This window comes from Homo sapiens, chromosome 19 (genome assembly GCF_000001405.40).
Source record: "Homo sapiens chromosome 19, GRCh38.p14 Primary Assembly".
Taxonomy (NCBI): domain Eukaryota; kingdom Metazoa; phylum Chordata; class Mammalia; order Primates; family Hominidae; genus Homo; species Homo sapiens.
The window spans coordinates 54381961-54491108 of NC_000019.10; the positions used below are offsets into that span (position 1 = coordinate 54381961).

The 109148-nt window shown below is 51.9% G+C and overlaps 5 protein-coding genes and 1 long non-coding RNA gene across 22 annotated transcripts, besides 4 other annotated features; 3 read left to right on the top strand and 3 right to left on the bottom strand.

The window, feature by feature from the left end:
• Positions 9489–10036: an enhancer, noted in NCBI's record as "NANOG hESC enhancer chr19:54903053-54903600 (GRCh37/hg19 assembly coordinates)". NCBI's record gives its function as "activates a minimal SCP1, AML or CMV promoter by ChIP-STARR-seq in naive H9 embryonic stem cells {active_cell/tissue: H9 hESC(naive)}" and the evidence as "EXISTENCE:reporter gene assay evidence [ECO:0000049][PMID:30033119]".
• On the top strand, positions 33504–54944 carry TTYH1 (tweety family member 1). 3 transcript variants are annotated; one of them, NM_001201461.2, is made up of 14 exons: positions 33504–33718; positions 37168–37346; positions 39317–39428; positions 40230–40450; positions 44713–44808; positions 47347–47419; positions 47922–47997; positions 48590–48645; positions 48853–48945; positions 49139–49231; positions 53582–53724; positions 53868–53913; positions 54128–54211; positions 54373–54944. In NM_001201461.2, the coding sequence occupies exons 1-13, from the start codon at positions 33593–33595 to the stop codon at positions 54167–54169; spliced, it is 1356 nt and encodes a 451-aa protein (NP_001188390.1). In that variant the 5' UTR covers positions 33504–33592; the 3' UTR covers positions 54170–54211; positions 54373–54944. The 3 variants fall into 3 exon arrangements, with proteins under 3 accessions (NP_001188390.1, NP_065710.1, NP_001005367.1); NM_020659.4 differs by having other exon boundaries at positions 54131–54211; NM_001005367.3 differs by lacking the exon at positions 53868–53913 and having other exon boundaries at positions 54131–54211.
• On the top strand, positions 35142–36757 carry LOC124904770 (LIM domain-containing protein A-like). The gene has a single exon (XM_047439797.1). It carries the CDS (start codon positions 35176–35178, stop codon positions 36379–36381), a length of 1206 nt encoding a protein of 401 aa, XP_047295753.1. The 5' UTR covers positions 35142–35175; the 3' UTR covers positions 36382–36757.
• Positions 40225–41025: an enhancer, noted in NCBI's record as "H3K4me1 hESC enhancer chr19:54933359-54934162 (GRCh37/hg19 assembly coordinates)". NCBI's record gives its function as "activates a minimal SCP1, AML or CMV promoter by ChIP-STARR-seq in primed H9 embryonic stem cells {active_cell/tissue: H9 hESC(primed)}" and the evidence as "EXISTENCE:reporter gene assay evidence [ECO:0000049][PMID:30033119]".
• Positions 48891–49185: an enhancer, noted in NCBI's record as "tiled region #3780; K562 Activating non-DNase unmatched - State 4:PromP". NCBI's record gives its function as "activates a minimal TATA promoter and a strong SV40 promoter by Sharpr-MPRA in K562 cells {active_cell/tissue: K562}" and the evidence as "EXISTENCE:reporter gene assay evidence [ECO:0000049][PMID:27701403]".
• Positions 54945–62855: 7911 nt separating the features above from the next.
• Positions 62856–67078, bottom strand: LENG8-AS1 (LENG8 antisense RNA 1). Its single transcript, NR_126418.1, has 3 exons — positions 66602–67078; positions 66205–66255; positions 62856–63219 (listed from the first exon to the last, which is right to left on the bottom strand). It is a non-coding gene; the product is annotated as an LENG8 antisense RNA 1 (long non-coding RNA).
• Positions 66989–67896: an enhancer, noted in NCBI's record as "H3K27ac hESC enhancer chr19:54960127-54961034 (GRCh37/hg19 assembly coordinates)". NCBI's record gives its function as "activates a minimal SCP1, AML or CMV promoter by ChIP-STARR-seq in naive H9 embryonic stem cells {active_cell/tissue: H9 hESC(naive)}" and the evidence as "EXISTENCE:reporter gene assay evidence [ECO:0000049][PMID:30033119]".
• Positions 67239–80056, top strand: LENG8 (leukocyte receptor cluster member 8). Of its 15 annotated transcripts, none has more exons than NM_052925.4 (16): positions 67239–67350; positions 69330–69422; positions 70133–70307; positions 70691–70792; positions 71586–71696; positions 72470–72722; positions 72991–73132; positions 73404–73607; positions 74007–74285; positions 74365–74505; positions 74676–74961; positions 75787–75888; positions 75974–76042; positions 76143–76272; positions 76354–76561; positions 78806–80056. In NM_052925.4, the coding sequence occupies exons 2-16, from the start codon at positions 69385–69387 to the stop codon at positions 78966–78968; spliced, it is 2403 nt and encodes an 800-aa protein (NP_443157.1). In that variant the 5' UTR covers positions 67239–67350; positions 69330–69384; the 3' UTR covers positions 78969–80056. The 15 variants fall into 15 exon arrangements, with proteins under 15 accessions (NP_443157.1, NP_001425215.1, NP_001362567.1 ...); NM_001438286.1 differs by having other exon boundaries at positions 67239–67346; NM_001438287.1 differs by lacking the exon at positions 67239–67350 and adding an exon at positions 67697–67784.
• On the bottom strand, positions 79772–81818 carry LENG9 (leukocyte receptor cluster member 9). The gene has a single exon (NM_001301782.2). It carries the CDS (start codon positions 81564–81566, stop codon positions 80130–80132), a length of 1437 nt encoding a protein of 478 aa, NP_001288711.1. The 5' UTR covers positions 81567–81818; the 3' UTR covers positions 79772–80129.
• Positions 81819–83065: 1247 nt separating this feature from the next.
• Positions 83066–91336, bottom strand: CDC42EP5 (CDC42 effector protein 5). The gene is made up of 3 exons (NM_145057.4): positions 91104–91336; positions 89585–89725; positions 83066–83587 (listed from the first exon to the last, which is right to left on the bottom strand). The coding sequence occupies exon 3, from the start codon at positions 83585–83587 to the stop codon at positions 83141–83143; it is 447 nt and encodes a 148-aa protein (NP_659494.2). The 5' UTR covers positions 89585–89725; positions 91104–91336; the 3' UTR covers positions 83066–83140.
• Positions 91337–109148: the final 17812 nt, after the last annotated feature.

Below are 109148 nucleotides of genomic sequence, written 5' to 3' on the forward strand. Positions count from 1 at the left end.
CTGGGCGACAGAGCAAGACTCCGTCTCAAAAAAAAAAAAAAAAAAAAAATACAAAGTAATTGTACAGAACTCATAAAATTTTTGTGACTATTCGGTGAGTTATTATGTTAAAAGTAATCAGATAGGCTGAGGCAGGAGAATCGCTTGAACCCGGGAGGCAGAGGTTGCAGTGAGCTGAGATCACGCCACTGCACTCCAGCCTGGGTGACAGAGCAAGACTCCGTCAAAAAAAAAAAAAAAAAAAAAAAATTACGTAACGGATACAATGTATGTCACTGGGTTAGTGGATCCCTGAAAGCCCTAACTTCATCATTCTGGAATCTATCCATGCAACAAAGTTACACTCGTACCCCATAAACGTATACAAATAAAAAATAATCGGCTGCGCATGGTGGTTTACAGCTGTAATCCCAGCACTTTGGGAGGCTGAGGAGGGCGGATCACCTGAGGTCGGGGGTTTGAGACCAGCCTGACCAACAGGGAGAAACCCTGCCTCTACTAAAAATACAAAATTAGCTGGGCGTGGTAGCACATGCCTGTAATCCCAGCTACTCAGGAGGCTGAGGCAGGAGAATCGCTTGAACCCGGGAGGCAGAGGTTGCAGTGAGCAGAGATCAAACCATTGCACTCCAGCCTGGGCAACGAGAGCAAAACTCCATCTCAAAAAATAATCATAATCATAATCATAAATATAAGGCAAAAGTAAGCATGCTTTCTTTAAAAAAAGTAGTCAGACTGAGCCTGTCATCTGGTAAGAGCTCTAACGTTTATCGTTAATATGATTGTTATTGTCGCTGTTATATTTTCATTATTGGTGTTGTCATTATATGTACAAAACAGCATCAGCAGAGAATCCACATCCTTTTCAAGAACAAATGAAGCATTTACAAAAATTGATGACTTATTAATCCACCCAGGAAGTCTCAAAATCTTCCAAAAACTTCATATAATACAAACCATGACTGGGCACAGTGGCTCATGCCTGTAATCCCAGCACTTTGGGAGACCGAGGAGGGCGGATCACCTGAGGTCAGGAGTTCGAGACCAGCCTGGCCAACATGGCAAAACCCCGTCTCTACTAAAAACACAAAATTAGCCGGGCGTAGTGGTGCATGCCTGTAATCCCAGCTACTTGGGAGGCTGAGGCAGGAGAATTGCTTGAACTCGGGAGGTGGAGGTTGCAGTGAGCCGAGATTGTGCCATTGCGCTCCAGCCTGGGCAACAAGAGCAAAACTTCGTCTCAAAAAAAAAAAAAAAAAAAAAAAAAAAAAGAAAAAAGAAAAGAAAAGAAAAAGAAAAGAAAAAAAAGAAATACAGACCATATTCTGTGACTACAAATTTATGTAAAAGATTAAATATTAAAAGATTTAAAAATACATTTTTAAAACTAAAAATTCAGTACAACTTATGAGTTCAGACTTAAAAAACACAGGAGACATAAAATATTTAGAAATGAGCAGAGACAGTGATTCATATCGAAACTTGCTGAATGCAATAAAAGTCCTACTTAGGGGAAAATGTACACTTTTTTTTTTTTTTTAGAAAACACGAAGTTTGGGAAATTACTTACTGAGCATGCAACTTGTGGAGCTGGAAGGAGAAAGGAAGTCAAGGGGAGGTGCAGGAAGGGTCCAGAAAAGCAGCAAACACAAGGTTAACAGAAGAAATGCCCCAGTAAGTGCCCAAGGAACTCACCCAGGTGCATTGTCACGACGCTTTCAGAAACAAAAGAAAAAGAAAATAAACATATTCTAGGTGAGAGAAAACAGACAACTGTGCACTAAGTTTCTATTTTTTTTTTTTTTTTTTTTTTTTTTTTGAGACGGAGTCTCACTCTGTCGCCCAGGCTGGAGTGCGGTGGCGCGATCTCAGCTCACTGCAAGCTCTGCCTCCCGGGTTCACGCCATTCTCCTGCCTCAGCCTCCCGCGTAGCTGGGACCACAGGCGCCCGCCACCACGCCCGGCTAATTTTTTGTATTTTTAGTAGAGATGGGGTTTCACCATGTTGGCCAGGATGGTCTCGATCTCCTGACCTCGTGATCCGCCCACCTCGGCCTCCCAAAGTGCTGGGATTACAGGCGTGAGCCACCGCGCCCGGCCGGTTTCTATTATTATAATCACATCAGACTTCTCATCAGTCACTCTGGAAGTTGACAAGGGAGAAATGCGTTTGAAAATAGCCTGTGGCCGGGTGCAGTGGCTCACGGCTGTAATCCCAGCACGTTGGGAGGCCGAGGCGGGCAGATCACAAGGTCAGTAGTTCCAGACCAGCCTGGCCAGCATGGTGAAACCCTGTCTCTATTAAAAATACAAAAAAATTAGCCAGGCATGTCTGTAGTCCCAGCCACTCCAGAAGCTGAGGCAGGAGAACTGCTTGAACCCGGGAGGTGGAGGTTGGAGTGAACTGAGATTGCACCACTGTACTTCAGCCCGGGCAACAGAGTGAGACTCTGTCTCAAAAAATGAAAGAAAGGGCCGGGCACGGTGGCTCACGCCTGTAATCCCAGCACTTTGGGAGGCCGAGGCGGGCGGATCACAAGGTCAGGAGATCGAGACCATCCCGGCTAAAACGGTGAAACCCCGTCTCTACTAAAAATACAAAAAATTAGCCGGGCGTAGTGGCGGGCGCCTGTAGTCCCAGCTACTTGGGAGGCTGAGGCAGGAGAATGGCGTGAACCCGGAGGCAGAGCTTGCAGTGAGCCGAGATCCCGCCACTGCACTCCAGCCTGGGCGACAGAGCGAGACTCCGTCTCAAAAAAAAAAAAAAAAAAAAAAAAGAAAGAAAGGGAGGGAGGGAGGGAGGGAGGGAGGGAGGGAGGAAGGAAGGAAGGAATGAAGGAAGGAAGGAAGGAAGAAAATAGCCTATGTATTCCTATGGAGAGATCCCAGAGTGTATTCTTAGAGATTAAACGACATCAGGATGTCATCTGTATTGTGCCAAGAATTGGGGGAATCAGAATATACATTCATATTGACTCATATTCACCCAGAAACAAACACTGGAAGGATTAATATGAGAAAGTTAAAATTGTGGCTCTCCCACGTTTTCTTCCCCGTCCACCACCTGAACAAGCTGCGGTCCTAGAAATCACCTCGACTGCTCCTCTTTCTCACCCTCTCCCCTTGTTCTACCTCCAGAATCTGTCCTCATGCAGACACTGCTTGCCAGCACCACGGCGCCAGGTTCACCCTCTCTCCCCTCGTCCAGGGAACATTCCCTAAGTGGTGTCTCTGTGTTCATTTGCTGCTTCTTAGCTGTTCTCCTCATTGTAGCCAGGGTGATGTTTTCAAAGGGTCAGTCAAATCATGTCTCGCTACCATTGAAATCTCCAGTGATTCATGATGTACTTCGCCCAAAACCCAAACTCTGTGACCTACGGGACACTCACTCACCTCTCCAGTTTCATGTTGGTCCCTGTGCCCCTCACTCCCTGCCCTCAGGCCACATGACATTCCTGCTGTTCCTTGAAGACACCAGGTCCCTCCCTGCCTTGGGACTCTGCGTCTCTGCCTGGGTGCACCGACCTCCTGCTTTGCACCACAGCCTCCAGGTCTCTGCTCAGCATCATCTTAGCAAGAAGGGCCTTCTCAGATCACTCTGTTGAAAGAAGTCCACTCCCCTGACACCCATCCCTTTGCTAAGAAGATTTGTCTTCATTCTCTCTTGACGTTCATCCTCCTTTCTAATTATCTACTCTTTGACTTGTACGCTGTCCCTCTCTCCCCATTAGAATGGAGACTTCACTTGGCCAGGGACCTTGTCTGTCTTGATCATCACTCTATCACCGGTACTTAGGGCCTGGCACATAATAGATGCTCAGCAAATACTTGTAGAACGAATAGTGAATCAGAAACAATATTGGCCATTGTTTACTGGACATTTAAAGGTTAAATAATGGCACCCCTATGCAATGAAATACTGGATTAGCATTAAAAATGATGCTGCTGGCCGGGCACGGCGGCTCATGCCTGTAATCCCAGCACTTTGGGAGGCCAAGGCGGGCGGATCACCTGAGGTCAGGAGTTTGAGACCAGCCTGACCAACAGGATGAAACCTCATCTCCACTAAAAATAAAAAAAATAGCTTGGCATGGTGGCGCACACCTGTAATCCCAGCTACTCAGGAGGCCGAGGCAGGAGAATCACTTGAGCCTGGGAGGCGGAGGTTGCAGTGAGCTGAGATCGTGCCACTGCACTCCGGGCTGCCCCACACAGCGAAACTCTGTCTCAAAGAAAAAAAAAAAAAAAGGATGATGTTGTTTTACTTTTATTGACATGAAAGATGTCAAGGGTATTGTTGAGTGAACAAAACAGGAAAAACACATGTATGTAGAAGTTACATACATTAAGTTATATATGTACATTTACACACATGTTTATGGAAGGAGAGATTTCTGAGAAAGTGTTAACAGAAATGTTTGCTGTGATTAACATGAGGTAATGAGGGTTTCAAATTCTCTCATTTCATTTTTTATGAGTTGTTTTATTTGGATTTTTTTTTTTGAGACGGAGTCTCGCTCTGTCGCCCAGGCTGGAGTGCAGTGGTGCCATCTCGGCTCACTGCAAGCTCTGCCTTCTGGGTTCATGCCATTCTCCTGCCTCGGCCTCCCAAGTAGCTGGGACCACAGGCGCCCGCCACCACGCCAGGCTAATTTTTTGTATTTTTAGTAGAGATGGGGTTTCACCGTGTTGACCGGGATGGTCTCAATCTCCTGACCTTGTGATCCACCAGCCTTGGCCTCCCAAAATGCTGGGATTACAGGCATGAGCCACCGCGCCTGGTCCCTGGACTTTTTTTTTTTAAAGAAAGGGTCCTGCTCTTGTCACCCAGGCTGAAGTGCAGGACGCGATCGTAGCTCACTGCACTCTCAACCTCGCAGGGCTCAGGTCAACCTCCCAACTCAGCCTCCCGAGTAGCTGGGACTTCAGAAGCGTGCCACGCACACCCGGCTAATTTTTGTATTTTGTATCTAACTCCTGGGCTCAAGCGATCCGCCTGCCTCTGTCTCCCAAAATGCTTGGATTACAGGTGTGAGCCACCATGCCTGGGTGAATTTTTTTTTTTTTTTGAGATGGAGTTTCACTCTTGTTGCCCAGGCTGGAGTGCAATGGTGCAATCTCGGCTCGCCACCACCTCCGCCTGCCGGGTTCAAGTGATTCTCCTGCCTCAGCCTCCTGAGTAGCTGGGATTAGAGGCATACGCCACCACGCCCAGCTAATTTTGTATTTTTAGTAGAGACAGGGTTTCCCCATGTTGGTCAGGCTGGTCTCAAACTCCCGACCTCAGGCGATCTGCCCACCTCAGCCTCCCAAAGTGCTGGGATTATAGGGGTGAGCCACCGTGCTGGCCGAATTTTTTTACATTAAGCATGTGTCAGTCGTAACTAGGAAAAACAAAATTATTTTTGTTTAAGAAGATAAAATAAAATGGCCACCTATGAGGAGCTGGGAGTACAGGCTTAGGTGGAAACAGATAAGGTGTCAAGACCTCCTTCTGTGACTGACCCCTTCAGATTTTCTCCCTAGAGTTTCAGTCATGCAAGATGAGGAGGTCTCAGAGCCTCCTGTGCGGTGTAGTGCCAGCAGGTAACAATACAGTATTGTGTGCTTACACATTTGCTGAGAAGATAGATCTTTTGTTAAGTGCTCTTATCATCACAAATTGATATGTGGCCATAAAAATAGTATCAAACAATAATAATATACAAATAGACGGGAGGAACCTGTGAGAGGTGGTGGATGGGTTTATGTCGTAAACTGTGGTGTTGACACACAGGGCATACTCATCTCCAAACTCATCAAGTCGTATATGTTAAATACATACTGCTTTTTATATGTCAATTATTCCTCGATAGAGTAAGGTTTTTTTTTTTTTGTAATTGCAAGTGTCTGCAGAGAGCTTCTATAGGTTTGGGGGTCCGGGAGACTCCCATAGGTGTGCCCCGTGAGCCTCAGCACCTAGGGTGTGTGTAGTGGCTATTCTGCCTTTATCTGTATTAAATTTTTTAAAAATTATTTTCCCAGGCATTCCACGACGCTCAACTTTTCACCCAAGTTCAAGTTCCTGTTTTTTTCTTCACAGAAGTCGATTGTGGGCGCCAGTTCCCACATTGCTCTCATCCTAAGTAGCAGCAACTTGCGGGCTGATGCCTGTGTCCAGCCCTAGAAGAGCCTCCGTACCTAGAAGAAAACCTCCCCTCCTGGGAGTCACGGCGCAAGGCTGGGCTCCCATCCTCGCAGGGAGGGGCGGATGCACCTGCCCCTGCAGATCTGCGCCCAGATCTGTGTTATCCACACCCACATCTGCGTCTGCAGGAAGAGGCTCCGCAGCAGGCAACAGCTTCCATCTGCGAGCCTCATTTAATCCCCACGAGGATCCTGTAGAGGGTTCCTATGTTCACCTCTGTTTTATATATAGACGAGGACGCTGGCTCTGGGAGGAGTAAAGCCGTGCAGCAGTAACTCCCGTGCAGCAGTAACTCCCGTGCAGCAGTAACTGCAGCCGTGCAGAGTAAACTCCCAGCACAGAACCCGGCCTCCCCGGTTCAGAAACAAAAGTGAGCTCCCTCCTCCCTGCTTGCGGGCGAAACTCTCGCTGCCTGTTGAACGTCTCCACCTGGATGCCACGGCTTCCCCAGACTCCCAGTGCCCCCGGGCAACGCCTTCCTCTCTCCCCACCTTTCCAAATTTTCTCTGCAGCAAGTTTCCCTCCTCCAAGTTTCTCCCCCTTCTCCAGCCTTCACGTTCAGTCCCGTGTCTCTGTGCCGTACAGGACTCAGCTGCCATAACAGCAGCTGGCGTCTCAGCGCCCCCGGAAGCTGAGACTTTCCAGGACAAGAACTGCTTTGGAGTCCTCTCGGGCCCCAGCACGACCTGCTACACTGCAAACTACTGCAAAGAACCTTTCAAGACTGGAGAGATGGAGCACCCCAAGTCTGTTTTACAGATGGAAAGGTGGTGGCTCAAAGACGAGATACCACAATAACAGTGGCTATGAAGCTCTCGCTTTGTCAAGATACAGTTCAAAGCACTGGGCATGCACTGACTCATCTCACGACCCCTAAAACACTCACGTTGGATACTATTGCTACTCCTCTTACCAACGCAGAAACAGCGTCACAGCAAAGTTAAGCAGCTTGCCCAAAGATCCTCCGCTAGGAAGGGAAGAAGGTGGCCTTTGAACTTGAGCTCCCCATCCACAGTCTGCAGTCCTTCAGACTGGAGCACATTGTAGAAATTAACAATGTCATCCCAACAACCCTTATAAAACACTTTTGGGCCGGGCGCGGTGGCTCACGCCTGTCATCCCAGCACTTCGGAAGGCCGAGGCAGGTGGATCACCTGAGGTGAGTTCGAGACCAGCCTTACCAACAAGGTGAAACCCTGTCCCTACTAAAAATACAAAAATTAGCCGGGCGTGGTGGCTGGCGCCTGTAGTCCCAGCTACTCGGGAGGCTAAGGCAGGAGAATTCCTTGAACCCGCGAGGTGGAGGTTGCAGTGAGCCGAGATCGTGCCACTGCACTCCAGCCTGGGCGATGGAGCGAGACTCCATCTCAAAAACAAAACAAAACAAAACAAAAAACACTTTTGAGTTCTGACTTTATTTCTTGCTGTTTTCTTATTTTTCATGGAACTCATCTTAATGATTTCACGTTTACCAATCACGTATATTTGGACGTGATTACAGGGCCACAGGGCAACCTCCAGAAGCATGATTCCTTTCCTAAGAATGAGGAAGGATGTGGTCAGTGTGTTCCTAAAATTATGATACTGCTTTGTAAGATAACATGTTTTGTTCGTTTTATTTCATCTTTTTATTTTGAAACAGAGTCTCACTCTGTCACCCAGCCTGGAGTGCAGTGGAGCAATCTCAATTCACTGCAGCCTCTGCCTCCTGGGCTCAAGCCATCCTCTCACCTTGGCCCCCCAAGTAGCTGGGACTATAGGCACACATCACCATACCCAGTTAATTTTTGTATTTTTTGTAGAGCTAGGGTTTCACCATGTTGCCCAGGCTGTTCTCAAACTCCCAAACTCAAGCAATCCACCCACCTTGGCTTCCCAAAGTGCTGGGATTACAGGCGTGAGCCACTGCACCTGGCCCAATTTTATTTCTTATTATTTTGCATGCCATTGTGAATGTATGAAGTGTTTCTCTCTTTATTTAGATCTTTAATTTCCCTCAGCAATCTTTTGTAGTTCTTAGTGTACACATCTTGCATTTCTTTATTAAATTGGTTTCTATTCATTTTATTATTTTTGAGGCTTTGTAAATAAAATTGCTCTCCTAATTTCATTATTGAATTATTTTTGTCAGTATATAGACATATGATTGATTTTAGTGAATATGTCTTCATCGTGCTAGGATTTTTGTTGTTGTTGCTGCTGTTGTTGTTATTGTTGAGACAGAGTTTCGCTCTTGTTGCCCAGGCTGGAGTGCAATGGCGCAATCTCGGCTCACTGCAACCTCCACCTCCCGAGTTCAAGCAATTCTCCTGCCTCAGCCTCCTGAGTAGCTGGGATTACAGGCATGCACCACCATGCCTGGCTAAGTTTTTGTATTTTTAGTAGAGACGGGGTTTCACCATGTTGGCCAGGCTGGTCTCAAACCCCTGACCTCAGGTGATCCACTCCCCTCAGTCTCCCAAAATGCTGGGATTACAGGCATGAGCCACCACATCCGGCTCTTGCTAGAAATTTATTGTACTTTTCAGCTTCATAATTTCCATTTAGTTTTATGCTTTAATAATATCCCAAGGTAACATTATGGTCACTTTCTGTAACTAATATTTCTTACTCTGTTGATTTATCAGGGGCTGGATTACTCTCCTTCAAGTTTCCTGTGCTAGCCTAATGGTTTGGATGTTGTTGTTCAATGCAATTCTCCTTTATTTTTGTTCCATTTATTTTTAGCAGCTTTGTTTAGCTATAATTGTTCTACTAAAAAACCTTCTCACTTAATGTACACAATCAGATGAATTTGGACACATGCAATAACCCCTTGGAAGACATTCACGTGCATGCGTTGTTGGTTTTTCCGCTTCTTACGGGAACTCCTTTCAGGCATTTCCATCTCCACGCTACACATGGGGAAATAGAGGCTCACAGAGGAGAAAGGACGTGGTTCAGGTCACACCTGTCCCTGGTCCTCCAGGCTGAGGAGCAGAGAGACCACCCACCTTAGTGCTGGAAGGGTTTAACACATAGCTTGGGCTCCCTCTTGTGGCCACAGTGGAGAAACTCCCTGCTTAGTTCATTTTTATTTTTTCCATCTGGCATTCATTTTTTTCATTCAGTAAGTATTTGTTGGTCCTGTCCTGTGTGCCAGACACTGTTTGAGGCTCTAGAGGTCCACCAATATAGAAAACAAACACCCTTTCCATGGAAGAGCTTATATTCTTGCAGAAGGAGAGGGGCAGTAACCCACAGGCATTATACAGTCACAGTCAGCTAGAAGGTGAGAGTGATTTGGATAAATGAGAAAGTGCAGCGGTGGTCCAGGGGGTCTGGAGGGTGCAAAGCTCAGCAGGGGGAATAGTGTGGCAGTTGCAGACAGAGGGGTAGGAAGAGGGAAGTGGCAGGAAGAGAATGCAGAGGGGTGAGGGTTGGGGCCACAGGTCCTGTGTAGAGCCCTGTTGGTCACCATGATCACCCTGAGTGAGCTGGGAAGTAACACAAATGACTCCAAATAGAAGCGCCTTCATGGAGCCTTCTTCTTCCCAGACTTCAACTAGAAACCTGAGCTGCCTGTCACAGCAGGGGACGTGTCATCCCATTAGACTTCAAACGTCCTCAGCAATTCCCTGCCCCCTTCTTTCTAGGAGTCAGGATTCCTCAGCCTTGCTCTAGAACTGCATCTGGTGACCCCTAGAAACCTGTCCTGGAAGCCTTACAAGGCTCTTCACACTCACAGTTTGTGATATGACCCCAGAGTTGTGCAGTGCACAACCTACACAGCTGGACACGATGGGCCTGGCACTCTTCCTCTGTGCTCCCACTGCACTCTGTGCTGACTATGTCATTCCACTGGGTGGTGCCATGTCAACTTCTCTCCTCTCCTCTCAATATCCTGTAAGGATAAGATAGGATCAAAGTTCTACCCACGTCCCTGGTACTCAGAAGAGGAGCTGAAACATTGGCGACCACTCATTAGCACTCTACTTAACAAAACAAATTGCCCAGGTAGTTATGATTAGATTTCTATAAAAGGCTGAATAATTACAGAAAGGCTCTAGAAACTAGTGTATAATTATGTACAGGCGCTGGCAGTGTGTAGAGTCATGGAAATCAGCTAAGGAATCGCGGTGCAGTCTCAGGAACCAGCTGGATAATTGCACCAGGAGCTCCCAAAACCAGCTGGATAATTATAGTGGAGTCCCTGGAACTCAGCGGGTAATTACCATGTACTCATGGAATCAGCAGTAATAATAGAAGGGTCCCAAATGCAGACACTAGGGAAAGTCTGGAGACACTTTTGATTGTCACAACCCAGAGGAGAGGGGGATGCTTCTGGGTGGTGGGGGGTGGAGGCGGGGGATGCACAGGACAGCTCCTCCCCCAAGGAATAACCTAGCCCCGAAAGTCAACAGTGTTACCCAGAAAAAAACAGGGTTCCTTTGCCTGGTGAGGAGCAAACAACTCTCCCGAGAATGCAGGTGATGTGGTTTGGCTCTGTGTCCCCACCCAAATCTCACCTGGTATTGTAATGATCCCCACGTGTCGATGGGGGGCAGTGACTCACGCCTGTAATCCAAGCACTTTGGGAGGTTGAGGCAGGCAGATCATGAGGTCAGAAGATCGAGACCATCCTGGATAACACAGTGAAACCCGTCTCTACTAAAAATACAAAAAATTAGCCGAGCGTGGTGGCGGGCAGCTGTAGTCCCAGCTACTCGGGAGGCTGAGGCAGGAGAATTACTTGAACCTGGGAGGTGGAGGTTGCAGTGAGCTGAGATCACGCCGTTGCACTCCAGCCTGGGTGACAGAGCGAGACTCCGTCTCAAAATAATAATAATAATAATCCCCACGTGTCATGGGAGGGACCTGTGGGAGGCGACTGAATCACGGGAGCAGGTTTTTCCCATTCTGTTCTCGTGATAGTGAATAAGTCTCACGAGATCTGATGGTTTTATAAATGGGAGCGCCCCTGCACGCTCTTTCTTGCCTGCTGCCATGTAAGACGTGACTTTGCTCCTCCTTCATCTTCCGCCATGATTGTTAGCCCTCCCCAGCCAAGTGGAACTATGAGCCCATTAAACTTCTTTCCTTTGTAAATGAACCAGTCTCGGGTATGTCTTTATTAGCAGCATGAGAACAAACTAATACAGAGGTTTTGATCAAGAAGAGTTTTATGACTTGACACAGCTAAGGAAGGCACTGGGTGTATTCTTCAAAGCAGTGTCTCCCTGAGGAAAAGGGACAGGAGGGCTCTATGGGGTGAGGGAGCAGGGAGAGGGCGCGTCGTTGTATGTGGAGGAGGGTCCCAGTCACGCAGATGCAGCGAGTCGTCATACCAGCACACGGGTCGCATGTTACGGTAACGAGACTACAGCTCCTCCCGGGATGGAGACTTGAGCGCAGCAGTGCAGAAAGTTCACTCGGGTTCATCTCTAAGTTGCCAGGGCCCGTCAGAGGCTGGTTCCAACCAACGAGTGGCCGCATTCCACACAGGGTTTGGAGAAAAACAGGCTGCAGGGCAGAAGGCTGTGAAACAGGCTGATTGCTCAAGTTGATTAAATTCCTATAATCCCTGGAGACCCTCCCTGTCTCCATACAGTAGTGCTTGGGTTGAGAAATTTTCTTTAAAAGACTATTTTTAGCCGGGCGCAGTGGCTCACGCCTGTAATCCCAGCACTTTGGGAGGCCGAGGCGGATGGATCACGAGGTCAGGAGATCGAGACCATCCTGGCTAACACGGGGAGACCCCGTCTCTACTAAAAACACACAGAAAAATTAGCCGGGCGTGGTGGCGGGCGCCTGCAGTCCCAGCTACTGGGGAGGCTGAGGCAGGAGAATGGTGTGAACCCGGGAGGTGGAGCTTGCAGTGAGCTGAGATCGCGCCACTGCACCCCAGCCTGGGCGACAGAGCGAGACTCCGTCTCAAAAAAAATAAAATAAAATAAGAATAAGAAGAAGAAAGAAGAAAGAAGAAGAAGAGGAAGAGGAAGAGGAAGAAGAGGAAGAGGAGGAAGAGGAAGAAAAATGTTTTAAAAAGACTATTTTTAGAGCAGGTTCAGGTTCATAGTAAAATGAGGGGAAGGTAGAGATTTTCCATGTACTCCCTACGCCGACACCTACATAGCTTCCCCCATTACCAGCGTTCCCTACCAGAGCGGTATTTTTATTACAACTGATGAGCCTGCATTGACACATTGTAATCACCCAAAGTCATATTAGGGCTCGCTCAGTCTTCCTGTTGCACATCCTATGAGTTCAGGCAAATGTCTAATGGCAGGCACCCACCGTCACAGTGTTAGACAGAGGAGAGCCATTGCCCTAAAATTCCTCTGTGCACCACCTATTCATCCTTCCTTCGCCCAACCCCTGGCAGCTCTGATCTTTTCCTGTCTCCATACTTTGCCTTTTCCAGAATGTCATATTGTTGGAATCAGACAATGCGTAGCCTTTTCAGATGGGATTCTACCACTTGGTAATATGCATTTAAGGTTCCTCTGTGTCTTTTCATGGCTTGAGAGCTCATTTCTATCTATCTATCTATTTATTTATTTATTTATTTATTTACTTATTTACTTATTTATTTATTTTTGAGATAGAGTCTCGCTCTGCTGCCCAGGCTGGAGTGCGGTGGCTGTGATCTCGGCTCACTGCAAGCTCCGTCTCCCAGGTTCAAGCGATTCTCCTGCCTCAGCCTCCCGAGCAGCTGGGATTATAGGCACCTGCCCCCACGCCCGGCTAATTTTTGTATTTTTAGTAGATGGGGTTTCACCATGTTGGTCAGGCTGGTCTCGAACTCCTGACTTTAGATGATCCACCCGCCTCGATCTCCCAAAGTGCTGGGATTATAGGCGTGAGCCACCATGCCTGGCATCATTTCTTTTTCTTTTCTTTTCTTTTCTTTTTTTTTTTTTTTTTGTTGTTGTTGTTGTTGTTGTTGAGGCAAAGTTTCACTCTTGTCGCCCAGGCTGGAGTGCAGTGGCACGATCTCAGCTCCCTGCAACTTCCGCCTCCCGGTTTCAAGTGATTTTCCTGCCTCAGCCTCCCAAGTAGCTGGGATTACAGGCGCCTGCCACCACGCCTGGTTAATTTTTGTATTTTTAGTAGAGATGGGTTTCCCCATGTTGGCCAGGCTGGTCTTGAACTCCTGACCCTGTGATCTGTGGGCCTTGGCCTCCCAAAGTGCTGGGATTACAGATGTGAGCCACCGTGACTGGCTAATTTTTGTGTTTTTAGTAGAGATGGGGTTTCGCCATGTTGGCTAGGCTGGTCTCGAACTCCTGACCTTGTGATCCGCCCGCTTCGGCCTCCCAAAGTGCTGGGATTACAGGCATGAGCCACTAGAGTCTCTTTGTGAAAAGGAATGGAAGGATGTGGTGTGATGCAGCACGCATCACCAGGTCCCTGTCATAAATTTGCTTTTGTGGCCGGGCGCGGTGGCTCACGCCTGTAATCCCAGCACTTTGGGAGGCTGAGGCAGGCGGATCCCCTGAGGTCAGGAGATCGAGACCAGCCTAGCCAACATGGCGAAACCCCATCTCTACTAAAAATACAAAAAATTAGCCGGGCGTGGTGGCAGGCACCTGTAGTCCCAGCCACTCGGGAGGCTGAGGCAGGAGAATAGTTTGAACCCGGGAGGCGGAACTTGCAGTGAGCCGAGATTGCTGCACTCCAGCCTGAGCGACAGAGCGAGACTCTGTCTCAAAACAAAACAAAAAAAGCTTACCCTCCATGATGCAGCAATCCCACTACTGGGTATATGCTCAAAGAAACTGAAACCAGTGTGTGGAAGAGATGTCTGCACCCCTATGTGTATTGCAGAGTTATTCACAATAGCCAACATATGGAATCACCTAAGTCTCCATCAGTGGACAATGGGTAAAGGAAATGTATATATACACAGTGGAAATACTATCCAGCCTTAGAAAGGAAGGAAACCCTGTCATTTACAGTATGGATGTAATTGTCAACCTTCAGGACATCATGCCACATGAAATAAGCCAGATACAGAAAGACAAATATCGCACAACCTCACTTATACATGGAATATTAAAAAGTTGAACTCAGGCCTTCGAGACTAGCCATGGCCAACATGGCAAAACCTACTCGGGAGGCTGGGCACGGTGGCTCACGCCTGTCAGCACTTTGGGAGACCAAGGCGGGCAGATCACCTGAGGTTGGGAGTTCGAGACCAGCCTGACCAATATGGAGAAACCCCGTCTCTACTAAAAATTCAAAATTAGCCAGGCGTGGTGGTGCATGCCTGTAATCCCAGCTACTCGGGAGGCTGAGGCAGGAGAATGGCTTGAACCTGGGAGGCGGAGGTTGCAGTGAGCCGAGATTGCGCCACTGCACTCCAGCCTGGGCGACAGAGTGAGACTCTGTCTCAAAAAAAAAAAAAAAAAAAAAGTTGAACTCACAGAAGCAGAGAGCGGAATGGTGGTGACCAGGGGCTTGGGAAGGGGAGTAGGGATTGGGAAGATCGTGGTCAGAGGGTACACAATTTTAGATAGAAAAAAATAAATTCAAGAGATCTGTTGTGCAACATGGTGACAAATTAGTGAAAATGTATTATGTACTTAAACATTGTTAGCAGAATAGATCGTAAGGGCTCTCGCCACACACGCAAAAATGACAACTATGTGGCCACGAACGGTGGCTCACACCTATAATCCAAGCACTTTGGGAGGCTGAGGCAAGTGGATCACTTGAGGTCAGCAGTTTGAGACCAGCCTGGGCAACATGGCCAAACCCCATCTCTACAAAAAATACAAAAATTAGCCAGACGTGGTGGCACACACCTGTAATCCCAGCTACTCGGGAGGCTGAGGCACAAGAATCACTTGACGTGGGAGGTGGAGTTTGCCGTGAGCTGAGATCGCACCACTGCACTCTAGGCTGAGTGACAGAATGAGACTCTGTCTCAGAAAAAAAAGTGAGGTGATGGATATGTTAAACATCTTGATTATGGTAATTATTTCACAATGTGTACATATGTCAAAACATCATGTTGTACACCTTAAATATATACACTTCTCTTTTTGAGACGGAGTCTCGCTCTGTCGCCCAGGCTGGAGTGCAGTGGCGCAATCTCGGCTCACTGCAATCTCCGCCTCCCGGCTTCACACCATTCTCCTGCCTCAGCCTCCCGAGTAGCTGGGACTACAGGCGCCCGGCTAATTTTTGTATTTTTTTTTTTAGTAGAGACGGGGTTTCACCGTGTTAGCCAGGATGGTCTCGATCTCCTGACCTTGTGATCCACCCGCCTCGGCCTCCCAAAATGCTGGGATTACAGGCATGAGCCACCGCGCCTGACCAAATATATACGCTTTTATTTGTCAATCATATCTCAATTAAGCCAGGAAAAAATTGGTAAGGCTACTTTTGGAAACACTTTGACACTATTTCAAAAAATTGAAACTAACAATCCCTATAGCGCAATCATTCCATTCTTATATGTATACTCTTTAAAAATTCTTGCACATATGCACCAAGAAACATGTAAAAAATGTCTGTTACGTAATAGGGAAAGTAAAATAAATAGAAATAGAAAAGTAACTAAAATAAAAGAAGCCCATGTGTTCATCAACAGGTACAAAAATACAAAAACTGTGATATAGACCTATATTGGAAAGCTTCAAACTATGGCATTGAAAATGATTTCACGAATCATTTCAAAAAAAAATTCATGGTTTCTGTTGTCATTTTTACCAAGTTCATTCCAATATGTGGTTTAGAGACACTATTTTAAACAAATAAGGGGCCAGGTGCAGTGGCTCACGCCTATAATCCCAGCACTTTGGGAGGCTGAGGCGGGCAGATCACCTGAGGTCAGGAGTTTGAGACCAGCCTGGACAACATGGTGAAACCCCGTCTCTACTGAAAATACAAGAATTAGCCAGGCATGGTGGTGCGCGCCTGTAATCCCAGCTCTTCGGGAGGCTGAGGCAGGAGAATTACTTGAACCTGGGAGGCAGAGTTTGCAGTGAGCCGAGATCATTCCACCGCACTCCAGCCTGGGCAACAGTGTGAGACTCTGTCTCAGAACTTAAAGTAGAATAAAATAAAATAATAAAATAAAACAAATAAGGGAACGACAAGCACAGTTACTTCTGCAGAGGAGGAAAGTGGAGGATGAGAATGGAAGGAGATTCCAGGTAGATGAGGTGGTCGGGATGAGATTGTAGCTCTTAATTGGATGGTGGGCTAAGTGAGGCCGTTTCGTTAATGTTTCATGATTCAAGCTGTTTTATAAATTCTCTTTTATTTATGAAAAATACATAATACATGTTTGGTAAAGTGATCAAACTTTCTTGATCAAGATATCAAAAGAAAGACCCAAGATTTTATTTTCTATTTCTTTCTTTTTCTTTTTTTGAGACGGAGTCTCACCCTGTCACCCAGGCTGGAGTGCAGTGGCTCGATCTCAGCTCACTGTAAGCTCCACCTCCCGGGTTCACGCCATTCTCCTGCCTCAGCCTCCTGAGTAGCTGGGACTACAGGCACCCGCCACCACGCCTGGCTAATTTTTTGTATTTTTAGTAGAGATGGGGTTTCATTGTGGTGTCAATCTCCTAACCTCCTGATCCACCCGCCTCGGCCTCCCAAAGTGCTGAGATTACAGGCGTGAGCCACTGCACCCGGCCTCTCTTTATTTCTATATGTATCAGTTAGCTATTGCTGTGTAACAAATCACCTCAAAGGGAGCAGCTTCAGACAACACACGTTTATTGTCTTGCGATTTCCGTGAATCAGGGATCTGAGCACAGCCCGGCTGGGTCTTCAGCTTCAGGGTCTCTCCCGGGCTGCAATCAAGGGGCCAGCAGCTTTGTGGCCATCTCAAGGTTCTGTTGATTTCATGGTGTTGCTGGCAGTTCAGTTCTTTGCTGACTCTTGGCCAGAAGCCACCCCTCAGTTCCTTGCCATGAAAGTTTTCTGCAACAGGATAGCTTTGTTTCATCAAAGTATGCAAACTAAGCAGGCAAAAAGAGTCTGCTAACAGAATGCAAGTCACACAATCATCCTTAAAAGGACGGGATTACATGATGCTATAAATACCAGGAGGTGAGGATTATTGGGGACCATCTGGGAGGCTGCCTACCACACCGCACAAGGCAAACCTTATGAATATGTATGGATTATATAGGTTGCTTTCAGGCTTCCACCAAAAATAGGATTGCCTTACAGCTCTACCAGCCTAGGACCCACCCCAGCAGGTGTGGCTTGCTTGTTTTAAGGGAGCAGAGACAGAGGGTTCCTTATATCCCACAGCCAAGCCCTTACAGGCACAGCAGGGCAGCTGCTTAAGGTGGAGAGGGAGTCTAACCGGTTTTCTTACCATGCTTAGGGCAGAAAACATAATCTCTATTTTGCCATGTAAGACTCACCACTGAGCAGTCCCTCTCTTTCCTCTGTATTACACTGACACTTCACATAAACCTCTAAACCTCATATAACCTCTAAGCAGAGATAGGCTTCATAAAGGAATTTAGCCAGAATGCCACATTATTTTTCCTTGTTGCAGAGAGTAGCATCTATCTTATGGGAAGAGTCATAGAAAGGCCCTGCAGAATTTGCTGTAAGAAAATAGTCAGGCCGGGCCAGGCGCCGTGGCTCACGCCTGTAATCCCAGCACTTTGGGAGGCCGAGGCAGGTGGATCACGAGGTCAGGAGATCGAGACCATCCTGGCCAACATGGTGAAACCCCATCTCTACTAAAAACACAAAAAATTAGCCGGGTGTGTTGGCGGTTGCCTGTAGTCTCAGCTACTCAGGAGGCTGAGGCAGGAGAATGGCGTGAACTCGGGAGGTGGAGCTTGCAGTGAGCGGAGATCACACCACTGCGCTCCAGCCTGGGCCACAGAGCGAGACTCCATCTCAAAAAAACAACAAAAAAAAAAAAGAAAAGAAAATGGTCAGGCCGGGCGTGGTGGCTCATGCCTATAATCCCAGCACTTTAGGAGGCTGAGGCAGGTGGATCATGACGTCAGGAGTTCGAGACCAGCCTGGCCAACATGGTGAAACCCCGTCTCTACTAAAAATACAAAAAAAAATTAGCCAGGCGTGGGGTCAGGCGCCTGTAATCCCAGCTACTTGGGAGGCTCAGGCAGGAGAATAGCTAAAACCTGAGAGGTGGAGATTGCAGTGAGCCGAGACCGCACCACTGTACTCCAGCCTGAACAACAGAGGGAGACCCCATTTCAAAAAAAAAAAAAAAAAAAGGCCGGGTGCGGTGGCTCACGCCTGTAATCCTAGCACTTTGGGAGGCCAAGGCGGGCGGATCACCTGAGGTCGGGAGTTCGAGACCAGCCTGACCAACACGGAGAAACCCCGTCTCTACTAAAAAATACAAAATTAGCTAGGCGTGGTGGCGCATGCCTGTAATCCCAGCTACTCGGGAGGCTGAGGCAGGAGAATCGCTTGAACCCGGGAGGCAGAGGCTGCAGTGAGCTGAGGTCGAGCCACTGCATTCCAGCCTGGGCGACAGAGCAAAACTCCATCTCAAAAAAAAAAAAAAAAAAAAAAGGCTGGGCGCGGTGACTCACGTCTGTAATCCTAGCACTTTCGGAGGCCGAGGTTGGTGGATCATGAGGTCAGGAGATCAAGACCATCCTGGCCAACATGATGCAAACCCATCTCTACTAAAAATACAAAAATTAACTGGGTGTGGTGGCGCATGCCTGTAATCCCAGCTACTTGGGAGGCTGAGGCAGGAGAATCACTTGAACCAGGGAGTCAGAGGTTGCAGTGACGGGAGATCTCACCACTGCACTCCAGCCTGGGCAACACAGCCAGACTCCATCTCTTTAAAAAAAAAAAAGGCCCACATTGGGCCGTGTGATGGGGGATCCCACTCTCCACCTCAAAGGATAGAATGGATTCCACCTTTCCCTCCACAGAGGAAGGCAGAACCAGACTTCCCACTAAGACTCAGACTGACAGGGACCTCTTTCCAAGTAGCAAAAAGGTTCATACACGGAAAGCGGAAAATGACAAATTATGACTTGCCACGGTGCATAGCAGCCAAGGTGGTTCCCAAAATAAAACCTCTTCCCACACACTTTGTGCCAGGTGCCCCACGTCTTTTTTTTTTTTTTTTTTTTTTTTTTTTGTAATTAAAGGAGATCGACAAATCTGGGGTGAGAAGGTTGGTAGAGGATGAGTTTTTCCTTCAACATCTTATTATAAAAATTTTTCAAGCATAGAGAAGAGTTGAAAGAATCTTAGAATGAATACCCCATCCACACCACCCAGACACCCAGACTCAACCATTCACAACTTTTTTTCTTTTTCGAGACAGAGTCCTGCTCTGTCGCCCAGGCTAGAGTGCAGTGGCATGATCTTGACTCACTGCAACCTCTGCCTCCCAGGTTCAAGCGATTCTCCTGCCTCAGCCTCCCACATAGCTGGGATTGCAGGTGTCTGCCACCATGCCCAGCTAAATTTTTTTTTTTATTTTTAGTAGAAACGGGGTTTCATGATGTTGGCCAGGCTAGTTTCAAACTCCTGACCTCAAGTGATCTGCCCGCCTCGGCCTCCCAAAGTGCTGGGATTCCAGGCATGAGCCAACATGCCCAGCTAATTTTTGTATTTTTAGTAGAAACAGGGTTTCATTATGTTGACCAGGCTGGTCTTGAACTCTTGACCTATTGATCTGCCCGCCTCAGCCTCCCAAAGTGCTGGGATTTTCAGGTGTGAGCCACCACACCCGGCTGTTGCACACATCTTAAGTACACCATTAACTGTGTGGGTTTTTTTGTTTGTTTTATTTATTTATTATTTATTTATTTATTGAGCCAGAGTCTCGCTCTGTCACCAGGCTGGAGTGCAGTGGCACGATCTTGGCTCAAGCGATTCTCGGGTTCAAGCAATTCTCCTGCCTCAGTCTCCCAAGCAGTTGGGACTACAGGTGCCTGTCACCACGCCTGGCTAATTTTTGTATTTTTAGTAGAGACAGGGTTCCACCATGTTGGCCAAAATTGTCTCGATCTCTTGACCTCATGATCCTCCTGCCTCGGCCTCCCAAAGTACTGGGATTACAGGCGTGAGCCACCGTTCCCGGCCTAAGCGTGTTTTAAAATTATATACTGAAGCCCCTATGGAGACATAGAATATGGCCATTGTCACAGCAAGCTCCCAAATGCACCTGCCCAGTCACATCTTGCCTTTACTCCCCTGGAGGCTACCACTCTTCTGATATTATTATTTTTTCACTATAGACTAATTTCAACTGTTCTGGGACTTCACGCAAGCAGAATCATAAACTCTCAGAAAACTGAACTCTCCTCTCTGGCTTCTTCCACTCAGCTCAAAGTTTCTGAGATTCACCCGTGCTGCTGTGTGTGTCCACAGTCCGTTCATTTTCACTGCGGGGCAGGATTGCATTGTACGGGGTTCCGTGGTTTATTTATCCTTTCTTCCACTGATGAACACCTGGCTGTTTCCAGTCTTGGGGGCTCTTGTGAACAAAGCTACTGTTAACATTTCTATTTATTTATTTATTTTTGAGACAAAGTCTTGCTCTCTCACCCAGGCTGGAGTGCAGTGGCGCGATCTTGGCTCACTGCAACCTCCGCCTCATGGTGCAAGCGATTCTCTGCCTCAGCCTCCCGAGTAGCTGGGATTACAGACATTTGCCACTGCACCTGGCTAATTTTTTTTTTTTTTTTTTTTGTATTTTAGTAGAGACGGGGTTTCACCATGTTGGCCAGGCTGGTCTCCAACTCCTGACCTCAGGTGATCCACCCATCTCAGCCTCCCAAAGTGCTGGGATTACAGGCGTGAGCCACCGCGCCCGGCCAACAAGTCTTTCAATCACACCTTTCATGTGCAAACCAAACAGTCCAGAGCCCAGCCCCCAGCCACCTCCATTTCTGAGCTCTCACACTCAGGGCTGCTGTGCACCTGCCTTCATCACCCAGGGCCAGGAACCAGACCACTAGAGTAGGCCCAATGCCCCAGGCCCTGCTGAAATTATTCAAATTAGCTAATCACAAACCTGTTTACCCTGCCCCACCCACTCATTCCTGCAAAAACCAAATCAAGCTCTTGCCCTCTCTCCGCCCTCACTCCCTCTGCCTCTGATCCCTCGTGCTCTCCCGTGTGACCTGCATGCTCCCTCGGCCCTGGTGCTCTCTGGGTGTCCTGCCTGGCCTGGCATGTCCCTTCCTCTTGAGAACTGTGACAAACTGTCTTCTCAGTGGTCCATCTCATCTGCTGGGCCCCCCATACCTATGTATGAAAACATCTTGAAGCCGGGCGCGGTGGCTTACGCCTGTAATCCCAGCACTTTGGGAGGCTGAGGCAGGTGGATCATGAGGTTAGTGTCACGCGAGTCCGTGTGAAGAGTCCACCAAACAGGCTTTGTGTGAGCAACAAGGCTGTTTATTTCACCTGGGTGCAGGCGGGCTGAGTCCGAAAACAGAGTCAGTAAAGGGTGGTGGGATTATCATTAGTTCTTACAGGTTTGGGGACAGGCGGTGGAGTTAGGAGCAATGTTTTGCGGGCAGGGGGTGGATCTCACAAAGTACATTCTCAAGGGTGGGGAAAATTACAAAGAACCTTCTTAAGGGTGGGAGAGATTACAAAGAACCTTCTTAAGGGTGGGGAAGATTACAAAGTACATTGATCAGTCAGGGTGGGGCAGGAACAAATCACAATGGTGGAATATCATCAGTTAAGGCTATTTTCCCTTCTTTTGTGGATCTTCGGTTGCTTCAGGCCATCTGGATGTATAGATGCAGGTCACAGGGGATAGGATGGCTTAGCTTGGGCTTAGAGGCCTGACAGGAGTTCAAGAGCAGCCTGGCCAAGATGGTGAAACCCCATTTCTACTAAAAATACAAAGAATTAGCCAGGTGTGGTGGCATGCACCTATAGTCCCAGCTACTCAGGAGGCTGAGGCAGGAGAATTGCTTGAACCCGGGAGGCGGAGGTTGCAGTGAGCCGAGATCGCACCATTGCACTCCAGCCTGGGCGACAGAGCGAGACTCTGTCTCAAAAAAAGAAAAAAAAAAGAAAGAAAGAAAAGAAAAGAAAAAAGAAATACATTGGGTTTGGAAGGCCGAGGAGGGCGGATCACAAGGTCAGGAGTTCAAAACCAGCCTGATCAACATGGTGAAACCCTGTCTATACTGAAAATACAAAAATTAGCCAGGCGTGGTAGCGCATGCCTGCAGTCCCAGCTACTCAGGAGGCTGAGGCAGGAGAATCGCTTGAACCCGGGAGGCGGAGGTTGCAGTAAGCCAAGATCATGCCATTGCACTCCAGCCTGGGCTACAGAGTGATACTCTGTCTCAAAAAAAAAAAAAAGAAAGAAATACATTGGCGTGGTTCAGAAAGGTGGAACAACACAAAGGGTGGGGCGAGGCGTGCAATTTAAACATTTTCTGATTGACAATTGGTTGAGTTTTCTCTGAAGACCCGGAATCAATAGAAAGGAAATGTTCAGGTTAAGCTAAAGGATCGTGGAGACCAGGTTTTATTGTGCAGAGGAAGCTGACTTCAGAGAGAGAGGGCAGGGTGTAAAATGCTTCTTACAGGACCTAAAAGAGTGCCTGGGCCGGCCACGGTGGCTCACACCTGTAATCCCAGCAACTTTGGGAGGTCGAGGCAGGCGGATCACCTGAGGTCGGGAGTTCAAAGCCAGCCTGACCAACATGGAGAAACCCTGTCTCTACTAAAAAATACAAAATTAGCTGGGCGTGGTGGTGCATGCCTGTAATCTCAGCTAGTTGGGAGGCTGAGGCAGGAGAATTGCTTGAACCTGGGAGGTGGAGGTTGCGGTAAGCCGAGATTGTGCCGTTGCACTCCAGCCTGGGCAAAAAGAGTGAAACTCTGTCTCAAAAAAAAAAAAGAGTGTCTGGCTCTCCTGGGCCTGGAAAGGAAGAAGGGAAAACAAAGGAGAAACGGGGTTCTGTAAAGAATGTGGATTTTTCCCACAAGAGACTTTGCAGGGCAATTTCAAAATATGGCAGAGAAACATGTTTTGGGGTAAAATATTTTTATTTTCTTCCTTGTGTTGTAATGCTATGCCAGAGTCAGATTGGAAAGTAAGTCACACCATAGAGGATTAAATACAACCCATCTGATGAGAATTTATGGTTTGTAAGGCATGACTCCTCAAACGCCTTAGGTAGGAATTTGGGCAAGATAAAAAAATCAGAGCTTAGTTCTCAGGGGTCATGGCGGGACAACAGGAGAGAGCGTCTCACCCATATTTAAAAAAAAAAAAAAAGTGCAATGCAGGCTGGGCATGGTGCCTCACGCCTGTAATCCCAGCACTTTGGGAGGCCGAGGAGGGTGGATCACCTCAGGTCAGGAGTTCAAGATCAGCGTGGCCAACTTGACAAAACCCCATCTCTACTAAAAATACAAAAATTACCTGGGTGTGATGGCATGCACCTGTAGTCCCAGCTACTCGGGAGGCCGAGGCAGGAGAATTGCTTGAACCCAGGAGGCGGAGGTTGCAGTGAGCTGAGATGGTGCCACTGCACTCCAGCCAGGGTGACAAGAGTGAAAACTCTGCCTCAAAAAAAAAAAAAAAAGAATATTACAGTGAAAACCTAGATAGTTATCACCTGGATTCTAGTCTACTGTTAATCTTTTCTCCTTCCTTCCTTCCTTCCTTCCTTCCTTCCTTCCTTCTCTCTCTCTTTTTCCTTCCCTTTCTTTCTTTCCTTCCTTTCTCTCTGTTTCTTTCCTTTCTCTCCCTTCTCTTTTCCTCTTTCTTTCTTTCCTTTCTCTCCCTCTTTCTTTCTTTCCTTTCCTTTCCCTTCCCTTCCCTTCCACTCACTCACTCCCTCTCTCTCTCTCTCTCTCTTTCCTTTCTTTCTTTCTTTCTTTCTCTCTCTCTCCCTCCCTCCCTCCCTCCCTCCCTCTCTGTCTCTCTCTCTTTCTTTCTTTCTTTCTTTCTTTCTTTCTTTCTTTCTTTCTTTCTTCTTTCTTAAGACAGGGTCTCGCTATGTTGTCCCGGCTACAGTGTAGTGGTTATTCACAGGTGCAATCATACCCACAGAGCAGCCTTGAACTTCTAGGCTCCAGTGATCCTCCTGCACCAGCCTCCTGAGTTGCTGGGAGCACAGACTCATGCCACTGTACCTTGCTTAATATTTATCTTCCTTTGCCTTATTACCTATCCCTCCATCCATCCGTCTTATTTTCTTTTGTGATTAACTTCAAAAAGAGACTGCAGACACCACTACACTTTCTCCCAATACTAAGCATGCACCTCATTAACATTTTTCAGTAAAATTTTTATAGAGTGGAGTGCACAAATCTTTTTTTTTTTTTTTTGAGATGGAGTTTCACTCTTTCTCCCAGGCTAGAGTGCAGTGGTGTGATAGCTCACTACAACTTCCACCTCCTGGGTTCAAGCGATTTTCCTGCCTCAGCCTCCCGAGTAGCTGGGATTACAGGCATGCACCACCACAGCTGGCTAATTTTTGTATGTTTAGTAGAGACGGGGTTTCGTCATGTTGGCCAGGCTGGTCTGGAACTCCTGACCTCAGGCGATCCACCTGCCTCGGCCTCCCAAAGTGCTGGGATTACAGGTGTGAGCCGCCGCACCTGGCCAGAAATTCACAAATCTTAAGTGAGCGACAAATGCAGACACTGGTACAAAACGAACCCTCATCAAGATACAGAACGAGGCCCTTTATCCCAGGAAGTTCCCCCAGCCCCCTTCCCAGTCACCCTGACCCTACTCACCCAGAGGCAACCACTGTTTTTATTATTTTTGCTACCATATGTTAATTCTGTCTGTTTGGAAAATCATCTAACTGAACTCATACAGTGCATCCTCCTTTGTTTCTGACACTCAGCACAATAATTTTGAGACCGACCCATATTGCTGCATGCATTATTAGCTTGTGCCTTTTCATTGCTAAGTAGTATTCCATTCTGTGGCTATATTACCTATCTTGGTCCATTCCCCTGTTGATAGGCATACAGGATGTTTCTAGCCTGAGGCTATTATGAATAAAGCTGCTGTAAACAGTCTTGCAAAATTCTTGGTGTGGATAAATATTTTCTTTTCTTTTGGGTAAAAGTAGAATTGTTGGCCGGGCGTGGTGGCTCACGCCTGTAATCCCAGCAGTTTGGGAGGCCGAGGTGGGCAGATCACGTGAGGTCAGGAGTTTGAGACCAGCCTGGCCAACATGGTGAAACCCCATCTCTACTAAAAATACAAAAATTAGCCAGGCATGGTGGTGTACACCTGTAGTCCCAGCTACTCGGGAGGCTGAGGCAGAATAATCACTTAAACCTGGGAGGCAGAGGTTGCAGTGAGCTGAGATCATGCCATTGCACTCCAGCTTGGTGACACAGTGAGACTCCGTCTAAAAAACAAACAAACAAAAAAGAGTAGAATTGTTGGGTCATGGGATAGGTGTGGGCTTAGATTTGTAAGAAGCTGCCAGGCCTTTTCCTACAGGGTTTGTACCCTTTACTCTCTCATCAATAATGGATAACACTCGGGTGCTTCATTCCTGGAATCTTTGGATCTCAGGCCTGCTTTGGGCTGTTGGTATTTCACTGTGGTTGAATGCAGCTCTATTAGTCAGATTTGTCCAAAGAAAGAAAACCAAAGAGATATATAAAGAGATACCAGCAGAGGTTTATTATGAGAACTTTTCTTACACAATTCTGGAGGCTGAGGAGTCCCACGACGTGCTGTCCATAAGCTGAAGAAGCAGGAAAGCTGGTGGTGTCATTCAGTCTGAGGCTAAAGGCATGAGGACCAGGAAGTTTGATGTCCTAGGGCAAGAGAAAATGGATGCGCCAGTTAAGAAAACACAGTGAATTCGCCCTTCCTCTGCTTTTTGTTCTATTCGAGCCTCCAGCAGATTGGATGAGGCCCGCCCACATTGGTGAGGGAGAACTTCTTTACTCAGTCTACTGATTCAAATGCTCACCTCTTCCAGAAACACCCCCACAGACACATCCAGAAATAATGTCTTACCAGCTATCTGGGCATCCCTTAGGCCAGTCAAGTTGACGCATAAAGTTAACCATGACATCAGCTTATTTAATAAACTGGCTATATCTGCATATTTGCTCATTTGCCTAATGAGTTATCTCTATCATGCTCTGTGAAAGCAGAGATTTTCATCCCTTTAGTTCACTGCTGAATTCCCAGGGCCTAGAACAATGCCTGGCACCTAGTAGCTGTCCAATAAATAAATACTTGGGGAATGAACAAACCAATGAATGTATGGATTCTTCTTTATTATTAATAGATCCCAGGGCTTACTTAACACAGCCTGGCAGCTATTAAACATGTAATCGAAAGAAAGGAGGGGAAAAGGAAGGAAGAAGGAAGGTAGCAATGAAGGAAGAAGGAAGGAGGGAAGAAAGGAAGGGAGAGAGAGAGGAAGGAAAGAAGGAAGAAAGGGAGGGAGGAAGGAGGGGAGGGAGGGAGGAAAGGAAGGAAGGAAGGTAAAAAGGAAGAGAGGGAGGAAGGAGGAAGGAAGGAGAAAGGAAGAGAGGGAGGCAGGGAGGGAGGGAGGGAGGAAGGAAGGGGGGAGGGAGGGAGGGAGGAAGGGGGGAGGGAGGGAGGGAGGAAGGAAGGAAGGCCAGAAGGCAGGAAGGGGTAGGGAGGGAGGGAGGGAAAGAGGAAAGAAGGAAGGAGGGAAGGAAGGAAGGGAGGCGGGGAGGGAGGGAAAGATCATAAGGATGACTGAACATCTGAAGGCTGAACAGCTTTACGTATTTATGCCTTTTCCGGTCATTTTCTTATGTACTTGTGAATTCCTTCACTTTGCTTTCCTTCTATTTGGCAGATGTCACTGTAGTCATTTTTAAAAATCAACAACTGTCACCCTCGTAATAATTCGCGAGCGCTTGTCAAGCACTTTGTCAGCAAACACTTCCCGTGTGTTCACTCGATCTGCACAACAACCCTGTGGAATTGGTTAAGGTTGCTCTTTCTTGCTTTTTTTTTTTTTTTTAAACAGAGTTTCACTCTTGTTGCCCAGGCTGGAGTGAAGTGGTGCGATCCTGGCTCACTGCAACCTCTGCCTCCCGAATTCAAGCGATTCTCCTGCCTCAGCCTCCTGAGTCGCTGGGATCACAGGCACGTGCCACCATGCTCGGCTAATTTTCGTTATTTTTAGTAGAGACTGGGTTTCGTCATGTTGGCCAGGCTGGTCTCGAACTCCTGATCTCAGCTGATCCCCCCCGCCTTGGTCTCTCAAAGTGCTGGGATTACAGGCATGAGCCACTGAGCCTGGCCAAGGTTATTATTTTCATCCTGTTTATGTGAACCGAAAGCACAGAGTTGAGAAAATTGTCTAAGGTCACCGAGCTAATAAGGAGCTGAGCCAGGGTTGAAACCAGATAATGTGGCTGCAAAGCATGAACTCTTAGTCATGCCAATCATGAACTAAAGAGCGTCCTTCATTTGTGTCTCTGTTCAGATATCATCCAAATGGAGAGAGAGACATTCCCTGAGCACCTTCTATTATATAAGTAGCAACCACCAGACGTGGTGGCTCACGCCTGTAATCCCAGCACTTTGGGAGGCCGAGGCAGGTGGATCATGAGGTCAGGAGTTCAAGACAAGCCTGGCCAAGATGGTGAAACCCCGTCTCTACTAAAAATACAAAAAATTAGCTGAGTGTGATGGCAGGCACCTGTAATCCCAGCTACTTGGGAGGCTGAGGCAGATAATTGCTTGAACCGGGGAGGTGGAGGTTGCAGTGAACCAAGATCACGTCACTGCACTCCAGCCTGGGCAACAGAGCAAGACTCTGTCTCAAAAAAAAAAAAGTAGTGACCACCTCATCCCCACCACATCCACTCACATCTATGTGTTGCTTCCTCTTACCTGATAGTATAGACTCAGCTCACCTGTTCATTCCTCAATTTTCTACCTTCTGTACTCCAGCGGTTTTAGTTGTGCCAACTGGAGACTTTGTCTTTTTTGCTTATGCCCATTTCTCCAGAACATGCAGCAGTGCCTGGGACATAGTAGGCACTCAATACGTGTGTGGGGAACAGATACATCATTGAAGCACAGCTGTTAGCACAGCACACATGGTCCTGATTTATTGAGAACCTACTATGTGCTAGGCACAGGACCAAGCAGTTGGAAATCTCTCCTGGCATTCTTACAGCCACTCAGTTAAGCAGGCAAGTCTCCCAAAGCTTAAGCCGTGGGAAGCACATGCTGAGTCCTTCAGCCAGGAGCTGTCCTTGCCTTCTGTCAGCAGAAGCTGGTCAGGAGGCCTTCCCGGAGGAGGCAGCATCACTGCCTCCCCCAATCTTCCCTCCCATCCCTGTGGCTGCTCCTTCTCAGTCTCATTGTGGGCCCCTCTTTCTCCACTTGTCCCTTTCATGCCTGTACTACTCCATGTCTGGCTAGACCAGAGCTTATAAACCAGCCAGCTCCAACCCACAGACAGGTTTTATTTGGCCCACACAGCATTTTTTTTTCATTTGAATTAGTTTTAACATTTAAAAGCTGAGGGATTTTGCTTTTAAAAATATCCAGATTTCTGCCTTCTCTTGGAAATTTGGAACATCTGGTGGTGCCAGGTCCCTCTTCCCATATGGCAAGCGTTGGCTGAAACGAAATAGCAACAGCCATGTTCTCTGAGCTACCCTCTACCAGGGGGTTTGCATGCGTCCCAAGCCATGAATGAACACCTGCAGAGCTTGAGATGGTTTAGGGGTGGTATTCAGCCAAGGGCTCTAGAAATACCCAAGGGCCACCTGGAATGACCGTTTGTTTTCCTCAGCAGAAACAGACCCAGGGAACCACGGCCGGAGAAGGTAGAGATAATACATTTCTGTCAGGCAGCATTGCAGATGTCCCATGCAGGAGGATGGATGTCCTGGGTTTAATCGATGCAGGCTAAGCCATTCTCTAAAGAGGCTTGCCTTCTGGGGCCCAAAACACATGTGAGGGAGACAGAGAGGTGGGGACAGAAAGAGCCAGAGTAAAGCAGAGAGAGAGAGAGAAAGAGATAAAGAGAGAGAGAGAGAGACAGAGAGAGAGACAAAGAGAGACAGAGAGAGAGAGAGAAACAGAGAGAGAGAGACAAAGAGAGAGAGAGACAAAGACAGAGAGAGACAGAGAGAGACAAAGAGAGAGACAGAGAGAGAAAGAGAGACAGAGAGAGACAGAGAGAGAGACAGAGACAAAGAGATAGAGAGAGAAAGAGAGAGAGACAGAGAGAGACAGAGAGAGAGAGACAAAGACAGAGACAGAGAAACAAAGAGAGAGAGAGAGACAGAGAGAGACAGAGAGAGACAGAGAGAGAGAGAGACAGAGAGAGTGAGAGAGAGAGAGAGAGAGTCCATCAATTTAAAGTCTTTTTCTAGGGGAATGAAGGGGAATGGCATATGTGGTGACTATGGGGTGTGTGTGTGTGTGTGTGTGTGTGTGTGTGTGTGTGTGTGTGTGTGTGTATTTCATGTAAGAAAGCAGCATGCTGAGGACACAGCAGCAAGAACAAAGCAATGAGCTCCCCCTGGAAGCCAATATAACTTACTTCTACTTAGTAACATTTACCCCTTTTCTTTTTTAAGACAGAGTCTCACTCTGTCGCCCAGGCTGGAGTACAGTGGCACAATCTCAGCTCACCGCAACCTCTGCCTCCCAGGTTCAAGCTATTCTCATGCCTTGGCCTCCTGAGTACCTGGGATTACAGGCACACATTGCCATGTCCAGATAATTTTTTTGTATTTTTAGTAGAGACAGGGTATTTTTTTTTTTTTTTGAGACAGAGTCTTGCTCTGTCACCCAGGCCGGAGTGCAATGACACAATCTCGGCTCACTGCAACCTCTGCCTCCCAGGTTCAAGCAATTCTCCTGTCTCAGCCTCCCGAGTAGCTGTGACTATGGGAGTGTGCCATCACATCCAGCTAATTTTTGTATTTTTACTAGAGATGGGGCTTCACCATGTTGGCCAGGCTGGTCTCGAACTCCTGACCTCGTGATCCGCCCGCCTTGGCCTCCCAAAGTGCTGGGATTACAGGCATGAGCCACCATGCCTGGCCTGTTTGTTTATTTTTTTGAGTTGGAGTCGTGCTCTGTTGTCCAGGCTGGAGAGCAGTGGCACAATCTCAGTTCACTGCAACCTCCGCCTCCTGGATTCAAGCAATTCTCTTGCCTCAGCCTCCCAAGTAGCTGGGATTACAGGCACACACCACCATGCCAGGCTAATTTTTTTGTATTTTTAGTAGAGACAAGGTTTCGCCATGTTGGCCAGACTGGTCTCGAATTCCTGACCTCAGGTGATCCACTGGCCTCGGCCTCCCAAAGTGCTGGAATTACAGGCGTGAGCCACTGGGCCTGGCCGAGACAGGGTTTTACCATGTTGGCCAAGCTGGTCTCGAACTCCTGACCTCAAGTGATCTGCCCACCTCCACCTCCCCAAGTGCTGGGATTACAGGCTCGAGCCACTGCGCCTGGCCCCCACTTACCCCTTTTCTAACACCAACCCAGATTGTTCTCTGCAATTCAGGATTCATGTTTCTCAGGTGGCAATCCAAGATCCATTAGCCAGCCACAAAACAATTTAGAAGGTTGTGACCAGATTTGAATTACAAAATAGAAGTAACAGAGGATAGAAATTATCCAAGAGCATTGCACATAGTGGTCAGAAACTTTTTACTTTTTTTTTTTTTTTTTTTTTTGTGTGTGTGTGTATACTAGATCATAATGTAAAATGTATTTCTCACTGTGGGTTGTGGCCCTATCAGTTGGAAACCACTCATCTAGAATATTATCCATATGGAGAGGGCTGATGCAGGGCCAAATGATGGAGGGTATAAACTCAGGGCTGAGGGTGTGACTTGATTCTATGGGCAACGTGGAGCCACTGAGCTCTATTGGGTTGCACAGTCACCACCAGCACCTCACTGTCCTGCACTCTGATGTACACATGCCCAACTGTGCACATCATGACGTTTGGAATTCTTCCCATTAGCAAATCCTGCTGCTACAACAAACACTGGCTGTGGACATGATGCAAGAGATTGTCAGAACAAGAGTTTTAGAATATACTAATCTTAGCCCTAAAGGGTTAAGCCTTCATTTTACAGACAGAAAAAGAGGGACTCTAAGATGAAAAACTACTTGCCTAGAGTCACTTAATACACCTCTAACCGCTCATCTCGGGATCTTCTTCATCCCCAAGCCCCATGTAGGCCACCTGGTTGGGAATGGTGGAGAACATGACTCTAGCCAGAACCAGAGAAAGCTGAAGAAGACCTAGGGTAGTGATGAGAGAGGGTGTGTGTGTGTGTGTGTGTGTGTGTGTGTGTGTGTGTGTGTGAGAGAGAGAGAGAGAGACAGAGATAAGGCGCCTATTCTCACTCTCCCATTTCATCATCAATACCTTCACCAATATCACTATCCTCCTCCTCACCGTCATCATCATCGTCCTCATCACCATCATCACCACCATCATCATCATCATTATCATCATGACATGTCAACATAATCTTGTCTTCACCACCATCATCATCATCACTATCATCATCATCATATCCTCATCTTCACCATCACCATCACCACCACCACCACCATCACCACCACCACCACCATCACCACCGTCACCACCATCACCATCACCAACATCATCACCACCATCACCACCATCACCAGCATCATCACCACCATCACCACCATCACCACCACCACCATCACCACATCACCATCACCACCATCACCACCACCATCACCAACATCATCACCACCATCACCACCACCATCACCAACATCATCACCACCATCACCACCATCACCAACATCATCACCACCATCACCACCATCACCATCACCAACATCATCACCACCATCACCAGCATCATCACCACCATCACCACCATCACCATCACCAACATCATCACCACCATCACCACCACCACCATCACCAACATCATCACCACCATCACCAACATCACCACCACCATCACCACCACCACCACCATCACCAACATCATCACCATCACCACCATCATCACCACCACCATCACCACCATCACCACCACCACCATCGCCACCACCATCACCATCACCAACATCATCACCACCATCACCATCATCACCACCGTCACCACCATCACCACCACCATCATCATCATAATTATCATCATGACATGTCAACATAATCATGTCTTCACCATCATCATCATCATCACCATCACCATCATCAACACCACCACCACCATCATCATCACCATCACCACCATCACCATCATCATGACATCATATCACCAACATAATCACCACCATCATCGTCATCACCACCACCTCCGCTACCACCAGCATTCCTCTTTTCCCTAGCCCTTTCTTGCCAATCTGGAGCAAAATATGGAAATGGGTTAAGTGGAGAACTAATCTCCCTTTCTTCCACTCATCCCAATTCCCACAAGAGAGGCCACGTGTGTGGTTTCCAGATGGCAAAGTCTCACCCTGCCCTACAGCAAGAGGGGACCCCTGGGGCCAGATTCCTGAGCACCTAGTTTTGGCTGCAATAGTGACAGTCTGGGTGATGATGTCAGGGTGGCCAGGTCCCCTCCCAGGGTTGGCACTTCCCCATCTATCGGTGTGGCATCGGAGGATTCCAGTGAGATGTAACATGGGGAGTGGCTGGAAAAATACTCTGTAACTGTATGGCGAATGCCAAGGGGCAGGGGTCCTTGTATACACCGAAGTAATCCCGAGTCAGTTTACAGGATGGGAAGGGCCCCTATATAGATGACCAGGGTCCTTATGCAGGTAGAAGGGGTCCTTATGCAGCATGAAGGCTTGCTACACAGGCGTGTGGATTTTTCCATACATTCTGGAGTAGCCTCTACACATAGGAGTGTTTGTGCTTAGAAGCTGTGTCCTTATGCAGGCTAGGAATAAAAGTGGGACGGAGATTTTACACAAATACGGGCATCTTTTACAGGTGGGAGCACTTTCGTACACAGAGGACTTCTTATCCATGGAATTGGCCGTTCTTTGTAAAACGCTCTGTACTTACTAGCAACCTTTACACAGACATGAAGTTTCTCCATAAGGATAAAGGGATCATTATGTTTTAGGTGAAATAACAGTATGAGTGGCCTCGTATGGACAAGGAGGGCTGATTTCAATCGCGATGCAAGCCAGCTGTCCGGATGCCGCCGACGCCAGCAGCGCGGTACCTGCGCGGGCAGCAGGTGGGAGCCGCGACCGGGGTGGGGCGCGGAGCGCTGGGGGCCTCCCGACTCCCGCAGTCCCCGCCGCGACCACCAGGGGCAGCACCGTCCCCGCCCGGCCCGCGCCTCCCTCCCCCCAATCTCCGCCCCCCACCCCCTGCCTCCCCCCCGCTCCCGCTCCCCTGAGCCCAGCCAGACCCCGCGCCGCCCGCGCCCCGCTCGACTCCGGAGGCTCCCGCAGCCCCGGCGTCCGCCCCGCTGCCCCCTCCCCCGGGGGCCATGGGGGCGCCCCCGGGCTACCGGCCCTCAGCTTGGGTGCATCTCCTCCACCAGCTGCCCCGCGCCGACTTCCAGCTCCGCCCGGTGCCCAGCGTTTTCGCGCCCCAAGAGCAGGAATACCAGCAGGTGGGACCGGGCGCCAGGGCCTGGGGGCCAGGGCTGGGGGCCGGAGCTCCTGGGTCCCGAGGGAGAAGGGGGCTGGGTCACAGATTTCCTGAGCTCCGCCGGAGGCTGGGGGCCGGCCCGGACTTTGGGGTTTCGGAGGGAGGAGGAGCCTGGGGGCGCCCATGCCTGGAGGTTCTCCTGGGACGCGCGCTGGGGGTCCAGACCTCGAGCTCTCTAAATAAGGGAAGGCTGGGGACCTGCACCCCTGAGTTCATGGAGAGGAGGGGAGGGGGGCCCGGATTCCCGGGTGTCTGATACCTGCCTGGGAAGCCGGCCTCCAGGGTCATCGGGAGGGTAGGTCTACTCTTCCTGCCCTAAAAGATGACCCTGCCCCACAGGATCAGAGCAGGTGAATATGTCCCAGATAAGGTGGGACCCAGGAGACAGCGGACCTGATAACGGTGGCGGGGAAAACGCTGGCTGCTGCGGTGCTGGGATGGGATTGAGAGTCTGAAATGGGGAAGGGGGCTTCAGGGGCTGAGGACCAGGGCTGGAAAATGAAGGGGCTCTGGGAGAGGAAGCTTCTTGCCCGTCCCAAGAAAGAAGGGGTGGTCAGGGCGCTGCAGGGGTGAGGGCCGAGATGAGGCTGGGTTTGGGGAGCCTCGGGATGACAGACCCGGGTCCCGAGGGTGGGGCCGGTGTGGGAACCTCACAGAAGCCGGTGTCCCTGGGGAAGGGGCCCGGCTCGGGGCAGCTCCAATGGGCGAAAGAGCTGTCCCCTGACCCAGTTTAATTCAAGTCCTTGACTTCGAGATTAATGAGGAGAAAGGCTTGGCTGAGCTGGGGACGGGTGGGGGTGCTGGGAGTCCCGATGTGGCCCCAGGACGGGTCCTGGCCCTGCTGATGGGGCCTGAGCCCCTGGGCTCCGTCTTGGGTTGCTCCTGGGAGAAGGGGGCTGGGATTGGAGAGCTCAGGGGGCGTGGAGGGGGTCCCAGAAAAGCGCGGAGGGGATGAGTGCTGTGTTCTGAGCTATTTGGGTCACGGCTGGCACAGCCCTGAGCAGCTCTTCCCCGCCTGCTCCTCGCCGCCCCCTCTCCCCACACACGGGGACCGCCGTCCCCTCGCCCACAGCCTCGCGGTTACACAACGGCCACCTCCAACAACGCCGCTCCACCGGCTCCGGCCTCGGCCCAGACTCACGCCCGCTCTGGCCCGGAGACCTCCCGAAGCCGCACGCGGGGATCCGCGGCCCCAGTCACCGCCAGAGGCACGGGTTTGGGGGAGCCTCACTCCGCCCCCACGGTCGGGGGTCAGGGTCAGGGTGGCAGGGATGCGCGGGCAGAGCCCCACAGCCGAGGAGGGCAAGGGGGACCCCTGCAGGGACGCGACCACCGTGGGTACAGCTGCAGACACAGCCAGGGCCTCAGGGACACTGGCCCGGGGGAGGCACACAGCCACACGCACACACTCACTGGCATATGCACAGCACACACACACGTCCACTTACTCCCATTACACACTCACATGCACACACATATGCACAGGCACACCCAGACACGCCCACTTATTCCAACACACTCACATGCACACACATATGCACAGGCACACTCAGACACACCCACTTACTCCCATTACACACTCACATGCACACTCACATGCACACACTCAGACACGCCCACTTACTTTCATTACACACATGCACACACACATATGCACAGGTACACACACACGCCCACCTACTCTCATTACACACTCACATATGCACACACACATACCCATTTACTACTCCCGCTATGCACTCACACCCACATACAACACACGCATATAGACACATGCATACACTCACATGGATATACCCACTTACACATACACAATCACACATATGCACACGCACATTGCGCACAGTGACTCACAACACACACATACACATGTATAAGCATTTACTCCCATATACAAGCACACACTGCACTTATATATATATGCTTACACACTCATGCATGCACCGTCACATACACGTTTATACTCCCATACACACACACACGTACATTCCATTCACATCTACACACACATGCACACACATATTGACTATAGCATTCATGTGCACACACACACTCACATGCAGTCACGCATCCACACACACACTCATCCACACTGTTACACACACACAACCGGACCCACTCACAGGCCCAAGGAACTGTGCCCAGAACACACAAATGCCCACAGATGTTCTCATTTGCAGACAGCAGTGCACCCAGGAGACACACTCAGGTGCCCCCTCATCTCATGGAGACAGCCCAAAGATAAAAACATCCAGTCTCAACCAGAAACACAAACACTGCACACACTTGGGACACACACACACACACACACTGTGCCACTGTGTGTGTGTATGTGTGTGGACAAAGGCAGAAACACCGTGGTTTAGGGGAAACAGCCTTGGCAAGTCCAGAGGTGTGACTCTGATCCCAATGTTGTCCCTCCATGCTCCGGGGCTCAGTGCAAACCCCCTGGGCCACTGTGGGCCTCTGGGACCGCACAGGTCAGCTGTGAAATCCCCGCCACGTGGAGAGCCCTGTTATTCTGCAAGGCTCTGCCCACCGCAGAACGTTTCCGCGGCCTGCCTGTCTTCCGGGCCTTGGCTCTCTCCGCCTCTCTGTCCTTGTGTGTCTCTCCCGTCTCCATAGTGTTCTCACGCTCTCTCTCCCTTACTCTGCTCTTCCTCTCTGATTTGATCCCTTTTGCTCTCTGCCTTTTTCTGACTCATGCCCGAACCTTGTCTTATCTTTGTCTCTTTTTTTGGTTGTGTCTTTCTGCCTGTGCCTCCCTCCATCTCTCTCTCTCTCTCTTTCTGTTCTGTCTTCACTCTTCCAGTTTCCATTTCTGAGTCTTGCATACACACACACACACACGTTGCCACACAGCCCCTCGTCCCGTCCCTGGGTGACAAGCTCAGGCGCTGTGGGGTGTAGCGCTCAGCAGCAGGGGAGACAGTGAGCAGGGAGGAGAGGGGGAGGAAGCACGCCTCCCCCAGCCTGGCCCGAGGCACCAGGAACAGGTGCCCCCACACCCCCACCCGCCCCCTGATCCCACACGATTGTGGAGGGGCCTTGGCAGGTCCTTGGGAAAACCTCCATTCCAACTGCTGGCTGCAGAGAGAAGGAAACCCAGGCTCGGAGAAGGGGCGGTTCCTGCTAAAGATTGCACAGCCAATGGAGGGCAGAGCAGAATTGGGACCCAAGGCTTGGGGCCCCCAGTTGGAAGCTCCCTCCAGCAAGCTGGCCCTGACACCTGGAGCCCCAGCTGCCAGCCTGGGAGGGGCTGGGACCCAATCTCCCCCAAGATTAGGCCAGGGATGTCTCCCACCTTCACTCTGACATCCCAGACCCCGACCCCCCAGCCACGCAGGAAGGGGGATCTGAGTGTGGAACACACGGGTGCCCTCGGAGGTCTGATGTCACCCCCTTCCCCAGGCCTTGTTGCTGGTGGCGGCCTTGGCGGGCCTGGGCTTGGGCCTGAGCCTCATTTTCATCGCTGTCTACCTCATCCGCTTCTGCTGCTGCCGGCCCCCCGAGCCCCCCGGGTCCAAGATCCCCTCGCCCGGGGGAGGCTGCGTCACCTGGAGCTGCATTGTCGCCCTTCTCGCCGGCTGGTAATGGGGCCCCAGGGTGGGTGGGCGGTGGGGACAGGGCTCCCCAAGCTCTTTGCTGGCCTTCCTGGGGGTGTCCTCCGGGGACATGGAGGAAGCAGACAGGAAGGAGGAAACTCCCTCGTCCCTGTCCCTGCCATTTGCAAGCCCACTTCAGCGCACAGCAGGAAGGACTGTCCCATTTGATGGATGGAGAAAGTGAGGCTCTGGAGAGGAAGTGAATCAAGGGCAGCCATCTGGTGAGAAGGCGCAGGGGCAGTCAGATGGCCTGGTTTTGGTGGCTCTCCCATTGAATAGCTGTGTGACCTAAGGGAGTGATAGTCTCCCTGGGCCTCAATTTCCACATCTGTAAACTGGGCATTATCATCTCGCCCACCTCCTGCGGGGGTAAGATGGAGAGAAAGCACAGTGTCTGACTTGCAGCTACTCTCAGCCAACATTAACTGGTGATGTCTGTCATTCCGTCATTCACCAGCTCATTCATTCGACAACTGTTTATTGAGTATTTACTATGTGCCAGATACTGACCAAGCCAGGCAAGGAGCCCCTCGTGCAGCTTATGTTCTAATCAGGGAGACGGACGATAAATAGATATAATCACCCTCCAAGAGCACCTCATCTGTGCCCAGACCTGAGCTGGTCTAATTCCTTCTCACAATAATGCTGCTGGATTCAGGGGTGTCAGGCCCAGTTTCCAAAGAGGAAGGCTCAGGGACAGAGGGGAGGTCACCTTTCAAGGCCACGTGGCTTAAGAGGCAGCACAGAGATTCAGACCCAGGTTAGTAGGACCCCCTCACACCCCTCAAAGCGAGCTTAGGGGGCTTCCAATGTGAACACACCAGCTACCAAGAACGAGCTCTGAGCACAGCCCCCTCCCCGGCAGGGCAGCACCCACAGGTTGCAGACAGCAATCCTCTTCCACAGACGGGGGGTCCCAGAGGGCCAGACGCCTGCCCCGGACCCACAGCGGGCAAGGGGAGGGACCTGTAGGGGTGGCCTGTATTCAGGACGCTTCCTCCTCCGGCTCTCTGGCGTGGGGGGAGACAGGGGAGGTGGACAAAGGCCCAGTGGGGGAGAGACACGGCCCCAGCCCCCGCAGCCTGGGAACAAGAGGAGCTTTGTAGGACTCTGAACAATGGGGCGGGGACACTGGGCGTCCGACCCGAGGGATGGGGGTGGAGGCCCAGCCGGGGCTGGGAACCGGGAGGGTGTCAGGCTCCCGCCCCCTCCACTGCGGGACACCGGCCGGGGGCGGGGACGGGAGGGGTCTGGGGCCCCACATTCAGGTCCCACAATGGAGCTCTGTGTGTCGGTAGGGTGGGGGCGGGGGCACGGCTTCTCGCCCATCCTCCAGCCTCCCTCCCACATTCCCTTACTTCCCTCCCAGCTGGCCCGACGCTTGGGTCCCGGGTGGGGGAAGGCCGAGAGCTCCAGGCTCAGCGTCCCCCCAGGAGATGGTGGCAGCTGCCCCCCTTGTACCCTTAGGAACCCCCAGGAGGTGGGGGCGGAGAACGTCTCAGCACTGAAGGGTTGGCACTGCAGGCCCCAAGGACCCTAGGGCACCCTAGGACAGGTGCCAGGAGGGCTGCCTGCCTGGCAAAGGATGCGGGGGAAGGGTGTGGGGCAGGCAGTCCTAGGGAGGGGAAGACGGCCCATCCCGGAGCTGGGTGTGACTGGGGTTCTGCTCCAGGGAGGTGCGAGTTAAATCGGGGGCTCCCTCCCCCCCACCACTCCACCCACCATTAACATCACAATGACGTCCCTCCGCTGGGGGAGTGAGGCCTTCCCGTTCCCTTGGCAACCGACGGGGGCCAGGCTGAAGTCGCCCTTTTCCCACGGGCTGGCCCAATGAGGTGGGGCTGAGATGGGAGGGGTGGATAAGAAGGCGAGGTGGAGGGGATGGGGTGGGAGGGGACGGTGGCCCCCGGGGTCCTGGGACCCGCTGAGATTCCTCTCCCTCCTCCTCCGCTCAGCACTGGCATTGGCATCGGTTTCTATGGCAACAGTGAGACCAGTGATGGGGTGTCCCAGCTCAGCTCTGCGCTGCTGCACGCCAACCACACACTCAGCACCATTGACCACCTGGTGAGGGGCCAGCAACCAGTGGGACCCCAGACCCACACCTGGACGGGCTCCCCACACCCAAGGACAAAGGGATCCAAACTCAGAGCTAAGACCCCAGGCTTGAAGCTTAGGAACCCAGATTCAGAACTTCATCCTGAGACCCACAGACCTCAGACTATCCACCCAACCCCCGACCCTGGCTGCAAATTGAGGACCTCACACACAGGCCCAGCCCTGGACCTTACCTGGAACCCCCAAGCCACACAGAAACCAAGCACCAGCGACACCAGCCCCTGTCCACGGGCCAGATCCAGGGCCCCAGACCTGATTCTTGGCCCGTAAGCAAGCTCAGGGACCCCCGCCCTGAGGCCCAGGTCCCCGACTTGAGGCTTCAGCTCCGACATCAGCTCCAGGATTCTGGGCCCTGGGGCTGAGGCCTGGCCCCACTTCATGCCTTAGATTCCATGTCCAGCTGCAGACTCTAGACCATGGGACCCAGACTTGAGACCCCAGATTCTGGAAGGCAGATGAAAACTTCAGACCTAAAGCTCCACACTTAATCTCAGTCCTGGGGCTGGACTTACTACCCTGGGCTCAAGCTACCAACCATCCAGAGCTCTGGATAGAGGCCACAGAACTCCATGAACTTGATCTTGAAGCCCCTCCCCAATCCCTTCCCTTACTCAATCCTCAGATGTCCCAGACTCCAGATCTCAGACACCCGCTACTATGCACCCCTCCTTCACTTCTAAAACCCCATGCCTCGACCGCGGGCTCCCCCCAGGATGTCCTTCCAGACCTCAGCCCCTGTCCTATCCCCAGGTGTTGGAGACGGTGGAGAGGCTGGGCGAGGCGGTGAGGACAGAGCTGACCACCCTGGAGGAGGTGCTCGAGCCGCGCACGGAGCTGGTGGCTGCCGCCCGAGGGGCTCGACGGCAGGCGGAGGCTGCGGCCCAGCAGCTGCAGGGGCTGGCCTTCTGGCAGGGAGTGCCCCTGAGCCCCCTGCAGGTGGCTGAAAATGTGTCCTTTGTGGAGGAGTACAGGTGAGACGCTGCTCTTCTTGCTCTCTGTGCCGGCAGCTCTCAGGCGGAGTCCCCGGGGGGACAGTTGGCAATGCCTGGAGGCAGTTTTGGTTGTGACAGCTGGGGAGTGTGTGCGCACTGCTGGCATCCAATGGGTAGAGCCCAGGAACTGTTCAACACCCTGCAATGCACAAGAACCCCCTCCCCACCCATTGGCAGGGAATGATCCAGCCACCATGACAATTATGACGAGGCTGGCCAGGCGCGGTGGCTCAGGCCTGTAATCCCAGCACTTTTAGGAGGCCAAGGTGGGTGGATCACCTGAGGTCAGGAGTTTGAGACCAGCCTGGCCAACGTGGAGAAACCCCGTCTCTACCAAAAATACAAAAATTAGCTGGGCGTGGCGGCAGATGTCTGTAATGCCAGCTACTCAGGAGGCTGAGGCAGGAGAATCCCTTGAACCCGGGAAATGGAGGTTGCAGTGAGCCGAGATTTCACCATTGCACTCCAGCCTGGGCGATAGAGTGAGACTCCATCTCAAAAAAAAAAAAAAAAAAAAAAAGATGAGGTTGAGAAACCTACTGTGGAGGGACAGATCACCAGACCCCATGGCCATCCTGACACCCATGTCCTCACCCATTCACTCACTCACCCCCTCCACGTCACTCCACTCACTTATTCACACATGCGTTCATTCCTTGACTCACTCATTCAGCAAGTCACTCTTGGACTCAGTTACTCCTGGACTAACCCAGCAGGCCACTCACTCAGTCGTTCATCCGTGTGACATGTGTATTTGTTCAGCACTATTTTTTTTTTTTTTTTTGAGATGGAGTCTCACTCTGTCGCCCAGGCTAGAGTGCAGCGGTGCGATCTCGACTCACTGCAACCTCCGCCTCCTGGATTCAAGCGATTCTCCTGCCGCAGCCTCCCAAGTAGCTGGCATTACAGGCAGGCGCCACCACGCCCGGCTAATTTTTGTATTTTTAGTAGAAACGGGGTTTCACCATGTTAGCCAGGCTGGTCTCAAACTCCTGACCTTGTGATCTGCCCGCCTTGGCCTCTCAAAGTGTTGTTCAGCACTATTTATTTAGCACCCTCTGGTGAAAGAGGCAGCGTACCTACAGATCAGGAACCTGAGCTCGAAAGCCAGCCAGCCCCACCCTAACCACGCGGCTGCAATCAAGTTACTTTGCAGACCTCTGCCTTGGTTTCCCCATCTGTGAAATGGGAATCGGGGCAGCGTCCCCCTTGTTGAATTGGTTCGAGTTGTTGAGTTGGCATCTGAGTGCTGAGAAGGACGATTAGCACAGGGAGAGCACCGCAGAGATATGAAGTGTAGTCACCCCGGTGGCGGGCCGGGCAGTGAGCAAGTGGCAGAAATCCCTGCCACGTGGCTGCGTCCTCCGGGGGGAACCAGCAAGGGACAAACGCAGAGAAAAACATTGTAAGGTGTTGGGCCATGAGAACTTTGGAGAAAATTACAGAGGGGACCAGGCACGGTGGTTCACGCCTGTAATCCCAGCACTTTGGGAAGCCGAGGCAGGCGGATCACGAGGTCAAGAGATCGAGACCATCCTGGCTAACACGGTGAAATCCCGTCGCTACTAAAAATACAAAAATTAGCCGGGCGTGGTGGTGGGCGCCTGTAGTCCCAGCTACTTGGGAGGCTGAGACAGGAGAATCGCTTGAACCCAGGAAGTGGAGCTTGCAGTGAGCAGAGATCGTGCCACTGCACTCCAGCCTGGGTGACGGAGCGAGAATCCGTCTTAAAAAAAAAAAAAGAAAATTATAGAGGGAGATGAGGTGGGACAGAGTCTGGCAGTTCATCAGGGGGACTGAGAAGGTGGCATTTGGAGGAGAGGAGGCAGTGAGCTGTGCAGTGTCCAGGCAGCCACCCTTCCCAGCGGCCACCATGACGGTGTCCTCATTGCTTTGACCATTAGTAATCATTCATTCATTCATTCATTTATCCGACGTCAGCTGGAGGCCCTGCCCGCGGGGCATGCGCTGAGATTTGGGAGGCCTTCCGGGATGCTGCGCTCCAGCGGGGAAGGCCGACTGGGGCTGAAAAAGCTGGAGGTCAGGACACACCCGCAGGGCAGCAGGTGCAAGAGACAGACAGGCCTGGGTTTGAAGAAGTCCAGGTTCTGCATTGTGGTCAGGCCCAGGGGCTGCACAAGCCGGGCCTCAGCTCCTTCTCCTGGGCGAGGGCAGGGAAGTGGTGGGAGCCATAAGGGTGATGCCAGGGTGAGGCAGACCCACCATCACTAGAAAATATCTTCCGGGTGCACCACTGCGAAAGCACCCCACACTTGGGAGTCCCTCGACAGACAAATCAGGGGCCTCCAAGGGAGTCTTGCTGGAGGGGAGCACTTGCGAGGCTGGGCGGAAGCAGCCAGAGACCAGGGTAAGGAGTGAAGCCCAAGCTTGTGGGGCCTGCAGAGAATGGCAGGAGGATTAACTGAGCACTTACTACGTGCCGGGCACTGTGCTGTTGTTACGGCGGGTCCTTGCTCCCGGAGCTCCCAAGATCGTGGTGGCCACTTCCAAGAGGGCAGCAAGCCTCGTGTTCTCTGACCTGGGGTTCTTGGCCTCACGGATTCCAAGGAATGGAATCCTGGGCCCTGCGGTGAGTGTTTTAGCTCTATTAGAAGCCGTGGGTCACGGAAGAGAACCGTGGAACCCAGCGACCAGTGTTCAGCTCGATCAGGATGAACCCAGGCAGTTAGCTGTGCAGGAACAATGGCGAGCCTCTAGCCCGATTGGGAGCGGCAATGGGTGTCTCCCTGGATCACGAGCACAGTGGACACCCTGCCGGATCCGGAGGGTGGAAGTCAGCGGCGGGTCTGCGACGGCGGCAAACAGCAGTGGTGGACGGCGAGCGAAAGCTCAGCTCAAGCCGTAACAGACACGGACCAGAAGAGTGTGCAGTTTCAAGTTTTAATAGAGTGAAAACAGAGTTCCCATACAACGGGAGGGGACCCAAAGTGGGTAGCCGTTGCTGGCTGGAATGCCTGGGTTTCTATCCAGATCATTGTCCCTTCCCCTGTGCTCTCAGGTGATAGATGATTGGCTATTTCTTTACTTCCTATTTTTGCCTAACTAGCACTTTAGTGAGCTCTCTTTACTACCTGATTGGTTGGGTGTGAGCTAAATTGCATGCCCCGTGTTTAAAGGTGGATGCGGTCACCTTCCCAGCTAGGCTTAGGGATTATTAGTCGGCCTCGGACATCCAGCTAGTCCTGTCTCTCACTGTGGCTTGCATGCTTGCACCTCCTGAATCATGGTGGTGGGCCCTTCACTGATATTTAAGGATTAACTTTTTTTTTTTTTCATTTTTGAGACTAAGTCTCACTCTTGTCGCCCAGGCTGGAGTGCAGTGGTGCAATCTTGGCTCACTGCAACCTCCACCTCATGGGTTCAAATGATTCTCCTGCCTCAGCCTCCCAAGTAGCTGGGATTACAGGCGTGCACCACCACGCCCGGCTAATTGTTGTATTTTTAGTAAAGACGGGGTTTCACCATGTTGGCCAGGCTGGTCTCAAACTCCTGACCTCAAGTGATCCGCCTGCCTCAGCCTCCCAAAATGCGCGGATTACAGGCGTGAGCCACCTCGCCCGGCCAAGTATTAACTATTAACTAACATCTCAGTTCCCTCGTTCACGCTCAGGCTAACCTCTAAGTGTGTCCACGTGCTTGGCACTCTCCTAAGCACTTCTAGTCATGCAGCCCACTCGAGGCAATATTCTCAAGCCAGTGTTGTTGTGCTCCCCACGTTACATGTAGGGAAACTGAGGAACGAGAGGCTAAGGTTACCGAGACAAGAGTTACCCGGCCAGTTAAGCGGAGGGGCTGGGGTTGAGACCAGGCAGCCTCTGCCTCCAGACGTCATGCCCTCCAGGGATGCGATGGGATCTTTGGTGCAGTCTTGAGAACGAGTATCTCCACTCTGCAGGGTGGGGTTGGGGATGGGGAGCTCGGAGAGAACACATCACGTGTCCCTGGTCACAGGGCACATGTGTGTGGCCCGGCCAGGGGATAGTCCCAGGTGCTCAGGACCTGTATTCTAAACCGCTCCAGTGTCCTGTCTCATGATAACACTATTTCACAGAGGACCTGGGCTGTGGCCCAGACACAGTAAACAGCAGGAGGCTGAGCTTGGAGGGTGGTGAATGTGAGGCTGAGCTGGGGGGCAGGGTGAATGCTGGTGGAGGGTTGCTGTTCCGCCGGGGTGCCTGGAGGCAGGTTTGTGGTTTCAGCCCTACCCTCTCCCCTCCCAGGTGGCTGGCCTACGTCCTCCTGCTGCTCCTGGAGCTGCTGGTCTGCCTCTTCACCCTCCTGGGCCTGGCGAAGCAGAGCAAGTGGCTGGTGATCGTGTAAGTGCAGGCAGTAGGGGGACCCAGTGCTTGCCTGGCACTCTCCTGGCAGGCAGGACCTCAGTCTTACAACTCTCCTACACGGAGGACCGTGGTCCTTCACGGCCGGGTACACACGAAGAAAAGAGAGTCAGAGCAGCCCAGGAGGGAGGCGGGGACAGACCTGAAAACAGGCAGCCCTAACAGTATGAAGTATGCTGGAATCATGGCAGAAATAATCATTGTGTTGGCAATAAAGATGAGGATGAGGCCAGGCGCGGTGGCTCACACCTGTAATCCCAGCACTTTAGGAGGCCGAGGTGGGTGGATCATGAGGTCAGGAGTTTGAGACCAGCCTGACCAACATGGAGAAACCCTGTCTCTATTAAAAATACAAAAATTAGCTGGGTGTGGTGGCATGCGCCTGTAGTCCCAGCTACTCAGGAGGCTGAGGCAGGAGAATCGCTTGAACTCAGGAGGTGGAGGTTGTGGTGAGCCAAGATCACACACCATTGCACTCCAGCCTGGGCGACAGAGTGACACTCCATCTCAAAAAAAAAAAAAAAAAAAAAAAAAGGCTGGGCGTGGTGGCTCACGCCTGTAATTCCAGCACTTTGGGAGGCCGAGGAGGGCGGATCACGAGGTCAGGAGTTCGAGACCATCCTGGCTAACACGGTGAAACCCCATCTCTACTAAAAATACAAAAATTAGCCGGGCGTGGTGGCGGGCGCCTATAGTCCCAGCTACTCGGGAGGCTGAGGCAGGAGAATCGCTTGAACCCGGGAGGCGGAGCTTGCAGTGAGCTGAGATTGCACCACTGCACTCCAGCCTGGGCGACACAGTGAGACTCCATTTCAAAAACAACAACAACAAAAAAAAAAAACAGATGAGGATGATGATCTATTGAGGGTCATGCACGCTGAGTCCTTCAGTTGCCTCCACCCCATGAAGGAGCTACCATAAGGCTCCATGTGGCCGGTCAGGGACCTGACTAAGAGCGCAGAGGGTGGCCAAGTCCAAGACTGAGCCGTCCTTAAGTGTCGTGGCAAAGCCGCAGGACCACACTGATTTCACAGCTCGCTCTACGCGCCCGACACTCTTCTCTGCACTCCCTGGAGCACCTCATGCCCCCTGTGAGGAAGGTGCTTCCTTCTGCCTGTTTTTTATTTCTGTTTTTTATTTTGAGAAGGTCTTGCTTTGTTGCCCAGACTGGAGTGCAGTGGCATGATCACGGCTCACTACAGCCTCTGTCCCCTGAGGCTCAAGTGATCCCCCCACCTCAGCCTCCAGAGTAGCTGGGACCATGGGCTTATGCCACCACTCCCGGCTAAGTTTTTTTTTTTTTTTTTTTTTTTTTTTGAGCTGCAATTTGGCTCTTGTTGTCCAGGCTGGAGTTCAGCGGCGCGATCTTGGCTCACTGCAACCTCTGCCTCCTGGGTTCAGGCAATTCTCCTGCTTCAGCCTCCCAAGTAGCTGGGATTACAGGCGTATGCCACCAAACCTGTCTAATTTTGTATTTTTAGTAGAGATGGGGTTTCTCCATGTTGGTCAGGATGGTCTCAAACTCCTGACCTAAGGTGATCCGCCCGCCTCAGCCTCCCAAAGTGCCTGGATTACAGGCATGAGCCACCGTGCCTGGCCTAAGTTTTGTATATTTTTGTAGAGATGGAGTCTTGCTATGTTGCCCAGGCTGGTCTCGAACTCCTGGCCTCAAGTGATCAGCCTGCCTCAGCCTTCCAAAGTACTGGGTTTACAGGCATGAGCTACCATGCCTGGCCCTTCTCCCTGTTTAACAGAGGGAGAGACTGAAGATCAGAGAGGTTGGACCACTTGCTCAGGGCCACACAGCTAGAAGTGCTAGAGCTGGGATTTGAACCAGACAGGCCATTCTCATTGGAGGAGTCCCTGCATTCTCTCTGGCCCTGGTGGGGTGAGGCAGAGTTGAACCTGTACCTCCATTGCCCCTGAGAGAGTGGGAGAGACCCCGCGTAAGGCTTGCAGACCCATAAACCTAGCCAACACAGGGCAGGTCTGGGACTGGAAGCCAGGCCTTCAGTTTGGGGACCCCTGGGTGCCCTTCTTGCTTACTGGTCACCCTACCAATGCTGACACGCCCCCTGCACCCCTCCCCACCCGGAAAGTCCAGAGACTTTCAGATTTCAGCCCTGGCACTGTCTCCCATTCTCAGAGGAGACAGGGCAGAGCCAGAGGCTGATCAGGCTGTGGGTGGACTTGGGGGAGCCTTCGGGGGAAGTGAGCCCAGAGGTGAGCAGTCACCGTCCCAGGGTCCTGGAGCTGGGATCCAAGCTGCGACCACCCAGCCCAGGGCCCTGCTCATACCCCACACCCTGCTCATCTGGGCAGGAGCCAGATGTCCAGCTGGACATCAGCAGCCACTGGCCTACCCCCAACCACTGAACTTGTGTTTCCCTAATTCTGATCCTCCAGGCTCCAGAGGTGGGTGGAGGTGGGGGGCGGCTGTGATGGGATTTGGGGTGTGGAAAGAGGCTAGGCTAGGAGATTAAGAACCCCGGGCTGATCCTCCCTCCCCCACTCTAGGATGACAGTCATGAGTCTCCTGGTTCTCGTCCTGAGCTGGGGCTCCATGGGCCTGGAGGCAGCCACGGCCGTGGTGAGTGCCAGGGCCGGGCCATTGGGCTCTGGGACTCAGGGGGCCTGGAGACTTCAACTTCTGGATCTCGGGATGGCATGGCTTAGTAGAGAAAGGAATTGGGGGGCACGATCACAGCTCTGAGGTTTAGGGCTTGTTTCCTGGGGCCTGAGTGGGTACAGATTGGTGTCCTGGACGTTTGAGCTGTAATGGAGGAGGGGCTGGAAACCTGGATTCCTAGGTCTGAGGGAGGAGGGGCTGGGGGTCTGGACTCCTGGGTGTGAGGGAGGAGAAGCTGGGGGCCTGGACTCCTGAGTCTGAGGGAGAAAGGGCTGGAGAGTCTGAACCCCTGAGTCTGAGGGACGAGGGGCCTGGGGCCTGGACTCCTGAGTCTGAGGGAAGAGGGGCTGGGACCTGGACCCCTGGGTGGGGAGGGGAGCTGGGGAGCCAGGCACTGGGTGCTGTGGGAGTGTGGAATCGGGGCAGTTTTGGGTTTGAGCCCCTTTTCTGCTGCCTCACGCAGGGCCTCAGTGACTTCTGCTCCAATCCAGACCCTTATGTTCTGAACCTGACCCAGGAGGAGACAGGGCTCAGCTCAGGTGATTTCCAAGGGCCCGGTGGGTCCGCCGGGTTGGGCAGTGCAGGCCCTGGCTTCCTCAGGCCTCCTCTGTGCCCGGTCCTGCCCAGGGTGGGGTGGGGGTGCAGCCTGCCAGGCGAGACCCAGCCCTCTGGAAGGGAAGCAGGGCTCCTGGCCACTCCCCAGCTCGGAGCCCTCCTGGAGCCCCGCCACCCGCCAGACCCTCATCCCTTCTGCTCCAGCTGGCAGCGCCTCTCCTGGTGGGCTGGAAAAGAGGGCAGGATAAAGATAATGGTGCCAGGAAGAGAGAGGAGGGTCAGGAGAGGGTGCTCCTGGGCGTCAGGAATGGGGAGTTTGGCCCCCTGGAGAAAACTGGGGAGCACCATTTAGTCAGGGGTTCCCAGGGAGTATAGGGTTGCCCACCAGCGCCTGCTCTGGCTGTGGCAGGAGCAGAAGGGACGCGGGGCTGGCGGGTCTCTGAAGGTAAGGCCATCGGGCTCCAGGGCTGGGCTGAGGCCCCTAACCCTGCTAACCCCCCAGTGCCCGGCCTTCCCCCGGGAGATCCCTGGGGGCCCAGGCTCATGGCCTCCTCCCCTCTCCTCCTCCCACTTCAGACATCCTGAGCTATTATCTCCTCTGCAACCGGGCCGTCTCCAACCCCTTCCAACAGGTTAGGGCTGCGGGCAGGGGAAACGGGTGTTGAGGGAGCCAGAAATCTGGACTCTGAAGGGAGGGGGCGGGGCTGGGGCTGGGGCCTGGACTCCTGGGTTCCGGGGAGGATGCAGGCCAGGGGCCCGAGTGCTGTGTCCGGAGGAGAGGAGAGAGGGCCGGGGGCGTATACTCCTGGGTCCTCCTCCCTCCCTTTCTCTTTCTGCAGAGGCTGACTCTGTCCCAGCGAGCTCTGGCCAACATCCACTCCCAGCTGCTGGGCCTGGAGCGAGAAGCTGTGCCTCAGTTCCCTTCAGCGCAGGTCGGTGGGTGGGCGCTCCCCAGACACGCGGACCCCACGGGGAAGGCGGACGGGGCGGGATGGAGCTGTGGGGCGTAGGCGGGGCTGCAGAGCTAGGCGGGGCCTTGGGTTGTGGGCGGGGACGCAGGGCGGGGCCAGGGCGATGGGCGGGCCTGAAGAGTTCGTGGGAAAACGACCCCTCCTCGCCCCGCAGAAGCCTCTGCTGTCCTTGGAGGAGACTCTGAATGTGACAGAAGGAAATTTCCACCAGTTGGTGGCACTGCTACACTGCCGCAGCCTGCACAAGGTGAAGCCCCTCCCCTCCCAATTTCTTCTCCCACGGGGGGCCTCTGTCTCGACCCACAGAACTACCTCCTCCTTCTCCTTGGACCCCTGCCATTGCGCCTGAGGATATCTCTGTATCCTCTGTTTATATGATTTATCTGTCCTATATCTATTCTCTACCTATTTATAACCTGTCGTCTACCTACCTATCAAGCATTATCCATATTCCTTCCCTCCTCCCTCCCTTTCCCCCCAACTCCCGCACTCCCCGCTGGGTCCCCATCCCACCCTCCCCGTCCCTTCCTGCCACCTTTTCCTTCCTTGTCTTCTCTCCTCTCTCCGTCCTCCTGCCTCTCCCTCCCTCCTAGAGGCTGCCGCTTAGTGAGTTCTGGAGCAAGACTGCCTGGGTTCCAGTCCTACCTCCTGACCAAGGGCAAGTCACCTAACTTCTCTGTACCTCAGTTAGTTCCCTCACTTATAAACCTGGGATTGCAAGAGTGGGCACCTGTCCAGCTCCCCTGCGGCTTGTGCTGTTCATACACTGGACAGGCAGGGGTGGGCAGGGTGCCCAGGAGGAAAGATATCTGGTGTCCTGCAGGCTCCAGTTTGGGCTCTGCCGCAGGCTGCACGGCCATAGGCAGGTGAGCGTGGCTGACTCTGCTTCCCACCCGTACCGTGAGGAAGGACGAGTTTTTTTTGTTTGTTTTTTTTTCACTGGATGGCTGTGAGGATTGAAAAAAAAAATCCCCTTATAAAACAGTAGGAGCTGGCCGGGCGCGGAGGCTCACACCTGTAATCCCAGCACTTTGGGAGGCCCAGGCGGGTGGATCACCTGAGGTCAGGAGTTCAAGACCAGTCTGGCCAACATGGTGATACCCCGTCTCTACTAAAAATAGAAAAAGTTAGCCGGGCATGGTGGTGGGCGCCTATAATCCCAACTACTCGGGAGGCTGAGGCAGGAGAATCGCTTGAATCCACGAGGCAGAGGTTGCAGTGAGCCAAGATTGTGCCACTGCACTCCAGCCTGGGCAACAAGAGCGAAACTCTGTCACAAACAAACAAACAAAACCAGTAAGAGCTGTTCTAAAACACACACCCGAGGATGCCTTTCCCCGGCCAGTCTTCCCATCAAAGACCTCACATGTGCATAGCTTCACCAAGTACCTGACCCTGTTGCATTTCACAGGTGGTAACTCATCGATGCCTCATAACAATGCTATGAAGAAGGAACTATGATTATCCCACCTAACAGGTTAGAAGATGAGGAGCAGAGTTGAGGGACCTTCCCAAGGTCACACGGCCAGCCAGCCCATGCACACTGAGGAGAGAGGGACCTTCCGGAGGGCCCCGCCCTCTGCCCCCCACAGCCAGGCAGTTGCCCAGTTTTGTCCTTTCTGCTTCTGGAATGTCTTCATCCATCTACTCTCAATGCCCAATGCCCCTGCCGCAGCTGAGGCCTCGTTCTCTCCCCTGCAGAAGGAAGCATGGCCCCCTCCCCATCCATCCCCCCATGGACCCTAGAATAGGGCTGCCAGATTCAGCAAACAGCAAACCACTCTGCTATAAGTACGCCCGGTGCAATGCTGGGGAGATACTTATACTAGAAAATTATGTATTGGGCATCCGATACTCAAATGTAACTGGAAGTCCTGAATTTGATCTGGCAACCCTACCCAAGAGGGATTTGTCTACGCCATCGCATGGATCTGAGCTTTCCCTGGTCTGGCTCAGACAGACCCCTTCTGTGGCTCCCACTGCCTCCCACCCTTCTGGAACTGGCATTCCAAAAAGGGAGTGGGGAGTAAGCACTGAAGCCATGCTCAGAATTGCTGACTATTGAGCTGAGAAAGGCTGGGCCCCCACCCAGCCCAGGGCTGCCCTGATCTTTTGCATAAGGATAAACTGGGGTTCAGGCGCTTTTCTGTGGCCTAGGCAGAAACTGGGCTGGAATACAGGCCCCCAGACTCCTTTGTGGAGGGAGGGAAGGGAAGGAAGAGGACAGATCACTCTACCCTTCCCTACCACTGCACCATGAGACCCTGGGTCTCCATCTCCCCTGTCAGTGTGCCAGGGTCCTCACAGATTAAAATCAAGAATAAGCGGCGGGGCCGGGCACTGTGGCTCACGCCTGTAATCCCAGCACTTTGGGAAACCAAGGTGGGCGGATCACCAGAGGTCAGGAGTTTGAGACCAGCCTGGCCAGCATGGCGAAATCCCATCTCTACTAAAAATACAAAAAAACTAGCCGGGCGTGGTGGCACACCCCTGTATTCCTAGCTACTCAGGAGGCTGAGGCACGAGAATTGCTTGAACCTGGGCAGTGGAGGTTGCAGTGAGCTGAGATCGAGCCACTGCACTCCAGCCGGGGTGACAGAGCGAGAATCCGTCTCAAAAAAAAAAAAAAAAATAGGAGGGGGCTAGGGATGGGTGCCTCGTGCCTATAAACCCAGCACTTTGGGAGGCCCAGTGGGGCAGATCAGAACTCCTTGAGCTCAGGAGTTCAAGACCAGCCTGGCCAACATGGTGAAACCCCATCTCTATTAAAAAAAAAAAAATCAACAATAAGGGACATCAGGGATGAGGATGAAGGAGGGAGGGCACTGGAGCCTAAGAGAATCAGCTCCAATATCGCTTCTGCCCCTTCCAGACAGTGTGACTCTGGGCAAGTAGCTTGCCTTCTCTGGGCTGCAACTTCTTTCCACCATTGCAAGAGGCGGCAGCGTGAGAGGGTCAGTGTCTGCCTGGCAGGGCTGTTGTGAGGATGAAGGACAGTGTGCATGTACCAATACTCTCAAAACAGAGCCTCCATTGCCCCGACAGGTCCGTACCCCAACCCTCACTGGCTTAGTAACAGACACCCCACCTCAACCAGGTGCTCCTGCCAGAAACTCAGGCTCTTAGCTCCCACAACCATTCTCAGAACAAGTTCTGTTGGCCCTTCCTCTGAAACCTATATGGACTCCCACCGCTGTTCCTACCACCATTGCTGTGCCCTGGTCCCCGCATCCTAGCCACCATGACCACAGGGGCCTCTTCCCTGTCCCCCCTCGCCTACCCCCGTCTGTCCTCCATGCAGCAGCCAGCCAGCCAGGTGATCCTTTTAAAACACAATCCGATCAAGTTCTTCCTCTGCTTAAAACGCTCAGTGATTCCCCTCAGACATGGATTAAAATCCCTGTTCCTCGCCCTGACCTACAAGGGCCTGGGTGGTCAGTCCTGGATCTGTCTGCCTCTGGCCTCAGCCCCTCCCAGCTTCCTCTGCACAGCCCTCTGCCTGGCTCCTTCCTGGAGGACCCATCCCTGCTAGTGGGGTTACCCGACCTACCCCTGCCCTGCACTGACCCCCGCCCTCCTACCTCGTTGCACACCAGCCTCTGAGATGACCTTCTCGGTCCTGTTTACCGAAGTTTCCTGGTACTGGGGGCAGCGCCTGGGGCAGAGCAGGCTCTGTCAACCCCCACTGAATACATACGCTGTGCAGGTGCTTAGCACTCGGTGAAGGCCGTTTCTGCTGATTTCTTGGGACGACAGTCATCAGAGCCAGCATTTGTTGGCATGTTGAGTGTGTATTGTGTGCGCGGTGTCATCTTGAGCCACTGGTTGGTTTTTCGACGTGCTGTTCCACGTGCTCTAGGCCAGTGATTCTGCCCCCAGGGACACCTGGCTGGGTGAGGAGTTCTGCCCCCAGGGACACCTGGCCGGGTGCCGAGTTGCTGTTGGTTGTCACACTGCAGGAGGGGGTGCTCCTGGCATCTGGTGGGTGGAGCTGAGTGGGGCTGCTCAGCACCCCACAACACACAGGGCAGCGCCGTCACCACAGAGAATGATCTGGCTCAAAATGTCAGCAGGGCCCAGGTTATGAAGCCCTCGCCCCTGGACCAAGGCGGAGCTGGCGGTGGCTGGCCTGTGGGCGCTTGGTGCAGGGGAGGATGCTCTTGCAGGAGGTGCCGCTGCCGGGAGGGAGAAGGGAAACGGAAGTAGCAGTTCTCACGTTCCTGGGTAGATGAAGATGGAGGAGAGGGCCCAGGGCTGGTGGGAGATGCTGGACTGGTTCTAGATGTGGGGTGCTGACTGGGGAGGACCCATGTGAAAGGGAGATAGGGGCCTGCAATGACAAGGGCGGGTGCAGCTCAGGAGAAGCCAAGTCTGGAGGCTGGGCAATTAATTCCTGAGTGCCAGGCCTATCACACCAAAGACCCCACTGTACCCACTGTATTCTCAGAACTGCCCTTTGACAGGGGAAACTGAGGCACAGAGTGGTCAGTTGACGTGTGCAGTACCACAGCCGGGAGGACGGTCAGACTGATGTGCACAGTGTGTGCCGATGGGGGAGGGGGTGGGGACGCATGGCCTGATGACGCCCTCCCCTCAGGACTATGGTGCAGCCCTGCGGGGCCTGTGCGAAGACGCCCTGGAAGGCCTGCTCTTCCTGCTACTCTTCTCCCTGCTGTCTGCAGGAGCGCTGGCCACTGCCCTCTGCAGCCTGCCCCGAGCCTGGGCCCTCTTCCCACCCAGGTCAGGAGCGGGGGAGGGTAGGGTCCTGGGGAGGGAAGAGGAGGGGCAGCACCTGGGGACCACGGTGGCAGTGGGGGTGGGGGGTGCAGCCTCCTGATGGGTCCCCATCCCGCCTCTCTGCCATGCCCCGCATCAAACCCCAGTGACGACTACGATGACACAGACGATGACGACCCTTTCAACCCTCAGGTACTGGATGCCTGGGTCTGAGGGAGGAGGGGCGGGGGGTCCTGAACTCCTGGGTCTGAGGGAGGAGGAGCTGAGGGCCTGGCCGCCTGGGTCTGAGGGAGGAGGGGCTGGGGCCCGGACTCCTGGGTCTGAGGGAGGAGGGGCTGGGGTCCCACAGTACAAAGCCAATTCCCACTCCATTCCCTCCTCTCCCCCGCTACCCCGAATCTCCTAGCAGGAATCCAAGCGCTTTGTGCAGTGGCAGTCGTCTATCTGAGCCCCTCCTCCCGGCTGGACTGGAGCCTGGCTCCCCTCTTCGGTGAGCTTCCAAGGGCCACCCCAGCTCCTGCAGCCGGGCCTCTGCCCCCCTCCCGCCCTCCGAGCTGCTCCAGGCATGGGCTGCGTGCCTCCTGCTGGGTGGATCGCACCGGGCAGGCCCTCCAGCCTGCATCACTGCCCTGTCTCTCCCTCTCTCCGCAGTTCCTTCCCTGGCTGCCGGAGGAGACCCCACTAACCCAGCCTGCCTGGGCTCTGACCACTAACACTCTTGGCCATGGACAGCCTGCACAGGACCGCCTCCCTGCTCTTGGCCACTGTGCTCCCATTTCTGTCCTTGGCCTTGGGAGTAGCTGAGGGGGCAGACTAGGGAGTAGGGCTGGCAGGGGAGGGGGCAGACAGCCTCGCCTCGCACCCTTCATCCCTGGCTGCCGGTCCCATCCTTGGAGGGACTAAGCTGGGGGTGGGGGACATGAGTCCCCCTGCTGCCCCTGCCACATCCCAGTGGGCTCTGACCCCCTGATCTCAACTCGTGGCACTAACTTGGAAAAGGGTTGATTTAAAATAAAAGGGAAGACTATTTTACAAGCAGCTGGGTCCTCCTTATTTCTCCTCTCCCTTGATTCGGCCTCCTGGCCAGGGCTGGGACATCCTCCCTGCTGTCCTCTCTCCCCCGGCCTCCCAGCTGCCAGGAATTTCTGCGCCTGTCCAGGCTCAGCAAGGGGTCCAAAGACATTGTTCTTTAAAAAAAAAAAAAAAAAAATCAAAAAACAAAACGCTTTCTTCTGATTCTAAAAGTAATGCGCGTGTCCTGACACAGGAAGACACAGGCATCTCTGGCACAGAATAGATGGCCTAGAAATAGATCTAACTGTGTGTGTGTGTGTGTGTGTGTGTATATATATATATACACACATGACAGAAGACAGATTTCAAGTCAGTGTGGAAAGGACGGTTGGTTTAGCAGCAGTAGTGACATATCGGCTCTCCATCTGGCCAAAAACTTCTATAGATAAGATGGGTGGAAGATCTAGATGTATGCAAGTAAAGGCACAGAAGAATTTCTAGAGAAATTAGGAGGGTGGGCATGGTGGTGCATGCCTGTGGTTCCAGCTACTCGGGAGGCTGAGACTCCTTGCTTGAGCCCGTTTCGAGGTAGCAGTGAGCTGTGATCGTGCCACTGCACTCCAGCCTGGGCAACAGAGCAAGACCCTGCCTCTTTTTTTTTTTTTTTTTTTGTTTTTGAGACGGAGTCTCGCTCTGTCACCCAGGTTGGAGTGCAGTGGCGCGATCTCGGCTCACTGCAAGCTCCGCCTCCCAGGTTCATGCCATTCTCCTGCCTCAGCCTCCCAAGTAGCTGGGACTACAGGCGCCCGCCAACACGTCCGGCTAATTTTTTGTATTTTTAGTAGAAACGGGGTTTCACCGTGTTAGCCAAGATGGTCTCGATCTCCTGACCTCGTGATCCGCCCGTCTCGGCCTCCCAAAGTGCTGGGAATACAGGCGTGAGCCACCGCGCCCGGCCAAGACCCTGCCTCTTAAAAAAAAAAAAAAAAAAAGACAAAAAACAGAGAGAGGCTGGCTGCGGTGGCTCATGACTGTAATCCCAGCATTTTGAGAGGCCAAGGTGGGTGGATCCCTTGAGGCCAGGAGTTTGAGAGCAGAGTGGCCAACATGGTGAAACCCCGTCTCTACTTAAAGAAAAAAAAAATTAGCTGGGCATGGTGGCACAGGTCTGTAAGCCCAGCTACTCGGGAGGCTGAGGCAGGAGAATTGCTTGAACCCGGGAGGTGGAGGTTGCACCACTGTACTCCAGCCTGGGAGATCAAGTGAGACTCCATCTCAGAAAAAAACAAAACAAAACAAAACAAACCAGAGAAATTAGGAGAATATTTGTATATTGTCTGCATGTCATGTATCTGGGTAGGGAAAATGGGGAGGGAGGAGTTTAAGCAGGAGATCATAAAACCAGAAAGGAAAAGATAGCTTAGTTGGCAAATTATAGATTGAAAAACATACCGTAAAGTCAAATGGCAAATTGACAGACTGGGGAACAGTGAGTGTGTGCGTGCGTGTGTGTGTGTGTGTGTGTGTGTGTGTGTGTGTGTGTATGTTAACAGTTATGATGCAGAAATGTTATTCTTAAAAGATATAATCTACAAAAGCTTTCATAAACTAAGAAAAAGACAACCCATTTAAAAGTAATCAATTGAGTTGAATACTCAATAAAAATTCCAACATCAGTAAACAGACAAAAAGATTCAAACTCTAATAATTGGGAAATGCAATTTGAAAGAATGAGAAACTACACTTTTTCACTACCTAGACACAATGAAATTAACAAGAGTGGTGATGTCCTGGGCGGGCGAGGACCTAGAGGAACAGGCACTCAAAACACTTCTCCTGAGGCTGTGAGCTGCCACCATCCCTTGAAAAAAAAAAAAAATGCGCTTGTATGTGATCAGATCAAAACTGCATACACCCCATGCCCCAACAATCCTGCTTTTGGGAATTGATTTACAGAAAAAGACACACAGGCTTCTGAAGACTTCTATTTAGAGCTGCCTGTTACAACGATACCACTTTGATCAGCTAAACCCTGAAAACAAACATGCACAAAAAGAGAAGTCCAATAACTGACTGCACAGCAGGGCTCTCTGGAAGAAACCAGCTCTTGGCTGAGTTGAGGATGTGAGGGAAAAGCCTGGCAGAGAGGAGCTATCAGAGCAGGGTGTGGCAGACAGCAGTGGCAGAGTGGACTGAAGGAGAGGGGCCTGCACAGTGAAGGGCCCAGCTTATCATTCAAGGCACCCCAGGCCACCATCCTGGCCCTGCTTTTCATGACCTTCACGGATATGGGAAAGTCACTTGACCCGTTAGACCTCGGTTGCCTCTTTGATCAAACGGGTATCAGAAATCCAAAATTCCAAAATCCACAGATCCAAAGAGCTCCAAAGTCAAGCCATCCCCAAGCTCATTGGGCAGGAAAACCTGACCTGTGTTGGTGGGAGATGACTTACAGACATGACTGACACGCTTGGTGTGAACGTTCACATACTTCCCTGCAGAAAAGTTAACCAGGCTGCTGCACACTGCTGTGCTGAGCACTGAGGGTGCCGTGTGCCCTGTGGAGTAGAGATCATATTGCCTTTGCAACTGAAAAATCCTGAATCTCAACACACACCTGGCTCCGAGGGGATCGAGTTGGTGCTTGGTGACCCACAGTGCCAGATGCTGGTGTACAGCGTGGGGCCTGCTGCTGCTCTGTGCCTGTCAATCATTTCTATTTTGTGTACTGCAAGGAGCGTTCAGAGGAAGCTTTAGATATGTGGGCCTGACGGTGGGAATAAAAATCAACTGCAATTTCAGGGAGGGGTTCTGGGGGCCACATGCGTTCACTCACTTTTTCCTAACCATGTGGGCTGTCTGCCCCAGGCCCGGCCCTGCTGCTATGCTGACTTCTTTCCTCTCAAACACTGCCCTCTAGTGCCCCTGAGCCCATTTCCCAAGCACAGGCATCCGCTGGCTGTTGGGCGGCTGCAAAGTACCTTGAGACTCAGCTGCTTGATCTCCCATGCCAATGAGCCTGGGGGTGATCTCTCAACAAGAAGTTGGCCGGGCACCCTGGCTCACGCCTGTAATCCCAGCACTGTGGGAGGCTGGGGCAGGCGATCACCTGAGGTCAGGAGTTTGAGACCAGCCTGGCCAACACGGTGAAACCCCATCTCTACTAAACACAAAAATTAGCCGGGCATGGTGGCGGGCGCCTGCAATCCCAGCTACTCAGGAGGCTGAGGCAGGAGAATCACCTGAACCCGGGATGCGGAGCTTGCAGTGAGCCGAGATCGCGCCACTGCACTCCAGCCTGGGCGACAGAGCAAGACTCCGTCTCAAAAAAAAAAAAAAAAAAAAAAAAGGCATTTTACCCAAACTTTACAAAAGGAAAATCCAGTGTTATTTTTAGAATGTTACCTATGGGGGCTTCCACTGCGACCAGGATGGAGTCACAGAGACTGGACTTGACCCCCCAAAAATAGAGTAAATACAAGAAAACAACAGTGGTCAAGACTCTACCAAGAAAGTGATCCCTGAGGAACGGGAAACATCAAGGCAAGCCCTAAAATTGCCGCTGGGTCCTGTTGCAAGTTTCTAGACCACGGGACAGGGAGGGAAGACTGAGGCGGAGCTGGGAGGACTCCGTGAGCAGAGGAGACAAAGCAGGGAGTCTGAGCTTTGTTCTTGAGCTTTGTTTTGAGAATGAAGTTATGGGCCGGGTGCGATGGCTCACGCCTGTAATCCCAGCACTTTGGGAGACCGAGGTGGGTAGATCACCTGAACTCAGGTGTTCGAGACCAGCTTTGCCAACATGGTGAAACCCTGTCTCTACTAAATATATACAAATTCGCCGGGTGTAGTGGTGGGTGCCTGTAGTCCCAGCTACTCGGGAGCCTGAGGCAGGGGAATCTCTTGAACCTGGGAGGCGAAGGTTGCAGTGAGCCAAGATCGCGCCATTGCACTCCAGCCTGGGCAGCAGAGCGAGACTCCATCTCAAAAAATAAATAAATAAAAATAAAAATAAATTATCTTGGACTTCCAGCCTCCAGAACTGTGAGAAATAAGTGTTTGTTGTTTTTGAGCCACCAGTCCATGGTCCTCTGTTACTGCAGACTAGAATGCCAGGGAAAGAACCACCTGGAGGGACTGAAGCAAATAGCGCCTGAGTTCTGGGGACTCACACAGGCCTTGACAAGGCGCTGTTCCTGCCAGAAGAACCTCATAACTGAAGGAACACTGGGTAGAACACGGAGAGGGTCTTACATCAGCCGTGGGGAATAAGCAGCCCTAACCTGTTAAACACTGTTCTGGTCCTGCCTGAGGAATCTTAAAAGCAAAACCTGAAAGGATCAAGCTGCTTCCAAGTAAGGTGACTGCATTCTCAAACAAAGCTCAAGAATATTTATAGGCATACAAAAGTAACGAGTGCTCGACAAGGTAATACTGATATTGTCTAGTATCCAACAACAAAGTCACCAAATATGCAAAAAGCAGGAAAATAGGGCACATCATGAGGATAAAAATCATTCAACTGAAACGGACCCAGGAGTTAGAATTAGTAGGTAAGAACATTAGAACAACTATTATACTGTACTCCATACGTTCCAAAAGTTCTTTACAGATACGGAAGATATAAAAAAACTCAAACTGGATATCAACAGATAGAAATTACAATGTCTGAAATAAATAATGTACTGGCTGGAACAGCAGATTTTTGTTTTTTGGGGGAGAGTCTTGCTCTGTTGCCCAGGCTGTAGTGCAGTGGCATGATCTAGGCTCACTGCAACTTCCACCTCCCAGGTTCAAGCAATTCTCATGCCTCAGCCTCCCAAGTAGCTGAGACTACAGGCACCTGCCACCACATCCAGCTAATTTTTGTATTTTTAGTAGAGACGGGCTTTCACCATGTTGGCCAGGCTGGTCTCAAACTCCTGACCTCAAATGATCTGCCAGCCTCGGCCTCCCAAAGTGCTGGGATTACAGGTGCGAGCCACTGCACCCAGCCCTAGAACAGCAGATTAGACATTGCAGGAAAAAAAAAAAAATCTGGAAGACAACATTAGAAACTGTCCAAATGAAACATTTAAAAAAATGATTTTTTTTTTTTTACTTTTTAGACAGGGTCTCACTCTGTCACCTAGGCTGGAGTGCACTGGCGTGATCATGACTCACTGCAGCCTCAACCTCTCCAGCTCAAGCGATCCTCCCACTTTAGCCTCTCGAGTAGCTGGGACTACAGGCGCACACCACCATGTTTGGCTAATCTTTAAAAATTTTCTGTAGAGATGAGGTCTCACCATGTTGCCCAGGGTGGTCTCAAACTCCTGGGCTCAAGTGATCCTACTGCCTTGGCCTCCCAAAGTGCTGGGATTACAGGCATGAGCCACCATGCCCTGCCCCAGAAGGAATGAATATATTTTTTTTTAATGAAAAGAACACTGGTGAGCTGTGGGACATTTTAATATATGTGTAACTGGAGGCCCATAAGGAGAGAGAAAGAAAGGAACAGAGAGAGTGTTTAAAGAAATAATAACCCCAAATTTCCCAAATTTGATACAAACTATAAAACCAAAGATACAAGAAACTCAACACACCCCAAGCAGAAGAAACACAAAGATAAACCAAGATACATCATAATCAAATTTCTTAAGACCAGTAACAAAGAGAAAATCTTGACAACAGCCAGATGAAAAACAAAAAGATTTTATAAACAGAGGAACAAAAATTAGGATGACACCAGATTTCTCACTGGAAACAATGTGAGAAAGCAGTGTAAGAAAATTCTTAAAGTAGCAAAAGAAAAAAGTAGTCAACCTAGAATTCGATACTCACTGAAACTGTTTTTCAAAAGTGGGCCGGGCACGATGGCTCACGCCTGTAATCCCAGCACTTTGGGAGGCAGAGGCGGGCGGATCACAAGGTCAGGAGATCGAGACCATCCTGGCTAACACAGTGAAACCCCGTCTCTACTAAAAATACAAAAAATTAGCCGGGCGTGGTGGTGGACGCCTGTATTCCCAGCTACTCGGGCGGCTGAGGCAGGAGAATGGCGTGAACCCGGGAGGCGGAGCTTGCAGTGAGCCGAGATCGCGCCACTGCACTCCAGACTGGGCGACAGAGCAAGACTCCCTCTCAAAAAAAAAACCAAAAAAACAAAAGTGAAGACAAGGCCAGGCGCAGTGGCTCACACCTGTAATCCCAGCATTTTGGGAGGCTGAGGCAGGCGTATCACCTGAGGTCAGGAGTTCGAGACCAGCCTGGCCAACATGGTGAAACCCCGTCTCTACCAAAAAATACAAAAATTAGCTGGGTGTGGTGGTGGGCACAGAGCAGAGATAGAACAGTATCATAAGGCTGGGCGTGGTGGCTCACACCTGTAATCCCAGCACTTTGGGAGGCCAAGGCAGGCAGATCCCGAGGTCAGGAGTTTGAGACCAGCCTAGCCAATATAGTGAAACCCTGTCTCTACTAAAAATGCAAAAAGGAGCTGGGTGTGGTGGTGCACGCCTGTAATCCCAGCTACTTGGGAGGCTGAGGCAGTAGAACTGCTTGAACCTGGGAGGAGTAGGCTGCAGTGAGTCGAGACTGTGCCACTGCACTCCAGCCTGCATGACAGTGAGACTCCGTCTAAAAAAAAAAAAAAGGTATCATAAAAAATGCTCAAACTTCCAAACTTCTCTCCACAAATGGTGCTAGAACAACTGGACATCAACATGCCAAAAATAAATAAATCAAATCTATACACAGACCTTAGTCTCTTCACAAAAATTAACTCAAAATGGATCATAGAGCTGAATGTTAAATGCAAATCTATAAAACTCCTAGAAGATAACATAGGAGAAAACCTACATGACTGGGTTTTGTGAATTTTTTTTTTTGAGACAAGAGTCTCACTCTGTCGCCCAGGCTGGAGTGCACTGGCAGAATCTTGGCTCACTGCAACCTCTGCCTCCTGGGTTCAAGTGATTCTCATGCCTCAGCCTCCTGAGTAGCTGGAATTACAGGTGTGCGCCACCACGCCCGGCTAATTTTTGTATTTTTAGTAGAGATGGGGTTTTGCCACGTTGGCCAGGCTGGTCTCAAACTCCTGGCCTCAAGTGATCCACTCACCTCGGCTTCCCAAAATACTGGGATGACAGCTGTGAGCCACCACGCCCAGCCGTGATAATTTTTTTGATACATCAAAGGCATGATCCATGAAAGAAACTTACAAGCTTGACTTTATTAAAATAATAATAAAAAAACCCCTCTGCTAGGCCAGGCGTGGTGGCTCACGCCTGTAATCCCAGCTCTTTGGGAGGCCGAAGCGGGCGGATCATGAGGTCAGGAGATCGAGACCATCCTGGCTAACACGGTGAAGCCCCATCTCTACTAAAAATACAAAAAATTAGCCAGGTGTGGTGGCAGGTGCCTGTAGTCCCAGCTACTCAGGAGGCTGAGGCAGGAGAATGGCGTGAACCCGGGAGGCGGAGCTTGCAGTGAGCCAAGATCACGCCACTGCACTCCAGACTGGGCGACAGAGCGAGACTCCATCTCAAAAAACAAAACAAAACAAAACCCTCTGCTCTTTGAAAAACATTTTTAATATAATGAGAAAAGCTGCAGCCTGGGAGAAACTATTTGCAAGAGACCTATCTCATGAAGGACTGCTATCCAAGATTTACAAAGGGCTCTTAAAACTCAGTTAACAGGAAAACAATCTGATTAAAAAATAGGAAAAGGGGCCAGGCATGGTGGCTTACACCTGTAATCCCAGCACTTTGGGAGGCCAAGACGGGCAGGAATTTGAGACCAGCCTGGCCAATATGGTGAAACCCTGTCTGTACTAAAAATACAAAAATTAGCCAGCATGATGGCACGTGCCTGTAGTCCCAGCTACTCGGGAGGCTGAGGCAGAAGAATTGCTTGAACCCGGGAGGCGGAGGTTGGAGTGAGCCGAGATGGTGCCACTGCACTCCAACCTGGGTGACAGAGTGAGACTCGGTCTCAAAAAAAAAAAAAAAAAAAAAAAAAAAAAAAAAAAAAAAAAGGATTGTTTCTGGGTGTGTCTGTGAGGGTGTTGCCAGGGAGGCTGACACTTGAGTGAGTGGACGGGGAGAGGGAGACCCACTCTCAGTGTGGGTGGGCACCATCCAGTCAGCGCAGAAGGTGGGAGGGGCTGGCTTGCTGAGTCTTCTGGCTTTCATCTTTCTCCTGTGCTGGATACTTCCTGTCTTTGGAGATTAGACTCCAGGTTCTTTGGCCTTTGGACTCTTGAACTTCCACCAGTGGTTTGTCGGGGACTCTTAGGCCTTCCGCCACAGACTGAAGGCTGCGCCGTTGGCTTCCCTACTTTTGAGGCTTTTGGACTTTGAGACGTGACTGGCTTCTTCCTTCCTCAGCTTGCAGATGGACTATAGTGGGACTTTGCCTGATGATCCTGTCAGCCAGTTCTCCCTAATATACTCCCTTTCAATATATACATATATCCTGTTAGTTCTGGCCCTCTGGAGAACCCTAATACAGATGGCAAATAAACACAGGAAAAGATGTTCACCGTATGTCATTAGGGAACCGTCCGTTAAAACAAGACACCACTGGCCGGGCGCGGGGGCTCACACCTGTAATCCCAGCACTTTGGAAGGCCAAGGCAGGTGGATCACGAGGTCAAGAGATCGAGATCATCCTGGCCAACATGGTGAAACCCCGTTTCTACTAAAAATACAAAAATTAGCTGGGCGTGGTGGCGCACGCCTGTAGTCCCAGCTACTCGGGAGGCTGAGGCAGGAGAATCGCTTGAACCCAGGAGGCGGAGGTTGCAGTGAGCCGAGACCATGCCACTGCACTCTAGCCTGGAAGACAGAGTGAGACTCTGTCTCAAAAAAACAAAAAAAAAACAAGACACCACTACATACCTATTAGAATGCCAAATCCAAAATGCTGGCACCACCAAATGCTGGCAGAAATGTGGAGCAACAGAAACCCTTCTTCATTGGTGCTGGCAATGCAGAATGGTACAGCTACTTTGGAGGACAGTGTGGTGGTCTCTCATAATCCTAAACATACTCTTAGAATATGAACCAGCAACACTGCTCCCCAGTATTTACACAGATGGGTTGAAAACTTCTGCCCACAAAGAAATCTGCACGTGCACGTTTATGGCAGCTTTCTTTATCACTGCCAAAAACTTGGAAGGAACCAAGATATCCTTCAATAAATGTCTTACTACATTCTGGTTGTTGTAACAAAATACCATACACTGCGTAGCTGAGGCAGGAGGATCACTTGAGCCTGGGAGGTTGAAGCTGCTGTGGGCTGAGACAGAGATCACATCATTGCACTCCAGCCTGGGTGACAGAATGAGAAACCCTGTCTCAAAAAAAAAAAAAAAGTACAGTTTTGGTTTTTGCTGTGACTGGGCTCCTGGAGTGAGAGCTCTGGATCCCAGCTGCAAGATGAGGAATCTGGAGCCGAGAGAAGGGAAACGAGTTTTCCAAGTCATACGGCTGGTTAAGTAAAAGAGCCGGGATTATGACTTAGGTTTCCTGCCCCCCAAGATTATTATTTTTTGAAACAGAGTTTCGCTCTGTCTCCCAGGCTGGAGTGCAATGGCATGATCTGGGCTCACTGCAACCTCCACCCCCAGGGTTCTAGCGATTCTCCTGCCTCAGCCTCATGAGTAACTGGGATTACAGGCATGCGCCACCATGCCCGGCTAATTTTTCTGTATTTTTAGTAGAGACGGGGTTTCGCCATGTTGGCCAGGCTGGTCTTGAACTCCTGACCTCAGGTGATCCACACGCCTCGGCCTCCCAAAGTGCTAGGATCACACGCATGAGCCACCGCGCCTGGCCTACCCAAGATTATTAAAATAAGTTTTCAGAAGCAACCCCCTACTGGCCAGGCGCAGTGGCTCATGCCTGTAATCCCGGCACTTTGGGAGGCAGAGGCGGGCGGGTCACCTGAGGTCCGGAATTCCAGATACTGTGAAACCCTGTCTTCACTAAAAATACAAAAATTAGCTGGGTGTGGTGGTGCACGCCTGTAAAGAGAATTGCTTGAACCTGGGAGGCAAAGGTTGCAGTGAGCTGAGATCGTGCTACTGCACTCCAGCCTGGGCGACAGAGCCGTCTCAAAAAATAATAATAATAATAGATTTTTTAAGAAAAGCAATCCCCTAGTGACTTCTTAGAGCACATCATCAGACAGTTGGGGTAAAATTCTGAAGTGGATTAAGGGAGGGGTGCTGGTTTGCCTGGATGGCTACATGAACATAGCCCTGGAACCAACCAAATATGTAACTGGACAACAGAAAAATAAGTACAGGGTGCATTAATCAGAGGCAACAATGTTTTGTACTTAAGTACACAGAAGACACGATGTGAAGACACCAAGAGAACAGTACTTTTCATGGTTAGACACATTTCTTAGGTATTTTTTCTACTTTGGGATTCTTTTGTGATATAATTTGTCCTGTTTACATAATTTTTTTCCCTGACATGTAAGATAAATGTATCTAATTGTGGGCTTACTTGTAAAGAGTTTTCACATTTAAGTTCCAGTCATTTCATTTTATCGCTGTATCTGTGTACAGAATGCTAAAGAATAAGACATAAAAAATAAAAGTACAGTTATAAACACCTCTTTTAAAAGGCAGAGACTGTTCGCTTGGGCAAAAAAAAGCAAGATCCAACTACATGCTATCTACAAGAAACCCACCCTAAATACAACAGGTAAAAGGAAGCTAAATGGAACGTGGGTCCTGGCTTGTACCCTGGCATGTAAAGAAAACATTGGAGGAAAAGGTGGTGAAATCCCAGTAAAGTCTGGGTTTTAGTTACAGTAATGCATCATGTCAGTATCTACAACAAACCACTTTTGTTGGTGCTTGTGATGACAGCATCAGAAGAAAGTGGGCATAAAACATGGTGGACTGCTTATGATCTTTGCAACTTTTCTTTTTTTTTTTTTTGAGACAAGAATTTCACTCTTGTTGCCCAGGCTGGAGTGCAATGGTGTAACCTCGGCTCACTGCAACCTTGGCCTCCTGGGTTCAAGCGATTCTCCTGCCTCAGCCTCCCGAGTAGCCGGGATTACAGGTGCACGCGCCACCACGCCCAGCTAATTTCTGTATTTTTAGTAGAGACGGGACTTCACCATGTTGGCCAGGCTGATCTTGAACTCCTGACCCCAGGTGATCCACCCATCTCGGCCTCCCAAAGTGTTGGGATTACAGGCGTGAGCCAGCGCGCCCGGTCTTTGCAACGTTTTGAATAAATCCAAAATTATTCCAGAACAAAAAGCTTAGTACCAAAAAGAAAACAAAAACAAAAACAAAACAAACCCCCCCCCCCCCACAGAGTAAAATAACGGAAAAAGATCTACTATGCTAGCACTAACAAAATAATACGTAGTTATGAAAATGGTATGTATTTTTCAAGCTAGACGTTCATAATGGTAGAACATGAGGAGGAAAACTGCCTCTTAAATCCCACCACTTACTGTGACACAGTGACCGGTCCCTGCAGCGGACTGGATAGTTGTATCAGAGTCCTGGACGGAAACAGATGGCACTCAAAAGGTGGCGCGCAGTTCAGAGAAATGCCTATGTACGGATTTGGTCCAATGCCTCAGCCTGACCTCAGGGACCTTCGGGGGTCTGCTCCGCGCCCACCCTTACACATCTGTGACCCCACACACTTCCACCCCAGCGCCACTGCCAACAGCTACACCCATCCCCCTCCAACCGCGTCAGCTTCCAGCCTCGGTCCATCTGAACTCGCCGTGCCCCCTCCCCTGCGCCCTTCCAGATTCATTTGCTAGGGAAGCCCGCTCTTCCGGGTGGAGCTGTTCCTCATCCCCTTTCTTTATCATTCTCTCCCCAGGGCTTCCACATCACCGTGCTGTGGACAATCCCGGAACTCCTGTCACGCCAGTTTACATTTAGGAACAGTAATGGCTCCCACTGACTCAGTCAAAACAAGGCTGCGGCCGGGCACGGTGGCTCACGCCCGTAATCCCAGCACTTTGGGAAGCCGAGACGGAGGGATCACGAGGTCAGGAGTTCGAGAACAGCCTGGCCGACATGGTGAAACCCCGTCTTTACTAAAAACACAAAAATTAGCCGGGCATAGTGGCGCGCGCCTGTAATCCCAGCTACTCCGGAGGCTGAGGCAGAATTGTTTGAACCCAGGAGGCGGAGGTTGCAGTGAGCAGAGATCACGCCACTGTACTCTATCGTGGGCGACGACAGAGCAAGAGCAAGACTCCGTCTCCGAGAACAACAACAACAGCAACAAGAAAACAACAATAAAAAAAATAAGGCTGCGTGGGAGGCAGAAAGAGCTAATGCGGCCACGCTTGTCTCCTCGGGGCCACCGTCCCCACCCAGACTTCCGGTCTGCCTTAAAATGTTCATGCGTAAGTGCGTGGGCAGGAAGGCGGGCTCAAGCGCAGCTCGTGGCGTTCATTGGCTGTGCAGGGCCGAGGGAGGCGGTGCAAGGCCGCCGCGTGACGTCAGGACGCCGCGGTCAGGACGTCGAAGCCAAAGAAGACCAGAGCCAGCCGGGTGGCACAGCGGTGTCGTGGCCGTGTTGCTGATCGCCTGGGTGGTTGTTGGCGTGTCCCTGCAGCGAAGGATCCTGGTTGGTAAGGGGAGCGGCAGGCGAGCAGGCGGGCGGGGATAGCATCTCCTTTTGGTCTTGCGCCCCGCGAGCCCCGAGGCCTTCTCGGCCGTCGCAGCAGCAGACGCCGCGCGCGAGCGTCGACAGGGTGTGGCGGCGCAGGGGCAGCCACTGCGCCTGCGCACCGGGCCTGGGGCCGCGCGTTCGGGCACTAGCGCGCGTGCGCCGTCGTCTTCTAATTTCCGTTCCTCTCCCTTGGAGTTCTCGGGGCCCCGGGGCGCCCCTCACTCGCCGTTGACCGGGTGTTGCCCCGGGCGACGGGCGGCTCCTGCGCGTCTTTCTGGGGCGTGGTGCGCAGGCGCGGCCTGGGCAGTGGCTCCGTGGCTAGTCGTGGGGATCCGAGCGGCCTCCTCCACCCGGCGTCCTCCTTTGCCTTCGCCCAGCCTGCGGGACGGCCAGGTGCTCCCGGGACCTCAGGCCTCGCGTCTGATGCCTGTCTCTGTTCTTGAGACCCGTCCGGGAGTCCTCTGTCCAGCCCCCAACTCCTGACCTTACCTCTAATCTCCCTTCTGCCCTGGGGCTCCTCTTCCTGTGTCCCCGCCACGATCCCTCGTCTCCACCCACGCCCTGTGTCCTGTTTAAGTTAAGCCTTTGCGTTTCTAGGGCTTTTCCCCAGCTCCAGACTCCCGTTCCTATCCCGTCAACTCGTGGGAATTCCGGTTCTCCTGCGGGATTAATTATCCTACTTATCAGTTACTCCCTCTCGGGAGTTTAGGCTCCTGAATCCTTGCTCCGGAGACACTCCACTTTTCTTCCAATTCTCTCTGTACCCCACTCTTAATTCGTTGAACATGTTTTGGGTCTTCTTTGGCATTCCCAAAGCTTTATGTCCAGACACCCAACCACGGTGATCCCTTTTCTCTCCCAGCCCTACCCCTGCTTCCGGGAACCTCCCGTGGAAGCAGGCAGGGGTAGTCCCACTGAGGACTCCCACGTAGGTCTCTTTACTGCCCTTCGGAGACCTTTTTGAAATCAGTCTGTCAGTGCTAAGAACCCATTTCTTCACGTTGGGGTTCACGTTGGCATTCTCAGGAACGCTCAACGACCACTTGCTTCCAGGGTTAACTTCCGGAAAATCCCCTTTTCCTCTCAAAATTTTCTTCTCTTCTCCAATATTCTTCCAGCCCCCTCGATGCTCCCTGAAAGGCCTCCCTTTTCACAGAGTTCTCGGAAACCTTTCCACCCTCTCAGCCTTAAGGGTTCCCTCAGACTCTTCTCATTATAGCATCCATCCTCTTGGTTCAGGTTCCTTTCACAACCCGTACTCCCTAGCTTTTTTTTTTTTTTTTTTTTTGAGACAGAGTTTCGCTCTTGTTGCCCAGGCTGGAGAGCAATGGCGCAGTCTCAGCTTACCGCCCTCCGCCTCCCGTGTTCAAGCGATTCTCCTGCCTCGGCCTCCCTAGTAGCTGGGATTACAGGCATATGCCACCATGCCCAGCTAATTTGGTATTTTTAGTAGAGACGTGGTTACTCCATGTTGGTTAGGCTGGTCTCGAACTCCCGACCTCAGGTGACCTGCCCGCCTTGGCCTCTCAAAGTGCTGGGATTACAGGCGTGAGCCACCGCGCCTGGCCCCTAGAATTTTTTGTAGACCTTTTCCCCTTGATGGAGGCACCCCTACCCTCTGGACCTTTCATCACAGCCTCTCTTTGCTCACATGGGTTTCAGACCCTTCTCCTTCCCTTTGGGAAGTCTGCTCTGGCTTCCCTGTTTCCAAATCCTTCGTTTTCCACCTGGAGCTCTACAAAGGGGCCAGGGGCTTCCCCTCACTCCAGCCTTTCTAGTCCACACCCAGAACTCTTCAGATCCTTGACCCCAGTGGCTTTTCAGTCAGCCTCCCCTTTTCTGCCCGGCTTCTCTTGAGTCCATCTACTTTTCTTCCCCACTTTGTGACGTGTTTTTAGCTCCCCCTTAAGTCTCCCTAACTCATTCTTTTTCTCATAGACAGTGAAAAAGCAGTCTGGCTCCCGAGGTCCACCCCTTATACCCCAAGGTCCAGATGGCGGCCAACGTGGGTGATCAACGTAGCACAGATTGGTTAGTGAGGCGAGAGGGATGGAGGCCAGTCGGGAGGGAAAGAGGAAGCAAGACCCAGTGCTGTCCTCTGGGGTGGGACCTCCCGTGGCCTTAGGGGAGGTGATGCCACAATCCCTGTGGGTGGGGGTGGTGGTGAGGCAAACACAGAGGGAAGCATTTGGTTGTGGTGTGGAGAGGGGCAAGCTTTCACCTCTCTGAGCTTTCGTTTTTCACAGTACAGCGCTTGCTTTGCAGAATTGTGATGATTCATTCAAGCAAGTGTAATTAGGAGGCAGCTTCCCAACACTCAATACACAGTCATTTATTTGTTTTTCTGCTGATTCCTTATTTTTTCTCAAAATAGTGTGATAACCTGCCGACTGGGGTGATGTCAGACAGAATTCATTGATTCATGAAAGACATAGCCCTAGGAGGTGCCAAGGCCTGTGTTCAGTTCTGTGGGTTCTGTTAATTGTTTTGTTTGTTTGGTTTTAACAACTGCTGTGTGCCAGGCTCTGGGATAAGTACCTTAAGTAGGTGATCTCATTTATCCCTCCCAGCAGACTCTGAAGCAGAAACCCTTTATCAGCATAGTACAGATTAGAAAACTTAGGCTTAGACTGGTAGTAACAGTTAGATATGGGATCCAGGGGCTGGAATTTGCCTCCCAACTTGCCCACCTGTGTACAGTGGGGAGAACAGGTGTGACTTGATGTCCTCTCTCTCTGCAGGTCTTCTCAGTACAGCATGGTGGCTGGGGCAGGCCGAGAGAATGGCATGGAGACGCCGATGCACGAGAACCCGGAGTGGGAGAAGGCCCGTCAGGCCCTGGCCAGCATCAGCAAGTCAGGAGCTGCCGGCGGCTCTGCCAAGTCCAGCAGCAATGGGCCTGTGGCCAGTGCACAGGTGAGAAGGCCTCATGGGGCTGGGGTACCCTGAGCCAGAGGTTGTGGGAGGGACACAGTCTGGCGTCCTGTTGTATCATTCAGACGGGGTGCTCTGAGGGGAAACATGAAAAGACGTTCCAGGGTATCTAAATCTGAACGGGAAAAAGTTCTGTTTCCTTGAGGAAATTAGGGCGTGATGTGGTTCTGAAGAGGGAGGCCATGCCCATGCCCCTGGTCTCTAACGTGCGTGAGTCTCATGGTAGAGACAGTGGCTCACTTTGCAGATACATGGACCCAGTTTCATCCCTTGGCAATTGGCCACCAGTAAACAGGCTTGCCCTTTGGGGGCCGTGTGCCTGTGGATTTGGGCTGCTGACGGCACATGTGCCTCTGCTTCCACAGTACGTGTCCCAGGCAGAAGCCTCAGCTTTGCAGCAGCAGCAGTACTACCAGTGGTACCAGCAGTACAACTATGCCTACCCCTACAGCTACTACTATCCCATGGTGAGTGCCCAGCCAGTGGGGCGGGGCAGGGCGAGGTGGAGTCTGCTGGGTCGGGGCGAGGTGAAGTGGAGTCTGCCGGGATGGGGCTGGGTGGTGGATGGACTGGAGATCGCAGTGATAACTGCTCAGAAACCCTCTAACTTGCCCAGGAGGTAAATTCCTAGGTCCCCGCCATGAGCCACAAGGTCCTACATACCCGGTTCTGGTCCCTTCTCTCCTCATGCTCATTCTGCCATGGCCATCGAAGCAGAGACCTCCTTGATGCCCGCACCCGCCAGGCCCGCTCTCGCTTTGCCCTGGCTGCAGTGCTCCCTGTGTTGCCGCCTCTTGGAGGTCTCTGCTCAGATGCCGCCTTCAGAGAGCCTCTACCTGACACACTGATTGAAAGTAGCATTCCTGCCTCGCAGCCTGTCCCTCTCCCTTTCTTTGCCATCTTATTGTTTCATGATCCTTATTGCTGGATGTATTACATGTTGATGTCTCCAGCCGGACATGTAATTCCAGCACAAGCTTCATTACAGCATGGGTTTTCCTTTTGTTCTGTCGTAGTGCTTAGAAGAGTTGGCACTCAGTATCGTTGATTATATTCTTCCGAGAACTAGCTAAGTGAGATGTGGGATTGATAGAGGTTTTTCTTTTCCTAATATATGAGAGGATGTGGTGCATTAATATAGTGAAGAGAGAAAGGGGTGAGGGATTGGTAGAGGGTCATGGCTGGTGTAGTTCCTGAGCAGGCTGGGGAAGCGGAAAGGGTAGGCCTCCCACTAAACCCTCCCTCCCTGCGCCTTTGCAGAGCATGTACCAGAGCTATGGCTCCCCTTCCCAGTATGGGATGGCCGGCTCCTATGGCTCAGCCACACCCCAGCAGCCATCCGCACCCCAACACCAAGGGACTCTGAACCAGGTAACATCCTAGCCCAGCTCCCATACCCTGCTCAAGCAGAGGAAGTGTAGATTTTTGAATGAGCTGTCAATGAGGAATGGCTTGTACTCCTTAAGCTGCTTTTTTCCTTCCAAGCAACTCCTGATCTGAAAATGAGGAGGACAGAGCATAGTGTTTGAACCTGGGGTGGGTTTAAGGCTGAGCCAAGGCCAGGGCTGAGATGTTGAAAGACATCTCATCTTTTTCCCTAGCATGGTCACCCACAGGCGTGCACACACCGGCTGGGTTTTGCATTGAATGTGCAGCTTGGAGGAATGGCCGGGCTAGTGCACAGGAGGCAGGTAGACCTGGGTTTGAATCCCAGCTGTCCCACCCCTGGTGTAATTACGCATCTCGGTCAGCTCTCGAAAGCGGGAAGGATGGTAGCCTCATCCTTGGGCTCCATGAGTGTGTGTGCTCATGGGTGTCTTGTGCTCAGATGGTAGCGCTGGAGTGGGTGTGTTGTCGGTGGCTGTTACTCCAGCATTGAAACGCTGCCAGCTGCCGCTTCATAGCTTAGGGCCCTGGGAAGTCGCTTAGTCTCTGAGCTGGAGCCTTGTCAGCTGTGAAAAGGGCTGTTAACAAATGTTAACCTCACAGAGTTACTGAGGACTCGAATGAACTCACATTTGGGAAGGTCACGGGAGGGTTGAGTGCTGAGTGCTGTGACCACTGCGTCCTCACAGCGAGGGCTGAGTGCCACTCGCCAGCCCCAGAATCTGCCTCCCGTGCTCAGCGCCTGCTTCCTTCTGCAGCCCCCAGTCCCCGGCATGGATGAGAGCATGTCCTACCAGGCTCCCCCTCAGCAGCTGCCGTCGGCTCAGCCCCCTCAGCCCTCAAATCCCCCACATGGGGCTCACACGCTGAACAGTGGCCCTCAGCCTGGGACAGCTCCAGCCACACAGCACAGCCAGGCGGGGCCCGCCACGGGCCAGGCCTATGGGCCACACACCTACACCGAACCTGCCAAGCCCAAGAAGGGCCAACAGCTGTGGAACCGCATGAAACGTAAGTTGGCAGAGCTACGTGGAGGTCCGAGCGGTTGGGCCCTCATAAGAGCTCCTGGGTGTGAGGCCCGTGGTGTGTGCTGCTCCTTGTTTCTGGGTGTTGTGATCGCCAGGCTGGGGGTGGGGCTGCTCTGGACCAGGCACATGTGTGCTGGAGCCCTCCTCTAGAACCTGAGCGCTCCTCCCTGCATTTCCACTTCCTCCCGTCCCCTGGGGACCCCTGGATGTGCCGGGGAAGGGCCTAACCATAGCTTTCGCTGCCCTCACAGCCGCCCCTGGGACTGGAGGTCTCAAGTTCAACATCCAGAAGCGACCCTTTGCTGTTACCACCCAGAGCTTTGGCTCCAACGCAGAGGGCCAGCACAGTGGTTTTGGCCCCCAGCCCAACCCTGAGAAAGTTCAGAACCACAGGTGACGTCTGCCCCCTTGCCCCGTCGCAGCCCCACACTCTGCACTCAGCGTCTATGGTCCAGTCCCACTGGCCAGCTGCCCACCCTGAGCCTCAGTGTGCGCCTCTGAAAAGGGCAGAAGGACCCTCTCTTGGGGGTTGCTGTGAGCACTGAAGGAGACAGAAGGAAAACTTGGGGACTGCGTCCCGCTGTGTCAGCTCAGAGTGGCGGTGGGGATGGTCTTTTGAGTTTGGGATCGTCTCCAGCTGAGCCCCTCATCTGTCCTCCCGCAGCGGGTCCTCTGCCCGGGGGAACCTGTCTGGGAAGCCGGATGACTGGCCCCAGGACATGAAAGAGTATGTGGAGCGCTGCTTCACCGCCTGTGAGTCGGAGGAGGACAAGGACCGCACGGAAAAGCTGCTCAAGGAGGTGCTGCAGGCGCGGCTGCAGGACGGCTCGGCCTATACCATTGACTGGAGCCGGGAGCCCTTGCCGGGGTTAGTCTGGGTGGGGGACATAGGTGGGAGGGTGGTGCTGTGAGAGGCATGGGCTGGGTATGGAGGTAGGAGAGTTGCGGGTCCCAGGTACCAGGAGCTCCAAAGAGAAATGAACTGGAAAGTTGGATCCTGGGGGGATGAAGTCCTGGTTGGAGGGAGGCCGGTGGGGTGGGGTGGGGACCATGGGTGCTGGAGAGGCGTGCATTGCTCAGTGGTTAAGCGCACCCTCTGGAGACGGAAAACCTGGGTTCGCGTCTCATTTCTGCACTGTAGTAGCTGAGCCGCCTGGGGTAAGTGCCTTTCCTTTCGGAGGCGGGTCGGTACCTTGAGGGAGGTGGTGGCGGCTGTCCTGCCAGTGTCTGGCGGGGTTGGTGACGCCCTGCCCTGCTGTATTCTCAGGCTGACCCGGGAGCCTGTGGCTGAGAGCCCTAAGAAGAAGCGGTGGGAGGCCGCTAGCAGCCTTCACCCTCCTAGAGGGGCAGGCTCGGCGACAAGGGGCGGGGGTGCCCCGTCCCAGCGAGGGACGCCCGGGGCTGGGGGTGCCGGTCGAGCCCGGGGCAACAGCTTCACCAAGTTTGGCAACCGCAACGTCTTCATGAAGGACAACAGCTCTTCTTCCAGCACAGACTCCCGCTCCCGCTCCTCCTCCAGGTCCCCGACGCGCCACTTCCGCAGAAGGTACTGAGGCTCCCGGCTGGGGCTGTGTGTGAGGGAGGGGGAGGCGTTTCAGGCCTGACCCTCCTGCTTCTTCCTGCAGTGACTCCCACTCAGACTCCGACAGCTCCTACTCAGGGAATGAGTGTCACCCTGTGGGCCGCAGGAACCCGCCCCCTAAGGGCCGGGGCGGTCGAGGGGCCCATATGGATCGGGGCCGAGGCAGGGCGCAGCGTGGGAAGAGGTGAGACTGTGTGAGGGCTCGACACACGGGCCAGGGTGGAGGAGGGTACTGGGGACCCATGGGAGAAGGAGGAGGAGGGCCGGACAGGTGGACAGCCAGCTGCCAAAGGGGCGAGGCTGAAGGGGGGCTGGAGACGCCTGTCGCGCTCACTGCCCCTCATCCCTTCCTAGGCACGATCTGGCGCCCACCAAGCGCAGTCGAAAGAAGATGGCGGCGCTGGAGTGTGAGGACCCGGAGCGAGAGCTGAAGAAGCAGAAGCGGGCAGCCCGCTTCCAGCACGGACACTCCCGCCGCCTGCGCCTCGAGCCCCTGGTGCTGCAGATGAGCAGCCTGGAGAGCAGTGGGGCTGACCCTGACTGGCAGGAGCTGCAGATCGTGGGCACCTGCCCTGACATCACCAAGCACTACCTGCGCCTCACCTGTGCCCCCGACCCGTCCACCGTGCGCCCTGTGGCAGTAAGTGCCCAGCAGGGCAGTTCTGCTCTGTGAGGCCGTGCTGGCTCAGGACTTGGGGAGCCAACCCAGGGAGGGTGGCAGAGGCCACACGGGGGCTCTGGTATGGCAGGGGAAGCTCGGCCAGAGACGCCTCGGCTGGTCGGCATTCTGAGAGGAGCGCAAAGGCGCTCTGCTGCCCTGGAGCCCCGCGTGGCGGGTGTGCAGCTTGGCCGGCGAATCGCTTGACCTCTGGGCCGTGGTTCCTGGCTTAGGTGACACGGAGCATAAAGCCTTCTCCCAGGCCCGTGGGCTGTGGGGCGTGGGGGGCTGTGTTTCCAGTGTTTGGCGTAGTCACTGTTCTGCTGCAGAACCTGTGAACAGCCATGTGCTTATAGGGAAATGGGTGTGGAGGTGGCCACTCTTAACCCATGTCTTGTGGGTTTGTTTTCTCTTTTTTTGGGAGAGAGTCTGGCTCTGTCGCCCAAGCTGGAGTGCAATGGCGTGATCTTGGCTCACCGCAGCCTCCGCTCCCCGGCTTCAAGCGATTCTCCTGCCTCAGCCTCCCTAGTGGCTGGGATTACAGGCGTCTGCCACTACGCCTGGCTGATTTTTGTATTTTTAGTAGAGACGGGGTTTCACCATGTTGGCCAGGTTGGTCTCAAACTCCTGACCTCAGATGATCCACACACCTCGGCCTCCCAAAGTGCTGGGATTACAGGCGTGAGCCACTGCGCCTGGCCTTTTTTTTCTTTTTTTAATGTTGCAACTCTCCCACCAAATAAGTGGAAGCCGTTGGCCACGCTACCTGAGTTGTACTCCGAGTGTGAATTCAGTTCCCTTTTTCAGGTTTTGAAAAAGTCGCTGTGCATGGTCAAGTGCCACTGGAAAGAGAAGCAGGACTACGCGTTTGCCTGCGAGCAGATGAAGTCGATCCGGCAGGATCTGACGGTGAGACTCGCGCTGGGAGGGGCCTGGCCTCAGCCAGTCCTGCCTCCCGCTCCTTGTGACTCTTGTTCTCGCCCCGCTGCCCCAGGTGCAGGGCATCCGCACCGAGTTCACGGTGGAGGTGTACGAGACCCATGCCCGGATCGCCTTGGAGAAGGTGAGCTGGCCTCTGCGGGCCTCCCCAGCCCCTTTCCTGCTGCCGTTCTGCCCTCAGCACCCTCACTCTGCTCTCCTCCCTCGGTGCCTCTGCCTTCCAGGGTGACCATGAAGAGTTTAACCAGTGCCAGACGCAGCTCAAGTCGCTGTACGCCGAGAACTTGCCTGGCAATGTGGGCGAGTTTACTGCCTACCGAATCCTCTACTACATCTTCACCAAGAACTCGGGAGGTGAGGCCCAGTCCCCAGGACAGAGGCCATGGTACCCAGGGTTGAGCCCTGCTGACTTCACCCTCTTTGTCTTGGTGCTAGACATCACCACGGAGCTGGCATACCTCACACGAGAACTGAAGGCAGATCCTTGCGTGGCCCACGCCTTGGCATTAAGGACAGCCTGGGCCCTGGGCAACTACCACCGCTTTTTCCGGCTCTACTGCCATGCACCCTGCATGTCTGGCTACCTCGTGGACAAGTTTGCAGATCGGGAGCGCAAGGTCGCCCTCAAGGCCATGATCAAAACGTATGTGGTGCCAAGCTCCCTTCTGCCTTTGCTCTTCCCATCCTTCCGCCTCGCACCGCCCCTCAGACCAGCTCCTGGCCGCAGGCCTCCCCCAGCCCCCAACCCTTGTCCTGGTCCTTGCTTCCCCATCATCTTTCTCCATTCAGCCCTCCCCTCTCCAGTTCCTCTTGCTCTCCTTGTTGGTCACCTCTGTGTTCCGGGTCACTCCTCTCCCTCTCCCCACTGTTCCCAGCTCACTGCCTCTGGGGCCTCTTCTCCACCCCATCTGTGTGTCTCTTCCTCCTGTTCTCTCCTGCCTGGACCCCCTAGTTCACTCCTTGCCCTGGGCTTCCTCAGAACCCTGAGGTCTCTGCTTTCTCAGCTTGTCGCTGTGCTCCCACCATAGAGACCATCTAGACAGCCTCTGGTCTACCAGGACAAGGCCCAGTCCCACTCAGCTCCTTTGAGAGCACCAGAAACGCTTAGGGAGACACCTGTGTTGAGGCCACACTGGGCGCGGTGCCAGAGGCCCCTGGTCAGGCCATGCCCCTGCAGTGTCCTTCGTTCACTAGACATTGCGCCTGGCTTGCTGTGGGTGGGGATGAGTTGCTTGACTCATGTTTAGACGCATGGTTCTGTCTGGTGATTGAGGTGCCCAGGCGACGCTGGGCAATGTCAAGAGAGGTTTTCGCTTGTCACAGCAAGGGGATGCTCTTGGCATCTAGTGAGTGGAGGCCAGGGATGCTGCCCTGCCACTGCCATTGGGCCTCAGAGCTCAGTCTTGCCAAGGTGGAGAAATTCTGGTCGAAGAGGTTGACCGGTAGACTGAAGAGGCCTTGAGAGCCTGGCCAGGTGGCTGTCCACGTGAGGTCATAGTCACAGCATGGAGGCCTTGAGAGCCTGGCCAGGTGGCCCTCCACGTGAGGTCATGGTCACAGCATGGGGGCCTTGAGTGCCTGGCCAGGTGGCCCTCCACGTGAGGTCATGGTCACAGCATGGAGGCCTTGAGAGCCTGGCCAGGTGGCCCTCCACGTGAGGTTGTGGTCACAGCATGGGGGCCTTGAGAGCCTGGCCAGGTGGCCCTCCACGTGAGGTCATGGTCACAGCATGGAGGCCTTGAGAGCCTGGCCAGGTGGCCCTCCGTGTGAGGTCATGGTCACAGCATAGTTTGGAGCTAGGGAGGGACTGTCAGCCTGGAGGTTTGGAGACTCATTCTGGAATCTAGTGTGGGTCAAGCCAACTTCAGGGAGAGGCTGAGCCAGGGTAGGAGTCACAGGAGCAGACGAGGATGTGGGGTGCCGTGCACAGAGCTCCATGACCAGCTTGGGAAGTTAGAAGGAAGGGGAGGCAGGAGGCTGCTTAGTCTGCTGCCATGATGGGCCCCATGAATGGTGGCTCTCAAGCTTCTGTGCTACACAGGGGTGTGTGGTTGGGCGAGTGTCCTTGTTAATTGATACCTAATTGGCCTTGGTTGGGAACATAGCCATGAGTGCCCCTCGTGGGTGGGGCGCCAGTCTGTCATTGACCTCATTGTGTCAGCACCTTCCCCCCAAGGAGGCTGACCCTGCCCTGCCAGCTGAGACTGGGAGACGGAGTGGGCTCTGATCCCAGGGCTTCCAGGAAAGCTCTGGCTTTGGAGCAGAAGCGGGTTCTAGGACTTAGTGCCCCTCACTCGGTGCCTGGGTTCCTGTGTGTGTGGAAAGGGTAGGGCTGCACCCTGTGGAAGAGGGTTCAGGGAGCTCTGAGGACCTGGCTCGTGCTAGATGCTCAGTCAGTAGTGTGTTTTAGCAGCAGCCGGAAGTGACTGCTTTCAGTGTGTAGTGGTGAGTGCTAGCTGGCACCCCTGCGCCTGGCTTCCCAGACACTGTAACGCAGGGCAGGGGAGGCAGCGAGGGCTGGGTCCCCACGGTGGCCCTGGCAGCCCCGCCATCCCCATCCCCTGCCACGTGCTGCTCCCTCCATCTGGTCCCTGCCCCTCAGCCAGCGGAGGAGCCCGCTGGGCCCTTCCCTGCCCGTCCCCGCTCCTCCCTGGCCCCCGCACAGGTAAGTGAGGGTGAGGGGGGCACAGGGGACTGGGGTCACTAACCCCCCCCGGGCCCCCCCCGAGCCCCTGAGGTGGGGAGGCTGGGAGGCGGGTGGGGAGCCAGCAGGCACTGTGCTGAGGAAATCCTGTGGGCACCCGAATGGGGGGGCCTCCCCGCTCGTGGGGCCCTCCCCTGCCCTCCCGCCCGCCCGCCTCATCACCTTCTCCTCTTGTCTCCATAGCTTCCGCCCTGCGCTGCCAGTCTCCTACCTGCAGGCCGAGCTGGCCTTCGAGGGCGAGGCCGCCTGCCGGGCCTTCCTAGAGCCCCTGGGCCTGGCCTACACGGGCCCGGACAACTCCAGCATCGACTGCCGCCTCAGCCTGGCGCAGCTGTCAGCCTTCTGAGCACCCAGCGAGGAGGGGCGGGGGCAGGGGCTGCAGCCCCCAGCGCTGCCTTTGCGGATTCTGTTTTTGAGCCGTGGACTTGGGTTGTAAATTTATTTGTGGGGAGTGCGCTCCAGGAAGAGCCACCATCCCTGCCCCCGTTTTCCCACCGGGGAGTCTGTACAGAGATTTTTCTACGTTTTTATTTTTTGCCTCAGAGGGATGGGATTGGGGAGGAGGGGATGGGCAGCGGAGGGTTGGGGGCATGGTCTGCAGGCTCATCTGTGTCCGCCTTTCACTCCACTAATGCTGTCTCAGTGTTTTCTCTCTCTCTCTTTCGAGCTTGCACTCCGGTACCCGACCCGGCGCCCTGGCCCATCCCATGCCGGGGGGCCAGTGGAAAGAAGACAGGCCGTCCAGCCCGTGCCCGCCTGCGGCGGGGGCACCCAGCAAGCCCGCCCACCGCCCGCTGCCTCACCTGCTTCGCCACAGACTCTTGTTCCCAGCCCCTTGGGGCCTCCGTGTTTGGGGTGGGGGAGCTGCTTAGAGACTGTGCCCGTCCTCGGCCCCCCACCCTGAAGTGCCAGCACCACCAGCACCAGATCCTCCGCCGCCACACCGCACTGAGGACACGCCGGCCGGGCCGCCTCGTCTCAAGTTGTATAAAGTTGTCTCCGTGTCCCCTCCTCCCTCTGCCCCCAGTGTTTCTTCTGATTTTTTTTTCCCCTTTCCCTCCCTCCCTCTCCGCATTCTTCCCTTGGTTCAGCACAGGTAAAACGGTTCCCCTCCCTCCCTGCCTTCATGGATCACCAGCTCACGTCATGTTGCCTTCTCTTTTCTTTGTGTGTGTGTTTATTTAAGTTATTTTTCTTCCTCCTCTCCCTTTTCTTTTTGGCCCTCCCTCCCTCCCTCTTCTGCCATGTAACTGGAGGATGTGCTATGAGTTTGCAAACAGCTGGACTGTCAGGCTGCTTTTTTTCCAGATGTTCCTCCTCTGCCTCCCCTTCCCCTCCTCTCCCCTCCTTTTCCTTCCTTCCTTCCTTTCCTTGGAGCACTGAGCACCATTTGGAAGCTTGAGAGAAACCAAAATTAAAGAGAGAAAGAGAGAGCGTGCACGCTCCTGCTTTGTCTTTCCTGTGTGGGCTGTTTGCATCCATTGTCTCCTCCAGAGGTCTGGGGGTGTCACTCCAGGGGGATCTCAGCCAGGGGCTGGAAAGGCCCCCCTGTCCTCCCTATACGGCACAGCCAGAGTGTCTGCAGGGGCTGGCACCCCACTTCCTGGCTGAGGGTGAACTCCAGCTTGGGGAGGTGGACCTGGGAACCATGGGGCACCTTGGCCACGGTGAGGTGGGGGTGCAGCTGCCCTGGAGACTGTAGTGTACTCAGCCCCTCGGCTTCCAGCCTCTGGCTCAGCACTTGTGCCATGCTTTCCAGTGTGGGAGAGGGTGGGGCACACAGCACATGCGGGCCCAGGAGGACCAGCTTTCTAAAGCTCAGCCGAGGGGGTGCATTTAGCCCCGGGGCCAAGAGGGCCCGTCTCAGAGCTCCAATGGCAGCGGCCTCCTCCCCAGCGCCTGCCAGTCGCAGCAGGGCCAGGGTCAGGTGTAGGTTCTGAGAGGGCACTAGGAAGTTGGCGCAGTGTGGGGCCACGTGGACCAGGTATTCCTGGGCCTTGGTCACTTCTGCTTGTAGCCCAGGCTCGGTCACCATGAGGGCCACAAAATGTGTGGGGCGCGGTTGGCAAGGGGCTGCAACACTAAGGCGGGCCCTTTTGTCCTCGGGCCAGGCCGCAGGACCCCACTCGGCTTCTGTCGTCTCAGCGGAGCCCCCCGGGACTCCCAGGGCCTGTGCTTCCTTGCCCCCCAGCAATGTGGTCCTGGTGGCTGCTGTTGGCTTCAGTGCCTCAGTCACTCCGGCGAGGCGTCCTCTTGGGGCCAGTGTTCCCAAATCAGCAGCTGTGCCCAGCGCCCTCTCCTGGGCCGCCTCCAGCTCTCCGGGTTCCTCCACGCCTGGTTCCTGGTGCCCTGTGCAGAGCGGCCTTGTGCTCCCTCGCTTGGGGGCAGCCTGGGCCTCCTGACCTGTCCCCGCCAGTGTCCACTCGGCACCCTCTGCCCCGTGGGCGCCCTCGGTGTTCGGTGCGTCCAGGATGGTGGGCCCGCGTCCCGCCGCCGAGCCAGAGCCAAAGACGAGGTCGGTGCGCGAGGCGCGGTCCCACACAAGGCGGCCACGGAAGCGGAAGAAGCGCACGCGGTGCTGGGGCACTGCCAGCACGCCCGGCCCGAGCGCCGCCAGCGGCTGGTCCCAGCAAAAGGCGCTGAAGGGCTCCTCGCGCACACCCAGAAAGCGGTCGACGTAGCCCACCGAGAAGTCGGCGGGGTCGAGGCGCGGGTCCCAGCGGATGCGCTGGATGACGTCCGCGGCTGTGCGCAGCGGCGGCTTCTTGGCCCCGGCCTCCGGCTGCGCCTCGCGGCCAGGCGGCGCCGGCGCCCCAGGGTGGGGCTGGCGGCAGCGGGCGCCGAAGCGGCAGCGGCCTTCCAGGAAGAAGCGGCAGGCCGGCGGGGGCGCGGGTTCCGTGGCGGGGGCTTCCTGCGGCAACTCCGGCTCTCTGGCCGCTGCCATGGGTGCGGGGAACTGGCACGCCCGCCGCGCAGACGAGGTCGCCCCGCACGGAGGGCGGCTCCCCTTGGATGCACCGAGCCTCACCCGACAGTGGCGTCAGCGGCCCGCGCTCCGGCCTAGCTCTGGGGACCACGCCGCGTGCCCTCGCGAGGACTCTGGCCCAGTCCCTCCTTGGTGGAGAGCCTGACACCGCTGCTCTGGGACTTCCCGGCTGCGCCCTCCCCCAGCGCCAGGAAAGCAAGCTGCGTAAAGGCTGCGGCAGTCTCGGTCTCCCGGAGCTCTTGGGAGCCTGGCCCCGCCCCTTTCCCGGTGATTGATGTGTGCTGCCTCTTTCTGGGTGATTTACATGTAATGCCCCGCCCCTTTCGGGATGATTACGTGTGCCTCGACCTTTAGGTGATTTACATGTAGTGCCCCGCCCCGTTCCCGGTGATTTACATGTGGTGCCCCGCCCCTTTCCTGGTGATTTACGAGTGCCCCACCCCTTTTAGGTGATTTTTTTTTTTTTTTATGTGTGCCTCTCCCCTTCCCAAGTGATTTACATATGTTCCCCGCTCCTTTCAGGGTAATTTACATGTAATGCCCCGCCCCTTTCCGGGTGATTTACGAGTGCCTCTCCCCTTCTCAAGTGATTTACATGTGTCCCGCCCCGTTCCGGGTGATTTACATGCGTGCCCTGGCCCTTTCCCAGTGATACTTTTGTGCTGCCTCTTTCCGGGTGATTTACGTGTGTGCCTCTCCCCAAGTGATTTACATGTGTGCCCTGTCCGTTTTAAGGTGATTTACATGTGGTGCCCCGCCCCTTTCCGGGTGATTTACCTGTGTCCCATCCCTTTCCCGGTGATTTACATGTGGTGCCCCGCCCCTTTCCCGGTGATACCTGTGTGCCCCGCCCATGAGGGGACGTCTTTAAAGAACCTGGACCCGCCCTCAGTCCAAGTGATTTACATTTGCGGCCCCGCCCCTCTGGGAAACTTACGAGAACCTGGCCCCTCAGTCCAAATCATTTGCATGTTCGGCCCCATCCCTCGGGGGCCTTAAAGAACCAAGATGCCTGCGGACCCTTCCCCCACGGAGACCAGGCCCCTACTGCTCTAAAAGTGTTCTCAGACACTTCCCTCTGCAGCCGCTCCCAGAGTAAACGGCGGCTCCGCCGGGTCGGAGTCCACCTGAGGCGTTCAGGGCCAGAAAGACTCCTGGGGCTGCAGCACTCTGCAGCCCCGCCTCGGCTGGCCCCGCGGTGGCTGAGTCTGGCCCGGCCCCAGGACCACGTCCGGCCGGCGGTGGCGCACAGTATTTGACGAATGGGACTGCGGGAGCCGCCGCCTCTGCAAGGGGCACCGCCTGGCCACGCCCTCGGGCTCTCTTAAAGGAGCCGCACCCCCACCCCAGGGCAATCATCGGACCCGGACCAGGCCTCCGGGTGACACATCCGGCTCTCAGAGGCGCCAGGACCCTATCATTCATCCCTTTCCACGTGCAAAGTGAAAAGTCAGAGCCCGGGCACACACCTTGGCCGTTTATGTATACAGAAGTGGGGTGCCGGGCGGGAAGGGCGCGGGGAATGAGGGAACCTAGAGGCCGATGACGTCGTTCAGCTCGAGGTCCGCGTTGGGGCGGCAGCGGGCCTGGGGGGGCTGCGTCCCGGGGCGGGGTTCCGCGTCGGGCTTGGCGGCAGCCGCCTCCGGGCGCGCCGCGTCCATGACGCCCAGCACCGCGTCCAGCATGGAGGGCCCCAGATCCAGGTGGAAGGACAGCAGCGGGTCGGCAGGCGAGGGCGCTGCGGACTGCGGGACGGCGGGCGGCGGCGGGGAGCGCGGGGCCCCCGCGGGGGGCGCCCGGGGCTCGGGGGGCGGCCCGCCGCCGTGGCGGCTCAGGAACGAGGTGTCCCCGAAGGCGTCGCCGCCGCGCCCCACGTGCAGCGTGTGCCGGAAGTCGCCGAGCGGCGCGGAGATGGACAGGGCGCCGCGATCAGGCCGCTTCTTGGGCTGCGCGGGGCCCAGCTGCTTCAGCACGGGCATCTGCGAGGGGCACGGGAGGGTCAGCGCGGCCCCAGCCCGGGGCTCGCAGCCACGCGACTGCTCAAAGGACGATGGGGGACGGTTCCCGTTTTTTGTTTTTTGATTTTTGTTTTTGAGACGGAGTCTCGCCCATGCTGGAGTTCAATGGCGCCATCCCGGCTCACCGCAACCTCCGCCTCCCGGGTTCAGGCGATTCTTCCTCCTCAGTCTCCCGAGTAGCTGGGATTACAGGCACCCGCCACCATACCCAGCCAATTTTTGTATTTTTGTAGAGACGGGGTTTCACAATGTTGGCCAGGCTGGTCTTGAACTCCTGACCTCAGGTGATCAACCCGCCTCAGTCTCCCAAAATGCTGGGATAACAGGCGTGAGCCACCGCGCCCGGCCTCCCGTTTCACAGATGGGGTAAGATGAGACTCCAGGAGGTCCCATGGGCACAGCTGCTGAGCTCACATTTGGATCTAACCTGACTCCAGAATGCCTATGAACACCATGCTATGCCGATCCTCCTGAGAGCGAATACTTGAGCCTTCCTAGAGGTCAAGTAACAAATATTTCACAAACCCTTCAGAGTGCTTCCCAGACTTGACTGATAGAAAACTCCAGCTTGTTGGCCCGGGTGCGGTGGCTCACTCCTGTAATCCCAGCACCTTGGGAGGCCGAGGCGGGCGGATCGCTTGAGGCCAGGAGTTCGAGACCAGCCTGAGCAACATGGTGAAACCCCATCTCTATAAAAAATGCAAAAATTAGCGGGGCATGGTGGCGCATGCCTGTAATCCCAGCTAAAGTAGGAGAATCGCTTGAACCCCGGAGGCGGAGGTTGCAGGGAGCCGAGATCGTGTCACTGTATTGGCCACTGCACTCCAGCCTGGGCAACAGGAGTGAAACCCTGTCTCAATAAAAAGAAAAAGAAAACTCCAGCTTGTCAAAAATGGAAATTCCCAGGCTCCTGTTCTGAAGACAGGGCTGACTCTGTCCATTAAGCAAAGCAGATCCTGCCTAGAGCCCACCACGCACACGAGGAAGAGGCCCAGGTGGGCTTTGCCTAGGGTGCATTTTATGATTTGAATTACAGTCCTTGGTATCTGTGGGTTCCGCATCAGCAGATTCAATCAACTGCTGATAAAAAATACTGGGGAAAAAATACAGTAATAAAAAATGAGTACAAGTTTCAAACAATATAACAATTATTTGCAAAGCATTTACATTGTATTATGCATTATAAGTAATCTAGAGATGATTTAAAGTGTAGGAGAGGATGTACATAGGTTATATGCAAATACTAGGGCATTTATATAAGAGACTTAAACATCTGCATATTTGGGTATCCATAGGGGTCCCAGAACCAGTCCCATCACTGCTACCAAGGGGCAACTGTACCTGATCTTTTTTTTTTTTTTTTGAGACGCTAATTTTTGTATTTTTAGTAGAGACAGGGTTTCACCATGTTGGTCAGGCTGGTCTTGAACTCCTGACCTCGTGATCTGCCCGCCTCGGCCTCCCGAAGTGCTGGGATTACAGGCATGAGCCACCACGCCTGGCCAACTGTACCTGATCTTGAGACTACAACCTAACAATATGATGTCTTATGTTTTCTAAAATAATAATATAAATTCCCTAGCCAGGCATGGTGGCTCACACCTGTAATCCCAGCACTTTTGGAGGCTGAAGCGGGTGGATCACCTGAGGTCAGGACTTTGAGACCAGCCTGACCAACATGGTGAAACTCCATCTCTACTAAAAAAAAAATACAAAATTAGCTGGTTGTGGTGGTGCATGCCTGTAATCCCAGCTACTTGAGAGGCTGAGGCAGGAGAATCGCTTGAACTTGGGAGGCAGAGGTTGTGGTGAGCTGAGATCGCGCCATTGCATTCCAGCCTGGGTGACAGAGTATGACTCTGTCTCAAAAAAAAAATAAAAAGCCCTATGTTAAAAAAAATGGGAAGAATTGCATAAATTTGAAGCTGGCAGCATCTGCATTGTAAACTAGGTGCTTTATTGCCCATAGCTGCACCAAATTCTTTTTTTTTTTTTTTTGAGACGGAGTCTTGTTCTGTTGCCCAGGCTGGGGTTCAAGCGATTCTCCTGCCTCAGCCTCCTGAGTGGCTGGAATTACAGGTGTGCGCTGCCATGCCCTGCAAATTTTTGTATTTTTAGTAGAGATGAGGTTTCACTATGTTGGCCAGGCTGGACTCAAACTCATGACTTCAGGTGATCCGCCTGCCTTGGCCTCCCAAAGTGTTGGGAATACAGGCATGAGCCACCACGCCCGGCCTAAATTCAATATGAAATAGAAACGCAGCCACAGAGTCTGCCCATATCCTGGTCATTGCATGTTTTGTGTGGAACTTCTGGGAGGGACTTTGATGACCTTGTACTTTTGTTTTAACAGTCACTGTTATCGCAATAATAAAAACCTATTTCAGTTGAAGCCCTACCCTTTGCCAGCTGTATGAACTGCAATAAATTACTTTATTTCCCTGTTTACTTTTCTATCTGTAAGATAAATAAAATAACACTACCTTCCTTTCAGGATACATAGAAAAGTCTGATCAAAGAAAACTATACTTGTAATAGTGCTAACCAATGGGTAATGCTAGCGTTGGGGGGAAAATATTTCCCTAACAATAATTGTGGAACAAAAATTAGGTTGGATAGAACACTATGAGAAAGACAAAGCCGCTGACATTGTTTTCACCGTAACAGGCACCCTGGGAAGTATTGGTGATAATATGGAGGAAAATGAAAGCCAAAGGGATTTAAAATAATTGTAGATGGCTAGATTCTGAAGACTGGCCTACACACACACACACACACACACACACACACACTCTTTACATTGATTTCCATGGGGAAACCAGTTTTGATTTACTACCTCTGCAGCATTTATCAAATTTCTCTGACCTCAACCTAGATGAATAAATATATTTTTATCGTTACCTAGCACACAATCTCCACTCTCTCCTTCCCCATAATGGAAATAAAAATTTTAAGAAACAAGATTTGTCTTGTTTTGAGACAGGGTCTCACTCTGTCACCCAGCTGGAGTGCGGTGGTGAGATCTTGGCTCACTGCAACCTCCGCCTCCCGGACTCAAGCGATCCTCCCACCTCAGACTCCTGAGTAGCTGGGACTACAGGCTCATGCTACCATGTAGTGTTATTTTTGTATTTTTTTTTTTTTTTGTAGAGATGGGGTTTCACCATGTTGCCCAGGCTGGTCTCAAACTCCTGAGCTCAAGCAATCTGCCCGCCTTGGCCTCCCAAAGTGCTGAGATTACAGGTGTGTGCCAGTAAGCCCGGCCAATACTTACTTGTCTTACAACGTGGTAGATACTCTGATTCCTTCCTTCCTTCCTTCCTTCCTTCCTTCCTTCTTTCTTTCTTTTCTTCCCTCCCTCCCTCCTTCCTTCCTTCCTTTCTTTTCTTTCTTTCTCCTTCCTTCCTTCTTTCTTTCTTTTCTTTTTTGATGGAGTCTTGCTCTGTCACCCAGGCAAGAGTGCAATGGCGCGATCTCGGCTCACTGCAACCTCCGCCTCCCAGGTTCAAGTGATTCTCCTGCCTCAGCCTCCCGAGTAGCTGGGATTATAGGTGCACACCACCATGCTTGGCTAATTTTTGTATTTTATAGTAGAGATGGGGTTTCACCATGTTGGCCAGGCTGGTCTCGAACTCCTGATCTCGTGATCTGCCCACCTCGGCCTCCCAAAGTGCTGGGATTACAGGCATGAGCCACCACACCCGGCCCCTACTCTGATATTTTCTATTGTAATCTATTTTATTTTTAAATGTTGAGCTCAGCTCATTAATGTATCTTCTGGATCCACAGTTTAAAAAAAAAATCCTCTCTAGCTGCTAACAGAGCCTATGATCTCAGCACTTGCTCTGCTGTGGGTCAGAGGTGAAAAAGTGGAATTCAGAAAGTCCATTGCACAGGTTTGAATCTGGCTGTGCTGATCGCTCTGTGGCTTTGAGCAACTTACTTGACCTTTCTGACCTCATTTCCTTATCTTGAAAATGGCATGATATTAATCTAATACTTCCCAGTCCTTTTGCAAGAATTGGTGGAGGGATATGTCCCTGCAAGTCTTGGCACAGTGCCCAGCGCACAGGGAATGTTCAATTAACATATGCTCAATGGAGTCACACCTCGGATCATTCTCCCAGTGTTCCAGAGAAGGAAATGGGTGATCCGAGACAGGACGTGACTGACCAAGATCACAAAGCCAGCTCTAGGGAACTCCAGTGTCTAGAGCTGGCTGCCTCCACTCTCTGCTGCCTCTTGACTCGTGGACAGCTCTCAGCCCCTGCCTCTGGTCAGACCCAGCTCCCAGCATGCACCTCGCATCCCCCTTCCATTGCCCTATCCGTTGCCACCACTTTTCAGCACCTGGCAACACACATAAAGTCTTGGTTTCTGACATCACACACATCTGGGCTCAAATTTTGCCATTTCCTTCTTGTGCGATCCCAAACTGGCTTCCTCAACCTAAAGCTCAGTTTACTCCTCAAAAAACAGGGGTTGGAACTCTTGTTTGTGGCTGGGCGCCGTGGCTCACACCTACAATGCCAGCTCTTTGGGAGGCTGAGACAGCAGGATCACTTGAGCCCAGGAGTTTGAGACCAGAATGCGCAACAAAGTGAGATGATCTCTCTACAAAAATAAAAATAAAAAATTAGCCAGGTGCTGTGTCATGCACCTGCAGTTCCAGCTACCTGGGAGGCTGAAAAGGGAAGATCCCTTGAGCCCAGGAGTTTGAGGCTGCAGTGAGGTATGATCGTCCCACCGCACTTCAGCCTGGGCAACAGAAAGAGACCCTGTCTCAAGAAGAAAAGAAAAGAAAAGGAGAGAGAGAGAGAAAAAGAGAGAGAAGGAAAGGAGGGAGGAGAGGGAGGGAAAAAAGGAAGGAAGGAAGGAAAGAGAAAGAAAGAGAAAGAAAAAGAAAGGAAAGGAAGGAGAAAGAAAGAAAGGAAAGAAGGAAGGAAGGAAGGAAAAAGAAAGAAAAAAAGAAGGAAAGAAAGAAAGGGAAGAAAGAAAGACTACACTGAGGGTGCCGAAATTTTATTTTCCAAGTGCTTATCCTGGGCCAGGCACCAGCCTGAGTGCCTCCCCATGAATGAACTAATTTATTTAATCTTCAGGACAACTCCATTTTACAGATGCGCGATGGCTGAGACACAGAGAAGTTAAGTCACTTGCCCTGGGTCACACAGTAGCAAATGCTGCGCGCCAGATCTGGAATCCAGACGAACTCTTAGCTCCCCATAGGAGACTACGGGCATGCCACCCCATGAGAAAAAAAATAATAATGTTCTGATTTGATATGAAGGCGAGAGATTTCCTCTGACACCCTTGATTGTCTTTTTTCCTCTCCAGTCCAGACCAGAACAACGAGTTGGAAGTCGTTTTCGAATGCCACCTCTGCGCCCTAGCTCTGAGACCCTGGGTAAGTCGCTTCACTTCTGCCAGCCTGGGTGTCCTCTTAAATAGAAGCCTCTGACCTCCCTCTGGTTGAATTGTGTTTAAAGCAATGAGGTCATGCTCGGAAAAAGTCCCTCACGCTGCCAGGGCTCGGGACAGAGGGGCTGTTGTTTGTGACCAACGTGGAACAGGCAGAAAGCGGGGCGCGACCGTGGAGCCCGGGGAGGCCCGGGCCGCGCGTTCTCCCCCCGCCTCCGCCCACCCCTCTCTTTCCTGCTGGGGCAGGGCCACGGCTCCAGCTGCAGGGTGGCGGGCACAGCTGGTTCACCTCTGTCCTCTCTCAGTCCCGGCCCCGCCAGGACGGAAATAACAACCCACTCTAGATCCGGCCCAACTGGTTCTCAGACCCGTGGGAGCTGCGGTGCAGCCGGGTCGGGGGACCCCAGATGGGGAGACCCCCGGCCCGGCGAGGGCTTCACTGCGCGCTTCCTGCAGCCACGTGGCTGCGGCCGGGAATTCAGCGGCCCTTTTCCCTCCCGACCGGGACCCAGGACCCCTGTCCCCACCGCGCCTTACCTCGCGGTCCTCCCAGAGCGGGGCGGGCGCGCGCTCACGACTCCAGCTCTAGCCCGGACCCCTGGTTCCCTGGCTCCGAGTCCGCCTCCGTCTCCTAATCCCCGGCCCGCGCCTTCCTTCTTCCTCCGGGCGGGTTCTCACCTGGTAAGGAAAGTGTCATGTGGAACCCGGAGGGAGATTCAGGAGCCAGGCATCCGGGTCCGTAGAGCCACCTCCTCCTTCGCCCTCAGGTCCTAGGCGTCCTAGATCTTCGCTTTCTTAATCCCACCCCAGACCCGAAAGTCAGGGGCCCCCAGCCCCTTCTTCCTCAGACCCAGGGGTCAAGACCCCCCAGCCCCTCCTCCCTCAGACCCAGGAGTCCAGACCCCCAGCCCCTCCTCCCTCAGACCCAGGAGTCCAGACCCCAGCCCCTCCTCCCTCAGACCCAGGAGTCCAGACCCCCCAGCCCTTCCTCCCTCAGACCCAGGAGTCCAGGCCCCCAGCCCCTCCTCCCTCAGACCCAGGAGTCCAGGCCCCCAGCCCCTCCTCCCTCAGACCCAGGAGTCCAGACCCCCAGCCCCTCCTCCCTCAGACCCAGGAGTCCAGGCCCCCAGCCCCTCCTCCCTCAGACCCAGGAGTCCAGACCCCCCAGCCCCTCCTCCCTCAGACTCATGAGTCCAGACCCCCAGCCCCTCCTCCCTCAGACCCAGGAGTCCAGACCCCCAGCCCCTCCTCCCTCAGACCCAGGAGTCCAGGCCCCCAGCCCCTCCTCCCTCAGACCCAGGAGTCCAGACCCCCCAGCCCCTCCTCCCTCAGACTCATGAGTCCAGACCCCCAGCCCCTCCTCCCTCAGACCCAGGAGTCCAGACCCCCAGCCCCTCCTCCCTCAGACCCAGGAATCCAGGCCCCATCCCCTCCTCCCTCAGACCCAGGAGTCAAGACCCCCCAGCCCCTCCTCCCTCAGACCCAGGAGTCCAGACCTCCAGCCCTTCCTCCTCCCTCAGACCCAGGAGTCAAGATCCCCCCAGCCCCTCCTCCCTCAGACCCAGGAGTCCAGGCCCCCAGCCCCTCCTCCCTCAGACCCAGGAGTCCAGACCCCCAGCCCCTCCTCCCTCAGACCCAGGAGTCCAGGCCCCCATCCCCTCCTCCCTCAGACCCAGGAGTCCAGGCCCCCAGCCCCTCCTCCCTCAGACCCAGGAATCCAGGCCCCATCCCCTCCTCCCTCAGACCCAGGAGTCCAGACCCCCAGCCCCTCTTCCCTCAGACTCAGGGGTCCAGACCCCCAGCCCCTTCTTCCTCAGACCCAGGAGTCAAGACCCCCCAGCCCCTCCTCCCTCAGACCAGGAGTCCAGGCCCCCAGCCCCTCCTCCCTCAGACCCAGGAGTCAAGACCCCCCAGCCCCTCCTCCCTCAGACTCATGAGTCCAGACCCCCAGCCCCTCCTCCCTCAGACCCAGGAGTCCAGACCCCCAGCCCCTCCTCCCTCAGACCCAGGAGTCCAGGCCCCACCCCTGGCAAGCCCTGGCATAAGGCCCCTTTACCTGCACCGGGAGCTAAAGTGTCAGCCCCTCTCGGGGGCCATGGCAGGAGCCCAGGCAGAAGCGGAATCACCGCCCAGTCCCCAGGCAGAGAGGGTTTTGGCACAGGCCCCTCCCAGGCTTTCTTATCCCCCAAAAGTTTGCCTCTAGGAGTTAAAGGACTAGAAAGCAGTGGTGGAAAAGCTGAGGCCCCTCTGGGCGGAGTGTGGGGGCGGGAGGAGGCCAGGACTAAGTGTGCAGGGGGAACTGGCAGAGGGGGTGGGGCTGGACAGGGCGCGCCCCCAGCCTGGCCCCTCCCCTGCACAGCTTGGAATTTCCTGAAACTGGGGAAGTCTGGCTGTTTAGAAGAGTAATTTCTTCCAGATTGCAGCTGTATGGAGAGAGAGAGAGGGAGAGAGAGAGAGAGAAAGAGAGAAGAGAGGCAGGTCAGACAGTGAAAGCAGCAGGAGGATGAAGAGCATGGAGGGTGTCTGAGAGGGGCAGCTCTGGCTTTGCTGCGGCGTCCCCTAGATGAACCTCCCTGCCTGGAGCCACTCCGTCATAGAAAGCTCATATCTCATTCTAAGCACCAGTGTCTATTGATGACAAGAGAGTGAGGTTTGAGTGTTAGGGCAATTCCTTCAGGGCGGTGCGGGCAGGGAGAGAGAGCGGAGGGGGAGAGCAGAGTCCCAAGGCAGGATGCAGCTCAGTGGGAAGAAGGTGGGAAGCCCAGGTGGGAGTCTAGGTCTGTGGGAGGGAGGTGGAGGCCCAGGTGGGAGGCTGGGTCAGCGGGAGGGAGGTGGAGATGCAGGTTGGAGCCTGGGTCAGGGTCAGAGGGAGAGGGAGAGGGAAGCCCAGGTAGGAGGCAGCTCAGTGAGAGAAAGGGGAGGCCCAGGTGGGAGGCTAGGTCAGTGGTTTTACCCCTAGCTGGGGCTGGGGTTGTAGTGCTGGAGAGAAGACAGTCAATTTGCGATAACAGGAAGCAGCCTTGAGCTGGGTCTTAAGGATGAGTGAGAGTTGATGGAGCCCAGGAGAGGAGGATGGATATCGGAGCAGAATGGGGAAGCTGGGTGGGGCAGAGGGTTCTCAGACACCAGGTGGAGTTTGATTTGCCTGGAGAAGCCAGCTTGAAAGCCACTGGGAGCTTCAGTTTGCCCTGCAGGCGTGGGGGGACCGCGGAGGAATGGCAGGGAAAGATCCAGGTGTTAGAAAGTTCCCACTGGGGTCCCCGCAGGGGATGGAGTGAAGCAGGTCAGGACTCAGCACCCACAGCAAAATTTAAGGGGGGAGGGGGCAGTGGTCACCAGAAACTCAGTAATCAGAAAAACTATATATATATATATATATATGTTACAGACTTTTATTAAGTATTTTTTATTGATGTAAAATTCACATAACATAAAATTAACCATCTTTTTTTTTTCTTTTTTTTTAATTGAGACGGAGTTTTGTTCTTGTTGCCCAGGCTGGAGTGCAATGGCGCGATCTCCACTCACTGCAACCTCCACCTTCCAGGTTCAAGCGATTCTCCTGCCTCAGCCTGTTGAGTAGCCGGGATTACCGGTGCCTGCCACCACGCCCAGCTAATTTTGTATTTTTAGTAGAGACGGGGTTTCTCCACGTTGGTCAGGCTGGTCTCGAACTCCCGACCTCAGGTTATCCGCCTGCCTCGGCTTCCAAAGTGCTGGGATTATAGGTGTGAGCCACTGCATCGGGCCAGAATTAACCATCTTAAGGTGTACAGTTCAGTGACATTTAGTACATTCCCAATGGAACATACCTAATTGGTACACTGGTAATTGTGTAGCCATCCTTTCTATCAAGTTCCCAAACATTTTCATCACCCCTAAAGAAAACCCTATTAAGCGGTCACTCCCATGCCCCGCTCTCTGCAGCCCCTGGAAACCACTCCCCTGTTTTCTGATTCATGGATTACCTCTTCTGGACATTCGCATAAATGGAATCACACATCATACAGCCTTACCTATCTGACTTCCTTCACATAAGCAGGTTCATCCGTGTGCAGCATGTGCCAGTGGTTCATTACATGTATTATGTACATACGTTAAGATATATATAAAGGCCAAGTGCAGTGGCTCACGCCTGTAATCCCAGCACTTTGGGAAGCCAAGGCGGGTGGATCACTTGAGGTCAGAAGCTCAAGACCAGCCTGGCCAACTTGGTGAAACGCTGACTCTACTAAAAAAATACAAAAATCAGCTGGGCGCAGTGGTGTGTAGTCTCAGGTACTCGGGAGGCTGAGGCAGGATACTCGCTTGAACGCAGGAGGCGGAGGTTGCAGTGAGCCCAGATCGAGCCACTGCACTCCAGCCTGGACAACAGAGCAAGACTCGCTCTAAAAAAAAAAAAAAAAAAAAAAAAGACGAAAAAAAGAAAAAGAGATATGTATATAAGAGATCTATTTGTCACGTGTGTAATCCCAGCACCAGCACTTAGGGAGGCTGAGGCGGGCAGATCACGAGGTCAGGAGATCGAGACCATCCTGGCTAACACGGTGAAACCTCGTCTCTACTAAAAATACAAAAAATTAGCCGGGCATGGTGGCGGGCGCCTGTAGTCCCAGCTACTCGGGAGGCTGAGGCAGGAGAATGGCGTGAACCCGGGAGGCGGAGCTTGCAGTGAGCCGAGATCCCGCCACTGCACTCCAGCCTGGGCGATAGAGCGAGACCCAAAAAACAAACAAACCAAAACAACAACAACAACAACTAACCATCACGCCAGGATAATCTCCCTGACGTAAGATCCACAATTTTAAGTGCATCTGCAGACCTATTCACGGGTCGCAGGGATTTGTGCGTGGACATCTTGCATGTGCGGGGGTGGGTGGGGCTATTCTGCTACCACAGTGCCCCTCAGAGGTCAGGTCCTGGGAGGGGGCGGGGCCAAAGCAGGGCCAGCTTCATGGGTTGCCCAGTGACCCATGCTCGGAGGGCCCTGCACCTTTCTTTTTTTGTTTGTTTTTGAGACAAAGCCTTACTCTGTTGCTCAGGCTGGAGTGTCAAAGGCAAGATCTTGGCTCACTGCAACCTCTGCCTCCCGGGTTCCAGCAATTCTCCCGCCTCAGCCTCTCCAGTAGCTGGGATTACAGGCGCACGCCACCACGCCCAGCTACTTTTTGTATTTTTAGTAGAGACGGGGTTTCACCATGTTGGCCAGGCTGGTCTTGAACTCCTGACCTCAGGTGATCCGCCCGCCTCGGTCTCCCAAAGTGCTGGAATTACCGGCGTGAGCCACTGCACCTGGCCTTTTTGTTTGTTTTTTAGACAGAGTCTCTATCTGTTGCTCAGGCTGGAGTGCCAATGGTGAGATCTCAGCTCACTGAAACCTCCACCTCCCGGGTTCAAGCGATTCTCCTGCCTCAGCCTCCTGAGTTGCTGCAATTACAGGCATGCGCCACCACACCTGGCTAATTTTTGTGTTTTTAGTAGAGACGGGGTTTCACCATATTGGCCAGGCTGGTCTCGAACTCCTAACCTCAGGTGATCGGCCGGCCTTGGCCTCCCAAAGTGCTGGGATCACAGGAATGAGACACCGCGCCCGGCCACCACACTTCTTTTAATGCTCAGTTGTCACCAATTTGAAATTCCTTACGTTTTGAAGAAGGGATCCTGAGTTCTCATTTGCAATAGACCCCACCAATTATGTGGCTGGTTCTGGATGGAACAGCGGGAAGGGCAGAGGCCTGGGAGAAAGTGGCCGAGAAGAGCAACGATGGAGAGATAAAAGGGAAAGGAACTCTGGATGATACCCTGGCAGCAGCCTGGGAAAGCAAAGAGGGAGGAAGAGAGAGGTGTGTCCCAGAAGCCTGGAGTGGGAGATGCACCGTCCCTTCCTTGTGGACTCAAAAGCAGGCTAAGTATGATTAAAAAAAAAAAAAAAAAGAGGGAGTGAGGTCCACTGGACTCAGTAAGAATCCAGAGTTCACTGGGGGCCTGGGTGAGAGCAGACCCAAATGGGGTGGGCAGGGAGAGGTCAGATTGCAGTGGAGAAGGCCAGAGAGAGAGAGATTGGAGGCCAGGAAAGGCGGAGGGGTCAGCAGATAACCCAGGGTGTCCTCTGTGAAGGGAAAGAGAGATAAGGTATCTGGAAGAACAGGGAAGGTCAAAGAAAGGTTTTAGGTTTTTTGGTTCATCTGGATACATTCCCAACTTTTTTTTTTTTTTTTTTTTTTTCTGAGACAGAGTCTCAGTGTATCACCCAGGCTGGAGTGCAGTGGCACAATCTCAGCTCACTGCAACCTCTGCCTCCCGGGTTCAAGCAATTCTCCTGCCTCATCCTTCTGAGTAGCTGGGACTACAGGTGTGTGCCAGCATGCCCAGCTAACTGTGTAGAGATAGGGTTTCGCCATGTTGCCCAGGCTGGTCTTGAACTCCTAGACTCAAGCAATCTACGCGTCTCAGCTTCTCAAAGTCCTGGGATTACAGACCTGAGCCACTGTGCCCAGCTGGTTCCTGAGACTGCACCATGATTCCTTAGCTGATTTCAGTGAGTACATACTGCCAGTGCCCCTACATAATTATACACCAGTTCCTAGAATCTTTTTGTAATTATTCAGACTTTTATAGCAATCTAATCATCACTACCCGGCAATTTGTTTTCTTAAGTCTAGTGCTATTGAGGGGGTTCCAACGTTTCCCTTTTAAATGTTTCAGCCCCTCTTCTGAGTAGCAGGGACATGGATGGAACTTTGATCCTATCTTATCCTTAAAGAGCTTACAGGATATTGAGAGGAGAGGAGGGAAGTTGACATGGCACCACCCAGTGGAATGACATAGTCAGCACAGAGCTCAGTGGGAGCACAGAGGAAGAGCGCCAGGCCCATCATGTCCAGCTGCGTAGGTTGTGCACTGCACAACTCTGGGGTCATCATATCACAAACTGAGTGTGAAGAGCCTTGTGAGGCTTCCAGGACAGGTTTCTAGGGGTCACCAGATGCTGGTCTAGATCAGGATGGAGGAATCTTGACTCCTAGAAAGAGGTGGGCAGGGAATTGCTGAGGACGTTTGAAGTCTAATGGGCTGAGCCTTCCCTGTGGTGAGTGGCAGCTCAGCTTTCTAGAGGAAGTTTGGGAAGAAGAATCCTCAGTGAAGGGGTGTTCTACTTGGAGTGATTCGTGTTTCCTTCCAGCTCACTCAGGGTAGTCATGGCCTCTTCCCTTTCCCTGGCTCTCAGTCTGCATCCACCACACTGTTCCCCCTGCTGAACTTTGCACACTCCAGACCACTGGACCACTGCTGCACTTTCTCATTTATCCAGATCATTTTCACCTTCTAGTAAGCTGTGAATGTGCTTATTATGCCCAAGGGTTACTGTCTGTCTCCTTCTGCAAGAATATAGGCTCCTCGGCTGGGCGTTCTGGGTCAGGCCTGTCATCCCCAGCACTTTGGGAAGCCGAGGTGGGCAGATCACGAGGTCAGGAGATGGAGACAATCCTGGCTAATGCGATGAAACCCCATCTCTACTAAAAATACAAAAAATTAGCGGGGCGTGGTGATGCATGCCTGTAATCCCAGCTACTCGGGAGGCTGAGGCAGGAGAATCGCTTGAACCCAGGAGGCGGAGGTTGCAGTGAGCCGAGATCGCGCCACTGCACTCCAGCCTGGGAGACGAGCGAGACTCCATCTCAAAAAAAAAAAAAAAAGAATATAAGCTCCTCGATGGCAAGGATGTTTTGCATATTGATGGACCGCTAGAGCCTCAAACAGTGTCTGGCACACAGGACAGGACCAACAAATACTGAATGAGAAAAGTGAATGACAGATGGAAAAGAACAGAACTAAACAGGGAGTTTCTCCACTGGGACCACAAGAGGGCACTCAAGATACGTGTCAAACCCTTGAAGCCCCAAGGTGGGTGGTCTCTCTGCTCCTCAGCCTGGAGGACCAGGGACAGGTGACCTGGACCACGTCCTTTCTCCTCTGTGAGCCTCTATTTCCCCATGTGTAGCGTGGAGATGGAAATGCCTGAAATACGTTCTTGTGAGAAGCAAAAACCCAACAACGCATGCACGTGAATGTCTTCCAAGGGGTTGCACGTGTCCAAATTCATCTAATTGTGTACATTAAGTGAGAGGGTTTTTTAGTAGAACAATTATAGCTAAACAAAGCTGCTAAAATGTAAATAAAATAAAAAATAAAACTTGCATTGAACAACAACAGAGCCGTTAGGCTAGAGCAAGAAATCTGAAGGATGGCAATCCAGACCCCAATAAATCCACAAAGGGGTGTGTGTGTGTGTGTGTGTGTGTGTGTGTGTGTATGTATTTTTTTTTTTTTTTGAGACGGAGTTTCACTCTTGTTGCCCAGGCTGGAGTGCGATGGCGCGATCTCGGATAACCTCAACCTCTGCCTACTGGATTCAAGCAATTCTCCTACCTCAGGCTTCCGAGTAGCTGGGATTACAGGCATGTGCCATCACGCCTGGCTAATAGAAATATTAATTACATGAAGCAACCAGTGAGCACAATGCTATCCTGTGAAATTATTAAAACCTAAAACTAAATGGAAGCTCTGGTTGAAAAGTGCAATACATTCCTAGCAGGATGGGAGACATTCAGCAAAATCAATCATGTGTCTGTATACTAATGAACAATAATTTAAAAACGAAGTGAGGAGAGGAATTTTATTTACAAAGCCTCCAAAGTAATAAAATGAGTGGGAAGAAATTTAATAAAAGAAATAAAGGACGTGTATACTAAAAATTACAAAAGATGCTGAGAAGTTAAAGATCTAAATAAACGGAGAGGCTGAGCGTGGTGGCTCACGCCTGTAATCTCAGCATTTTGGGAGGCCAAGGCAGGCAGGTTACTTGAGATCAGGAGTTGGAGACCAGCCTGGCCTACATGGGGAAACTGGTCTCCACTAAAAAACAAACAAACAAAAATTAGCCAGGCATGGTGGTGCACACCTGTAATCCCAGCTACTCAGGAGGCTGAGGCAGGAGAATCGCTTGAACCTGGGAGGCACAGGTTGCAGTGAGCCGAGATCGTGCCACTGCACTCCAGCCTGGATGGCAGAGCCAGACTCCATCTCAAAATAAATAAATACATACGAAAATGGAGAAACAGTTCATACATTCACAATAGCATCCAAAATAATAAATATAAGAAATAAAAATTAACAAAAAGTGTCATCTTGCAAAGCAGTAACATAATATGAAAAAACCCCACTGACCACATCCTTCCTCATTCTTAGAAAGGGAATTATGGTCATAGTGGTTGACCTGTGGCCATGTAATTCTGTCCAAATATCCCTGAATGGTAAATGTGAAAACAGTAGAATGAATTCCATTGAAAATAAGAAAACAAGAAGAAATAAAGTCAGAACGCAAAAGTTTTTTTTAAGGGTTATTGGGATGGAATTTTGTTTGTTTGTTTTTTTGAGATGCAGACTTACTCTGTCATCCAGGCTGGAGTGCAATGGTGCGATCTCAGCTCACTGCATTCTCCACCTTCCGGGTTGAAGCCATTCTCCTGCCTCAGCCTCCTGATTAGCTGAGATTATAGGCATGTGCCACCACGCCCGGCTAATTTTTGTATTTTTAGTAGACGGGGTTTCACCATATTGGCCAGGCTGGTCTCAAACTCCTAACCTCAGGTGATCGGCCGGCCTTGGCCTCCCAAAGTGCTGGGATCACAGGAATGAGCCACTGTGCCTGGCCACCACGCTTCTGTTAACGCTCAGCTGTCACCAATTTGAAATTCCTTACGTTTTGAAGAAGGGACGTCGAGTTCTCATTTGCAATAGACCCCACCAATTATGTGGCTGGTTCTGGATGGAACAGCGGGAAGGGCAGAGGCCTGGGAGAAAGCGGCCAAGAACAGCAACGATGGAGAGATAAAAGGGAAAGGAACTCTGGATGATACCCTGGCAGCAGCCTGGGAAAGCCAAGAGGGAGGAAGAGAGAGGTGTGTCCCAGAAGCCTGGAGTGGGAGATGCATCGTCCCTTTCTTGTGGTCTCAAAAGCAGGCCAAGTATGATTTTTTTTTTTTTTTAACTGCCAGGCGCGGTGTCTCAAGCCTGTAATCCCAGCACTTTGGGAGGCCGAGGCGGGCGGATCACGAGGTCAGGAGTTCAAGACCACCTTGGCCAACATGGTGAAACCTCATCTCTACTAAAAATACAATAATTAGCTGGGCGTAGTGGCGCGCGCCAAGATGGAGCTTACTCGGGCGGCTGAGGCAGGAGAATGGCGTGAACTGGGGAGGTGGGACTTGCAGTGAGCCAAGATCGGGCCACTGCACTCCAGCCTGGGCGACAGAGCGAGACTCCGTCTCAAAAAAAAAAAAAAGCTCCTCGATGGCAAGGATGTTTGTTTTGTATATTGATGGACCGCGAGAGCACAGGAGAGGACCAACAAATACTGAATGAGAAGAATGAATGGCAGATGGAAAAGAACAGAACTAAACAGGGAGTTTCTCCACTGAGACCACAAGAGGGCACCCGAGATACGCGTCAAACCCTCGCAGCCCCAAGGTGGGTGGTCTCTGCTCCTCAGCCTGGAGGACCAGGGACAGGTGTGACCGGGACCACGTCCTTTCTCCTCTGTGAGCCTCTATTTCCCCATGTGTAGCGTGGAGATGGAAGTGCCTGAAATACGTTCTTGTGAGAAGCAAAAAGCTAACAACACATGCACGTGAATGTCTTCTAAGGGGTTATTGCATACGTCCAAATTCATCTAATTGTGTATATTAAGTGAGAGGGTTTTTTAGTGGAACAATTGTAGCTAAATAAAGCTGCTAAAAAGTAAATAAAATAAAAAATGAAACTTGCAATGAACAACAGCAACAGAGTCATTACGCTAGAGCAAGAAATCTGAAGGATGGCAATCTAGACCCCAATAAATCCACGAAGTTAGAATTTTTTTTTTTTTTTTTTTTTTTTGGTGACGGAATTTCGCTCTTGTTGCCCAGGCTGGCTTACAATGGTGCAATCTCGGCTCACCGCAACTGCCGCGTCCCGGGTTCAAGCATTTCTCCCATCTCAGCTTTCTGAGTAGCTGGGATTACAGGCATGTGCCATCGCTCCCGGCTAACAGAAATATTAATTACATGAAACGACCAGTGAGCACAGTGCTATCCTGTGAAATTATTAAAACATAAAACTAAGGCCGGGCGCGGTGGCTCACGCCTGTAATCCCAGCACTTTGGGAGGCCAAGGCGGGCAGATCACGAGGTCAGGAGATCGAGACCATCCTGGCTAACAAGGTGAAACCCCGTCTCTACTAAAAATACAAAAAAATTAGCCGGGCGTGGTGGCGGGCGCCTGTAGTCCCAGCTACTCGGGAGGCTGAGGCAGGAGAATGGCGTGAACCCGGGAGGCGGAGCTTGCAGTGAGCCGAGATTGCACCACTGCACTCCAGCCTGGGAGACAGAGCGAGACTCCGTCTCAAAAAAAACAAAAACAAAACCCATAAAACTAAATGAGGCTCTGGAGTTGAAAAGTACCACACATTCCTAGCAGGATAGGAGATATATTCACCAAAATCAATCATGTGTCTGTATACGAACGAACAATAATTTAAAAATGAAATGAGGAGAGCAATTTCATTTACAAAGCCTCCAAAATAATAAAATGAATGGGAAGAAATGTAATAAAAGAAGTGAAAGACGTGGATACTAAAAATTACAAAAGATGCTGAGGAGAAATTAAAGATGTAAATAAATGGAGAGGCCGAGTGCGGTGGCTCATGCCTGTAATCTCAGCACTTTGGGAGGCTAAGGCAGGTGGATTACCTGAGGTCAGGAGTTCTAGACTAGCCTGGCAAACATGGGGAAACCTGATCTATACAAAACAAAACAAAACAAAACAAAACAAAAAACTTAGCTCCAGCTTAGAGCCAGACTCCATCCCAAAATTAATAGATAAATACATACATGCATGCATACATGAATGGAGAAAGTTTATACATTCACAATAGCATCTGACATAATAAATGTAAGAAATAAAATGAATAAAAAGTGTCATCTTGCAAAGCAGTAAAATAAGATGAAAAAACCTCACTGACCACATCCTTCCTCATTCTCAGAAAGGGAATCACGGTCATAGTGGTTGACCTGTGGCCGTGTAATTCTGTCCAAATATCCATGAATGGTAAATGTGAAAACAGTAGAATGAATTCCATTGAAAATAAGAAAACAAGAAGAAATAAAGTCAGAACTCAAAAGTGTTTTTGAAGTGTTATTGGGATGGGGTTTTTTGTTTTTTTTTTTTTTTTTTTTTTAGACGGAGACTCGCTGTGTCGCCGAGGCTGGAGTGCATGGTGCGATCTCGGCTCACTGAAACCTCTGCCTCCTGGGTTCAAGCGATTCTCCTGCTTCAGCCTCCTGAGTAGCTGATATTATAGGCGCGCACCATCATGCCTGGCTAATTTTTGTATTTTTAGTAGAGACGGGGTTTCATCATGTTGGCCAGGCTGGTCTCGAACTCCTGACCTCAGGTGATAAAGCCCACCTCAGCTTCCCAAAATACTGGCCTTACAGGCACGAGCCACTGCGCCCAGCCTATTTGTTATTATTTGATAATATTTATATTATCACCTATCAATTTATGATGACAAGTGCACTTAACATAAGATCTATCTTAGCAAATTTGTAAGGGTACAAGGCAGTCTTATTCCCTGCACACACTAAGCCGCACAGGAGACTCTAGGCCTTCCTCATCTTGCATGACTGAAACTCAAGAGGGAAAAATGAGGAGTTATCAGTCATAGGAAAGAGATCTTGATACCTTGCCTGTTCTTTCTAAGCCAATACTCTCAGCTCCTTAAAGGGGGCACTTTTATTTCATTTTATTTTTTTTCCCTCAGGTATAAATAATTTAATTTTTTTCAGTTATAAGGCTAACACATACTCAATTTAAAAATCCAAATAAAAACTCCTCAAAAAATGAAGAGCCATTTAAACTCCCTTGACCTAATATTAACTGCTACAAACATCGTGATTAATATTTTCCTACAAATCTCTCCTTCCATAAACATGTGTATAAACATGCATATGTAATTTAACTTACATGTGGCCTCTATATACGTGTTTTTTTTCCTGTTTTGCTCACTCAACAAAATCCTCGGTATCTTCCATGTCAATGAAAGTTAAACAGCACCATCATTTTTAATGACCACACAGTATTCCATTGCACTGGGCAGGTGGGGGGCAGGGCATTGTTTATTTAATATTTAAGTGTCCATTAAGTGATGGGCAATATGTTTCTAATTCACTGCTCTTCATTCTACAAGTGTTTGCTGAGCATCTATTATGTGCCAGGCCCTAAGTACCAGTGATAAAGTGATGATCAAGACAGAAGAGCCAAGACTTCCCTGGCCAAGTGAAGTCTCCATTCTAACGGCGGGAGAGGGACAGCGTACAAGTCAATGAGTGGATAATTAGAAAGGAGGATGAACGTCAAGAGGAAATGAAGACGAATCTTCTTAGCGAAGGAATGGGTGTCGGGCTAGTGGACTTCTTTCAACACAGTGGTCTAGGAAGGCTCTTCTTGCTGAGATGATGCTGAGCAGAGACCTGGAGGCTGTGGTGCAAAGCAGGAGGTCGGTGCACCCAGGCAGAGACGCGGAGCCCCGAGGCAGGGAGGGACCTGGTGTCTTCAAGGAACAGCAGGAATGTCATGTGGCCTGAGGGCAGGGAGTGAGGGGCACAGGGACCAACGTGAAATTGGAAAGATGAGTAAGTGTCCCGTAGGTCACAGAGTTTGGGTTTTGGGCCATGTGTACTATGAAGTCACTGGAGATTTCAATGGTAACAAAACATAATCTGATTTATGCTTTTAAAGGATCACTCTGGGGCCGGGTGCAGGGGCTCAAGCCTGTAATCCCAGCACTTTGGGAGACTGAGGCGGGCGGATCATGAGGTCAAGAGATCGAGACCATCCTGGGCAACATGGTGAAACCCCGTCTCTACTAAAAATACAAATAAATTAGCCAGGCGTGGTGGTGGGTGCCTCTAATCCCAGCTACTCGGGAGGCTGAGGCAGGAGAATCGCTTGAACCCGGGAGGTGGAGGGTGCAGTGAGCCAAGATCACGCCACTGCACTGCAGCCTGGGCGACAGAGTGAGACTCCGTCTCAAAAAAAAAAAAAAAAAAAAAAGAAAGATTATTCTGGCTACAATATGGGGAGGGGCAGCTGAGTAGCACGAAATGAGCGTGGAGAGACCAGCTAGGGGATGTTCCCTGGACGAGGGGAGAGAGGGTGAACCTGGCGCCGTGGTGCTGGCAAGCAGTGTCTGCATGAGGACAGATTCTGAAGGTAGAACAAGGGGAGAGGGTGAGAAAGAGGAGCAGTTGAGGCGATTTCTAGGACTGCAGCTTGTCCAGGTGGTGGACGGGGAAGAAAACGTGGGAGAGCCACAATTTTAACTTTCTCATATTAATCCTTCCAGTGTTTGTTTCTGGGTGAATATGAGACAATATGAATGTATATTCTGATTCCCCCAATTCTTGGCACAATACAGATTTAATCCCTAAGAATACACTCTGGGATCTCTCCATAAAGTACATAGGCGATTTTCTTTTTATTTTCTTTTTTTGAGACAAGTCTCACTCTGTTGCCCATGCTGGAGTGCAGTGGTGCGATCTCAGCTCACTGCAATCTCCACCTCCCAGGTTGAAGCAATTCTCCTACTCAGCCTCCCGAGCTGAAATGATGGGCGCCAGCCACCAGGTCCAGCTAATTTTTTTGTATTTTTAGTAGAAACAGGGTTTTACCATGTTGGCCAGGCTGGTCTCGAACTCCTGGCCTCAGGTGATCTGCCCGCATCTGCCTTCCAAAGTGCTGGGATTACAGTCAGGAGCCTGGCCCATGGGGCATTTTCAAATATATTTCTCCCTGGTCTTCTAAATTCCAGACTGACTGATGAGAAGTCTGATGTAATTATGATAATAGAAACTTAGTACACCATTGTGTTTTTTCTCCCACCTTTGAGGTCTTCTTTATTTTCTTTTTCCTTTGAGATAATGCAGCTTGGTGAGTGCGGTGAGCCCTTAGGGAGGCATTTTTTCTCTCTCCCTAGCGTCACTGCTGGCTGGCTTCCTCCTCTCTGCCCTTTACTTCTTTTTTTTCATTCCAGCTCCTCAAGTTGCATGTTCAGTGATTAATTCTCCAAACTTCATAATTTCTTTTTTTTTTTTTTGAGATGGAGTCTCTGTCACCCAGGCTGGAGTACGGTGGCGCGATCTTGGTTCACTGCAACCTCCACCTCCCGGGTTCAAGCGATTCTCCTGCCTCGGTCTCCCAAGTAGCTGGGACTACAGGCGCCCGCCACCACGCCCGGCTAATTTTTTTAGTAGAGACGGGGTTTGGGGTTTCACCGTGTTAGCTAGGATGGGCTCGATCTCCTGACCTCGTGATCCACCCACCTCATCCTCTCAAAGTGCTGGGATTACAGGCGTGAGCCACCATGCCCAGCCCCAAACTTCATAATTTCTAAAAAAAAAAAAAAAAAAAAAAAAAAAAGTGTGCTTAAAACAATCCACATTTCACTTTAAGTGTGATTTTTATTGCATCTAAGTTTCGATATGAATAACATTGTTCATTTCTAAATATGTCACAACTTCTGTGTTTTTTTTTTTAACAGTCACTCAAAAGTTATGCAGATTTTTGTTGTTGTTTTAAAAATGTGTGTTTTTTAAACGTTTAATTTTTGGTCTTTTATGTAATTTTTGCAGTCACGAAATATGGTTTCATTATATTAAATCTTTGGAATATTTTGAGACCTTCTTGGTGGATTAAGAAGTGGTCAATTTTTGTAGATTTTTCATATGTTCCTGAAAAGAATGTGGGTTCTCCATTGTTGCTGTTTTGTACATATAAATATAACAACACACCAATAATGAAAATAACAATTATGATAACAATCATTAATAATCAATATTAGGCCAGGCGCGGTGGCTCACACCTGTAATCCCAGTACTTTGGGAGGCCGAGGCGGGCGGATCACCTGAGGTCAGGAGTTCGAGACCAGCCTGGCCAGCATGGTGAATCCACGTCTCTACTAAAAATACAAAAATAGCTGGGCGTGGTGGCAGAGGCCTAGAAGCCCAGCTACTCAGGAGGCTGAGGCAGGAGAATCACTTGAACCTGGGAGGCAGAGGTTGCAGTGAGCCAAGATTGTGCCACTGCACTCCAGCCTGGGTGACAAGAGTGAAACTCCATGTCAAAAAATAAATAAGTAAATAATAATAATCAATATTAGAACCCTTAGTAATGTCAGGCTCAGTCTGACTACTTTTTTTTTATTTATTATTATACTTTAAGTTTTAGGGTACATGTGCACATTGTGCAGGTTAGTTACATATGTATACATGTGCCATGCTGGTGCACTGCACCCACTAACTCGTCATCTAGCATTAGGACTACTTTTTATTTTTAAGAAAGCATGCTTACTTTTGCCTTTCATTTTTCTATATTTTTAAAAAACTTTGTAAACATTTATGGGGTACAAGTGTAATTTTGTTGCATGTAAAGATTGCCCAGTGATGAAATCGGGACTTCCAGGTTATCCATTCCCCAAATAATGTGCATTGTACCCATTAAGTCATTTTCTTTTCTTTTCTTTCTTTCTTTTTTTTTTTTTTTTTGAGACAGAGTCTTGCTCTGTCGTCCAGGGTGGAGTACAATGGTGCAATCTTGGCTCACTGCAACCTCCATCTCCCGTGTTCAAGCAATTCTCCTGCCTCAGCCTCCTGAGTAGCTGGGATTGCAGGTGTACACCACCACACCTGGCTAATTTTTTGTATTTTTAGTAGAGACAGGGTTTCTCCACGTTGGCCAGGCTGGTCTCGAACTCCTGACCTCAGGTGATCTGCCCGCCTCGGCCTCCCAAAATGCTGGGATTACAAGCGTAAGCCACCACACCCGGCCCCCGTTCCTCATTCTTAGAAAGGGAATCATGGTCATTGTGGTTGACCTGTGGCCGTGTAATTCTGTCCAAATATCCCTGAATGGTAAATGTGAAAACAGTAGAATGAATTCCATTGAAAATAAGAAGAAATAAAGTCAGAACTCAAAAGTGTTTTTGAAGTGTTATTGGGATGGAACTTTTTTTTTTTTTTTTTTTTTTTTTTTTTTTTTTTTGAGACGGAGACTGCTCTGTCATTTAGGCTGGAGTGCAATGGTGCAATCTTGGCTCACTGCAACTTCTGCCTCCTGGGTTCAAGCGATTCTCCTGCTTCAGCCTCCTGAGTAGCTGGTATTACAGGTGCGCACCGTCATGCCTGGCTAATTTTTGTATTTTTAGTAGAGACGGGGTTTCACCATGTTGGCCAGGCTGGTCTCGAACTCCTGACCTCAGGTGATACGCCCACCTCGGCCTCCAAAAATGCTGGCATTACAGGCACGAGCCACTGCGCCCAGCCTATTTGTTATTATTTGATAATATTGATATTATCACCTATCAATTTATGATGACAAGTGCACATAACATAAGATCTATCTTAGCAAATTTGTAAGGGTACAAGGCAGTCTTGTTCCCTGCACACACTAAGCCGCACAGGAGACTGTAGGCCTTCCTCATCTTGCATGACTGAAACTCAAGAGGGAAAAATGAGGAGGTAACAGTCATAGGAAAGAGATCTTGATACCTTGCCTGTTCTTTCTAAGCCAATACCCTCAGCTCCTTAAAGGGGGCACTTTTATTTCATTTTATTTTTTCCCTCAGGTATAAATAATTTAATTTTTTTCAGTTATAAGGCTAACACATACTCAATTTAAAAATCCAAATAAAAACACCTCAAAAAATGAAGAGCCATTTAAACTCCCTTGACCTAATATTAATTGCTACAAACATCTTGATTAATATTTTCCTACAAATCTCTTATTACTAAATTACTCGATAGCCAGTTATTAAGTAATTTCAGTCTGAGTACCATTAACATAATTACTCACTGAATAATCACAACAGTTCCATGAGTTAGGCACCATTGCTTTTTTATTTTACAGAGGAAGAGGCAAAGAAATAGAGAGGTAAATAAACTTAGTTTAAAGTGAGAGAGCTTATAACTGGCACGACCAAAATTAAAATCTAGAGATCTGGCCTCTGGAATTGTACTAGATAAATCAAGTTATGCACTCATAACTTTCCCCATACTCCCTATATACTATGTCTATTCATTCATCATTCATTCAAAAATATTTATTATGTACTATGTGCTAGGGAGTGTTCCAGGAGCAGGGACACTACAGGAAACACTGCAGGAAAAAAATCTATGGTTTCATGGGGATACATTGTAGTGGGAAGGCAGATAGTCTACAATATTAATAAGTAAAATACGTGCACATATGCTGAAGATTAATGATATATGCTGAAGAAAGAAAAAAGGCAGCGAGAGGTGATACGAAATCTGGAGGGAGTGTTGCAACTTCAGACAGGATGGTCCAAGAAGGTCTGAAGGATAAGGAGATACTGGGGTTGACAGTGAAGGAGAGGGAGGGATGAGCCTTGTGCCTGTCTGGGTGAAGAGCATTCCAGTCGAGAATGGCATGTGGATGAGCCCTGAGGCAGATGCTTGCTTGATGTTTTTTTAGGAATAGCAAGGAGATCACTGGGACTGCATCACAGTCAGTGAAAGGCAGAGTCGGAGGAGATGCTATCAAAGTACTAACCCAAGTTGGGAGACAGAAGACGCAGTCGTGTCAATATGACTGAGGCGGGAAGTCCTGGAAAGTTTCTGATCAGAAGAGTGGCACAGAGTGGCGAATGTTTTTATTGTATTGTGTTGTTATTTTACTACCCAATTGCATTTTATTATCAGCGTACCTTATTTTATGAAATTAGACCTGCATTTTGGAGGGAGAGTCTGATTTTCATGAAGGCATGTGGTATGCTTCTGACGATAACGCCAGCATTCCAGGTAAGCTGCCGTCGGCCCTACCTCCGGGACAGCTTGATGCAAGATGCTAATCAAATTAACTCCCTGAGCGTCACTGTTCTCATCTGTAAAACTGGCCTAATGATGAAAACATCTTCCCAAAGTTGTGAGAATTAAAGGAACTACCCATAAGGGATACTCGGAGCAGTGTCTGGCATAGAGCGAGAGCTCAGAAAGGTTATCTCTTCCTTTGATTGCCTTGTGCAATTCTGACTTCAGGAAGGTCTTACCGATATGTTTTAGACAAAAATATGATGATGCCACGCTTAGGCTCAAAACCTGTCCCACTCTCGTGAGGGTAAAATACCAAAACTCTACTTGGCCTTTTAGAGACTCCTGCTCAATCAATGCACATATTCTTCTTCATTATTTTTCCATCTGGAGTCCACTCGACTTACAACAGGCAAATTATCTCCTGATGGGGACTTTCACAGAAGCTGTCTCCTCTGTCCACGTCTCCCCCCAGCTGCTCTTCCTGTCGCCAGCTCGTCAGTCCTCAGCCCGGATTCCACTCCACACTGCAGGTGGCTTCCCTGGGGTCAGCTCTGAGGTTCTCTTTCTTTTCTTTTCTTTTTGTTTCCCTCCTTCCTTCCTTCTTTCCTTCCTTCCTTCCTTTCTTTCTCTCTCTCTCCCTCCCTTCCTTTCCTTCTTTCTCTCTTTCTCTTCCTTCCTTCCTTCCTTTCTTTCTCTCTCTCTCCCTCCCTTCCTTTGCTTCTTTCTCTCTTTCTCTTTCCTTCCTTCCTTCCTTTCTTTCTCTCTCTCTCCCTCCCTTCCTTTGCTTCTTTCTCTTTCTCTTTCTTCCTTCCTTCCTTGCTTCCTTCCTTCCTTTCTCCCTCCCTTCCTTCCTTTCTTTCCTTTCTTTTTTCTCTCTCTCCCTCCCTTCCTTTGCTTCTTTCTCTCTCTCTTTCTCTTTCTTCCTTCCTTCCTTTCTCTCTTCCTTCCTTCCTTCCCCCGCTCCCTTCTCTTTCTTTCTTTCTCTCTCTCTCTTCTCTTTCTCCCTTCCTTTCCTTTCTTTCCTTCTCTCTTTCTCTCTCTCTCCCTTTCCTTCCTTCCTCCCTTCCTCCCTTTCTCTCTCTCTTCCTTCTCTTTCTTTCTTTCTTTCTTTCTTTCTTTCTTTCTTTCTTTCTCTCTCCTCTTTCTCTCTCTTTCTCTTTCTTTCTTTCTTTCTTTCT

What these genes read in the sequence shown, in the direction of transcription:
- TTYH1 (NM_001005367.3), top strand. Translation starts at nt 33,593, where the DNA reads ATGGGGGCGCCCCCGGGCTACCGGCCCTCAGCTTGGGTGCATCTCCTC. An exon ending in TGGGCCCTCTTCCCACCCAG is followed by an intron (nt 53,725 to 54,130) that starts GTCAGGAGCGGG and finishes ATCTCCTAGCAG; the next exon opens with GAATCCAAGCGCTTTGTGCA. An exon ending in GAGCCTGGCTCCCCTCTTCG is followed by an intron (nt 54,212 to 54,372) that starts GTGAGCTTCCAA and finishes CTCTCTCCGCAG; the next exon opens with TTCCTTCCCTGGCTGCCGGA.
- LOC124904770 (XM_047439797.1), top strand. Translation starts at nt 35,176, where the DNA reads ATGCACAGCACACACACACGTCCACTTACTCCCATTACACACTCACAT.
- LENG8 (NM_001375638.1), top strand. Translation starts at nt 69,385, where the DNA reads ATGGCGGCCAACGTGGGTGATCAACGTAGCACAGATTG. An exon ending in ACGCGCCACTTCCGCAGAAG is followed by an intron (nt 74,286 to 74,364) that starts GTACTGAGGCTC and finishes TTCTTCCTGCAG; the next exon opens with TGACTCCCACTCAGACTCCG. An exon ending in CCCGGATCGCCTTGGAGAAG is followed by an intron (nt 76,043 to 76,142) that starts GTGAGCTGGCCT and finishes TCTGCCTTCCAG; the next exon opens with GGTGACCATGAAGAGTTTAA.
- LENG9 (NM_001301782.2), bottom strand. Translation starts at nt 81,566, where the DNA reads ATGGCAGCGGCCAGAGAGCCGGAGTTGCCGCAGGAAGCCCCCGCCACG.
- CDC42EP5 (NM_145057.4), bottom strand. Translation starts at nt 83,587, where the DNA reads ATGCCCGTGCTGAAGCAGCTGGGCCCCGCGCAGCCCAAGAAGCGGCCT.